At 49.3% G+C, this 132,800-nt stretch overlaps 1 protein-coding gene across 1 annotated transcript; it reads right to left on the reverse strand.

The window, feature by feature from the left end:
• Positions 1-5,748: 5,748 nt before the first annotated feature.
• Positions 5,749-77,045, reverse strand: Phf21b (PHD finger protein 21B). The gene is made up of 13 exons (XM_052160200.1): positions 76,590-77,045; positions 75,681-75,746; positions 27,057-27,149; positions 23,814-24,164; positions 22,547-22,675; positions 18,009-18,060; positions 16,507-16,583; positions 14,527-14,581; positions 13,313-13,335; positions 11,748-11,906; positions 11,330-11,405; positions 11,079-11,182; positions 5,749-7,812 (listed from the first exon to the last, which is right to left on the reverse strand). Exons 1-13 carry the CDS (start codon positions 76,641-76,643, stop codon positions 7,588-7,590), a joined length of 1,464 nt encoding a protein of 487 aa, XP_052016160.1. The 5' UTR covers positions 76,644-77,045; the 3' UTR covers positions 5,749-7,587.
• Positions 77,046-132,800: the final 55,755 nt, after the last annotated feature.

Below are 132,800 nucleotides of genomic sequence, written 5' to 3' on the forward strand. Positions count from 1 at the left end.
AACCCTGAGACCAAAAGCAACTCGTGGAAGACAGGATTTATTTGGCTTACATACCCCAATCACAGTTGATCATTGAGGGAAGTCAAAAGGCAGGACCCTGGAGGCAGGAACTGAAGCAGAGAGCAGAGATTAGCACTCTCACTGGCTGGCAGCTCACACCCCTCTCGGCCTGCTGTCTTAAACAACCCAGGAGCACCTGCGGGGGTGGGGGTGGCAGGCACGGCCCACAGTGAGTTGAGCCCTCTCACATCAATCAGTAATCAAGAAAATGCCCTGCCGGGTGGTGGTGACAAACACCTTTAATCCTGGCACTTGGGAGGCAGAGGCAGGCAGATTTCTGAGTTGGAGGCCAGCCTGGTCTACTGTGTGAGTTCCAGGACAGCCAGAGCTACACAGAGAAACCCTGTCTCGGGGAAAAAAAAAACCAAAATAAATAAATAAAATAAAATAAGAAAATGCCCCACAGACAATCTAAAGGAGGCATTTTCTCAGCTGAGGTTCCCTTTTTCAGGGGTTCTCAACCTTCCTAATGCTGCGACCCTTTAATACCATTCCTCATTATGGTGACCCTCCCACAACCACAAAATTATTTTTGTTGCTACATCATAGCTGTCATTTTGAGTCATAATGTAAATATCTGTGTTTTCTGATGGTTGATCAAGCCCCTCCAAGGGGTCTCCACCCACAGGTTGAGAACCGCCTTCCTAGCAGCTAGAGTCTGGCGAGAACCGCCTTCCTAGCAGCTAGAGTCTGGCTGGCGTCAGATCAACAACCAACAACCAAGACAACAAGAAGTAACCAGTCCAAGCTGGATGTAGTGACACATATGCCATGTTAGACCTTGGGAAGCTGGGGCAGGAGGATTGTGAGTTCTGGGTCAGCATGGGCTCCATATGATGAGACCTTGTCTCAAACAAAGAAAAAAGAAATCGGGACTGGTGTGTAGCTCATCGGCAGAGCCCTTAGCTTGCCCTGGGTTCCCTTGCTAGTACCCAAAGCAAACAAGACCAATAAATCAATAACAGACAAGAGACTATAAACAAATCCAAAAGTCAGTCCCTCACATAAATACATGCATTTGTGAACCCCTCCATAGACGACAGATCAGCATGAGTGGAAGCACAAATTAAGAAAGAAAAAGCGCTTATTGCTTTAGAGTGTGTGGAGAGCAAAAAGATCATCAAACTGTCACCAACAATTTTACACTAAAATCGGCCTAAGTGATAATTCCTTGAATAACTCAATGTATTGGAACTGACAGCAGAACAGAGTCTCCCAACAGCCGTGTATTAAACATATCGAAATGTTACGTGGAAACGTCTTCTCACAAATGAAACTCTTGCTCCAGACAGCTTCACTAGTGCGTTCTAACAAAAAACACTGTTTCAGGAAACAAGGGGCATGTTTCTGAATTATTTAGTATTATGGTGTCCGAGGCATCAGGAAGACAAGCAGAAAAGTACCATCCCCCGGAAGTACAGAACACCTAATAACAGCCCATCAAAAGGAGCCGACGGAAAGGACACTGTGCCGCAGGTGAGTAGGGCTTCTTCCTAGAATTTAAACTTGGGTTAGTGTTTGAAAATTAGTATAAATAATCACAAGTGCAGAATCAGGGGACACTCACATGCTTTAAAAAGCATGGTGTGTGTGTTTGAAAAAAATTAAAATGATCGTGATTTAAAAACAAGAAGCCTATGGGGTGGCAAGAGAGCTCAGCAGTTTTAAAAGCAACTGAGGCTCTTGAAGAAACTAAAGTGTGGTTCTCAGCACCCACACTGGGCAGCTCATAACGACCTATAACTTCAGCCATTGGGATCTGACACGCTTCCACGTTCTACAGGCATCCTGAACTCATCTCTCTCTCTCTCTCTCTCTCTCTCTCTCTCTCTCTCTCTCACACACACACACACACACACACACACACACACACAAACATAAAGCAAACAGAATTCCTGTCTACCATCTTGTCTACCATGACTATCAACTTAATGTGATCTAGAATTGCTAAAAGAGAAGCCCAAGGGTATGCCAATGAGGGATTTCTCCATTAGATTAATCAACATGGAAAGACGTGTCTTGAATGGGTGGCACCTTTCAGTAGTTAGGGACAAGATACAAGAATATCTAAAGGAAAAAACGTCTGTTTCCTGTCTGCCTGCCTTGGCCTCTTGCTGGTGAGGGCTACTGTTATCCTCCACTGAGGCCAGCTTCTTGAGCCTTCCAAACCAAACGAACACCAGTGGAACCCTCCAGGCCTTTGGCACCACCGAGTTGAGACTGCTGAGGTGTCCGGCCTATGGACTGAGTTACTGGGTTCCCAGTGTGTCCCATGTGAGACAGCCTCCAGCCATATCCAGCCTGTATCCTGTAAGCCAATGCAATGTCCTCCGTTGTAAATATGTACTCATTTTTCCATTCTGTTTAGAGAATCCCAACTAACACAGTACTTATGGTGATGCTCTTGAAACTGTATCATTAAGAGAAGATGCCAAGTCTCACCTCTTCCATACCATACTGAACTAGGCATCCAGCTACTGTAGGAGGCGAGAGAAGTGAGCTACAGATGAGGAGAGTGGTTGACAGGCATGGTGGCACTCACCTTTAATCCCAACACTTGGGAGGCAGAGGTGGGCAGTCCTCATAGTGAGTTCCAGACCTGCCAGAGCCACATAGTGAGACTTTTGAGTCAAAACCCAAACCAGATAGGCAGAAAAGAAGGAAGGAAGGAAGGAAGGAAGGAAGGAAGGAAAGAAGGAAGGAAGGAAGGAAGGAAGTAGAAGCAGCTTGCAGATGCCATTGTGTTTGGGCATAAGTAGGAATGTGTTAGACAACTGTTAGAATGAGCAGGAAGATGTGGTGAATTTTCAGAGTACAAGCCACTCAGGGAAGTGTGGCTGCAGAGAGTTCCAAAAAGGAAAACTGAGGACAGGCAGCCATCAAGGTAGAATCCAATCTCAAATCGACACCCTAAGGTTCTGAGAGTCCCTGAGACCAGGACACCTGGAAGAACTTCCTCCACCAAACTGGGCTTCTCATCCTACTGGAGAAGGCCTGGCTGCAGCCCCTGAAGGAAATTCTAGCCAGAGATGGTCCCTTGTCACTGTAAGTTGCAGAGGGCCAAGGCAGAGGAAGGTGTGCAGGCAGAATTTGGGATATATATATCTTTATTTTAATTTTTTGAGATAGGGTGCCATTATATAGCCCTGGCTGGCCTGGCAACCGCTATGTAGATCAGGCTGGCCTCAAACTGACAGAGTTCCATCTCCTTCTGTCTCTCTAATACTGGTTTAAATAGGATTAAAGTGCCGAGCAGTAAATATTTTAAAAGCCACACATGGTGGCCGAGGCTACAGCTCAACTGGTAATATGCTTACCCAGAATGCACAAAGTCATGGGCTTGATCACAGCACCACATGAACCAGATGTGCTAGCAAATACCTGCAAAGCTGGTTCTCAGGTAGAAGAAGCAGGAGGATCAGAAGATCACAAGACTATCCTTAACTACATAGTGAGTTGGAAGCCAGCCTGGACTACAGGAGACCCTGTCTTGTGTTAAAAAAGAAAAAGAAATTAAAACCAAGCAATCAAAGCCCTGGTGCTTTGTGCAGTGAATATACTCTCTGCCTGTGGCTAAGAGCTTCACCCTGGAAAACCCTCCCCCATCCCCTCTTGCTTTGAAGTTGATAGCACTCAGTCCTTGACTACAGCCTCAGATGGGTAGGATCAGGAGCTGTATGTGCAGGGTACAGGCAGTGACCTCTGGCTGTCACAAAAGGACCATGATGTATCCTGTGTCCAGAAGGTAGAACACAGGATATAGTCACAGCCTTGCTAAACCAGCCCCTTGGCTGTGTGAGCTTGCCAGTTCTCCAAAGGGAGCTGATGCCCCAGTCTCTCTGACTGCTCAGCATGGAGTCCTCGCCAGGAGACAGGCAACCTTGTGCCAGCAGCTTTGTTCTTGGATCTGTTTGTCTTGCAGCAGATTCTAATGGGGAGTCCTTTTTGTTTTTTGTTTGTTTTAGATTTATTTATTTTATATATGCGAGTGCACTGTCACTGTCTTCAGACATACCAGAAGAGGGAGGTCATTGGATCTCATTACAGATGATTGTGAGCCACCGTGCAGCTGCTGGGAATTGAACTCAGGACCTCTGGAAGAACAGTTAGTGCTCTTTACTGTGGAGCCATCTGCCTCTCCCTCTTCAGGCTGTTTCGTTCAAGCATTTTGCCTAACACACTAATAATTTCTTATCTTCCTGAAAGATAAAGTGTCAACAACTGGCAGGAATAGGCAGGGGTGGTGGGGTCCTGGGAGCTGGGAGAGCTGTGGCTGAGAGGTGACAATGCTTAAGGTCAAGGTCAAGTCTTGAAGCAACCTAAGGAGGCAGTAAGCAAGGGCCCGTAGAGCAGAGGGCCTGTGTGTGCAAAGGCCCTGTGGTCAGAGCTTGCTTTGTGAACTTACACAGAGCAGGAGATGGAAGTGGCAGTAAGCAGCAGACAGGGACCCAAAGAGAGTAGAGACCGAGGGCCATGTGGCCCTGGGTGCCACAGGGAAGATGGGTGAGGTAAAGACTTAACTTTAGCTGAGCATGCTGGGAGCAGATTTGTTGGCACATGCCTTAGCTACACCTGTCACTAGCAACTGAATAGGAAGGGACAGGTAGATGGTGGCAGCAATGATCCAAATCTAGATGACAAGGAAGGGGGCTGAGGGCCAAGTGACAGTGATCCTGGAGCACCAGGGAGATGTGTCCTATCATACTTGTCCTGGTGACACAGTTGACCGGTTTACCAGAGATGGGTGTGGAGGTCATGGGATCAGGGGTGACTGGCAGGGTACTGTTGGGGAAGGAGCCAGCTCAGTGAGGCCTGTGCCGTAGTCCTTCAGTGATGTCAGTCTGGGCGGTTACCAGTGTAGACACAGGAATTGAGGGGACAGCTGTCCAAGGAGCACTGGAGACAGCAGAGGCTGGTGTGGACTGGAGATCTCCAGAACATGGAGGTTAGATAGGAGGGAACTAGGAGGGCACGGCCTGAAGTGGACATGGGACAGTCATCCCTGAGGGGGTCACGTGAGCTGTTTAATAGTGAGTCAGGTGGGCTGCGTGAGCAGGGTACCAACTGGATCTGCCTAAAAGTCACTAAGAACTATTTAGACTGTCCCAGGGGAGCTATGGGATAGAGGGGTAGCGGTGGGGAAGAGAACAGAAGAGATCTAGGGTCTGGGAAGGAGAGTATGGAGATTGTTCAGGCGACAGAGAGCTGGGGAGTGTATAGATGGTGCAGCTGAGCTGAACTGCGGAGCCCTTAAAACCTTGTGCTCCCCCAAGCAATTGCATTAGTGCCTGGCTCCACTGAGCATGCGTGGTGGGCTGTCCAGCCTGGCAGTGCATGGGCGCATGCGTGTTTCCGTCCTCAGAGCCATAGGTAGCATGGGCCCTTCTCCCACCATAGCTGCGGGCATAACGGGGTGATGTGGTGCGCTCCTGTGTCCAGGAGGCGGAGTGCCTGAAGAGGAGCGGGTGGGAAGCGTGAGTGTGCCAGGCATTCCACACGGGAGCCAGCCAACGTAGTTTCGGTGCTTTGTATAGTCTCCCAGAACTGGGGTGGACACCAAGAACTCCCACTTTCCTCTGGAGTGGTAAGGTCATGTGACCTGGCTTTCAGCCATTTTTAAACCCACCCAGTTGTCCTATGGTTCCCTAGAGTCTCACACCAAAAGCAAGGACACAGGAGCACCGGGCTTTGAAATTGGATTTAATGCATCATACAGAAGGAAAACTACACTGAAATATTTAAGACAAACACTTTCTCTAGCCACTATCCACTGGACGGTCCCCCTTGGTCCCCCCCAAAAAAATCAAAACTAAGTCTCGAGACGCGTCAGCAGCTCCCCATCCCGGGTCCAACCTTCCAACATCCTCCCACGTTTCTTACAAAATCGAACTCAATCCATCCAAGAAGAAAAATCAAACCAACGAAAGAACCTGAAGACAGTTACGTCGCCAGCCGTGCAGTAATGCAAATCGGCACCGCGTAACCAATATATAAAGGCGTGCGCCTCGCAGGGCTCGCGTTGTTCATCAATAAAAGAATATAAAAATCTTGTTCAACCCAGTGTAATGTGTATTAAAATAGATTTGTATCCTACAGCACAGTTTCTCCCGGAGTCGTGAGAAATGACAAGAGGGAAAGCAGCTGGTGGCGGGATCCCAGCCAGCCTTCCCGCTCTGCACGTGTGTCTGCGTGCACAGGTGTGCGGCTGTGGCCCTGGCGCATGCACGCTTGCGTGCTCACTGCAATTCGGCACCGTGTGATATGCTTGGGGGGTGGGGGGAGCCCTGCAGCTCCTGGTCACATATGAATTGTGCTGTGTCCCTCGGGACGGGGTGAGGCTTGCCAAGTGGGCTGCATGGCTCACAGAGGTGCAGGAGCCCCCAGGGTACCTGGGAGTCTACACTCCCTGCAAAGAAGGAGACAGCTTTGAGGAGAGCATTGAGGGCTCTGGAGTCTCCAAAGGCCAGGGCCCCACGTGCACCCTCTCTGCCTTCCCCCCGGGTCTCTAAGCCCCTTCTTGGGTACTCCATCAGATCCCTCTCTGGAGAGGTTAACAATTCCTGTATCGGAGCAGAGACTATCAGATGCAGAGGAAGGCAGGCAGGGGCGCAGTTCACATTACGGATCATACAACAACAACAACAACAACAACAACAACAAAAAAATGCTATACAAAAAGTGTGAAGCTCTTTTTTGGCATAGTGTCTTTAACTGGCAAGTAGTAGGCAGGAAGCCTGGCGGCTCCTACAAAGGAGAGTGCTCTAAAGGTTTCTGGTTGTGAGTTGAAACCTGTCAGGTGCCTCCCCTGCTGGGTGTCTGCTCCCCCCAGCCCAGAACTCCATGAGGAGAATTCCAGAGGTTGGCAATGGGAAGTGGTGGGCAGCAATGAGAGCCTAAGCTCGGAAAGGAAGAGGCAGAGGCCCGGCCGGGCAGCCCATGCAGCGGTGGGTGACCCCAGGAGAAGCTGGCCTGTTACTTGTCCAGTTAAACGACTGATTTTCAACATGGTAATACTGATGGATCAGGGGCCAGCAGGGCGCAGGGAGCCCTAGGGCCACTGGAGAACTACCTAGGTTTGCTACCCTCTCTTGTCCCAGAGGCTCACCGCGCCCAGCCCACTAGCCAGCTACCTGTTGTCAGCTTGCCTGCTCACGAGCCACGTGTGGCCCTGTCTGCTCACTCTCTGAAGTCTAAAGTCTTCCTCTCTTGAGGGGGACAATGAGAGAACCCAGGAGAGAGCTGGCCACGAAAGCTGAAGACCAGGGAGGCTTGACAGCCAAGGACGAGGGCCTCCTATGCCTGGGACTGAGACACCTTTACCTGGTCTCCAGGTGTCCCTTGTAACTGGCAGAGGGATCCACCTCAGGCTGGTTCTGGCTCTAGGACACTCATCTCTCCTCATCACTCTGTCTAGTTTATTTTTGTCTAAAATTCATAGAGTTTATGAATTAAGGCCGACAGATCCTCCAGGTCTTGAGGGCAAGGTCCCAGTAACTTTCCATGAGTGTTATACAGGTCCCTGGGGTGTCAGTTGTGGTTCTGGGGGTGCTGGAGGGCAGTGCGCATGGTGGTGGTGGTGGTGGAAGGCTTGGTCCAGGGCCCGGCCAGAAGCGGGGTGGGGCTGGTGGTAGCCATAGCGACCTGAAGCATCTGCTCACCCTGGATCAGTCTGAGGAGAGCCCGGATGCGGTCCAGCGATGACTGTGTGCCCCGTTGGCGGGCCAGAAGGCTTGTCTTCAGCTCCAAGCATCTCTGTCAAGGGCAGAAATGTTGGAGGCGGTGTCAGCATTGAGTTCTACAGCATCCTGGGCCAGCCACCTTGATGAGCCCACCTTCTCTCACAAACCTTTCCATGACACCCCTCCCCATCCCCTGGGCAGAGCATGAAACAGGCCAAGGGCCTTACAAAAAAATACACGGCTGGAGTGGCAAGGCTGCTGTCAGGGGTGACTGTCCCTGTAGAGCTGGACTGGCAGCAACCACAGGAGCCCACAGGCTTGCTAGCACGCTCTCTTCTTCTGCCTGCTCCCTAGCCTCTCTGTGTGTCACACAGAGATGGCACTGCAGTGGGACTGAGGCCTAAGTCAGATGACCGTGACACTAGGTCAAAGGGTGCCAGTGAAATACTGACTTCCTTGGGACACCCTTCAAACTAGAATACGAGTAATCGGGGACTCGTATGGGGCATGTGATGGCCATGCTCGGTGGCCAACTTGACCACATCTGGATTTAACTGAAGTGGGAAGACCCACTTCTAATCCTGATCTTAGAAGTGGAAAGACACACTGTTAATCCAGATCTTCTACGGTGGGAAGATCCACCTTTAATCTGGGCCACACCTTCTGCTGGCCTAGAAGTTGGTTCTAGAGTGGAGAGCGCTCCTGAGAGGAACCACAACAAACATTCCATCGAACCAGAAGCTTGAACTCCCCTCCCCCACCCCCCAGCCACTGAGAGCTTCTGACGCCCTGTAAGCCAACAGTCTAAGAAAGGATTAACAGTGTCAGGAGGGTGATTGGTCCAGACTACCATGGGGAAGCTGGATTGCCTCTCCACAATGGCGGTAAGAAGGGTTAGGTCCAGGGTGCTGAAGATCCTTTAGGGTGTCTCTTAGTACTACTGTATCCTGTGACTAAAGTCCATGGGAAACTACAACTGCCTAAGCCAAGCGGGATGACAAAGGACACAGACCCATCAGGAATGAAGGTGGGGGTTGCTCCTCCAGGAAGAGAGCCAAGACCTGCTGAGGTGCTGGCAGGGGGTGGAGGAAATACAGAATGGGTAGAGGAAGGTAGTTATCAACACCAGCTAAGGTCATGCCACTAGCTACGGAAATGACGGTTATAATTTACATGGGTGTTTCTGTCATATTTTGATAAGAATACATTTGTAAGGCTGGGTGATGGTGGCATAGGCCTTTAATCCCAGTACCTGGGAGGCAGAGGCAGGCAGATTTTTGAGATTGAGGCCAGCCTGCCTGGTCTACAGAGTGAGTTTTAGGACAGCCAAGGCTATATAGAGAAACCCTGTTTCAACAAAACCAACCAAATCCAACAAGAGGAATGCATTTGTACAGATACTTGTGTTTTCTTCAATTTCCTTATCCTGTAATGTAGCCTCACTTAAGAGAATATCAGTGATTATCATATGTAAAAATACTAAAAGAATGTCCCTGAAGGGACATTGATACCAATTCCAAGTTTATAATGTGTTTGTGGTTGTATGAAGAATAGCGATATCATGTTAGGCAGAATTATGACATGGCTAAATATATAATGCATTTGCAATTGTACGTTCTAGCATAATGTTCTAGTTCTTGTTTTCGTTTGGAAATTAAACATGACCATAAGGAGCTATGACTGTGCATCAAGTTGACAAGGGGTGGACTTGTGATGGCAAGTCTTCATTGTCTACTTGACTACATCTGGAATTGGCTAAAACCCAAGTGGCTGGGTACACCTGTGAGGAGTTTGTTTTGTTTGTTTTTCTTAATTAAATCATTTGAAGAGGAAAGATACACCTTTAATCTGGGCCTCGTCTTCTGCTGGCAGCCTACCTATAAAAAGGACATGGAAGAAGGAAGCTTACTCTCTTTGCCGTTTGTTCTCACTAACAAGCCCATTCCTTCACTGGCATGAGAATCTACTTCTTCAGGATTCTAGCATATACTGAAGACCTGCTGAGACACCCAACCTTGTGGGTTGAACAGTTACTGGATTCTTGGGCCTTCCATGGGTAGACAAACATTGTTGGACAAGCTGGACCGCAGCATGACAGCATGTAAGCCACTCTAATAAATTCCATATTCATTTTATCTGTTTTGTTCCTCTAGAGCAGTGGTTCTTAACCCATGGGTTGTCATGCTTTGGGTTTGAATGACCTTTCACAGGGGTCACCTAGGACTATGAGAAATAGCAGATATTTACATTACAATTCGTATCAGTAGCAACATTACAGTTATGAAGAAGCAATGAAAATAATTTTATGGTTGGGAGTCACCACGACACAAGGAACTGTATCAAAGGGGCCCAGCATTAGGAAGGTTGAGGACCACTCGTGTAGAGAATCCTAACAGGCCAAAAAGACACTGTATCCAGAGAGCTTCTCTAAGCCTGAGATCCCAGAGCCTTGGGCAGTTGAGACAGAAAGTGAATTCAAGACTTGCCTGGCAACTTAGTGAGACCTCATCCCAAATTTACTAAGACACCATGCAATGCTGGGGGTGGTGTCCTGGGGAGATGGCTCAGTGGGTAAGAGCGTTTGCATGCCCTGTGATCACCTGAGCTGGAATCCCCAGCATACATATAAAAGCTGATTATGACCATGTATGGTATGGCTGAAGCCTCAGTGTTGGGAGTCAGAAACAGATGGGTCCTGGGAATTCAAAAGCTCAACAGACAAGCCAAACCTGCAGATGTCAAGTTCAGTGATAAACCCTATATGTAGGGAATAAGCACAGTGCAATGGGGGAAGACAGCCTCCTCTGGCCTGAACCTGTGTGCTCACTAGTATGTGTACCAGCACGTGCGTTCATACCTCTAGCTCCCTCCCTCTCCCTCCATGCCTGGGATATAAAGTGTTTGCCTAACATGCCCTTGGCTCAATCCCTAGCACCACTAAAATAAATAAAATATAATAAAACAGACAAACAGCTTCTCCCAAAACTGCTGTTAAGACTTCCATCCCTGCTACTGTCAGCACTATCTGCCTTACCGTCACTGCTACCGTCACCGCCACCGTCACCATGACAACCAACATTATCACCACCACCATCATCACCATCATCATGACCGTTATGACCACCCACCATCATCTTCATTTTGTCTATCATCAGGCTACAGAGGACTGTGCTCTTGTTATAGAGGAGGAGGCTGAGGTTCAGAAAGGCAGGACCTTGCCAAAGTCCCATAGAGGAGGCTTGGTAAGTATTCATGGACCTCATCAGAGCCGTACCCTCAACCTATGGGTACCGGTGAGATTGGGTTCAGTGAGTGGGTAATGAGGCAGCCTGTGCTCACCTTCACAGCTGAGGCCAGCTGCCGGTCCCGCTCCTCCAGCTGCTGGTGCTCAGACTGCAGCTCGCTGCCACGCTGCAACAGCTTCTGCTTCTCCTCTTCTTTTACTGGGAAAGAGAGGCCAGACCCGCCGGGTGGCAGCTGAGCAAGCAGGCGGGCTAGAAACGCTCTGCTCGGGACCGGTCTCGGCCGTCTTTCTTTACCAGTGCTCATATGAATGTGGGGGTCCTTTCCCACTCCCAGGGACACCTTACCTGTCTTGTGGGTGACATAGGAATGTACAATGGCTAGCATCCCAGTCCAGGGCACACCCTCGTCTTTCTTTAAGGCCTGTGGGGCAGATGGGGCAATGAGAAAGAACACAGATTCTAGAACTTTCTGAGACTGTATCCCAGCTATGTACCCCCAGGAAGGCACGCTCTCAGATTCCCACAGAATTCCCACAGGGAAGCCACAGATTCCCAACTGAGATCAGGGGACAGAAGCCATTATCAGTCAGCCTGGTTCACTGGCTCTGCCCAGTGAGACACTTCCTTTTGGGTCTCTCTCCTTTGCAGAAGCCAGGGATGGGTGCCCAAGATCCCTGTGGGTCCCTGCTCCACCCATGGTGGGGATCACCCAGAATACTGTCTCAAGTGTGCAGGGCAGAGGTGTGAGCCCTTCTGCCCACACCTTCCGCTGGCACTTGGGGCAGACCCACACGCCCTTGGGTGCCGTCTTAAGCGGTGGGTCCAGGCAGCTGAGGTGGTAGGCCCCTGAACAGGTGCCGCAGGGCTGCAGGCTGGCTCCTCGCTTGCAGGCAGCACAGAATTCGTCATGGGTGATTTCACCCTGCAAGAGAAGGGAGGGTGCGAAGCGGTTCAGCCAGGTCCGTGCAGCTTGAGGGAGCAGGGGGGAGAGGCTCCTCCTCAGGGTGATAATGTCAAAGCATGCTGGGTAACAATGGGAGGTGTGCGTCCTGACGGGTAGGGTCCCAGAGCACTCCTGCACACCCTGACTGGGCCCTGAGCACGGGAGTCTCCTCCCAAGGAGTAGGGCAGTGCAGCAGGGACACTGTCTCAGGGAGGGGGTGTGGCCAGACGCAAGCCACACCTTTAGTCCTGCTCTACTGCTTACTTGTCTAGCAGGGACCCAGTCACTCAGGAGAGACACACCTGCTTCCATATCCAGGATGGAGATAAGGACAGCTGTCCCTTGGACACTGGATAGAACAGGACAGAGCACAGCAGGTGGACCCCACCCTAATGCTGAGCAGTGCAGTAAGGGTCAGGGCCCTTTCTGTCCCTCCCAGAGGCCTCAGCACAAGCTTAGGGACCGTGCTCCCCAGCCCATCAGTAGGCTGCACCAAGAAGAGCTCTGTGATGACCTACAACCCCTGTCCAGCCACCCACAAGGGTCCTTGTCACTGTAAGACTATCGGCAGAGCTTCTGACTTGAGCGCCAAAGAGATGGGAAGGGATGGCCCTTGTCACAAGTGTCTTGACACCAGAGGTGTCCCCAAAGGAGGCCTCTAAGTCTTCCCATCTGTATTCCCTATCCAGCGCAAAGACTCAGGAAGGATGAGGGACTTGCCCAGGGCCACACAGGGAGTGGGAATGGCAGGTGGAGCCAGGACCACAATTCCCGCCTCGTGCTTCAAAGCCAAGGTCCCTCCAGGACTGTGGACTCATGGAAAAGGGGGAAATCTCCCACCACCTTGGATCCCTTGCCTGGACAGTCTGGGTACTGAGAGTTTCAATCAATTGCCAGGCCCAAGGGTACCCGTGTTTACCACTGCAGGATGACCTTGGAAAGCAACGTAGCCATCCAAAGCAAGCAGCAAGCAGTCCCCTGGGCATGTGCACACGTGGGCTGAGGTTCATTTGGAATTGGATTAGAAATCGTGGAAGGGCTGTTGAGACAGTTCAGGACACAAAGGTGCCTGGTGCTGAGGTTGAGATCCATCCCTCTGACTCACACAATGAGAGGAGGGACCTGAGCCCCTCACATTGTCCCCTGGCCTCTACACTTGCAAAGGCAGGGTAAAGATCAGGTGGTACAGTGTGAACACCCTCAGGACCCGGCAGCAGAGCCCCAGCACCCTTAGGACCAGGTAGGAGGCAGTTCTCTGCAACAATGCAGGGTTCAGCCTGGCACGCAGGCTTGTTGCTGCGCAAGTTCTGAATACCAAGGGAAGCCTAGAGCAATGGCAGATGTCCCTGTCCCACACCCTTCATATGAAGATGGGGGTCACATACCTTCCAGCAGGGGTCCTCATTGGCTAGCACAGGGAGGAAGGGTGGAGAAGATGTTAGTGGGGAGGAGAGGAGCACGGGTTATGGCTGGTGTCCCCCCAGGTCCTTGCCCTGGAGCATGATGGGAGTGTCACAAGGCCCAGTGACACCCGAGTTCTCAGAGCCACTGTGTGATGGGGGATGACTCTCTGCCTTAGTCCTGGTCAGGACCTCCCTGGGAACAGGCATCTAAAGTCACAAGGATCGTGGGTGGCACAGTGAGGTGCCTCAGAGACAAAACTAGAATTCAGAGGACCCCTTGGAGTAACCTGTTTCCAGCTCCTTTTGGCTGTGGACCCTTGGCATTTTAGGCTGTGAACTCAAGCCACACACAGTAAGAACCACAAGTAAGGTTCTTCTTCCAGGTTCCTAGTCAAACCATCTTCAGTGATGCTATTCCTGGGGCAGGAACTGTCACCAACTTAGAGCAGGTATCACAGGCCTGTTGTACAGATCAGCAGTTCAAAGGCTAGGGAGCGACGAAGTCTTTATGTAGTCTCAGGCTGGCCTGAAACTGACTGCAATCTTCCTGCCTCAGCTTTCTGAGTATCACAATAATGGAGGGTGGGGGCAAGAGGCTCCCATCCCTGGAGGAGAGTTGGCACAGGAGAAAGAACCCAACTGAAAGCTGGGGTGTATATCCCTGCCTATCAGAGCTGGGCCCAGGACCCGGTACTTCTAGATCAGCTGATGTTGTCCAACTGTCCACAGTCAGTATGGGAGGGTTGAGGTGAATCCCAGCCCTGCTTGGAAGTGAGTGCCTACTCTCTCCAGAGCTGTCCAGGAGCAGGCAGCGCGACTGAACAGGCTGCACAGGGCTCCTGTTCACGCTGCAGATGGAGGGGCAGGAAGCAGGGGCATTCTCTACACGTCCTCACGCCCTGTCAGCTCAGCCCTTTGGTGGATGGCCCTCCCACAGGGGCCTTTGGCCTGGTTCTCAGATCTGGACCCTGGTGCACAGCAGAACCCTATGTGACTCTAGTGGACAGTGTGTTCCTAGTGCCATTTCGGTATCTGATGGGATGGAGACCGTCCCAGCACATCTCCTCCCTCCCCAGGATCCCTGAGGGTGGAGGCTACACGAAGCTCCTGTACAGCTTTCCTGAACAGAGGAAAGCCCGGGGTTAGGGAGCAGTATGGGTCTATCTATGGAAGCCTCGGCTTTAGCTGGCACTTACCTCGTGCTGTGAGGAACAAGGGGTTGTGGAGATAACTGGAGGCCAGCCGCTTCCTCTGTAAGGACAAAGCAGAACCTGAGAATCACTCGTATGGACCCTTATTTCACTATAATGCCCAGCCCAGGACTCTCCTAGGACAGCCCCAACATCAGACTCTGGAGACTGGGCAGACACTCTGTGTAGAAGACACGGGGGAAAAACAGATACCAAGGGCCCAGGGGCAGAGGGGAAGTCTATAAAGACTGGGTTCCACTGAGGCCCAGGAACTCCGGATCCTGAGCTGTCTTGGGCAGGAAAGTCCCCAAGCGTGATAGGTTAGGGACAAAGCTAGCCCCGCCCTCCCACCAGCCCTCTGATATTTCTTTGGTTGTACAGTCAAGTGGGGAAATGGAGGCACATGAACTGGACCCTTCGAATTTCACCTTCTGGCATGGGGCCCAAGTCTCGCGGTTGCAAAGGCTTCCCTAAACCCCAGGGGAGCAGAAGCCTTAGTTTTAGACCTCACAGGCCATATCCTCAAGACCTTGATGGTTCCAAGTGGTTCTGGCTCTTGCAGAAAGATTGTTCTAGAATCAGCTTTGAAGCTCTCTTTCTCAATGGAGCCAAGTTGCATTCAAGGGCAAGGAAGGGACCTGCAAAGGGCTGCTCTTGGCTTGCTTGCATGCTTGTCCAAGGCTCAAGGGTCACAGGGTTTTGAGCTGACTGAGTGGCCAAGGAGGTTCCTTGGCTCTGGCTGCAGCTACAGAGCTCACTGAGTAGGTTCTACACCCAGAGTACTGGGGAAAGTTTAACATAACCACGGGGCTGAAGCCCTGGTGACAGAATACGTGTTCTTGGTTGGAGGCTAAAGATAATGTGAAGTTCTTCCTTTATTTATTTATAAGTCAGAGTCTCATGTAGCCCAGGCTAGCCTTGAACTCTCTGTGTAACCAAGGATGACCCTGACACTGATCCTCCCACTTCCAAAATGCTGGGCTTACAGGTGTATGTCGCTATGTCTGGTTTATGTAGCGGTCAGGCTCGAACTCAGGACTTCATGGATACCAGACAAGCACTCTACCAGCTAAGCTATGCCCTCAGCCATTGATATTCATGTGAAAGGTTCCCATGCATGGGGCCAGGAATTGCTCACTAGACCCAGGAGAAGAGAAGAGGATGTGTAAGAATGTGCATCTTCTAGGAACAGGATGGGGAGGGTTAGACAGAGCCAGGGGCAGATAGTGGGTGGAGCTCAGAGAACCACTTCACTCCCTAGACAGGGCACTGCAGACCTGGAGCTGAACATTGCTCCCTGCAAGGGTGCTCCCCTCCCTCCCTGCTAATCAAGTTCATAAGACAATGATTTGGGACCCACATCCTAGAGAAGGGAAAGAGGCCTGCAGAGCAAGCTCAGCAGTTAGGAGGGCTGGCTGGTCTTCCAGAGGTCCCAGGATTGGGTCTCTGCTTGCTGCCCTCCAGCTGCCCTCAGGGGCTGAGAGCGCACAGGCCTGAGAAGTTTCAGTCTGTCAGAGCAGAGAAAGCCCACAGGAGCCTCCCAGGTGAAGAGCAAGCCACGGTGGGCTCTGAGAAGCAGCAGCCTGGGTCGCTGAGTTGTTAGAGTTCCTATGAGGAACCCAGTGCTACCTGTGGCCAGCAGGTGTGTTCGATACTCAGAGCGGTCTCAGAAAGGACTCCACCAGACAGCTTGCGGTTTGGGACAGGGTCTTACTATGTAACCCAGGCTCACCTGGAACTCAGACTCCAGTCTCAGCTCCCTGACTACTGTGTTATAGGTCTGTACACTCAGTGAGAGTTCACACCTCGTTTCAATGGAATGCTTCTGGCTAGAAAGGATGGGCAAGAAGGCAGGAAGAGAGCTGGGGGTGAGGGTTGGGGGAGTGTCTTCTGGGTCCATCAATTATTCATCATAGAAGGGGGAGGGGCTCTGAGGCTCGGCACTGCTCCTCCCCAACCCACGTGGTGGCAGCCGGAGAGTCCCACCTCGGTCTCCAAGAAGCCGCTATAGGCAGGGTTGGCCGTGCTCCTCCTCTTCCGCTCCTGCCGCTTGCTCTGGATCTCTGGAAAGGCAGACACAGCAGTCTCAGGCTCCGTGCCCAGGTCAGAGCCTCTAGGAACTGCTTATAGCACAATTCTGGTGGCTTTAGGATGAGGAGACAGGGACACTCTCCTCAGCATAAGGCCCTGTGATATCATATATTGGAAGGCTTAGTCATCAGGAAGCAGAACTGTTTGAAGGGATTAGAAGGATCAGGAGGTGTGGCCTTGTGGAAAGAAGTGTGTCACTCTGGGTGGGTTTGAGGGTTTTTTGTTTTTGTTTTTTTTTTTTTTTGTTGTTGTTGTTGTTGTTTTTGGGTTTTGGTTTTTTTGAGACAGGGTTTCTCTGTGTAGCCCTGACTGTCCTGGAACTCACTCTGTAGACCAGGCTGGCCTCGAACTCAGAAATCCGCCTGCCTCTGCCTCCCAGAGTGCTGGGATTACAGGCGTGTGCCACCACCGCCCGGCTGGTTTGAGGTTTTAAAAGTCCATGCCAGGCCCTGGCTCTTTCTGTCTCTGCTTACAGATTAGGATGAAGCTCTTAGCTACTTCTCTAGCACCATGTCTGCCTGCCGCCATGCTCCCCACCATGATGATAACAGACTGACCTTCTGAAACTGTGAGCCAGCCCCAATGAAAAGAGTTGCCTCGGTCATGGTGTCTCGTCACTGCAGTGGTAGAGTGACTCAGACAAGCCCCTCTCTGTGTCTTGGGACCCCTGGATGGCAGCAGCCAAGTGAGGTGCTGGTTCTTCTGAGCTGGCAGAGCTTTGGCTGAGCCTGTGCACACCGACCCGCCTCCTTCCCCTCGCCTCTCTTTTGCACATTTCCACTTGCTCGGCCTCCCACCCCTCTCCCCCATGGGGCTGGCTAGAGAGCTCTTTCCTCACTTCTGTCAGTTTCCTTCTGACCACTGCCAGGGTCACTCCATGTTCTTCCTGTGTGGCACCACAGGGTCCAAGTAAGGACTGTGGGATCCCAGATCATGGAGAGAGGTTTCCAAAGTGAGGGTCAATTGCATATTAGGAAAAGCACTATTCCCTTACTCCCCCAACAACCCAACAAGCATAAGAGTATGGCTTCCCTTATGTCAGAGATGAGAAAAGGGGCAGAGTGGACCAAACACCAAAGAAGTAAAGAAACTTCAGCTCTTGTGGGTTAGTGAATGGCAAGACTACACAATGACCTCTGCTACTACGCTGGGCGGCCTCTAGGGTGGGAACAGGTCCCTACACAGGAACGTGACAGTGCAATGTGCAGTCGTGGGATATGGAAAACAGAACATTTCTCTGGCTGGTCTTGAATGACTGTGCCCCCATTAGCTGTGGCTGGGTTCCTAGGAGCTTCACATCTGAATAGGGCACCATATGACCCAAGGCACTCTAAAGACTGCTGCTTCTGTCTGGGACCCCACAAAGCCCTACCCACCAAACTCTCCCCCATCTTTACCTTCTAGGTGTTCCGTTGTGACCAGGCCTAGAGCTACCATGAAGGCGATTTTCTGAGAAGAAAAGAGATAAAAAGGCTAAGTTAGCATAGCCATTGACCCTCATCCTAGTCAGCCGCAGAGTGATACCCTGGGGATGCCCAGTCATGAAGCCACTACACCAGACACTCATGTTGTTCCTGGGAAACTTGGGGAACTCCGATACCCGGAGACTGTCCAAGGTCAATGTAGGGGACTCCTGGGAGTAATGGGGGGGGTCTGTGATGAGACTGGACAAACACAATCCTCAAATACACTTTAAAAACCGACAGTAAAGGGCTGGCAAGATGGTTTCGACCCTGGGCAGCTGGTATTCAGGTGCACTTGAGCTGGGTGAGCTCGGCCTTCAGGAGGCTCTGGCCTCGAGCACAGGAAACACAGATAGACAGATGGGCACCACTTGCTGAACCATTCTGACCTTGGAGTGGGCTCTGCAGTGCGCATGTTCAGCACACAGACGTCTGAGTAAACAACAAGAGAAGGAGGAGTAATGGCCACATAGAAAATGGAGCCCGGCAAGGTGTACACTTTCCTGGCCCTAGAGAAAGCCAGGACCCATGCTGAGTCTGTTATACAAAGCAGCAGTGTCCACAGAAATCCTGTACACACCCTCTTGACTGTTAAGCCACCTCTGTATGGCTTGTAATCTTCAATGTGACAGAAATTGATTATAAATCATTGTTTTATGATGTTGTCTAGGGACTGATGACAGGAGAAACACCTGTGGACATTCAGTCCAGATGTAACCATCGTGGCCTGACTCTCCAGCACAGAGGATGCACAGGAAGTGCCCAAGGTGACTGAGGATCTCTGATACAGTCAGCATCACAACAGGACACGGCCACACTTCAATAACAGGATTGTGCTGTGCTTGGCATGCAGCAAATCCAAGCACTGCCTTCCGAACTCTCTAGAATCTTTTCTCCCTCTGTCTCCTCTTTTAATATTTTTGACTCCAGGTTGGCTGCATCTGTAGACAATAATCTGAGGATACAGAGGGCTGAAAACAGTTGCCGTATTGGGTAGCAGACTGATATGGGAGCTCCCTAGCAGCCACAGTGAGGAAGAGCAGTAACACAGGCCCCACCCAGCTCTATTGGATTTCTGGAATGTCTTGGAAGTGTAAGGACTTTGTTAAAAGACATGAGCCAGGCTTACAGCCTCATGGGAGTTAAGTAAAAGGGGCTTCTTACACCTGTAACCCTTTTTGTAGAGAGTTTGGGACCTGCGAGTGAGGAAGTCAGAGGCAGCCCCAGGAACAGTGGCCGACCTCTGCAGCAGTGTTCTGGCTCCGGCACAGTGGCTGGCCTCTGAAGTACCTACCATCCTGGGAAGCTCGGCTGCAGCCCACCCTGCCCCAACTCAGCTGACAGAGAAGGTGGCATCTTCAGTTCCCAGCTCTGCCACCAGGACATGTCCTGGCTCCAGTGGAGACTACTAATGACCTGTATACACACAGCAGGTTCCCTGCAGAGCTGGGTACACAGGTTGCTTGCTGTTAAGACACATCCAACTATGTAGGGCACCTCCTGCAGTGAGCACAGGCTGGGTACCCACCATTCTGTACCCACACCCCTCACAACTGCCACTAACCCCCCCCCCCAAAGTGTCCAGGTATCGTTCTGAGTTGTCCCTGCTGCTATATCTCCTGGGCTGTTTGAATACTCTTCTGGCTGGTTGGTCAGATCTGTAGGCCTCATCACCAGCTGTTCATGTTTTTTTTATAAAAACTGATGTCCATGTCTAGCTTCATACTGCAGGCCTGTAATCCTGCTGCTAGGGAGGGTGGGGCAGAAATAAAGCCAGTTGAAGTCCTTCCTGGGCTACAGAGAGAGTTCGAGTCCAGTCTTGGCAATTTAGTGAGATCAAAAATTAAAGAAAGTCAGGGCTGGATAACAGCTCAGAGGTGGCATGAGATTTTATCCTGAGTACCATAAAAAACTAGAACCCATGCCCTGCAATGTCCTGGGGTCCCATTTGGGCCAGAGAAGTACCTGGGGTGGGGGCTCCTGCTAAGTGTCCTGGGATTGGTACACAGCCTCTTGTAGCAGGCTTATGCTGCCCAACTCTCAAACTTCAACAAGGGTTTCTACACCAGGATGTGTTTTGACTGTTCTGTTTAAGCCATTATGAGTATTTACACTAATTATGCAGTTAGATATAATTACACTAATTGTAAAAATGCACAATAATTGACTAAGATGCACTCTGAGAGAACAAGGCGATGTCACTCCGAGAAAGTTCCCTGAATATGGAGAATACAGAACACCTCAAAGCAGGATGCACAGGTGCAGGAGAGCGCTGCAGGCAGCAAGCCAGCGGGGTCCTACCATGTAAACATGTGGAGCTTAGACATTGCTTCTGGCTGAAACCAATGGGATGCAGAGGCTGGGAACACAGAGATGTGGCCCACACAGCAGCTTCATGTTCTAGGCAATCCAGTGCTGGTGTGTGTGTGTGTGTGTGTGTGTGTGTGTGTGTGTGTGTGTTTTATTTGGGGGTGTGGTAGGCAGGGTCTCATGGGACCCAGGCTAGATTCCAACCTTCTATGTAGCTAAGGATAACCTTGAATGAATCCTCCTGCCTCTACGTCCTGTGTTAGCCTTAAAGGTGGACACCACCACATCGAGTTTATGCAGTGCTGTGGATTTGGGGCACCCAGTCCCCAGAGCTTTGTGCATGCTAGGCAAAGCAACTACCAACTTCAGTATCTCCTCCCCCAAACCCCATGGTCTACCGCACCCGTGCAAGAGCAATAATTAAATCACTCTTGTCCAGATTTACCCCCATTATCTAAGGAGTAAATCCCCACCCTGCCGCCTGCTTTTAGGTCTTCTACCATCTGTCTGTTCAGGGCTAACCCTCTACTCTTAATCTATGTGCTGTCCAGAGTCCAGCTGTCCTCTCTGGGAGTGCCCAGTCCTTTCCCACTTAGTGCCCATGCTCACACAGTACCTTCAACCAGCCCTGCCCATCCCCCCTGCCTCTAGTCTTCTGCATTCCTTTGACCTCCGTCCATTATACCCCACGTATGCAAAGCCATACACCGACACGCATGCATCACCCAGCCACAGATATACATGCACATTCCCCATGCATCCCCCACGTAATCTCCCTCTGCCTTTCTCCCGTAGCTTGCAGCTCGCTGGAAGTTCCTTAGCCCCCATTTGGCAGCCTCTGTAGCCTCTTAGTCTCTGTCCTCAGAAGGGAGCATTTAAGGCAAAGGCCAATCTGCCCATCCCGAGTCCCCTGCTCACAGCACTGAGAACAGTGAGGAGCAGACGAGTGTGAACACAGAGGGAGAACAGCCACAGAAAGCAAGTGACACCTTTGGGACCACAGGTCATTGTCATCACTGGGACGATGGGGGCCTAGGGGCTTAGGGAAGACTGCAGGTGTGTGAGTGGGTGGAGCTGGGCACATGGTAGGGACCATGCTGACTGGACTCCTGTGGGATGGATGAGGAGTCACCGGGCGCATTAGAGTCTGAGTGAGGAGAGGTATATGGAGAAAACTTCGGCAGAGCAGGGATGTTCTGAGCAAGGCGGGGCTGAGAGGAGGGTCCCAGCACAGGACAAATACCGAGGGCAGCCAGGCCTGTGAGAGGAGCTGCTGTCAGCTGCTGTCCCACCCCATGACTGCAGGTGACTGAAACTCAGCCGTTAGAATGGACTCATTTATCCCTTTTCCTCTAGGGCAGCGGTTCTCAACCTGAGGGTTTTCAGTCCTTAGGGGGGACTGAATGATCCTTTCACAGGGATCCCTTAAGACTATCAGAAAACACATTTATATTACAATTCATAACAGTAGTAAGATTATAGCTATGAAGTAGCAGTGGAAACAGTTTTATGGTTGGCGGTGGGTCACCACAACCTGAGGAACTATATTAAAGGGTCACAGAGTTAGGAAGGTCAAGAACCACTGCTCTAGAGAATGGGAGGAGGTGTCATGTGCAAGTTCTAGAAAGTTCTTAGGGCATCTAAACTCTACAGTACTATTAGTCTTGCTCTGTACCCCTCAAGCTTCCAGGACTGAATACAGACAGGAAGAGGAGGCAGGGGCTTCATGCTGCCAAAGATAGAGCCCATCTCTTTCTGGGCTTAGTCTTGAGAGAAACAAGGCCAACAGGCAGAGAGGTCCCTTGAAACTAGACAATGTCCCTGATCTACTGGTTTGTCTACAACTCAGAACCCTCTATCAACCCAGAGGATCAAGGCCCTCCTACTCCTGTTTGTAGATGAATCACTATTCATGACACACATCGCTGACATTCATCTAGCAGCACGGCACTAGAATCCACGCTGACCATGGCCCTACCCTGCCTACACAGCCTGGAGAATGAAGAGTGCACATTCAGATCACTGGGCGAGCCCTACTCTGGCAGTTCCCACTGGGCGGAGCTATATCCAGGCGAGATCTTCCCAATGAGGCTGCCCCAGACTGGCACAGAGCCTTGTCTTAATGCCAAGAAGGACCCAGGCCTTCCCGAAGGTCACACTACCTCAGGATTCTCCTTGCTGGGGGGCTGATCTTCCTTGGTGGCCTGAGCTCCCTGAGATGGCTCCTTGGGTGGCTCAGGCTCTGCTGAACTCTCTGGCTGTGTCTTCACTTGTGGCTGAATGATGATGACCTGGAAGACACAGGGAAGATAAGAAGTCCAGGGGAGTAGCTAAGAATCAGGTAGGTCCTGAAAGGTGTGTCACAGAGGAACCAGGTGATTTGTTCTGTGTCTAGGGCCTTGCCTCCCAATAATCCTACCTCCCACCCTCCTCACAAGAGCATCTGTGTGAGAGATGGCCAGGGTTGCAAAGCAAGGAGGCCTGGCTGTGGCCTCTTACCACTTCCTGGCTATTGTGGCCTCAGAGGGGCTAGCTACTCTGTACCTCAGCCTCAGGGAACTCACTGGCAAAAACCTTGGCCATGCCAGCCTCCAGGGGGAGCTAACTCTTTACTCTCAGCTCAAGTGCAGACATGGAGAGCTTGGGAACACTCAGTCACCTCCCCTGACAGAGAAGATCAGATTGGGAGGCAGAGGGAATAGGATAAGTTAGGTTTGCCTGGGGAAAAGGAAAGACATCAGCTATAAGCAAGAGAGTAGTCTGGCAGAGGGAACCAAGGAAAGGATTTTTAAAGGGAAAACGGGTGCTACCATGTCTCCCCAAATGCCTCAAACAGGGCAATCTTCAGACAGCTCTAGAGGGCATGGGGAGATGATTTTAGTTTTAGCATTAAACCTAAATTCCTCACAAGGTATCAAGGAGTTTTTTGTTCTCATTTTTATTCCCATGCAGGAAACTGGAGCATAAAGAGCTCTTAACTACCTGACTCTACCAGCAGAGATGAAGCATTACTACTAGACTCTCTTGCAGCTACCTAGTTCAGCCACACATTAGCAGTTCATTACTCTCATATTGATGAATAGCAGCTCTCTTAGGCACACTTGTTTTATCCCATACCCATTCACCCATGCTTAGTCATTCATTCACAGATTCACTTAGTTGATCACTATTCATTCATGCTAACATCCATTCATTCACCTCTCTTCATTCCCACAGATTGCATGCTCAAGTTCCATTTACACATTCATCTGCTCACACTTCCTGCTCATTCACACTGGCTCATCCTGTTGGCTGTTGGTTCACAATCCCTCCACACACTCACCTGAGTCTTGCCCCTTCATTCTTTGGTTTTGTGGCTATCCTATCACCCAGCTACCCCTCTGCCTAAGCCTCAGTTCCCACTGGACAAGACTTTTGGTGCACACTCACCTTTTTGTCAGCACTGATGAGGAGGGGCTGCACTTTGATGCCGTCGCTGGCCACGGGCACGGTGGTGCTGGGGGTGATGGTGGCAGCATTGCTGGGGGAGGTGGAGATGATGGCATAGGCCACCCCGGCACTGCTCAGGGGTGAGGTGATGGCGGTGGGCTCGGTGAGGGCCTGGGTCTGGCTGCTGGGTGTTGGCACATGGTTGACGGTGTTGTTGGCAGTGGGGAGGGCTGGGCTGGGGTTCTTGATGCTGACCACAGTGGCCTTTTGGAATGTTGGGGGCTGCTTGGGTGGCCGGTCCCTGCCCGGGGTGACAGGGAGGCTGTCTGGAATCAGAGTCTTTGGCCTAACCTGGGAGGAAGGGACCAGTGTGTGGTCAGACAGACAGACACAAGTTGTTGATGAAGGCACGGTAGTGGGCAAGCGTCAAGTGGACAGGCTGAGTCCTACATTAGAGAGGAAAGGACAGCACCCTCTCTGATCCTGCTCTGGGTCTCCAAACAGTCATGACCTTGACCCCAGGGCTCAGGCTATTCCAACTACCATCTCTCTTGATTGGCTGTACACTGACTAACTGACCCTCTACCCACCCATCCTTGGGCTCAAAAGAAGCTGCTCCAGGCCACAGTCCCTTCTGACTCAAATGAGAGCAAACCGTGGGGGAGATCACATCAAGTCCACACACGAAGCCCACGTCACAGGTGCTGAGAGCACTGCCCTTGGGAAAGACCAAGTGAGCCACAGGGGTCCCTTGACAAACAGAGCGGTAGATCTTGGTCATCTCGGCCACAAGCACTAATCACTCTAAAGAGCTCACGCACATGGAGGTGAAACGCAGGCTGCAGGCAGTCACCACACAGTGGAGAACATGGCTCCAGTCAGCTTGTGTGGTCAATCCTGGATCTTAGGGAATGTAGGTGGCCTTGGAGACCCTGCTTAAGGTCTTCACCTGTGCACTAGGCATGATGGAACCCACTCGTGATCACAAGAAGGTGATGTGATGCATAGCTGGCTATCACCAGCTTCCATGGAGGGAAACCGAGCCAAGAGAGGCTTCCCTGAAGAGAACCATAGTACAACTTGTGTCACTGTCATTAGGGAAGAAGAACCAAGACTGCTGAAGCTGGGTGTTGGCTTTTCTGCTCTCCCTTGCTCTACGCTAGTGACACTGAGGAGACCCTGCTGGACCCTGGCTCTTGGGAAAGTCACCAAGACCTTAGTGTGCTGCAATCAGCAGGCATCGTGTCTAGGAGATCTTTCATAGCCTGACACAAGGCAGCCCTTGATTCACAAGCCTTGCTCTAGTGGGCCCTGAGTAAACCAAACCAGTCCTCCCCACCTTGGGAGCCATACCGTAGCTGGGTAACGTATCTAGCCTGGCTTAGGTAAGTATGCTGTCTTATCTTTGTCAGGTATCAGCACCAGTCCCCAGACACTAGGCATAGTACCACACATCCCGATGAGGGATGAGGAAAGGGTTCTATTCCTGCCACCCCTCAGCTGCGGATGGTTAGTGCTGGGGCTGTTCTGTCTCTGAGGAGGACCAGTCAGGGGAGATGACTTCCTTAGGGATGCTGGGGGGCAGGGATGATGATGATGATGGCTCCCCTTGGCCACCTGCATTGTCACACTGGTCAGATGACATTGTTATAGCCATGAGGCTCATGCTAGACACTGAGCACAGCTTAGCCAGGCTCAAACACAAGCTGTCCATCCCAAGGAAATAGGTGGGAACCTCAGAACCTTCAGTGTTTTCCACAGCCTCATGGAGACCCTGGTCAGCAGGTCCCTGTGGAACAGCCTCAACCTGCCATGTTCCTTTCTCCAGGTCTGCTTCCACCCCTGAGAGCTTCCTAGGCCAGCAGGATGGGCCCAGATGTGTGCTCGCCCCTAAAAGCCAGCGAACTCAGGGCAGGGGCAGACTTTGGGGAGGCGAGGAGACGGCAAGGGCTCAATGAGAGACAAGAAGCCAGGAGCTGTATGAGAGGAGAAGGCTGGGCAGGCAGAGCAGAGGAAGTGAAGAGTGAACACGGGGGCCAGGGGCCTGGCTGTTGCCTGCCTGTGGGGATGGGAGCGGCACAGACTGCTGGGAGATGGAGAACAAGGGTAGAGTTGCCTAGGGAGCAATTACCCCAAAGGAAACAACACAGGCCTTAGCTGAGCCCCTCCCTTGCTGGAAAGCCTCGTGGAGCTGTCCACTGCCAACAGTCAAGGAGCATAATGTGGCCTCATATCTGAAGCCAGGATCCCCATCGACCGCTGCAGCTCTCCGTCTGCTCTCACCTCTCCCTCAGAGAGAAAACTCTGGCCTTCTCAGGGCCTCCACACCTTCCTCCGAGGGCTCACCCTCAACTTTGGTCTACAATAATCCCCACTCTAGGAGACCCTTGTGGATATCAGCATTGGACAGGCCATCCCAGAGTTCCTGTCAGCCCTTCACACCTCCTTGACAGATCCTTGAGACTCTGACCCTCTTTGGAACAGGTGGACACTTGGGGGTGGCATTAGTTCATGGACAGGGTCCGGGACCAGCTACTTGCCTTTATCCTTGAGCTAGGGACATCTTAGTTCAGCCCCATAGCTCCAAGACAGACAGTTGCTGTCCTCCTCTCTGCATCCAGTGGCTTCTAGTCAGGTATGCCACACAGAGCAGGAGCTCACCAAAGCTGAGCCATTGAAAGTAAAGGTGCTAGGCAACAATTCCCGGGGTCTGTCTGCTACATCCTGGGTGCATGCATAAGTTCTCTCCGTGACCGTCAAAGCCAATAGACACAGCAGAGCGCCATCTGGTCCTCTGATGGAGGAGCCTTCCATCCAGGACGTAAAGGGGCTGGGTGACTTGGCCAGGATGTGGAGTCCATCTGAGGAATCTAGGCTGGCACTAAGGGCCTGCACTCTGCATCTGTACCACTTACCAGGAAAGACGTAGAATTCCTCAGACCCTCTGACTCAACCTCAAGATCTACACCGAGTGTGGCCAGCACAGAAAAGTGTCGAGAGGCAGTTTGCCCGGCAGTATCTGCTCTGGTTGATGCCGGGCAAACTGCCTGGCAACAGACTTACTGCGTTACAAAAATTCCTGGCTGTGACCCACTCAAGGATTTCACAGTTTCTCGCTGTTTGAAAAACCAGATTCCTCCCTGTGAAAACTCTGAACCAAATGTTTCCCTTAATGAATGGACGGAGGGGATGAAGGAGGGACCCAGGGCAGTGCTGAGGGGCTGGGGACAGACAGATGCTTACCTGAGGTAGCACTGCTGCTCCTTGCCCGGCCAACCTCTGCAGGGAGCTGACCTGAGGACCTGTGACAGGCACTGCAGTGGTGGATCCCAAAGCCTGAAAGACAGAATGTGGAACAGTCAGACTCCATCACCCAACCTGGGACCATGGTCTCAGAAATGGCAAAATCCACTCTGGCTCTACATATGCCACTGGAAACCAGAGAGAGAGAGAAAGAAAGAGAGAGAGAGAGAGAGAGAGAGAGAAGCCTTACCTAAAACACAGTCAGCCTTACTGTATCCTGTGAAGTTTCTATACAGTGAACAAAAGGCGCATGTGTGTGCACATGCCCTCAGCAAATATACTCCTGACTGGCCTTGAACTTGCCTTAGCTGAGCTTGATTCTGAACTTTGGGCCTCTCTGCCTCCATTTGCCAAGTGCTAGAATTGTTAATCACAGGAGTGGTACATGCCTCTAACCCCAGGACTCAAGATACAGAGGCAGGAGGATCTCTGTGAGTTCAAGGCCAGCCTCGTCTACACAGGGAGTGCAGAGCTACACAGAGAGACCCTATCTAAACAAAACAAAAAAATGAAACCAAAAAACCAGCGTGTGGGGGCACACGCCTCTAATCTCAGCACTGGGGAGGCAAATAAAGGTAGCCCTGTGGCTCCTTGGCGCCAGCAAGACTCAACAAAAGAGCAAGTTCCAGGTCCCAGTGAGAGAGACACTGTCTCAAAAACCAGGGCAGAGGTTCACACACACACACACACACACACACACACACACACACACACACACACCACACACCACACACAAGCTCTGAGGACTGTTTGCCTGTCACTGAGGGCTCTGCACCACTGTAGCATCACACACACACACACACACACACACACACACACACACAAGCTCTGAGGACTTGTTTGCCTGTCACTGAGGGCTCTGCACCACTGTAGCAGGTAGAAGCTGTCTTCTCCCAGTCAGACTACTAGTTGATGTAACTGAGGCATCTTGCTCAGACCCATGGGGGTGGGAGCCAGGCAAGGGTGGTCATTCCATTAACATGCATCCAGAAGATTCCTGGGAACCAGAGGCCTACCCGGAGAAAGCTGCCCACACTCCAGCAGGCTCTGCCATGCCAAGGCCTACGCCTCACTCCACTATGTCCTAGTGTTTCCCATGAGTGGCTGTGTGAGGCCTGGGCCCTGAAGCTCTTGGGACTGAGCCAAGGATCTACTTCTCTCCCAGGGCCTCTCTTCTGACAAGGATGCCTGTGGTGTTGCCCATGAGGGACAGAGTACCCTTCCATGTGTGTCTCTCTGAGCCCATCATATGCTTGATGTGGTCAGCTGCTCTGGCTTTTATGCTGGGCGTGAGGAGTCTCAGAGCCCATCTCTGGGGCCACTTCTCTTAGACTCCACCTTGGTACACTATTTCCATGTCGATCCGTCAGCTCTGGGTGTCTCTTTGACTGCCCCTGTCCTGTAAGCACTCACACCTCATACTTTATTCAGAAAGCCTTCATTTCTGCTTCAGCCCTCTTTCCTGACTGTGACAGGGGCAACTTTTGACCGTCACCTTGGTGATTTACACTCAGGAAAGAGGAGGGATGGGAAGCCGAGAGAGTAAGGGAAGGCCGAGGTTTGCCCAAGACTTGCCCGAGACCCAGAGCTTCCAGAGAGACAATGACAGGGACAACTGTGTTTCCATTCTGTGTTTGATTTTAAGTTACCAAGAGACATAAACAGCTGTTATTGGGGTGGGGGTGGGGGTGCTGCAGACCATGGGAGGTTTGCATAACGTGGCCTACTGGATGCTTCCATCACGATCCCGACTGGTTTCACCCAACCTCACAGCTGGGTGCTCATTGCCTGGATTGGGGTGCCTGGTCTGTTCTTTAGAGAATACTAAGCAGAAGGTGCCTTTAAGCATGTACAGTGTGCCCTGAGTCAGGCTTTTGTGGGGACAGGTTCTGTACTGTCCTGAGAGACCATGGCCCGAAGCACCAGAGTCCTCAGGCTAAGCCCACAGTCTCCATGCTTCTGTAGACAGTCAGTAGTAAACACTTTGCTAACAGGGTGCCCGTCTGTATCACGTGGCTTGGCGGGAGTCCTCTCAGAACATCCCTGTCATCTCTCACAGATCACCCGCCCTCTGCCAATGCTGCACAGACTGTGGGCGCACTCTCCTCGGCCTGGAAGCCCACACAGGCATCCATCCTTCCGCGGCCTCATAAAGCGCTCATTAATAAGCGGGAAGGCATTTTGTCTGCGAAGAGCTGACCTCTCTGCTCCGTGCCGGAATTTATCGATACAACAGTAGCAGTCGCTTCAGAGGTTGGATCACTGAGAACCGCACTTCTGTCAAGATAAATGAGCTGCTGATGACGACATTTATAGCTCCGAGCATTTTAATAGGGGGAAAAGAGGCCATAAAAGTCAAAGATAACTTTCCTGTATTAGCTCAGCCCTACAGGCAGTCTGGGAGAGGGTGAGGAGAAACCGGCGCGTGGACAGGAGGCAGGGTCAGGCCCTTCGATCTTCAGGACAGATGCTCGTGTGGCTTTGGAAAAACTTGTCTTTGGTGAATGTTTCCAAGTGTCATGGAGACTCACCTCAGGAGCTTTGGCAGACACGAACAAGGAAGCACAGGTGCACTGCAGCACCAGTGACACGGGGCCACTTAGTGTTTCTTGCTGATGTCCCCAATGGCCACAGAAGGAATCTTGACACTTGGGCCATGAAGACTAAATGGAGTGGCTCTGGGGTGGGCACTGCACAGCCTTGGGGGGAGGGGACAGTAGGACGTGTGTGTGAGAAACATCATCCCAGGACCAAATAGGACAGAGGGCAGCCTGGACTCAGCCCATCCTGGCGACCCCCTTTGGAAAGGTCTCTGTGTGAAAGGCTGGGTCCCAGGGTGTTGTCGTCTTGGGGTGGGGGTTGCTGTGGACCTGCAGAAGGTGGGGCTCAGCAGGCGGTCCTTAGAGTTGGGGACATAGCCTAATGCGACTGTGGGACCCTTTCTTTCCTTCTTCCACCTGTGCTTTTGTTCCTGGCTCTAGGGTGTGTACTTTGCTCTGTGATGTGTCCCGAGTGATCTCAGTGACCCAAAGCTGTGTTGGACCTGACCGTCCAGAGCCATGGGCTAGATGACCCCATCCTCTTACAAGTTCTCTTGGGTCCCTCACGAGAGCGGCACGAAGCTCAGAGACACACCCTCTGGTTGGAAAGCTGCATCTGCCCTGCCTTCTCACCTCTAAGTCTACCCGTCTGCCCCCAACGCAAATAAGGCATGTTAGGGCCCCACTGCAGCCTACCGGCGGGTCAGAGTCCCTCTGGCCTGAGGTTCTTCAGTACCTCCTCCTAAATCCCAAGGCTTCCTCCTAAATCCAGGCTGGGGACAGAGCTGGAGCCAGTCTGCTAAGCCAAAGCCAGCATGAGCCCTCTGGAGGAAAGGGCTTCCATCCCACCTGCCTCTGTCCCACTGATGCGGCTGACAGGGCCAGCGTGGCTCTCATCTCTGTGGCCATCAACACCCTCTTTGCACCCTCCACACACTTCTGCACTTTCTCACCTCTCATGGTTTCTATGCAGCCCCTCTCCAAGCCCCAAACCAGTGCAGCTCTTAATGACAACACACAAAACCCTCTCTCTCTTTGATTCTGGTGGACGAGAGGGTCCCTGTGAGGGTGGAGGATTGACCAAATGCGCTGTGCATGGGGATCCTCCCCCAGCCTCTCCAAGATCTTCTCTTCTCTCTTCCCTCCAAACTCCAAGGGACGAACATTACTTTAAGTGGTACAGGGGATGTCAGAAGCCACACTGGCAAGGCCATCACGCAAGAAGCTTTGTGATAGTAGCCGGAAGAGGTCACCATAGCAACGGCCACCACAACATCCAGACTGGACAGGGAATACCGGAGCCAAGGAACGTCTGCTGTGTGAGTGGCCTTGAGCCACTCCAGGGACACGTGGCATGATGTCCTGTTCATGATTTGCAAATGCTGAGTTCCATGATTCCACACAAGGGATCAACAGCAACGACTGCTCTGTTCTGTGAGTCTCCAGAGGAACACAACCTCCAGATGAATCCCCATCCCTAAGTCACAAGCTAGTCGGGAGGCCCGAGGGCCAGAGCTGCAGACGGTAGCCTAGAGGCCATACAACTCAAGTTCCTTGAAAAAATCTTTATATGCTAAGATGAGAGAGACCAGGAGGGTGAATTCTAACCCAGAGGCTGGAAGGCTTCCGAAGTCTCCAACCTTTAATACAGTTCCTAACAATGTGGTGAACCCAACCATAAAATCACTTTCATTGCTATGTCATAACTGTAATTTCGTTATTGTTATGAGCCATAATGTATATATCTGTGTTTTCCAATGCTCTTAGCTGACGCCAGTGAAAGGCCATTCAATGCCCCCGCCTCCCCAGGGGTCAAGACCCACAGGTTGAGAACCACCATCCAAAAAGGTCGCACCTGGAAACACACACAACTTTGTTCTCTGTGTACAGTTGGGGAAACTGAGGTTCTGCAGGTGGAAAATGTTTCCTTAGGCTACATCAGTAAGCCAAACCTCAGAGCCAAGAAACCTAATCCATGTGGTGGTAACATATGTGACAGGGCTGTGCTCACAGAGGAAGTTGGGCCCCGCCCTTGCTGGGAATGCTCTCTCTCTCTCTCTCTCTCTCTCTCTCTCTCTCTCTCTCTCTCTCTCCTGGTGCTCCCTGCATCTGGGAAGTCACAGTTCAGATAGCAGGAGGCTTAGAATCACATTAACTCTCAGCTACTGATAGACACATCCCAGCAATGGAGACCAGTTGTTGAGAGCTGGTCTCAGATGATGTGGGAATGAAAACCCAGTTTTTCTAACAAGATGCTAGCTAGAGCAGGTCAGCCAGAGAAAAGAGGGAAGGACCAGCTCCAGCTAGGACTCTGGGTGCTAGTCTGCATCCCGCCCAGATCCCTAAACACTTCCTGGGGAAGTGGCACAAGGTGTATGATGCTGGAGATGGAGGAGCCCAGTTGGAACTGGGGTGAAGCAAGGTCACATGCGTGACGGGCTCTTCAGAGCTCAGAGTCATTATATGTGCAGTGAGTCCATGGACCATTGTCACACCAGGCACATAGATTTCTGTCCCTTGAGCCATCTGACCCCTCTGGGTTGTGTCACATGTTTCTGATCATGGTGCTTTAAGTGTGGACCTGAGTGCCACAGGCAGAGACTGCTACTTGCCCCTCGGGGTTGAGCCTAGGACAGCAATGGGTCGCAGGGTCATATGTCTCCTGCATCCTAACTTCCCTGCAGGTCTTGGGACTGGACCCTGAACACTTAACATGCCAGCATGTTCCACATTATCTTAGTCAATCGGTTGAGGGGGCAGTGCCAGGCCCAGGGCCCAGGATGGTCACTGGCTGTGGCTCCCAGGATGTCAGGGACAGAATCTCCAAATCTCTGATTCTCTAGCTGGTCCCAGGCTGTTTAGGATAACCCCGGCTTAGATGGAGATAGCCAGCGTCTGACTTTCCGTGCCCAGTGAGGCTCATTCCTCCTTCTGGCTGGGTGGGGGAAGATGGAGAGCTGAGTGGAGGATGGGGGCTTTCTTAGCTCCGCTCCATGTGGCCCAGCCTTGGCGGACACAGTCAGAGTGCAGCGGTTTAATTGCATCTGGGTTGTGATTTTCCGGCATTCTTACAGAACTGCTGTGATATGTGACTCAGATAACAAGTGAGCCCCAACATCAGTAGCGGCTAATAAATATTAATATAACATAAGCACCGCTTTGACTGTCATGGGAACCAGCTTGCTATTCACAGATGAAACTCAATGGTTGCCTTTATCACTGTTGGCAGAAAAGAGCAGCTCGCAAACAATGCTGCTGGCACAAGTTTCTGGGCCTGGCCCCTGCGCTCCAACTTGGGTGTCCCCGCTCCTGTTTCCTAGGCACAGAGCGTCCACTAGCCTCAGCTTGATGGGTGCTCCCTGAAGTCCTCACAAACACCCAGAGGAATCCACAAACAATCCTGTCTCCCCGAGCCCACTGCGCACGGCCACGCAGGACACAGTGACGGTCAGGACCAATGCCAGGTGCACCAACCTGAATGTGAATTTCCATCCAGTGACAGCACAGTCACTCTATATAGCCTTGTCCCCAACTTGAAAGAGCAAATGCCCCCTTCCTGTTACCAGGACCAGAGAGGAGGGAGGGAAGCATCTGCATACTTTGCAGTGGACCATTGCAACATGACGTGTATTGACCAAGAGGAGAGATGGAGGGAGGGAAGTGTGCAGATGTGAGAGGTTTGTGAAGCTGACCAACCAAAGGCAGCAGGCCGGGGCTTATGCTCCCCAGGTGCATACACCGTACTGCATCCAAGAAGCCCAGGACAGCACCACTGTCGCTAGGAGGGGAGATGCGATGACCAAGAATGTCCGAGTGCCCCCAGCAGGCAGACGCAGCCACGTCCCCAGAGAGTCTTTAACATACATCCCATCACGGCTGCTACACCATGTCCCCACATGTGGCTTGGTGACATGCAGCCAGGACAGCCAGAGAGGGGTGAGGAAGGCAGGAGACACGGAGGGCTCCTTCATCTACTACCCTGCAAGGCTCTGAGGAGAGGAGACTTGAAGCACTCCTGCGCTCGCTCATCAGGAGCTAATTGTGGGGAGGTCTTCTGCATTGGACAACCGGAAACAAGCATGGGGGGACAGAGAGCAAGGAGGCTTCCTGGAGGAGGCGGTGTCTGGGATGGATCTTTAAAGTTGGGCCAGAGTGTTCCTAGTGGGCAGTAGATGAAGTTCACAGGAACCAGAAGGGAGGACAGAGAAGCTAACAGTGGGGGTGGGGGTGGTGTGTGCACGTGGGAACGAGTGGGAAGGAAGGTGGCAGAGGAAGGTGGCACAATCGGAGGCTCTGTCTATGGGGACCTCGAATGGCATGCCCAGGAGTTTGGTCACTCTGGAAGTGACAGCGCCTGTCTTAACTATCATAGATGAGACAGGTGTATCACTATTGGATCAGAGACCCTGTGTGCATGGCGCTGCGTTTGAGCCAGGACTGCTGGCACCTGAGGGCAGCCAAAGGGTGAGAGTCTCATCCCTTTAAATACATTAGATGCCGGCTAGCTGCCTCCCTAGCTTGCCGGAAGGCCACAGCAAGGCAGGCAGGGGAGAGCAGTGTGTGACATGGTACACATGCTCTACAGACCCATCTGAACCTTGGCTCTCTCTCCTGCTGGGGCCAGTTGTCCCATGAGGTCCTTTCCTGCCCTGCAGCCTGCTCTCTCCCATGATGCTAAGGCTAACCCCCAGGGCAGGGCAGGTGCCAAGCACTAGCTGCCTCTAGGACTCTCTGGGAACCGCCAGACTTGAACTATACCTGTGAAGCAAGAGCTCTTAGAAAACTGGGCCTTTCACATCTTGGGAAAGGGGTTATTTGCTATAGCTATGAGAAGCAAGGTGACTGGGGACAGTGACACCTGGCCTCTGCGGTTCAGCTACCAGTGCAGGTGGCCTCTGGAGCTGGTGACCCTGACTGAGACTTGATAAGCTAGGGTAAGGTACCCCAGGCTACTCCAACAATTACAGGGGCCCTTTCAGAGGGCAGCTGTCAATCAGCATGAGAAACACTAGAGGCTACACTCGGCTGACATCGGAAATACCCTTTCTGCAGCACTGGGGTAGTGGAGTAGCTTAATTAACTTGAAAGGATGTAATTTTATGCTATTTAGTACAAATGCACACTCTAAATGGCACTGCAGTCTAAAGATCAGGGGCTGTGATCGGTGGGGGAGGGGAAAAACATGGCCAGAGGATCCTGGCGAACACAGGAGTGGGGGACAAACTTCTGCATGTAAATGGAAACCTCTGAAGCAATGCAGTTCGGCCACAGAAGGCGGCCAAGGCAGCTGCAGCTGAAAGGGCCTCGTCCCTGTCAGCTCCCCTCAGAAACGCAAAGCATCTTGGGAAGAGAATTGGACTCTGGGGCCTCCTGTCCACCCTGACCTCCTGCTGTGGAACCTACCTCACCCTTCCTGGTGGTAATGCCCAGGCTGAGGGGAACATCGGGAAGAGAAGCTATCCAGACTCATAAAAGCTTGAGGCCACAGGCAGGAATGACCCAGAGGAAGGGGTGGAGCCTGGAGTCTCTATGGAAGGACCTTGGAGTTAGTTTTCCCCTTCCTGTTCCCAGAACACACAGCAACATGTGACATTGATAAGCAGGGCTGAATGACAGCCCTGGAGCCTAGGGAAAAGAAAATGACATAGGCAGTGGGGGCTGCTCCCTCCTGTGTCCCTGGATCTAGCATTGCTTGGGCCTCAGAGCCCAGCATCCATGCTAGGGCTTTGGGGTCTTTGCATCAGGCCCTGGACATAACCACGGCTGTCTTTACAACACGTTCCAGAATGAGGATTATACTAAATCCTATACATAATAAACAGCCACTCAGAAGATCTAGTGTCCACCTGCAACCGCAGACACGCCTCTCAATGACCACATCATCTCCATCCAATTAGATACTCCATGGGAAGGCCTGGCATGTGAGCCTGTCTGGAGAGGTCCCTGGAGTAAGGAAATGCAGGGCCTCCCTTAAGCAGTTTATGGTAGGTACCTCCGGGGTCACTGGCCCTTGGCTGAGTGGTGACTACTCGGATTGAGACATTCACCTACGTTTACTAGGTCACACGTTCCGCCCTCTGCCTCTCACTGTACATGACTTGTACCTCATTTTTAAAACGCTGGCCCCTTCTTTGGAGAGGGGGTGGGAGACCTGGTGCCCAAGGCTCACCACTCTGCTCTGGCTGAGGCTATATTAGATCATTCCAGAAGGTTTGGGGCGGGGGGGGGGGGGTGATCTAGGCCAGCGTTTCTCAACCTTCCTAATGCTGCGACCCTTTAATACAGTTCCTCGTGTGGTGGTGACCCCCTCCCCTCGCAGCCACAAAATGACTTTTGTTGTTCATAACTGTAATTCTGCTACTGTTACGAATAATAATGTAAATACCTGTGTTTTCTGATGGTCTTAGGTGACCCCTGTAGAAGGGCTGTTCCACCCCACAGGGGTTGCTGCCTACAGGTTGAGAACTGCTACTCTAAGCTAATCCCTGGTGTCTGTTAGGAATGTCCTTTCTAGGACTTGGCTCATTTCCACTGTGCTTAGAGCCACAGAGTATCAGGCGGCACGTTCCAGGTGACCCTTCACAGCCTGTCACAGGAGGACATTAACTGTGAAGCTGAGACCCCTAGCTGTGCCAGCAGGGCATACCATGGGCTGGCAGGTACCCAGTTTGTTTTCAGTCAGGGCTATGGAGGGATTCCAAATAAAGGTAGCAGGAAGGTGGCACAGGGGGACCAGAAGTCCCGCACTGCCTCCTGAGGGTCCCAGTGGCCCTGTGTGGCAGGTGACTTATGGGAAGGATGATCCCAAGTCCCACCTGTGGCTTGCTCCCCTCTAAGTGATGGCCTCTCTCTGACCACAGGTCACTTGCCCCTTTGGTGTGGAATGCTGGGCAGCCAATGTGCTCACGAGGCTAGAGAATCGAGGGCACAGGTCTTCCGGCAGGCACCCAGGGAGCCCGGCACAGGGGCAAGGAACAGCAACAAGCAGTTACAAGCAGATAAGCTATGTGGGAGTGCTCCTTAAGGATTTTCACAGATGACAGAGAGACTCCAGGCCCAGCAGGATGGAACGTGTCTCCAACCCCAGCCATCTGGGAGGCTGAAGGAATGTGAATGTGAAGGAATTCAAAACTAGCCCAGGCTTATCAGTGAGATCTTGACTCAAAAACAAACAAACAAACAAACATGGGAGTGGGGGGATGAAAAGGAAGAAGGGAGAAAGAGAAGGTGAGGTTGGGGGAGGGAAGGAGGTAGGGATTGCACGTATGATCAAGCGATTAAATTTAGACCACGAAGAAACAGAAACTTCCTGGCAGAGGGATGGCCCAGAGGTGCTGGGTGTTAGGGTCAGAAAGAGTTCTTCTGGCCAGAGTACTGCCTTTTTAAGAGTGGCTAGATTGGAGGACATCCCCAGGGCACTCTGGGTACAGGCACATCAGGACAGCAGACCCTGGAGTCAGGGCTTGATGGTCCAAGGCCCATGAACCAAAGTTCCAGTCTCCCCGGCATCTCTTCCCCAGAGCCACCAGAGCCCCCGCATCTCCCGGCTCACCCTCACTTCCACTCAGACTGTGGGATGTCAGAGCACTTCGAGCTCAGGGCTCACTCAGCCACCCTGGGGGATGGGGTAGTCCCTGCCTTCGCTGAGGCCCGCCAGGAGCACAGAGTGGGTGTGGGGTTGGCCTGCCCACCCCACAAGAGGTCATTTGTTCACAATCTTACTGGCACTGCATATAAACACCCCTCTGGGGAAGGGAAACCTTACTATGGGGATACTCCAGCCATTTGTCCTGACTTGCCACTCGAGGTCAGTCAGTAGCCATAGACATGTGGCTCAGAGGCCTGTCACTACGGCCGTGCAAGCTGGCACTAAGTCACCCAGACTTCCTATGCCTGGGCTTTCCTTATTGCAACCCAGAGACCTTTGTGTGTTCGGGGTGTCTTCCCACAGTGTCTGATACACACCCGGCACTAGGAGGACCTAAAAACCTGAGCTGTCACCTGAGTGAAGCTGTAGGACATCATGGCTTGGGCAGCCTCTGATGAAGCCATTTAACCTCCAAAGCCTCTGTTTTCCCATCTATAAAATGGGGTTTGTGCTGCTTTTTATAAGGGGCACTTGTGAGATGGGATGAGGCAGTTGCCAGCTGAGGACAGGTGGCCCTGCCTGGCTTTATCCTTTTGGGGCAAGAAGGCCAAGCCTCATGCAAACTGGACTGAGCAGCCATGTGTGTGCCGAGATGTTATATCGCCAGTTGGTGCGGCTGCCCTCAGGGAACACAGCACCCCACTGTCTCTATGCAGTTTTGTGAGAAGGTTGGCATTCCTAATTAGAAATGTGTTGAAAAGGAACTTCAGATCCTGAGTTGTCTGGACTGAAGAGGAAAGAGAGCCAGGCTCAGTACCTGCAGCGGGACACACACATATCACGTGACCACCTTCTCTAGTGAAATAGTGGTAGTGCTCTCTGAGAGCTATGGGGTGGGCTGTAGACCCCTTGTGCTGTCCCTGGAGAAGCTTCCCAGCTTGCTGCCTGCGGGAAGGAGGAGGTGGCACTGGGAAACTGCAGCAGTCAGTCCGGCTTACAAGGTACTTCTCTGCTGGAGTCCAACCGGAAACAATGTCTTTCCTTATCTGTGACCCTTATAAGGCTCTGATAGCCTCCTGACCTCTTGTTCTTGAGTCCTCTCCATGTGACGCCCCACCTGAATGTCCTCACCTCCCAGCACCTGGCACCTGCTAGCACTTGGTCTTTGCACCAGGTATAAGACACACGCTGTCTCAAAGGGGGTAAGGGAAAAAGCAAAAATCTCATTACTATTTTAAAACATTAATTATACGTTGGAAATGATAGTATTTGGGACATGCCGGCTACATATCATTACAGTCAGTTCTTGTCCCGGTTCTTTTTTACTCCTCTCTGGGGCTGATGAGGCAGTGCACAGGGGTTTTCTGAGGTAATGGAAATATTCCCTAGCTCATCTCCATGGGGGTGTGAGTTACCTGCATGCTTGCGACTGTCAAAACTCATCAGATGGCACAATTAAGATCTGTGAATTTCAATGTATGTAAATTATATATCAAAGAAGAAATTACACATTAAAAAAGTTAAGCGCCAGTTACAGCTCCTTTTTAGAAAGGCAGAGCCTAGGGGTAGCTGGGGGAGCACCCATGGGGTGAGCCCTATCCTGTGAAGGTAAATAACCCCAATACTGTCTCCTATAGGAAGCTCTGATGTATTGCAGTGGACTAGCCATTCCTGGCTATGTTCTGGGGCCGGGGAGAGGACCCAGGATGAAAACATGGAGCAGGAATAGGGTAAGGATTTCTTGGTAGCATGGGGTAAGTGCTGGAGTTCACAGAGGTTATGCCGTTATGCACACCCCCGCTCCGTTGATCACCAGTGCAGCGTGAAGGATGGTGCTTGCATAGGAAACCATTGAGAAGGGGAGCTCAGCCCAGGACAGGGAGAAAAAGGGACTTCAGAAACCCATTCTGGCTCCCAGCCTGGTGCACCATAGCTGTAGAGTGGACGCAGAGTAAGCAGTACAGTGTCAAATACAGCACACGTCCATCCTGTCCTCGGCCAGGAGCGCTTAGGAAGTCCCAGCAGGAAACCTAAGATAGTTCAGGCAGGGCTGGGGTCAGGAATATTCCTGCAGAGACAGATATGACAGACTGGCCAAAGGCCAGTGGGTACTGTGGGAGCTACATTCTCCACCAGAAGACCCCATTAATCTAAGGTGTCATAGGAAGAAGAAAGGACAGGGAACCAGGGGTCAGACACCCCAGGCTCCACCCTAGAACTCACAGCTGTGTGAGCAGTCATCGTGCAAGGCTGCTGTTAGATTCAGAGAAGGAAGGTCCATCATGCACTTAGCCAAGGCCAGCGTCGTTTCCCTTCCCCCCTCTGAGAGGAGTATCTGCTTCAGACACAGGTGACGGAACATTTGTGGAAACTCCTGATACCAAGAAGGAAGTTAGCAGGAACCCCCTGGGATCCACAGAAACGGATGAAGTCAACCCATAAAGGCAAAGTTACCAAGATAAAGCCCTGTCCTCCAAAGTGCTCACAACCCAGAGTCAGAAGGTTGGAGACCCAGGTGAGCCCTTGACATCCTGCGCTTCAGTCTTTCTGCCTGCAAGGTCAGTGGCAGGTACAAATGCAGAAGAGAGTCTTAAATTATCAGCAACTTCTGCCAGGCCGCGGGCACTGCAGTCCCTAGGCAGTGACCCTGTGTATGCCTCCTCTTGGCCAGAGGCCCCAGGCTGAAGATGGCTCATTAGGCCTGGTGTGACCCTGTGGCCACTTGAATCATTTTGATCTCCAAAAATGAACTGTGATCCTTCCTGTTAGTTTCGCTAGCATCTCTCTTCTTCTTCCTGTCTGCTATGAGCCTCATCATCATACCTTACCAGTCTCCTTCCACAATAAACCAATATAAAATATAAAATGTGTGCTTAAGAATGGGCCCTGTGCAAAATGGGTTCTTCCATCTCAGATTTGGAAGTCTCCAGTTATTGGTGACAACTTGAAGGATAGGTCACACCCTGGGGCCTCAGAGAGGAGGCTAACCACTGAGCCTAGAACGTCTTGAGCCCTGTGTGTGCTCTGGACCTCTGGACATCATGTGACTCTGTGAAGGGCAGAAGGTGAGTTTGGTCAGTACCCTCAGCCTTGGTACCTGGAGCCCATAAATCAGAGACGAGTCGCAAGACCCCAGCCACAGCGGTACCTGACACAGAACGGACCCTGAAACTCTATGAAGAGGCCCAGGACACACCCAGGGCACCAAGTGGAACTGGGTGCCTACAGTGCGATGCCACCTAGCCCCTGAGCTGAGGCAAAGTGCCAACAGGTGGTTGGAGTGCCGCACAGTAAGCAGGGCTGGCTAGGCCACGGCATAGACCACAGATAGTTGTAGGGGGAGATGTGGGAAGTGCACAGGCTTCTTTGGGATGGAAAAGTGATACCCACACTGGCTGGGGCAGAGATTGGGGGATACAAGGCTACACTACCCTAAGCAGGCTTTGTGCGAGATCTCTTATGGCCTTACAGTGCTTTGAATGCCTAGGGCTCTTCTGAGGCTGAGTGCTCCCCTCTTGGGGTCCCTGGGTCCTAAGGAACTGAGATCCCCCACCCTCCCCATTAACTCAGACCCTTCACACTGGACCGTGGACAACAGCCACTCATTCTATTTCCCATTCTATAGATGGGGAAACTGAGGTCCAGCCAAGGCAGGAGCAGAGAGCCTTGAGCCACACAGGTTCACGTTCACACACCGCAGGAGGAAAGGCACACACATCTAGGTCAGCGCCAACAGGTCCTCTTCTTCTCCAGGCTCTTAGTAGGCACTGACCTGGACCAGCAAGTCGCCCTTCACTGACAGGTTTCTGAGAGAAGAACCAGGTGTTCAGAAAATAAAGATAATGAAGCTGGGATCAGGAGGTCTCTCCCTCTCTCTCCCTCTCCCTCTCCCTCCCCCTCCCCCTCCCCCTCCCCCTCCCTCTCTCTCTCAAAGATTTATTTATTTATTATTATTATTATATGTAAGTACACTGTAGCTGTCTTCATATGCACCAGAAGAGGGCGTCAGATAGGTCACACCCTGGGGCCTCAGAGAGGAGGCTAGTTCTATTTCCCATTCTCATTACAGATGATTGTGAGTCACCATGTGGTTGCTGGGATTTGAACTCAGGACCTCAGCAAAAGCAGTCAAGTGTTCTTAACCACTGAGCCATCTCTCCAGCCCCAGATCAGGTGGTCTTACACAAGCTGTGTCTTAGGCTGAGTATGTTTATTAAGAACTGCAGCATCTTATATACACTCTGCAGAAGGAAATGCACTGAGAAGACTCAGTGGAGAGCCGTCATACAAATGGACAAAGTCAGCAGGACGCTAGCCAAGCAGTGTTGCACAAAGCAAGCACAGGGTATCTCAAATGTGTCACTGACTGAGCTCACAGCAGCCTTGAGACTGATCACCACAGCCCTTTAGGGGGCAAGAGTTGAGTTTCCAGGATCCAAAGTTCAAGATCCTGGCCCCAGGTCATGACCAACCATGCCAAGTATGTTCCTGCTTTTAGACTAAGAATTAATCTCGTCTCTATACATCATCAGAGCCTTAGGGAAAGCCTTGGACCAGCCTGGCTCCCAACAGTTTTCCCTTTTATTTTTTAAGGCCAAATGATTTACTTACAGCAGAGTGTCCAAGAGACTCTGATGTTCCTTAAACCAAGAGAAGCCTCCTAAGGATGTAAAAAGGGTCACTTAACGTGAGCAGTCTGTGTGTAAAGTTAAATGGACAGTAAGGGTGTCAAAGGGGTTGAGTCCCGAGGACTTGCGCAGCACACCTTTGGCGGTTCAGATGGGAAACCAAAGGCACCTAAAGCAATGACTAACTACTTAAGGGTTACAAAATCTAAGAAATCTAAACTAACGTTCTCATAATGTCATATTTCCTATAAGCTATTTTTAATTTTGCTCCATTTTTACTTAGATTCATTGTAGCTTAATGAGAGTGGCATAGACAGAGCTAAAGCCAGCCTGACTCTGGAAATAGTTACTGATGGATAGTTTGTATCGTGTCTCCTAAGTGCAATGCGGAAGCTCCTAAAGAATTTAACTTTGCCTCTACATTTCTATCTATATGTTCTTGTGTTGCCAAAGCCAGAGAGGTATTAAAAGCAAGCAGATTTCAGAGCGGTGGTGGCACACACCTTTAATCCCAGCACTCAGGAGGCAGAGGCAAACACATCTCTGAGTTTGAGATTGGCCTGGTCTACAGATGGGGTTTCAGGATGTCCGGATTACACAGAGAAACCCTGTCTACAAAAACAAAACAAGTAAAACACAAAACAATCCCCCCCAAACCCTAAAACCAAAAGCAAGCTAACAAAATGGGCAATTTGCACTTGTTGGTTAGGGTCACTGTGGAAGCAGCTTCTAGAGACATTGTAACAGCGACTTGGGACTGGATCCCCCAGACAAAGCTAAAACAAGCTCTTCCTACCTTTGTTGCCACAGCAACAAAAAAAACTAGCACACCCAGTCTCCCAACTGCTGGAATTACAGGTGTGTGCCACCATGCCCAGCCTCTTATGCTTACTTTTTTTTTTTTAAGATTTATTTATTATTATATGTAAGTACACTGTAGCTGTCTTCAGACATACCAGAAAAGGGTGTCAGATCTCACTTCAGATGGTTGTGAGCCACCATGTGGTTGCTGGGATTTGAACTCAGGACCTTCGCAAGAGCAGTGAGTGCTCTTAACAGCTAAGTCATCTCTCCAGCCCCCTCCCCTGCCCTGTGCTTACTTAATAAACATGCCCTTAACAAACACTCCTCCACTGCTGGTGGAAGTGCGAACTTGCACAACCACTCTGGAAATCAATATAGTGATTTCTCAGAAAATTGGGAATAATTCTACCTCAAAACCCAGCTATACCACTCCTGGGCTATACCCAAAAGATGCTCCACCATCCCACAAGGATACTTGCTCAACTATGTTCATAGCAGCTTTATTCCTAATAGCCAGAAACTGGAAACAACCTAGATGTCCCTCAATTGAAGAATGGGTAAAGAAAATGTGGTTCGTTTACACAATGGAATACTGCACAGCCATTAAAAGCAAGGATATCATGAATTTTGTAGACAAATGGATGGAACTAGAAGATATCATCCAGGTTCTGTGAGGTGTTCATCAAGTGTTCTTGTTTGCTTTCTGTTGCTGGGATAAACATCACAACCAAAAGCAATTTGGTTTTAGTTTACAGATTATATACAGGTCACCATGAAGGAAAGCCAAGGGAGAAACCCAAGAAGCCTGAATTGAAGCAGAGACATAAAGGAGTGCTGCCCCAGGCTCTCACATTCAGCTATTTCTTATACCACCAAGGACCACCTACCCAGGGATGACATCTCCGACATCCATGGGCTGGGCCTTCCTACATCAATCAAGAGAATTCCCCAGATGCATCCACAGGCCAATCTGATAGAGGCAATTTCTCAGATGAGTTTCCTTCTTCCTAGGGGACTCTAGTTTGTGTCAAGTTAACAACTAAGATCAGAGTTCCTAGGCACCCCCGACCTTACAAGTATCTGACAGGTGTCTTTTCTTTGCTACTCAGCTCTTAACAGGAAGACAGCCAGGACTCAACACTAAGCCACCTCAACCCTATCGCCGTCCTAGAAAGAGACTGCAAATTAAATCTCATAGTCAATACATTCATCAATATTTAATTTACTCATTGCAGGTGGCAATCTACTTAGCTTAGTGGCAGAAACATTGGGGTGTGCCGGTCAGTCAAATGGCTGTGAGGTGGCTGTCTGCCTTCAGGAGCTTGTCAGACTTGTGGAAGGTACACATCTTGCAGGTCTACACCCCCCACCATACCCATGTACTCTCGGACCCAATGGCAATTTGAGACTGACTGAAGTCATAGGTAATCCCTGGGAACCACCTGTCACTCAGGAGCACCCAAGACAGGAGTCTCATTTTTAAGACCCACTTTGGAAACAGGAACAAATGCTTTTAGAAAGAACGGAAGAGAGAAGGTGCTGTCCAGTGGGCACTTCCTCTTGCAGACCTCTGACTGGGATTACATGAACTAGGGTGGAGTTTTCTAATGATTCCCAGGTGTCCTAGAGAACTGGGGACTGCCCACAAGTAAGTCACTAACCCACACTCAGGGAAGAGGAGATGGGCGTCATTGCCACTGTCCATGACAATCTTTGTCTCGAACTGCTTTCTGGTCTTAGGAGCTGTACCTGGTGTCCACCACCCACATGACAATCCCACAGTCGGACACGCCATCTCCTCTAGTGCCATGTGTACAGCCCCCTGCACGCTCTTCCACCTCAGCACCTCTGGACACCCTCCCATCTCCACATGCCACAGTGCCTCCTGCCAGCTCTACTGCAGTTCTGTGGAAGGACCAGTTCCTGAGCCCATGGCAACCCAGGAGCCCAGAAGTCACACCTAAGGATCAGCTCCTTGGGAACATCTTTGCTTGCATCCATTTCTTGCAACCCTTAGGAAGCTTGGGGGTCAGCTCCGCAGTAGCCGTTGAGGAAAAAGTGCATTTGTGCAGAAGAGCTGGTACATCATGTCTGCTCCAGAATCTAAGGAACGCTTTCAAAGGGACGCTAGACTTGAGCTTAAATAATGCACGCACAGTCTCAGGAGTCTGCCTCCTGCTCTTACCGGCTGCTTTCCCATGCCTGAGTTTCCAAGGGCTTGGTTTGATGCTCAGTCCCCACAACTTCCCTGGTACAGTGACCTCTCTTGTGCAAACATGCAGGGGCTCTCCCAGGGCCTTCCACCTTCATGCTCTTCCCCAAGCCCTTGGACCCACTCAGATGTTTTCCTGCCCTCAGATTCCTGTTTAACTCTTTACTTTAGGGGAGCATCTGGCCTGGGGCTCACTGAGAAAGGCAAAAGGAAACGAATGCTCTAAAGGAACTTTGCAAGATCATAAGAGGAACCTAGGTTGGAAGTTGCACCCTCCACACTTTAGTACACAGTGCTAATAGCTTCTGCTTTAGGGGCTGCTAGGCGGGGGAAGGGGGGGAATGCATACTCTGCCATCTCTCATAACTAAACATGCATGGTGCAGACAGTCTTAGGAAATCCTGCATTCCGCAACATCGGTTGAGTTACGGATTTTGCTGTGTTCTTTGCTAGAGGCAGTCACTCTTCTTCGTGCTGTGCTCAGATGGACATGCCCATTTTTCCCAGCTTCCATTGCAAACCCATCCACAGAGCCTATGTGAGAGACCGCAGACCCTCCTGTTGCTGCTGGTTGCTTGGTTCTCCGTCACACATCTTCCTCTCCCCGGTTCATGGCTCCAATTTCCTGAGTGCTGCTCTCTGTCTGATACCTTAGAGAATCAGATTTTGGAACTCTTCCCCTGCTTCCTACAGCCCTCACCCCCTGGGCCTTCTGTGGCCCAGCACTCACTGGCTGTCCCGGGGGTGAGGGGAGCTCAGGTAGTTTGAATGAGAATAGCCCGCATAGGTTCATATGTTTGAATACTCAGTCCTTAGTTTGTTGAACTGTTTGGGAAGGATTAGGAGGTGTGGCCTTGTTGGAGGTGTGCCGGTAGGCGTGGGCTTTAAGGCTTCAAAAAGCACGAGCCAGTCCCAGTTAGTTCTATTTTTGCGTCATGCTTGGGGATGAAGATGTAACCTCTCAGCTACCGCTCCAGCGCCATGCCTGCCTGCGGCCATGTTTGCTTGCTACACGGGGAACTTGTACCAGCTACTTCATTCCCTCAGAGGCAGCAGGCCACAGCCCCGCCCCCATCAGAGGAGTATCTCATAGTATGTACTGCATCACAACCAGTGCGTGATCTTTGACTTTCCAGGGCCAGCCGCTTGGTCCCCAGTGGCATGGACTTCACTCATATTGCCCATCGCACCAGGCGGAGGCAGTGCTGTTCGGACTCTCACTCACTCGGATGCTCCCCTTCTGGAGGAGAGCTGGTCTTGGGAGAGCCCTTGAAGCAGGAAAAAAAAAGTGAATGAGAGATAAAACAGCTTGACTTTGAAATTAAAATTCCTCTGTTCTTCCTCACGCCCAACAGACACCAGGATCTAACTTGGCTTCCTCAGGCCCTCCGCTTTAATGTCCTCATGAAGTTCTGGAGGGGGATTAAGAATGCATCAGCTTGACTTTGGAGAAGTGGATAATGAGTTCCATTGTAAACATTTCCTTCAGGTAAAGGGAGAGCCTTGAAAAGCCACATGCCAAAAATCTCCCTTTCCTAAGTGCATCAGGAGCTGAGCACACAGGGAACATAACGGGAACTTGTATCCAACTGCAAGACCCACCCCCAATGGTGGAAGGAAAACTGTAGGCACAATTTCTCTGACCAAGCCACTTCCATGAGTCTTCTCAAGATGTCTCTTTTTCTCAAAGTAACTGGAAAGCAAAACAAAACCTTAAAACCCCCACCTCTGTCAGCCAACCTCCTTCACACTCCATCCCGGCAGAGCCGACATTTTGGAACAAATACAACCCTACTCTGATCCTCCCCCAAGCTGTGTATGTGTGTCTCTGTCCTACCGATTGGGCCTAATCGAACTATCGGCCCAGTACCTGGTAGACCAAGGTGTAGTGACAATCTTGGCATTTTGTGTTCTTTAAAGACTATGTTTTCATTTTAATCCCAGGCGTGAGATATGGGACTGCTTCACTGTCCACAACAGCTGACTATGATTTGCCTTGTGTTCTAGTGGAGGTGTGATTTTGCCAGCAGCAGATAATTTCTGTGACTGCGTGATGTTTGGAATTCTGGGGACTTTTCAGAGGGTATATAAATGCTAGGGCCCCAAGAGATTTGTTAAGTAGTCATTCACAAAGAAAAAAAAAAATAGATATCCTGACTGCAAAGATCAAACTTGGCCCAAGGAACTGGGCACCCCTAATCAGCAGGAAGTAGACTAACGGTAACACTGCCTCCTTCCCCTCTATCTCTATTTCTCTCCTATCTACTGTTAGGGGGTTGAAAGGGTGGAAGAAAAGAGAACCCACAAAGTAGCCTGAGTCCAGCTACACCAAGGTGGGGGATGTGAGGAAGAAGAAGCAGGAGGGGGGAGGAAGAAGAAGGGAAGAGGGAGGAGGGAGGAGGGAAAAGGGAGGAGGAAAGAGGGAGGAAGGAAGGGGGAGGAGGCAGGCAGCCAATCCCACCTCACCAGGCTTGTTGTCCTCAGCTCAGCAGCAGATGAGTGTCACTATAACGAGCTCCCACTCCAGCGAGGACTCTCAGCTTGTTGCCAGGGTTGGTGCCAACCTGACTGGCTCCACCATAGCAATCACAGTCTGCAGGAAGAGTCTGGGACCTGGACTTTAATACAGTAGTCCCTGGAGGCTGTATTTGTAGAGGACCAGGGCCTGCTGGTTTTCAGCCTGTCTGCTTCAAGGGTTTCTAAATAGGCAAAGGGGACTCCAAAACTCACCTCCCTCCAAACAGAAGAAAGTTGGGAGATCTGAAACCCAGAGGCTTTACCTAGATTCAGAGAACAGGGGGCACAGAGTAAATCTTCAGACTGGAGAAGCCACTCCAGTCAAAATCTCAGCTTGCTGCAGACACATTTAAGCCAAGAACTGAGTAATATTTAAGGTCCTATCAAGGAAATGTTCAAAGCTGCGTTCATAGGAGCTTGAGGTAAAGACTCCCAGGGACAAAGCCTGAGTCGGGGGCACAGTCATGAGCTTACCTCTAGGAATACTACTAGAGCCTTGAAGCGAAGAGTGGGGCTAACAAGATGGCTCAGTGGCAAAGGCATTTACTCTCAAGTCCTAGGACTTACACTTGACCCTCAGATCTCACACAGTAGAGGAGAAGAAGCCCACAGAAGAAAACCAGTTCCCTCAAGTTGTCCTCTGATCACTACATCATGCACACACACAGAGACAAATAAATGAATGCAAAAATAAACAGAAAAATGCTGAAGATCAGAGAAACCCCTCTCATGCTTAGTAGGAAGGGAGCAACCATTCTGAAATAATCTAACACACGTGGAGCACCTACTGCACACACCAGCACATACAGGGCCCTTCTGAGACCCAAGCTTTGATGAGGGGCCATGGCAGGTGTGTCTCCTGCCCTCTGAAGCTCGATAACCAGCCAAGGAAAGCCTAGCCCATCATTGTAGAGTCTGGATAAGGTGGCATCAAACCAGCTCTTAAACCATCAGCAGGAATGACCTAGGCCAATACAAAGTGTGTATGTTTTAACACTGATGGCATCCACACTCAGAGGGAGACTGTTTCTTAAGATGTCTGGCTTGGGCTGATGCCTCCCTTCATTACCTCAGAAGCACCAGGATCTGAGAGCCAGGGAGACAGACATCGATGCAAACCTGTCATCCTTTGCCCAGGGGGTTCTGGGAGATGTCATTGTGGACAGAGCTAAGCACAGATGATCTGTACCACCAGGATTTGGTACGGTGTGATGTATCTTCACACAAGCTTCCGACATTCCCAGGTGCTGGTGCCACACTGCGCAAGGCTTACCCTCACACACTATGTCTGGTTTCAGTGCTAGACAAGCCCAGAAGCCAGAGCCTGGACCCAGTGCTAGAGGATGGGGCTCCATGCTGTACTGCATGCAAATCAAGCGAGAATCAGAGAGAGCAGATAGTCACGCAGACGGCGGGCATCCATCTCCCTCCCTGTGCTAGGTCTGCTGTTCAAATCAGAGCTGCCGAGTGTGAACGTTATTTAGATTTAATAAGCCCTGTGTGGCGGGTGGAGACGTAGGCATATCAGCAAATAGCAGAGCATTCCCTGTTATTGAAAGTTTCGATCATGTAGCATTGCTCAGCACCCAATCATTGAACAAGTAAATCAAAATGAAACATGAATTAACTAATGAGTGCTGTCAGATTTAAAGCCAAGAAAATCCTGTCCGTCTCTCTCTTTCCCAGCACATAGCCACAGCCTGCCTCCTGAAGGCTGATTCCCCATCTCCTTCTAATTTACACACACACAAACACACACACACACACACGCACACCAGCTCCCCATATCCTCAGCCAAAGGTCTTTAAGAGTGCAGAGAATCTTTCAGAAGCCCACTTTGTGAACCAAGCCAATCTTTTCTCAGGATGAAGTTCACAACCTAGGCATAACACCAACTCTCTTCAGTAGCCCAGCGCCTTGGGGAGTCCAGTCCAAAGGACACCAGCACCTGCCTAGACTTGGCTGTCACCTCTGAAGCAGGAACTGACCCACGACTCGCTCCATTGCCTGCTCCTGTCTGGCCACAGCCAGCCTGGAAGTGTGTGACACTGGTCACTCATTGGCATCTCCCATGAGTCTCAGGACTCATGGACTCAGGATTAGCTAGGTGCCTTCCTGTCCTGCTTGTATTCATCTGACGCAACACTATTCCTGTCCCCACCACCCCCAGCACCATTCTCCTGCACCCTCCGCGCCCGACAGCAAAAGAGGTTTGTGACTGTCTACTCTGAGCACAAGCTGGGCACTGTGGCAGTCTCCCAGAGGAAATGGGAATAGCTGTCCGTGGTTCTGAAGAGACGCACAAACTGTGCGGAGCCCATATCTGGCGCTGTCCGTAGTGCTGACCACACAAGCATCACACCGGATCTAGAGCTGTCCGTGGTGCTTAGCGAACGGGGGCCCAACCTGGGTCACTTTCACCTAGGGCTGCCAGGCTCCGTGCCCAGCTTACCCAGGAGAGGGCGCACATCCGTTTTCCTTTCTGCTTCTAGCTTTTTAGCTTGATTAAAAACAAAAACTTACAGTGTTTATGCCACTCCAGGGGGAAAAGGCAAATTACAGCTTACGTTTCAATCGACACAGCTGGCTTCACAGCCTGGTCCTCCACCTTGTCTCTGAAACTCGCACAACCTTCTCCGGGAAACTGGAGATGCCACAGTCTAGAGGACACACACCTGGTCCTCGCCCTGGACACAGACACCCACACCTCCAGGTGTGCTTTATAGATGCGCACAAATTCTATTTGTTACTGAAGATCAGAATGATAAAATGTGTCACATTTGAAAAAGTAACAATACCCAAATTAAAGGAAGCAAGGAGTTTGAGAACAAGAGGCCAATGATGCAGCCTTGCTCTGCAAGGCCTGGATGCTCTCTGGAATTATTGGTGTGAGTCTGATGAAAAGCCCAAGGAGCTGAGGTCTGATGTCATAGGCAGTGGCAGCCACAACAGAGAACTCATTCAGGAAGAGAGGAATGTGCCCACACCAGCCCACACCAGCCCACACAGGCCCACATGAAAGACTCTTCCTCACTTGTTACCCTGCATGTCTATCCACTCTGGACACAGCCTCAGCGTGTCACAGACACATGCAGAGGTGTGCTTTAGTCCCCCTTAGGTGACTCTCAAGCCACTCAAGTTGACAATCCAGATTACCATAGCTTCTAAACTCCCTCTTAGCATTTTAAATTCCGGTGAAATCTGCATTCACCTGTCTTTTACACACACACCACTGAGTGACATTTAGCGCACACACCATGTTGTGCAACCACTTCCTCTTCCGAGCCCGTGAAAGGGGGACGTGATGCCTCCTCTCTGCAGAACGTTTGTGTATCTGATTCTGTTAGGAAAACTAGGAATCCTGGGGGGGGCAAGTTTGGGGGTCCTATTCATTGTTTGGGACCATGGATACACCTAGTTAAAGAGTAAATTAATGTGTGAAGATGTGGTCATGTAGCTCCTAGGTTGACCCAGATATATATTTAGCACCACCACACATCTAAGAAAAGTAAGTAACCTCAGGCCAGGCCTGCACTGAGGCAGCACAGGCCTCTTCTTATAAGGCAGCCTTCAGTGCACATGAGCAATAGAGTTTGGAGGGAACTGTGCTATGATAAAGATCTACAAAGGCATGAAAGCAAGGCTGGGGAAAAGCAGTGGATAAGGGCTTGCTATACAGGCATGGGGACAAAAGCTGGACACAGAGACATAGAGACTCCTCCTTCTCTTATGGCTAGGTAGGAGATAGAAAGTAGAATCCCCAGCAGTTCACAGAACAGTCAGTCAGTTATAAAGTAACAACCAATAAGAGGTCTTACCTCAAGCAAGGTGGAAGATGAGAAGCAATTCTTACAGCTGTCCTCTGACCTCTGTGGGTGTGACACAACATTCTTGTGCAAGCTTGCACTGTGCATGCACATGAGTGTGAACACACACACACAAACACACACACACACACACACATTTAAAAAAGAGAGACACGAGAGGGTACAAAGGAGGCCCCTGGTCACTGGTGGTGCTAATTCAGGGTAGCTTGGAAGCTGGGGGTTCCACTGGCACCACTCCCCACCCACATCCCCCTAAACACCATGTAGTCACTTTACACACAAGTATAAAGTGCTGCACCTGAGTCTCTCCAAGGTGACTAATTAGCTTTTACTCAGTCTTGACCATAATTGGACCAGGGTCGGCTACCCCAGGGAACCAAGACACTTCACAAGGGGACTGTGCCCTCTCAGGTTAACCCGGGCCCAGGAACCAACATCTGCCAACCCGCACTGAGCTGCAAGCCATCAGCGCGGCTAATTAGCACTAATTGTAATATCGTTTCTGTCTTGTGGCTAATACATTTAGACTTGCTAATCAAATCAAACCATTCCACCTTGCCTCCTGCCTTCAAATAAACATTTCTGCAGAATGAGAAATAAATAACTCCCGAGCTCTGTCGGCTTCTCTGAGTCGCAGACTGCAGACACGGGTGGAGCAGTGGGGGGGGGGGGGGGAGGATCAAGAGTAGGGTAGCCAGCTGTTTGTCTCTGGGACCAAGGGCATAAAAGGAATCTGAGAAAGTGCAGGGCTGTCTGGATTGCAGTGAGAGGTGTGTGTGTGTGTGTGTGTGTGTGTGTGTGTCAGAGAGAGAGAGAGAGAGAGAGAGAGAGAGAGAGAGAGAGAGAGAGAGAGGAGAAATGGGTGGAGCCTGGGGGAGGGCGGAGGGAAAGAGAGGGAAGGAAGCAAAGAAGTAGGGAGGGAGGGAAAGGGGGAGAGAAAGAAGGGAGGGAGGTGAGGAGCTGGCCTGGTCTTAAACAAACACCCCCCTTGTCACTTTCAGCATCTTTGGAGACATTTCTCCAGCAGCCACTGGTGAGGCCAATATTTCCTTAGAAACTCCCCTTCTCTCACCAAGTTGGTATACACAGATCTGCCTCTGCTTTGGCTCTGAGCTTGCAGGCCCTGGGTCTCCAGATACAGATTTGCCTAGCACTTCATCCAGCGCCTGGCATGCAGTAAGTGTAGGGCAAAATTCCCAAGCAAAATTTGCCACAGAGCAGCAAACTAAGGCAGCGAACACTAAGGATGAGGCTAATATCACCGAGAAGGGAACCAAGAGTCAAAGCCGCCAGGTGACTACTGACCCAGCGTTTCTGATTGGTACAGAGTGTAACTGGCTCAGAACAAATCTCTGCTGGCCTGGCTCCTAACTGCTCTTTCTGGAGGGAACAGGGACCACTGTCATCCCTGTGGCCACATAGAACTCTCCTCCGGGGACCTACAGGGAAACAGAGCTGATGGCAGCAGGTCCTAGGGCCCTCTGCTCAAGAACAGGAAGGAGTGATTCTGAGAATTCTGGAAAGGAGATTGACAAAAGGGTGACCATGAATGCAATTTAGTGTAAATGGACCCAGTTACCATGGCAATCCTGCTGTGGAAATGAGTCGCCTCGCACACTACCCCACTACCCAGGAAGGGCTGTACTGCCCCAGGGAACTTCAGGACTCCTACATGGCTTGTGGCTGTCCAGTATCTTGGCAAATGCCATGTTCTCAATTACCATTCTAGAGGGAGCAGGAGTGTGGACTTAACCTGGTTCTCACCTGGTTCTGCCAGGTGTGACCTAGATCACATCACTCTCCATTCTGAGCCCATGGTTTGGCCCAGAGGTCTCCAGCAGTGTCTAGCCATGGTGCATCTCATGGCAGAAGGGAGAAAAGGAGTTTGACAATAGGACACTGGAAAGAAGATGGGAGCAAGCTCTGAGCAGCAACTTTAGGCACAGGACACCGTGACCTCTGCAAGCCCTCAACACTGGAACTGCTAAACCCATTTCACAGACGAGGAAGCCAAGGCTGGAGATGTCAGTTTCACTAAGAGATGCAGGTCTGCCAACCAAGTCTGGACCTCGCCAAGCCCATGTCTTCCTACCTCATCCACAGGTTCACACAGCTTAGCTTGTCCTGCAAGACTCCCCAACGCAGCATCTCATGGCTACTTGCCAAGCAATAACCACAGGGTTGGTATACAAACTAAGACAAGGGAAGGCGTCCCACATGAGGTGAAACTGTCGACTGTGGTTAATTTCAGACTTTGTTCCTGGGAATTGTTGATAACAAGGTTTATAGATGGTGTTGGATATTGAGATTTTTCACGTAGCGATCACTGTTCACTTTTTAAGTGGCTCATTAGAGATAAGTCACAGAGGAGCAGTGGGGAGGATGGAGGCTCCAGGGTCTGATGGGAGAATCTCAGAACAGAACAGCAACTACACTGTGATCAATTGGAGCCAGCAGAAACCCTGAGACAAAGCTCCAGGGGACAACATAAAACTGGGTTTGGACAGAGATGTGTGCACGGGCAAATGCGGTGAGGCTGGGTCTGAACCACCTACAATGGGAAAAAGGGATCAGGTGTCCCACTTCCCAGCAGTTGGCTGTAAAGTTAGCCACACTGGCTCTCGGGGAAATCTGGCCATCCCTAGGCCCTGGGCTCACGGCACTCACTGGTGCAGGACACCACACTACAAAGTGGAAACTAAGCATAGACTGAGAGGAGCCCCCTCCTCCTCAGAGACAGCAGGCAAGCAAGGAAGACCACACACAGGGGTCTGTCCCAAGCAACAGACCATGGGGAGGTAGGAGAGGCCTTGTGTTCTCTCTCTGTCTCTGTGTGTGTGTGTGTCTGTCTGTCTGTCCGTCTTTTCTCTGTCTCTGCCTGTGCCTGTGCCTGTGTGTGTTAGTAAGGCCTTACTCCTCCTACAAGCCTCTACCATCACTAAGTCATAAGGATATAAAGACCTCTGTGTGTAAATCTTTAAACTCTCTTTAAAAAAAAAAAAAAGAAAGAAAGAAATGTTCTAAAATCTAGCCAAAAAAAAAAAAAAAAAAAAAAAACAAAACAATACCAACAAACAGAAACATTCAAACAGCAACCACTTGAGACCAAACTGGAACCATGTTTCCCTCCTGCTATGGAGCCATGAGGTAAAATCAAGTACAGTCAGGGGCTGGTAAAGATACTTGCTGCCACACGGGACAATTTCAGTTTAATTCCTACATGGTGGAAAGAGAGCCGACTCCCAAAACTCGTCCCATGACCTCCACATGCAAGTCATAATACAATCAATCAATAAAAAAATGTAATCAAGGATAGTCCAAATTATCACATGTCTGGCTTTGCTACACAACACCTGTGGCTTTGCCAGAGTCTGAGGATAGGAAATGCAGCGAGAAGACGCCCTGAGCACACAATGGTCCCTGGGTTGCAATGGGGGAAGACCCAGGCAGGGGAAGTCTGAGTGATTAGTGCCAGTTCCCATTGTCATAGTCACAGGCCTCTGAGCCACATAACTACAGCTACTGACCAGCCTGGAATGGCAGGTCAGGACAAGCAACTGGAATATCCCCAAGGTAAGGTTTCCCTCCCTCAGAAGGGGTGTTTATATGCGGTGCAGGTATGAGTGTAGACAAATGACCCCTTGAGCTGAGCAGGCCAACCCCACACCCGTTCTGTGTTTCTGGCAGGCCTCACCGAAGGCAGGGACGACCCCATCTCTCAGGATGGCTGTACTGGCTGGTTTCATGTGTCAACCTGACACAAGCTAAAGTTATCACAGAGAAAGGGGCCTCCCTTGAGGAAATGCCTCCATGAGATCCAGCTGAAAGGCATTTTCTCAGTTAGTGATCAAGGGTGGGAGGGCCCATTGTGGGTGGTGCCATCCCTGGGCTGGTTGTCCTAGGTTCTATAAGAGAGCAAGTTGAGCAAGCCAGGGAAGCAAGCCAGTAAGGAACATCCCTCCATGGCCTCTGCATCAGCTCCTGCCTCCTGACCTGCTTGAGTTTCTGTCCTGACTTCCTTCAGTGATGAACAGCAATGTGGAAATGTAAGCTGAATAAACCCTTTCCTCCCCAACTTGCTTCTTGGTCATGATGTTTGTGCAGGAATAGAAACCCTGACTAAGACAGTGAGTGGCCTAGTGAGCCACTGAGCTTGAAGGACTCTGACATCCCACAGTCTGAGTAGAGATGGGGGTGAGCTGAGAAATGTGAGGACTCTGGTGTCTGTAGAAGAGATGCCAAGGAGACTGAAACTTGGGCATGTGGGCCTTGGGCCATCAAACCCTGATTCCAGGGTTTCCTGTCCTGATGTGCCTGTCAACCAGGTGATGTCCTCCAATCTAGCCATTAGAAAAGAGGGAACCTCAATTGAGAAAATGCTTCCATAAGATCCAGTTATAAGGCATTTTCTTAATTAGTGATTATTTGGGGAGGGCCCAGCCCGTTGTGGGTGGTGACACTGCTGGGCTGGTGGTCCTGGGTTCGCTAAGAAAGCAGGTTGAGGAAACCAGTAAACAGCACCCCCATCCCCACCCCACGGTCAGCTCCCGCCTCCAAGTTCAGCTTGAGTTCCTGCCCTCACAGCCTTTGATGATGAATTGTTATACAGAACTGTGAGTAAAATAAACCCTTTCCTCCTTGGGTTGTATTGGTTGTGGTGTTTATCACAGCAAGAATAACCCTTGCTAAGGGTCACTCTTAACTCTTACTAAGTCTTATTTACTCTTACTTATTCTTAACTAAGTCAAATTGGATCAGACTAAACTATCCTGTCCAGAAAGATACTTTGGGGTAAGAAAACACCTTTTAGAAAAAATCAAAGAAAGCGGTTAATATAAAAGACAGGACAGTTTCTTCACTAGTGACTGGGGGTCACTTTGTCAGAAGCTTTTAGTGTTGCTGACAGAGTTCCAGTTCTGGGCATAGGTGGGATTTGTAATATGATCCATTAGGCTATACATTGGTTTTGTATGTATTCTGTATCTATGAGTTAGCTTACAATAAAAAGATGACTAACTTGTAACAAATCCAGCGTATTCTAAACCATGATAAAACACTAACATCTGCACAGGCTCTAGCACTCATGAAATGATTATTACTCCTATTTTACAGATAGGGAAACCAAGGCTTAAGAGATCCCCTGCCTTACTTAGGTGGGTGAGGAAGCCCAAGGCTCTAATTGAGCTTGTAATGGTTATTCTTGTTTTAAACTTGATTACATCTGGAATTAACCAAGCAGCTGGTACATCTCTGTGAGGGATTTTCCCCCCTTAATTAAAATCATTTGAAGTGGGAAGACCACTTTTAATTTAGATCTTTTGAGGTCCGAAGATCCACCTATAATCTGGATCACACCTTCTGCTGGCAGCCTCTATAAAGGACATGGAGGAAGGGAGCGTGGTTTCTTTGCCTGCTAGCTTTCTCTGGCAAGTGCATTCCTTGACTTGCATTAAAGCCTATTTCTTCCAGAGTTCAGCATGTACTAAAGACTAGCTGAGACCTCCAGCCTTGTGGACTGTATAATTCCTGGACTCTTGGACCTTCCACTTATAAACAGTCATTGTTAAACAGCTACCCCACAGCCTGTAAGCCATTGTAATAAATTCCATATCTGTATCTATAACATTTTATATATATATATATATATATATAGAGAGAGAGAGAGAGAGAGAGAGAGAGAGAGAGAGAGATCCATTCTATCAGTTTTGTTACTCTAGAAAACCCTAATACAGAGCTCCTTATCTGTGAATCTCCACACATACTGACATCCCTGACATCCCTGACATCTGTAAAGCATGACTGCCACCACTATTATGCTAATAATCACTCCATAATAATCATAACAGTCATCATCAGTATCCCCATCTTCACCATGGCTGCTATCATTACCACCACCACTACCACCACCACCACCTCCCTTCACTCCACTACACCACCCTCTCATCACTCATCAGCTTTACCATTGTTAACACCATCGTCTCCATCATCAGCATCATTACCATAGTCATCGCCATCATTAGCATCATCACTACCGCCATTGATCATCATCTCTGTCAACCATCACCATCATCACCATAATCACCATCTCCATCAATAGCCTATCAGTCACCATCACCATTATCACCACTATCACCATCATCATATCATCATCATCATTTGTCAATTATCACCATCACCACCACCTCCTATCAATCATCCCCATCACGACCATCCCCATCAGTCACCACTTGATCAGAATCTATTACTTTGACATCATTATCATCCCTTGTATCACAATAATCATTACTGCCAACTTTCCAAGAAGAAAAGGACCAACAAAGGTTTAAAAAAGCAAGATCAACCCTATCTTCCCAGTTTTTCGGGTATCCAGACTGAGTGTCTACTGCAAATAGAACCAGAGTTCTCTCCACCATCACTACCACAAACATCACTATTGCCGTGATCGACATAATGGTCATCATCTCAGCACAGTCGCCATCACCAGCTCAGTCTCTACCACTATAATAGTCACCATCAGCACCATCAGCATCACCATCATGGTTACTACCACTAGCATCATGGTCACCACTACCAAGCAATCTAGTCAAGAAGAAGCCAGAGTCCCCGTCATGAGAAGGAGATGAGAAAGAGCACTGTCTTGAGTGAAAGCCCGGTGACCCTTCAGGTGTTTGGTGAATCTGTCAAATAATCAACAGTTCGCCAGGAGAGGCTGCAGAAGAACCTGGGGCCAGACAGTGAAAGGCCCCATCTGTCCACTGGAAATACCTCCTGGATTTTATTCCTCAGGCTGTGGCTTCTGAACTGGAGTCAACCACCTCCCCATGAAGACCGAGGGCGGGTGTTTAGTACTCCAGACACCCATGTAGCCTCCAGCAGAATCCTTTCCTCTCCCCCAGTGCACCCAAGTGAGAAGTCACACAAACATTCTAAACAACTGCCGTCAGCAATGGAGTTAGGGAGAGCATCTGGCACATCAGGGTCAACTTTAGAATAGACAACACTGGTAACGATACAGGGGACAGGTGCTGGGGACAGAAGCCACCTAAGCTGTTGGCCTTTCCCACGTGAGAGCAGTTGAGAGGTAAGGAGGGCAGCTGCAGAAGCGGGGAAAATAAGTTTTTAGGGGGTGAAGTTGGCAAGATGAAGATGTCAGGCTGATGTGAGAAGAGGCACCACAGGGAAGCCCAAGGCACTGGGCATCTGTCAACAGCCGCCAACAGCAGAGGGGAGCAGCCAAACGTGAGCAGAGACCATATCACTTCAGAAGCCACATGTGCCAGGCTCTGCGACACCCATCCTGTATCCTTCTACCTCCAGTCCTACAAGGCACTTGGTGATCCCCATCTCACAGACTGGGCACACTGAGGCCGACCCGGGTTGAAGAAGAGCAAGGCCCAGGTCACAGAACTAACAGGCTTGGAGATAGAATCTGAGCTGACGTCACAGAGAAGTGTCACCGCTTAGGAGGGAACCTCCAGGTTCTCTGATCGCTGGCACAAGTGCTCACCACCTGTGCCATCACCCAAGTGTCTCTCCAATTTACAGAAAAGGAGAAACGCCTACCTGTGATCAGCAGTGTGTCCACAGAGTCTCTGAGTGGTGTACAGGGATGTCAGCCCTAATCTCTGCTTCTAAGTAAGGTTCACAAACATTAGCCAAGTCCTCCAGGGGTCCCTGACTGGTCACTCCCACCACTTGGCTCCTCCTGCCAGGGAACTCATGCCTCCCAAGTGAGGCTGCTCCGTGTTCGGAGATTGGCACCTTTTTCTGAGATTGGCAGCTCCCATTCTTCTATCTTCTACCTTTTATGACCTATGGACTGATTGCTGGTGGAGAGAGGGGAGGAGATGGGGGTGGGAGGCTCACCAGCCCTCAACCTTGGCATTTTACATATGAGATGAAATGTTCCAATGGGTTAACACATAGGATGGTGCCTGCCACCTAAAGACACTGCTACACAAATGTTCCTATTTTAATGAATGACAGGGTTCAGGGGAACTGATTGCCCTCACCTGGGACGATCATACAAGAAGGACAGAAAGGAACAACTCATATAACAGTCTAAACAAACACTGTAGCTGGGTTACTCTTTGAACACCTATATTTCAGGTAATTAATTAATAGTTTCTTGAGATGGGGTCTCTCTGTATGTAGATCTGGCTTTCCTGAAATGAAACTCACTCTGTAGACCAGGCTGGCTTTAAACTCACAGAAACCAGCCTTGCCTCTGACTCTGGAGTACTGGGATTAAAGGCATGTGCTACCACTACTCAGCAATTAAGGGAATTTTTTGATACTTGATATTTATTTGGTATTGTTTTATGTCAGGGAGTGGGTATCTCCTGACAGTTTCCCCAGCCTCTAGCATGTGCTTGCCTTGGGGACATGTAGACATGGACATACTTCCTCCAAGTGCACTGAGGTCTGATGACAGTCAGTGACATCCCATTAGATAGCCACACTGACATTAAGAATGTGGGCAGGCAGATCTCTGTGAGGTCTAAGCCAGCTTGGTCTACAGAGAGAACTCTAAAACAGACAGGGCTACACAGAAAAACCCTGATTCAGGAAAAAAAAGAAAGGAAAGAAGGAGGGAGGAAGGGAGGGAGGGAGGGAGGGAGGGAGGGAGGGAGGGAGGGAGGGAAGGAAGGAAGGAAGGAAGGAAGGAAGGAAGGAAGGAAGGAAGGAAGGAAGGAAAAAGGAAAAGAAAGGAGGAAGGAAAGAAGGAAAGGAAAAGAAGGAAGGAAGAAATTAAAGGAAGAAAGAAAGAAGGAAGGAAGGAAAAAGTAATTTCCCTTAATCACAACACTGAGTAAGATGGACAGTGGTCAGTACTGGGCTCTGTCTCCAGAGACAACCAAGTTAGCAATCAGATTTCTCTCAGGACCTCTGTCCTGAATTTGTCTTGGAGAAGAAACTGGCATCTCACTGCTGGTACAAAGTCTATCTTTGCACCCCCAAAGACTGAAAGGAGGTCCTTGTACACCACACACTTGACAGCAGCCATCATAAGAGTCAAAAGGGAGAAGGAACCTGATGCCACAGATAACAATACAAAGGGGTTTGGGTGTAGGAAACTATTACTCTGCCCTTAAAAAGAAGGAAATTGCTGGGTGGTGATGATGCAAGCCCTTGATCCTAGCACTCAGGAGGTAGAGGCAGGTGGATCTTTATGAATTCAAAGCTAGCCTGCTCTACAGAGTGAGTTCCAGGACAGCCAACTCTACACTGAAAACTTGTGTGTTGAAAAGCCAGAAAATTAAAATAAAATAATAAAGAAAGAAAGGAAGGAAGGAAGGAAGGAAGGAAGGAAGGAAGGAAGCAAGCAAGGAAGAAGCAAGGAAGCAAGGAAGGAAGGAAGGAAGAAAGAGAAGGAAGGAAGGAAGGAAGGAAGGAAGGAAGGAAGGAAGGAAGGACAGACGGAAGAAAGGAAGGAAGAAAGAGAAGGAAATTCCCATTCTTGTTTGTGCATGGACAGGCATGAATGGCACAGTGCTGAAGGAAATAAGCCAATATGTGCTGGTTTATTTGAAGGTCCCTGAAGGAAACTAAGAAGCAGAGGGTAGAATGGGAGAAGTAGGGTGCTTGGAGGAGGGGGGAAAACTCTTTAGTGGGGACAGAGTTTCAGCTCTAGCAGATTCTGAGGGTTCTGGAGATAAGTCAGAGTATCGGTGACATGCCAGCATGAATGGCCTTGAGCTGCTGGACCATGTATCCAATAACAGTAAGATCATACATGTACATCATCTACACTGTATCACAATAAACTGCTTCAAGTCTTGGTTCCTTTCTCTGCAGAGAAGGTAATACTGCCTGCAGGAGTAAGGGAGAAACCTCAGCAATCTGCTGTCTCCTCCCCCACCCCCTCCCCTTGCTGTGGGAGGGGCCTTGGGCAGGCTCCCCCCACTTGGAACCTTCCTGTGGAAAATGGAGAAAATGCTACAACAGACCTGTCCAGAAGGAGCTGAGCACTGCAGACCCAAAGCTGTTGCCAAAACTGTAAGAAGCCTGCGCCAGCATGCCTGCCTGCTCCGTCAGCCCCGTTGCGCACCCACCCAGGGGTGACATCTGCCCTCCAGCAGGCCCTGGGTTGTCTCTGAGTTGCAATAGTGGGTGAATGCTGCATAGAAGACAGGCAAGGCCCCAAGTAGGATGCTGCTGGTGAGGCTTGGTGAGGGTAGCAGGGAAGAGTCAGACTGCTGTCTCCTCTCCAGCTCCTGATCTGTTATGAGTCTCTGCTTGAGACATGAGACACCCCACACGTGCTGGGCGATAGCGTGTTCTCTATACCCAACACCCAGTGGTCACTCAGTCAAGGAATACTGGTGACAGACTTAACTGACTGCCCCAAAAAAGTGCATCGTGGGCCTAACCCAAGGTACTGAAACTGCAGCCCCAGAGGAACAAATGTTTCCAGTGGCCAGGACACCTCTTCCCAGGAGACTGTAGGACAAGGAACGTGTTATTAGAGGAGCTTGGCCTTGTGTGACCCCAGAACAAGCAATAATTAAGAAAGATGTTGGTGCACACATGGGCCAGGCCTAAAGAATGAGGTCAGCAGACTGGATTGGGGAGCAGAAGGGAAGGTCTATCGGAGGCTGGATCTGGGAGGGCGCACATGGAGGACTAGGGTGAAGACGTAATGAATGTCCCCAGGGAGTGCTTCTCTCCCAGGCATGGCTTGATCAGTGTCTCAGATGTGGAGTTTGGAGATCCAAGAGCGAGCCACAGAGACCCATCCCTCAGGTCAACCTCACTCACTCTCCCTCGACATCTTTTCTAGCACAGCAGAGGTAACGACCACAACACCACAGTCTTTGCATGGGTTCTGGGCTATCATCTGTGTTTATCATCACGCCATAAACTGAACCACTCTGCAGCACAGCATCTAAGAGCTCCCAGGATGTGGAAGAGAGTATAAAGACCACAGGGTCTCACAAGAAACAAAAACTCTGATTCGGTCTCCAACTGGCACCTCCACATACTGCTCTATAGATGCCTCCACGCAGTGGAGTGAGAAGCAGGGGTCATATTGCAAAGCGGAACAGGAAGTGACGCAGTATGGGCACTGCTTTTGAGCTTTCCGGTGACAGAACTGGAGTCAGAATGAGCATCCTCAACCAGGGCAATTTCTGGATCTGTAATGTAGTGGGGAGCCCTTAGAGTTGCAGAGGTGTGGAGAACTAACTGGTGTTGGGGCTGAAGGGGCCTGGCAAGTGGCCTGGGCGGGGCCAAGAGGCCCCACAAAGCCCTCCCTATCCTCCACTTTCTGCCACCCTGACAGAGATCACATCAGTAAACCACTTGGAATGCTGTTAGTCCACCTCAGCTTCCAGTCCAAGGCCCAGGAACAAGAAGGATACACTCCCTCCCTCGTTGCTCTTAAGTTAGACCTGACCCCAGTTCCTGTCTCACCATTGTTGATGATGGCAATAGCCTCATCCCATAAACCAGATCACTCAATCCCCAAGACAGAATTTGAGGCCAGCCTGGGCTACCTGAGACCCTGTCTCAAAATCAAAAACATAAACCAAAAGAAAAGAGAGAAATGACAGAGACCATCAAAGCAGGAACAGAGATGGTAAAAGACCCAGGCAGGGCCTAGAGGTGTCCACAAGGCAAAGAATACTTGGGACTGAAGCTGGGACGGGTGGGAGGCTCCTTCCCTGGAGCCACTGAGGACTCTCGGTTCTGTAGATAACACTAATCTCAGACTTCCGGTGTCCAGGCCCACTAACTAACACATTGTTGCTTTAAGTCTCAAACTATATGCATATGATACGGTGGCCTGGGGAGACACACAGCTGAGGGACAGTGACAGCACAGAGGATGGTAACTTGAGATATGGGCAGCCCTAGCCCAGCCCCTACCCTAGAGGTCTGTCTTCAGGCTCTATCTAGCAGGAACCTCTCAACCACGACTCCCCACTAACAGGCTGTTGCTGCTGCTGCTGCTGCTGCTGCTGCTGCTGCTGCTGCTGCTGCTGCTTTCCCTCACACTCACACTTCCAAATTAGTGTGATCTCAAGACTGAATCACACATAAGAAATACTCCAGCCTGGGAAGCATACGAGAATCCACAAGGCAGTGGGCACCACGTGTGGGACCCTAGCTGGGCATGGGCTGCACATCTCGAAAGCCTGGGACACCGTCCCTCTGTGCAGCAACCCTAGGCCAGAGAGTCCCGGGACCAGAGTAGCATGTTTATCTTTTCTATTGATTAAACAAAGCCTAAAAGAGGCAAACACAGGCCTAGGAGAGCATGGAAGGGGTCCACACATTCTTCTCTTGAGTCACCAGGGCTGGGGCATGAGGGGAGGGCATAAATTACTACGCAAGTCCAGCCGCACTGGGATGTAATAAGATGGGTTGCTAAGATACAAGTACGAAGGAAGTTCATTAAAGGCCGCTTTGACCCCGGCTGCCAGACTCTTCCTCCTTCCAAGGCGGCTTATGCGGTGCCGTCCCCTGTGTTTATAATTAGATCCACAGTAGAAGAGGCCACGCCACTCATTCACGTCCACTCAGCAGAATGCATTAATAAAATAACTTGGCTATGCTACCTGGGCCCTCAGTACTGGGGTAAAGCTGCAGGCCTATCTGACTTTAAGAGCCTCACTCACTGATCTAAATGGCAAACACCCTTGAGGAACCTCAATGGCTCTGTGGTTATACAATCTCTCTGGTGATGCTATGTTTGGCTGTGTTCACCTCACGGAATCTCATACCAGGACAACAGATGTCCTGAGAAGCTCAGTCACCCCACAAGCTTCCAAACATCTTAAGCATCTCACAGTTGCAGAGTCTCAGCGGGTCAGCCCTCATGTTCTCTGAAGTAGACACCACGTGATGCTGGCAGGGGACAAGCGGTGAGGGAGGGAAGCCACTTCAAGACCCAGCCCAGTGGAGCTATCAAAGGGTTGACCCAGAGGAAGAAACCAGACCTTGTCTAAGTGAGCAAGAGGCTGCCTGCCCCTGCTCTGGACGAGGGAGGAACGTGACAGCCAGCTCCCGGGGATGTCGCTTTCGGCCCGGAGCGTTTGGAAGCCTGTGTCCTCTGCACTGCTGCACATATCAGGAAACTTCACTGCGCACTCACAGAGCACAGTATGGCGGACCAGGTCTCAGGCCCACAGGACCGACCTGAGGTCTACCCTCTCATCAGAACTCTGGAAACCCCAGCTGCCACTGGGCCATCAGAGAACCTTGAAGTCCTTAGCATTCCTGAACCCAGAATCTCCATGTTAGGGAGAAGCACCTGGCCTTGGCCTGGGTTGTCAGTCATGACCTGTCTCCATTAGGTGGAGTGGTGGTTTGGCAGCACAAGCCTCCCAGAGCTTCTTCTGTAGATGGTGCCAAGCCTGACCCCAGCAGAACTGACTGAGCCTAGCATGCAGGGCCAGGAGCTGATTTAAATGGGGCAAAGGGTTAGTACAGCAGAGAGACAACCAACCCTACCTCAGCTCTCTTCTCCATACTCACTTGACCTCTCGCCACACAGGTCCCTAATGCAAACACTAGACCCATCCTTAAGTAGGCCAGTGACTCTGCCCAGAGAGTGTGAGAGAGTGGCCTGTCCCCACTACTCCCGCAGGCCTTGGTTCCAATGTCATCATCTTGGTGACAACCTCTGGCCTGCCCACGTCATGTACACACATTCCTAGCCTGCTCTATTTGGCCACCCCACAATTACAGTGTGTCACTCACTGTGTTTGACTGTCACCTGAGGATGGCAGCACCTACCTGTCTTGTTCTGGCCCCATGATGACCCGGTACTACCCTGCACAAGCTAAGTGTCACAGCGTGTTCAAGTGCCATGGCTACTATAGCCTTCCTCGATGAGCATGTGCCCATGGACACACACACACAAAGGTGACAAAGGTCACAAAGGGACACACCAGAGAATAAGGGCATAAGATATAGAGAGCTTTGTCACCCCAGTGTCCTTCCAGTCCCCAGGGCTCAACATTCTGGGCCACATGAGAGTCCCGGTCTTGGCTTTAAGAAACCAGCTACAGGTCACCCTCTGGACACCTTTCAAAGTTTCCACATTTGCCATTATGCCTGAGCTATGACAATCTCACACCATGACTATACCTGTGTCTAGCATGTCCTTTTCTTTCTTAGCCAGGACAGACTGGAACTGTCACCTAGCACCCGGCCCTGGCATATATGTCACCACCAACCAGTGCCATTAAATCCACGTGTACAACACTCCACTGATTTCGGGGATCAACCCCTCTTGGTCTCACAGTTCTGAACCGGGGTCTCTGATGTGTATTTCAATGACTCTGAAATTTGATTATATGATTGTCTGTCTGCCCGAATGACATGAGAACACCCCCACACTTCCTCCTTTCCTACTTCCCTATTCTGTCCCTGCCCCTTCCCTTTCCTGGGGACAGAAGGCTGCCTGCAGCTTGTCTCAGTGACAGTTTGCTGGCACCTGTAGGCAAAGCCACCTCAGCCCCACCACTGCCATCTCCTAAGACTCTGTTACACCCATTGAGGGATCAGAGAGCAGGCATTATGTCCCCCAGTGGACTCACCAGTTACAGACATCTAGTACTCTATTTAGGGGGCTTAACCCCCTCACAGGCCCACTGTAGACCCCAAAACATAGACTCCAAATGCAACAAGGAGTGTGCACGGGCTATGCAACAAACAGGGACACTGGGACTGAGGCAACCAACCTTCATCTAAAGCCCTGCAACTAATCTAAGCCAACAGGCTTCACACACAACTCTAAAACAGAGCACAGGGGCTCTGCCCACGCTGCCCATCCTTACTTGTGCAGCCTGGGAGTCCACTGCCACCAGGCACTAAGAATCACTTTAGAGTCATAACAGCATCACGTGGGAACTGCTTCTTGGTGGGTGATCCTGTTGTCAGAACACAAGGACATCCCATGCAGGTCGTACTATCTGGAAGCAGCTGTCCCTGGGAGAGGCAGTTTCTAAGAGAAATAATTATAGGGCTCTCTTTCCTTTGGTCACAGCTTGGTGGGTGAAGACTAAATCTTTCACATAGTTCTGGTCACTAGGCACAGTACCCAGGCCTGTTCTACTCACAGCCTTACTTTCTCCTCTGTGAGGGGATGTGTCCTCCAATAAACCTCCTTGGTATTCACTTCTGATATGTTCGACCAAAACCCACTGGCCAGTTCTAGGAGATGCTGAGAGACAGTTTCATCTACCAACTCTCAAGTCTAGCACCCAATTCCAGCTGTGTTCACAGGAGTATTAAGATGTAGAACATCTCTAAATTGCCAGCAGGGTATAGCAGCACACGCCTTTAATCCCCAGTGCACAGGAGACAGAGGCAGGAAGATCTCTAAGTTCAAGGTCAAGGTGGTATGCATATGAATTCCACATCATCCAGGGTAAGACCCTGTCTAAAAAAAAAGAAAAAAGAAAGGAAGGAAGGGAGGGAGGGAGGGAGGGAGGGAAGGAGGGAGGGAGAGAGAGGGAGAGAGGGAGAGAGAGAGAAAGAAGAAAGAAAGAAAGAAAGAAAGAAAGAAAGAAAGAAAGAAAGAAAGAACAAAAGAAAGAAAGAACAAAAGAAAGAAAGAAAGAAAGAAAGAAAGAAAGAAAGAAAGAAAGAAAGAAAGAAAGAAAGAAAGAAAGAAAGAAAGAAAGAAAGAAAGAAAGAAAGGGAAAGGAAAAAGCAACTGAGGTTTCTGTCCAACCAAAAAATCTTTTGTGTCTATGTTCTAAAGCTTTCTGTCCCTTGCAATTATGTTAATAAAGCAACAGTGAGAACAGTTCCTCCACTCAACTGCCCTGCTGCAGGCTGGGCATCAGGCCTACCACATAGGACACTACCCTCATGAACGAATAACTGAGACCCAACCTTAGGACCAAAGTCAGCTGCTTCTTCAGACTGAGGGTTTGACTTCTTCCTGGATGCCCTGCCCTAGAAAAAAATCCCTGTGGCTTCATCATTTCCTTGTCATTAAGAGGACAAGAGCCAAGCTCCATCCCCCCAAAGTGCAGCCCAGTTGAGAGTCAGGGACGCCTGTTATTTATTGGCCTTCAGAAGGAACCAGAAGGAAGCTGCCAAAAAGAAGCTGTAGCAGCAGCTTCTCCCACATTGGAGACACTACCCCACAATGATACCCACAAGGAAACACTCTTAAGGAAGTACACTTGTACCTTTAGAGAATAGAGGCCATTTCAAAATTAGAAGAATTAGTCCACCTTAAAGCAGAACAGAATGTCCGCTGTCATCAAAAAGAAAAACCCAAGCCCTGCAGAGAGAGGCTCAGGCCAGGGTTGCACAAACACAGGGTTGGGTATGGTGGCAGGCAGGTGCAGGGGCTCATCCACAGGTCCAGGTTGTGTCCACTCTAGTCCCACTCGCTGGACCTCCTGACCTGATCTGCCACATGTTCCCAACCTGGGACTAGGCAGAACAAGGGGACAGAACAGAGAGAAAATCTGCACAGACTCCTTGAAAATTTTAGGACTTTCCATATCTTTGGAAAAGTCCTACCATGACCACCAGAATAGTCTCTGACTGGTGGGAAATTGTACCCAATCCACGATCTCCATTTGCTCTGACCTGAATTTCTCTGCAGGCTCAACACACACACACACACACACACACACACACACATACACACACACACACACACAGAGAGAGAGAGAGAGAGAGAGAGAGACAGACAGACAGACAGACAGACAGACACAGACACACACAAAACCACCTAGCCAACACCCAGAGCATCTCCACTTACTATGCGACCTCCTCATTCCACTCACCCCACCCCAATGGTCTACTCCCAAATAAAACTACAATTACCAGCAGTCCTTCCTCAGAGGTCTAGGTAAGGGATGAGAGAGGAGGAATGGGAGATGGAAGGGGCTCTGAGATGTAGGTGTCCAAAGGCAAGGTGTAGATCTGACAATGCTGGTAAAAATAAAGATGCCAACTCCCAGAGCTTCTGCAGCATCTCATTTAATCATCTGTTGCCTCAGTCAAACCACTTCATGAACCACTTGCCCTGTATGCTGCGGTCTTAACTGGCAGCAAGGTGTTGCTTTCCCTCTTTCTTGTTGAGGGACACAAGCCTCCAAAGTAGGGACCGCTGACTGGAAAAGGCCAGGACTCCAAGGCTGTAGCTGATTTACTGTTCAGGTCTGCTTAAGCTGAAAACCCGACACAGACCTTTGTTACGGGCCTCTTAAAGGCAAGTGGGGGCCTTCTGAGAGGTCTCTCTGTAGGGGAGAGCCAGATGGGCCAGCACACACCCTAAGAGGCCTCTGGAGCCCTCCCCACAGGTGACAGGAGCCCCACTGCCAAAGACGGGACCTGAGAACCAGTGCTAACACTTCCAAGCAGAGTACCAGCTCACTCACACAAGTGCAATACAAAGATGGAGAGCCTGCGATTCTGTTCCCAAAGAGACAAAGGCATCAGACAGAGAACCTGCTCCACCACAGGGTGAACCTCATAGCCAGAAGCTCTAATGAGGCATCGAGGGATTACCAAAGTTATTATCAGCATCATCTCATTGAAAAAAATTCAGACCTAATTGAAATCATGCGCACAGTACTGACAGCAGGTGCTTTGAGAGGCAAAATATCAAAGTGAACTCTCTGGACCAGTTGAAAAGGATGCCACCATCAGCAGTCACGGGCATCAACCGGTCCCAGGGGTGGCGAGTGCATGACACCTCCCACAGAAACGGCTACAGCACACTTCCTGTGAGCAGTCTGTAGACCTGCTGGGTCTGTTCAGGAGACCTGTCCAAGCACAAATCTAAAAGCAGCAATGCCACTCACTCAAAGTTTTCCTTGACTTTGGGGCTTCCGTGAAACTTTCCCAGCCACTGCCTCACTTCCTCCAGAAGGCCTGGATGGGGCTGTGGTCGGTGTCTCATCCCTGCTCACACTACAGAAGGCAAACAAATGCAAAAGGGCAGAATGGCTTACCCAAGGTGGCCTGACCAGAGCAGGGCCCCAGCACCTGAGGATTTGGGGAGTGAGGTAAGGTTCTGTACATCTTGTCATACCTGACAATGCTGAACATCCCCACCACCACCCCAGAGAGCAAGCAGATGCCACAGGCAAACAGAACGGACAATCCCATTCGCTGAGAGACCTTATCATCTGACCTTAGGAAGGCTCCCTTCTCTTATCTATTCAGTGGAGAAGACTGGCCAGCCCAGCCTGACCCAAGACCCAAACACCCTGAGAACCAGGTGGTAGGAAGGTGTTTGCTGAGAGTCCCTATGTGTCTTAGATAGGGTTTTACTGCTGTGAACAGACACCATGACCTAGGCAACTCTTATAAGGACAACATTTCATTGGGCTGGCTTGCAGGTTCAGAGGTCCAGTCCATTACCATCAGTTTGGGAGCATGGCAGCATCTAGGCAGGCATGCATGGTGCAGGAGGAGCTGAGAGTTCTACATCTTCATCTGAAGGCTGCTAGTGGAAGACTGACTTCCAGGCAGCTAGGGTGAGGGTCTTAAGCCCACGCCCACAGTGACACACCTACTCCAACAAGATCACGCCTCCTACTAGTGCCACTCCCTAGGCCAAGCATATCCAAAGCACCACACTGTGCCTGCCTCTTTCGGCACATTCAGTACCACAAGGCCATGTGTATGTACCCGCAGTCACTCCCTTCTCTGCCAGTGCAAATTCACAGCCTAGGAGCTGCCCCTGAGCCCGAGAGTGCTTACTGCTTCTTCAGCTGCCAAGAACTAAGTGACTCGAGGCAAAGCTTCACTGTGCCTTGAGGATCGGGTAGACACGTCTACCTTCCCAGCTGTATGAGAACAGTTGTCGGTAGAGACCACACAGAAGTCCTCCACAACCCAGGCATTGGGCAGGAGCCCTTTACATACCTGTGTGATTGATTAACTGGAGTGTTTCCAGCAGAGGCCTATGAGGAATAGGAACAGAGAAAGGCATTTATCTACACTGTGTGTGTGTGTGTGTATCTGCCTGTCTGCCTGTCTGTCTGTCTACATATACCTACCCAGGACAGGCAGCCGAACATGCCCCAGGACTCACACTGGTAGGGCCCCTAAGGCAGGATGGGGAAGTAAGAGTTAGAAGGTGACTTTTAAACTGCTTGGAGAGGCGGGGGTGGGGTGGGTTTGGGGGGGTGGGGTATGTTCAGGGAGTTTGAAAGTTTGAAGTCAGTCATGGCTATATAGTTAAATCCTATCTCAAAAAATATTAAAAGTGGAAATTATCCTTTATCCTTGAAATGCCACTTCAGAGCATGAGAATGACAGTTATTTTCCTGGTCTCCAAGATCCATGGGGCTGGAGAGCTGGCTCAGCAGTTAGGAGTGTTTGCTGCTCTTCCTGAGGGCCTGGGTTCACCTAGGCATCCACATTCCCTGTAACTCCAGCTTCAGGATATCTAATGTCCCCATCGGGGCTCAACAGGCATTGTCACGAGTGTATGAGTGTATCATACACATACAACACATGGAGTGGGGTGGGGAGGGGCTGAAGAGCTGGCTCAGCAATTAAGAGCACTTGCCGATCTTCCGAAGGGCCTAGGCTCAGATTTCAGCCCTGCGTTGAGCAGCTCCCAACCACCTGTAACCCTACTCCTCCCTGGGGTTTAACTGCCAGGAAGCCTACCTCAAACCTTACTTCCTACGTGCAAGGTTTCCTCAGTCCTCCAGCCCCGCCTGGCCACCTCTGAGTTCTGAGGCGACAGCCAGGTTGCCCAGCTTCAAACTCACAGAACGACCGGAAGTTCCTAGAAACTCAGCCATCCACACCCGACCCTGTCAGGTTTCCTGGGTCTCCCTCTTTTCTCGGCCCACTCACTTCTAAGACGTACTTTGAAAATCCACCATTCAGTGTCTGTTCACCCTGGAAGCATCAGTTCATCAATGCTAATCCCTATTTTCTCCTTACCCTGAGAACAAACGTAGGAAAATGCTCCCTCCCTATAGAGGAGCTTACATCCTAACAAAGAAAACCATGCAAGATGAAGACAGCAGACACCCAGCCCTCCTCATAGGCAGAGATGCGCTCAGAAGACAGGAAAACTGCTAAGGAGCAACCAAAATGTCTTCTGTCAAGTGCACAAGTTGGAGGTGTGAACAACCCCATTGAGGAACGAACAGCAGGGGGCACCCTAGAGTTCCATTCAGGAGCAACAACAGACCACTGAAGGTTTGGGGCCCCTGATCATTGCCCATGCAAATCAGTACGATGAATAACATAATAAGGAGGGCTGGACAGATTCCTGCTAAAAGGTAGGCACAATCACATATCCACCAACAGGTGAACAGTTATGCGAAGCGTACTGTCTCCACTCACAGGTTATTCAAATACAAAGCACCACATAGTTCCAGCTTTGCAGGAAGTTCCAAAACACGTTACCCGCAGACAGAAAGCACAAGTGACCCAGGCCTAGGGAGAAGGTAGAGCCTGGCTTCCAGGTGATGAATGCTCTCAAATGGATGGTAGCCATGGTCTGGAGACAGTGATGTAGGAAGATCGTCAAACTTCCTATGGGTGATAAGGGACTTGTATCCCCAAGACACATAGGCAGAAAGGGCTTTTGAACTCTTCCAGGAGAGGACAGCACTGATCAGGTCCAGGGTGGTGGAGAGTAGGAGAAAGCAGATCAGGTCCCACTCAACGCGGGCTCAGGCGGAAGCATGGGTCCAAGCATTTGCCGCAAGCAGTTTCTTGCAAAATAAAACACAGAGCCTTTCTCACCCGTGCCTTCTCGTTAATGTGTAGCCATTCTGTTTCAACATGCACCCTCACTCTTGCTTGGGAAGAAGACTGAAGTTTACTTTTCTAGAGCAAAAAGCTCAGAAAACAAAAGAGCCTTTCAGCAGACAGTGTTAGGGCAGGTGCACTCAGGATAAACAAGCACACAGATTCCGGTGTTGAGCACTCTGGTGTCTGACCTAGAGAGTGAATCCTACTGAAGGCATGATTCAGGGCCTGTGAGCACCTGATACATAATCCCTTTCAAAAAGACAGATTTTTATTGCTACATCTGAGAACAGCCCCTCAGAATCCAGAGTCCATAAAATCGATAGATCAGGTATTTGTCTCCCAGTCTCCAAGTTCATCTTCGGGGTCTCCCCGGCCATACCACAAGAGCTGCAGCAGCATTCAGACAGAGCCCCTGCTCACTAGACTCCTTCTGGATTGCAGGTCAGGGCAGGTGAGGCCAAGATACGCTTTAAGGCTGTGCAGAACTCCAGAGGAGGGGGAAGAGGCTCCGGCATTTATGACTCGCCTATTATTTACACAAAGTGCTTCTTGCTTGACAATGCAGATTAAAATGCTACTGCATCTCAGCATGTGTTGTGAATTCTCAGAGTAAAACCACTGAGGCAGCTAATAGAGGCTTCACACAGCATGGCTTAAGTCCTTTCTACCCCAGGTCCAAAGCCTGCCTGGCAGGCTGCTTGTTATTTGGGGTCACCAGCCCACCTTCACACCTCCCTTCTTTTGTGGGGAGATATAAACTCCCCGTGCAAAACACAAGGTATGTAACGGAAACTTTTATTCAACCACAAGACCCTGCACCCGCCCCCCCCATGATGGGAGGAAAACTATACACAGAATTTCTCCTCCTTCCTCTGACCAAGCCACTTTTAGGAGTCCTTTCATTATGTCTCTATTTCTTAAAGTGACTGAAAAGAAAAACATAATATCCCAGTGCCAAGGGCAATTACAGGTAGGCACTGTCTGTTGGAGTTACCCTACTGCTACTGTGTATCGAACAGAGGAAGTTGGCAAACTGTATAGTTTCAGAGTTACCTTACTGCAACTATTTATCTAACAGAGGAAGTTAACAGGCCAACTGTTCTCTTCACTTTCCTGTGAACTTCAAATTGAAATTTAACCTTTTTATTTCATATTCCAAGGGGGGTGGCAGCACAGGAAAACACTTGGGGGAGGGGTGGAAAAGCTACAATTCCCCACCCCTACCCTCCAATAACTCTATAGAAAGATTGTACCTTTAAATTCTTCCTTACTCCAAGGGGCAGCACAGGAAAACACCTGGGGGGGGGGGTGGAAAGGCTACAACCCCCCCCAATAACTCTATAGAGAGATTGTACCTTTAAATTCTTCCTCGAACTAAAATATATACTATACTACATCTGACTTATAACATTTCTCACCCTCACTCCTGCACTGCAACTAACTTCTCCAGGGCAAGTTTTGGGCTGCCCGTGCAAAACTGAGTAGTCTCTGACCTTGTAAATCCATCCGGCCCCAGTCAAGCTGCCAATCACCACTGAAGTCCCCCAGGAAGCACAGACAGTTAAAACCACCAGCTCATCCCATAGGTGAACTCTGAGAGCCCGCCTCAGCCAGCGTGGGAGAGACAGGCAACTCTATTAGCATGCTGAACCCGGCCTCGGGCCCCCTCCTCTCCCTCTTTTATGAGCCCTTGTTATATAAAGGCCACAAAGAGAAACAGAAAAGCAGACTTGCCGTCACAAATACAAGTTCCGATGGCCAGGCCAAACCCTGGCTGCCTACCAAACGTTATTTTTAGGCATCTAAACGAGAAACATTTTTAAAAGGCCAGAGAACAAAAGTTTTCTGGCTTCCTTTCTTTCTTTTAAAGCACTCACACAAAAAGATGGAGGCACTGTTCCTTTGCAGGCAATACTCCCGAGTTCAAATTTAAAGGCAAAGGCATCCTGGGGGTTGGGGGGCTCCTTCCCCCGCAGCGGCGGCATCTACCTTCAAACAGGATTTTCAAAGATTTCCTTTGTAGCCTGGCATACGGGATAATAAATAGCAACTCATTTACTATCATAAAAAATTTAAAGCCCTGAAATAGTTGCCACAATCCAGAAGAAACGATCGCACATAAGCTCCGAAAAACCTACTCCAGATAGTGAAACTACTGGCACGAAGCGCACACATAAAGAGACATTGTTGCGGGAGAGAGGCACCTAGCATTGGTTTTTCCCTTTTAAATCTTCTACTCGGAACCTAAGACTCCACAACTTCGCATTTTACCCAGGCTACCACACTGTTCCAGATTTGTTAGTTTGTTGGGTTTTTTTTTTTTTTTAAGTTATCTGGTTTGATTCTACACAGTGATTAAACATCTTTGTGCTCTACGGAGAAGGGTCTTCCAACCCCTCCCCCTCCAAAAATGGCATCGAAGCAATCAAAATGGTAATGCCGGGCCTGGGTCCCCTCCCCCCGCGAACTCCCCGACTTCGCCGGGGCCGCGCGCAGGCCCCCCTCCGGCGGGAATGGAAGCTTCCACTCTCGGACGGGGGCGCGCAGCCCGGGAGTTGGGGTGGGGGGCGGGCTCCGACAGAAAGGGGCAAATGCCTGACTCCCCAGCCTACGGTCCAGCACGGCATCCCCTCTGCTCTTGCGCGCCCCCTCCCACCACTTTGCAACTTTAAAGACTCGACCTGGAGCACCGGCCTGCGAGCCGAAGCATCCTCCCGGGCAACTGCGAGCTCCGGGCCACTGGGGAGTGGGGGGGAACCCATGGGTTGGGAGAGGGAAGTCAGCCGGGCCCGGGGTCCTCGAGCCGCCCGAGTCCCGGGCTGGCGGCGACATTCCGAAGGAAGCGAGAGCTATGCCTGGGCCCGGGCGGCGCGCGGGGGGTTGGGGGGAGGGTGGGGCGCGCCCCCGCCCGCCGCCACGGAGACCCGGGTGCCCCATTGGCTGTACGGCTCAAAGTTCTCAGCCGGCGGCGCGCAGGGGCGGGAGCGCGCGCAGAGGGGGAGGGGCTCGGGGGCGCGCAGGCGGCCGGGCTCTGGCGGCGGCATCTGTTCGTGGTGCTGAAACCCGGAGCGCTGAGCTCAGCTCAACTAACTCACAATGGACAACTTTTCTTCGCCGTGGGGGCGGCGGGCGCGCACCCCCATGGTTGGAGCTCCTCGCGGGTCCCCACATCCCCTTCCAGGCATAGACACTCAAGTTAGGGCAGAACTGGGGGGTCCCGGGGGCGCCTTTCTTTTGTTCCCCGGGAGCTGGCGTCAGGTTCCGAGAATAAAAAGTGAGGCCGGCGGGATGGCCGGGAAGGGGCCGGCTAGAAGGATCACCAAACCGGGTCGGCAGCGCACACGGAAATGGCTTCCAAGGAGTTTGGGGTGCAGGCCTGAATTGCCGCCCCCTTGTGTCCCCCTCCCACCGCAGCAGGGATCAGGGGATATCGAAGCCGGGGAATGTCCACGTTCCCAAAACATGTCCACCGCTCAAGATGGACGCCGGGCAGCCGGCGCCTCGGAGGTACGGCGCAGATCTTTGGCCGGCCGCCGGAGCCTCGCGCTCCCCTCAGCCACCACAAATCAGCTCTTTCTATCAAGAACGGGAGGACAGTAACTTTGAGGACTGCAGCCATAACCCCACGGGAGTCGGAGCGTGCGGCGACCGCGAAGGCACTTTTTAGGGTGCTGCCAAAGTGCCCGGCGACCCTCCCTGGACCCCGGACCCCTGTGGGGGATAGGCCCCCTCCTTACTTGTTTGTCGCTGAGCGCTGCGATCCGTGGCTGCCTTTCGTGGAGCTGCTTCTTGAGGTCGCCGTTCTACGGAGACACAGAGGAGCGGGCTCAGCCTGGCCTCCCGGAGGGGCGAGCAGGCGAGCCCCGCATCCCCACCACCCAATGCCCGGCGGGCCAGGCCAACCGCAGCGCGCCTCAACTTTCCGGGGCCGCTTCCCTCCCACGGGCCACCGTGCCATGTCGCGCGGAGCAGCTTACCTGTGGCTGCCGCCTCATTGGGGCAGCTCCCGGGGCGGGGCGGGGGCCGAGGCCACCCGGCGGCGCGCCCCGAGCCGTGCAAGTTTGCAGGCCGGGGTGCGGGTGCGAATGAGTGTAAGAGTGTGTGCCGGGGGAGGGGGGACGAACAAAGAGCCAAGTAAACACGGCGAGTCCGTGTCGAGCAAAGCTCATAAATATTCAAGTCGCGTCCTAATCTCCCCAACACACACACGCGCACGCCGCTATACCGCTCGGGCACCGGCCCCCTCTCGCCCGAGTCACAATCGCCAAACTACTTTTGCTAACAGTGAGGGTCGGTGCCGGGCCCGGAGCAGGAGGCTAGGAACTGGCCTGTCCGTGCACCCTATTCCCTGGGCAGCTCTAGGAGGGTCCCCTTTCCGGGTGCCCGAGTAGTGCAAATGGGGCAGTGGCAAAGAAGACGCCACGCTGGGGTCCCACGAGCCCTGGATCTACAAACAGTGCTGGATCGTACGGAAGCGAGGAGCAGAAGGAAACCCAAGGGTTCCATCCCAGCCCCGGGACATGCTCCAGGAAGGGGCCCGCTTCTAGCACCCCTGAGGCCAAGAGTTAGATATGGAGCTTGGGTCCCTCCAGCTTCCACTTCCCAGGCCACTACTGCTCCTTGGCCCAGGCTCCCAGACCACCTACCTGGTGGCGCGCGAGTTCCACTGCGAGCGCCTCGGACCGGCTTTGCAGCTCCATCGCTGCAACTTGGGCAGTACTTTGCGCTCACTTTGGCCGGAGCTCGCAGGAAGTTGTGCAGCTCGGCGGGAACCAGACCTGGAGAGCTTGGATCCGGCGTCCCGGGCACTGGGAGACAAGAGTCCCCTCCTGCAGCGCCGATAGGAAAGGAGACTGTCGAGAGGGAAGAAAGGCGAGCTGGCGCCCAACTCTTCCGGCTGCCGCTAAGTTGCGCCGGGTGCCCGGGCTGCCTGCGCCGCCCGGCGCATGGCTTCCCGGCGCCGGGAGCCCCGCGCAGTCCCCCAGCGCGCGCCCTGCTGCCGCCCGCGCCGGCTTACGGCCGGCAGGGACTATATTTCCTCCGGCGCGCGCGCCTGGATCTCGCTGGGGCCGCGGCAAAGTTGTGCCTCGGCACGATGCTAATTCGGCAGTGCCCGGATGGAGCGGGCCGGGGCGGCAGGGGGCGGTGCCGGGAACCCGCCGCCCGCCCCGCCCCGCCCCACCCGCGCGTGCGCATTGCGTTCGGCCCCCCGCGATCGGGCTCCGGGAACAAAAGTGGCGGATGAGCGGAGCGCAAAGTCACGCCTCTTAGAGCCAAGCGCCCAAGCGATCCCCTCAGTGCGCAGCCGAGGGCACGGAGAGCCGGGAAAGCTTTCGCAGTCCCACTCCCGGAGCGACACTTCCCGCAGCTAACTAAGATGCCACCCTCCTGCTTCTTGCGCCTCCTCCCTCCTCCGCTTTCCCTTCTCGCCTTGCTCTCCGGTTTTATTTAAATCACCCGGTTCTCTCCCGCAGCGCCTAGGACTAAATCAGTTCTGTCGCCGGAGTTCCAGCGCCTAATGGCCGCTGTGGTATTTAAACAGTATGAAAACTCTTGACTGGTCCTTTAATGATTTTTTTACACTCACAATTAAACTCTCAACAGATGTCACTAGACTTTTTCTTTCCCAGACAGTTGTTAAAAATCGTAAACACGGAAGGTCAGTGTGACATGAAGCAATCATAACTACAGCTGCGGAGATGACATTTCAGAATTCCCAGTCCCAGGGCCGGGGTCAACGTCTCAGAGTCGAGATTACTGCGGCGGAGTTTCCTGTCCTCATCAATTAATGCTGGGGCTTTGTGCCCTGCTGGGCGCTAGCACACTAGTGTGTTTCAAAGAGATGAGGGGAAAGGAGGCCTCCGTGACAGAGTTATAGTGAACTGATAACGACTCATAACTCTTTCCATGGGTCACAAGAAAAGGAGGAAGAAAGAAAAGGAAAGAAAACTCAGGCACACCCGTCAGAAATGTCCCTTCAATGGATGCCAACAGTCTACATGTTTTCTTTACTCCTCAGGAGAAATCAGTCTCTCTCTCTCTCTCTCTCTCTCTCTCTCTCTCTCTCTCTCTCTCACACACACACACACACACACACACACACACACACGCACACACACACACACCAGAACACCAGTGCTGTTAGGGCCTTATACAGTATTGGTCACAGTTGACAAAGATGACATGACAATGATCTAACTGGTTGATCTAACCACTTCTGGGTTAGACTCAATTCAAGACAATGTCTCCCACTCTTTTTTTTTCTGCCCCTTTTGTAGTTAAGGGTACTGAGGATCCAGGGACTAGAGAATACCAGGCAAGCCTCTGTTACACGAGCCGCGCTCAAAGCTCTGCTTAATGTCTTTTGCTGGGGAGGACAGCAGCCTGGGTGAAGACTGGTGTTTGGAGGACCAAGAGGGGGATGTGCCCGGCCAAGAGGCTCCCTCCTGTGATTTCTGTAAATGCCACTGGCTTTGGCAAAAACTCAGGGTTATTTTCCCGGCCATGTGGTCCTTTCACCAACAGGGCAGACTTTCTGGTTTTCCTTGGCTAGCACGGACCCTAGCAGATGCCCACTGAAGGAGATGTGCAGGTCAGATGGTGACAGCACAGCGTGTTTTGTGGTTTTGCCCACTGTCGATTGATTCAGGCTTCAGTAATGATCAACATGTCACCTACTTCCTGGGTCACGACACAGGCCATGGTGTGGGAGCTCTCTGACCGTGCAGGAAAGGCGAAGTGACCAAGGGATCAAACCCAGGGCCTGGCTTATGCTAAGCAAATACTCTACCACTGAGTTATATATCCTCAGCCACCTGCTTTTGGGGACTCTGGACTTTGATCCCCTGCCTCAGCTTCCTGAGCAGCTGGGAGCGGGTGTTCTTGTAAGCAGGCATGGAGGTTGTCCTGAGCTCCTACAGGCTTCTGAACACCAGGCTCCTCTCCCTTCACCTGACCTGTTCTCTAGAACACTCTTTCCCTCATTCCACATTTCACAAATCCTTTTCTTCGAGATCCACTTCAAATGTCTTTTCTGGGATACCCTCCCCTAATTTCCACAAGAAAACTCCTGTCACCCTCTCTGGCGTCACCCTCTCTGGAGGTCTACCAAGCAGTGCTTACTCATGAGAGGCACTTGGAGTTAAAGCCCAAGTCTACCCTCAACAGCACCAGGCAAGTTTCTCTACACCTCCTAACCTCACTTCTAGGCAAGATGGGAATCTATCACGCTAAACACAGAAACTCCAGACCCCTCAGTGCCTTGCCCACTTCTCTCCATGTTGACTTACTTAGTAGAGGGGCTGGATTGCTATCCATTGCTTGCCCTGCCTGCCTCCAACCTGGCCTTGGGCAGCAAGCCTGCTCTGACGGAACTGTATTAGTAACTTTTCTCTTTCTGTGAGAAAACACCATGACAAAGGCAATTTAGAGAACTCTGAATTAATTCAGGCTTATTGTCCCAGAGGAACAAGAGTCCATCGTGGCAGAGGGGAGGCAGCAGAAACAAAAGCTGAGAGTTTAGATCAGGCAGCAGCAGGAAACTGCAAACGTTGCTTTGACATTCTGAAGCCTGTCCCCAGTGACATTCCTCCTCCAGTGGGACCACACTTCCTTAACCTACTCAAATAGTCCCATCAACCGGAGAATCGCGTATTCCAACATCTGAGCCTACAGGAGGCATCGACGGGAGCTGTGCAGCCAACAGAACCCATGTTCACTTATGGTTGTGGAAGAACAGCTATTTGTAGATAAGGTGCTGCACCCTCACATGCAACTGCAGCTCCAGTGGCCATTCAAGGGCTTGAATAGCTCAGCCTCTGCACACAGCCTTTCAGGCTTCTAGCATTTCCACTGGCCATGCACTGGCTTGAGCTCAGTACACCCTAACAGCAGTTCAAACCCCAGCTCCCATTCCCAGGTGCATCCCCGCTAATGTCCCTTCCCCCATCACTTACACTGCTACTCTTTCTATGTGTAGCAGGGTATGTGTCGGGTTGTCATCCTTGGCTCCTGGCCTAGAGCTTCTAAGAGCCTTGACCTTTCCTGATAAGAATGAATGACCCCTGACATTCGTTAGGACCCTCCTTAGTCTCAGCTAAGCCTGAACTGCGGGTATGGCTGACAGTGAGGGTAGACAGCCTCAGGATCAGGCCAATAACCAAAGCAAGAATCCTGCTGTCCAGCCAGCCTCTGGAGGCTGGCTCACAGTGGTTGGCCAGCTCTGTTTAGCCCATTGGAAAGATGCTGTGGAGACCCTGGGGGCTGGGCCAAGGCAAAGTGGGAAGATGAAGACAAGGACAAAGAATAGCTATCACACTGTGCTAGCCCAGGCTGGCCAGGCCATCTCACCACAGCACACTAAGTAACTTTTCATACTTCTATAGACATAATGATGTCCAGGCCCAGCCACTCTGCAAATGATATAAGTCCCTTCATTCTTGTAGCAGAATGAAACTCCACTGTGCATAAGTACCATGTTTCTTCCTCCCTTCATTCATCAAAGGACACCTAGGCTGATTTTAAGACTTGGGTGATCAGGTATCTCTATATTGGCTGTTTGGGTTAGGGTTTTACTGCTGTGAACAGATACCATGACCAAAGTAACTCTTAAAAAGGACAACATTTAATTGGGGCTGGCTTACAGGTTCAGAGGTTCAGTCCATTATCATCAAGGCAGGAAGCAAGGCAGCATCCAGGGAGGAATGGGGCAGGAGGAGCTGAGAGTTCTACATCTTCATCTGAAGACCACTAGGAAAAGACTAGCTCCTATGTGGCTAGGAGGAGGATCTCATTGCCCATAGAGTGACATACTTCCTCCAACAAGGCCACACCTCCTAATAGTGCCACTCCCTGGGCCAAGCATATGGAAACCAACACACTGGTTGACTTTATTCCTTTGAGTAAATGATTGAGAGCAGTACATCTGCGTTGTCTGGCTCTTCTGTTCTTGAAGAACCTTCATGCTGGTTTCTATTGCAAAATGACGTGATGTTAAGAGATAGGCTTCAGAAACCAGAGACTCTGCCTCTAAATCCCCAAGGATGTTTGGGACTCTCCAGCCGCTAATGGCAGATGGGTGCCCATTCCAGTCAGCTAACCATCAGCAGTTCAAAAGAGTGGCTCTTTGGGGACAATGCTCAAGGGCCTGCCTTATACTGCCGTGTGGTGTCAGCCCCCAGGGCTGATGGCGACCTAGCCACACAGCTGAAAGAGAGTCTTCTATGACTTCACAAAACACCTATCTCTCTGCCTCTTCGTCTTTGTCTTCAACTTCATTTTCATCTTTGTTCTCTGCTTTGTGGGGGACACTTCCAGCTGTCCTGGAGCTGGCTATGTATCAGAGGAGAACTCTGAAGTCCTTTCCAGTGTTGGAAGTAGACCAGTGGGTCTCAACCTTCCTATGACCTTTTAATATGATTCCTCACACTGTGGTGGTCCCCAGCCAAAAAATTATTTTTGTTGCTATTTCAAAACTATAAGTTTCTACCATTATGAATTATAATGTAAATATCTGTGTTTTCCAGTGGTGTTACGGAGACTCTATGAAAGAGTCGTTCAGTTCCCCGGAGGGGGTTGCATCACACAGGTTGAGTACCACTGGATTAGAGGAATGTACTGCCTTGCCTGGATCAAGTGGTGCTGGGGATCCAACCCAGAGCTTTGTGTCAGACAAGCCCTCCATCAACTGAGCCATCTCCCAGGCCTGCAGCATCACAGTCTGAGGCACCCACTCTACCCTCCAAGACTCATAGTTTTGGATGGAGGGACTAGGCATGTAACTTTACGTGTGAAAATAAAAACCAACTTTTATGCACTGCAGATCACGAGCCAGATTCAGCTGCCCGTGAACATGTTTAATCCTTACTGTCTCCTCATTTACAGATGGACAAACTGAGACCTTACAATCGCATCTGTCCACGGCAGAACTTGGCTCAGCTCCAACCTTTGTAATGCACCTGAGCAGGGTGGGGTTGAGGCTTTGTCCCTGCTACTGTAGACGTGACTCCAGAGATGGAGTTCATCCTGGACCGTGTTGTTTAAGCTTCATTTCCTGTGTCAGGATAAGCATGAGGGAACTGAGGCCCAGGGATGGTAATGAGGGCCTTGCCCTGCACCAGCTGGTTGGTGGTGGAATGAATATTCAGGCTGTGGTGGCTGCAGCTCCCAGCACTCCATGCAGCTACAGGAATGAGGGCAGGAGTATGCACAACAGGTGGCTCTGAACAACCCACAGGAGCCTGCTACGCTCACTTCCTCTTGTTCCTAAATGGGGAAACACAGGCAGAGAGATGAAGATCAGAATCGAGGGAGTGGTGGCCAAGTATGGGACTAAGATGTGAGGAGGACATTTAAGGAAAGGACTGGCGAGGACTAGGTAGAGGGTTTTACAGGCTTGGCACAGGCCTGGAGATGATAACGCCATGCTCTGTTTACAGATGGAGAAATTAAGGCCACCCAGCCTATGTGTTGGGTGGACTATCTCTATTTGAATCCAGACTAGATTCTCAATCACATGCTCTGCTCTCTGAATTCAAGTGATCCTCGAGCAAAGAAAAGTAAGCAGGAGAGGGGGAGGGTGCAGTGGGATCGGCTTTCCTGGATCCAGCACAGGTGAAGTGGCATCTGGTCAGAAGTTGGGGGAGCCTGGCTGGTGTAGGAATCTTGGGGCTTTCTGATGTGAAGTACGACTACCGCCACTATGTCACACAAGCGTCCTCCTCTCAAAGATGGCCAGCTTCCGAGCTTCTTTGGAGCAGGAAAAGACCTATGGGGAAGAGGCTTCCTTACCTCCGGAGAACTGGCCACCTTCAGTGACTACAGCTGGAACTGGTGACTTGGCGGGTGCTGGAGTTCCCTTGTTTCACTTCAGGAGGTCTGGGTTTCCTCCTGGGTCCAAAGAAGTGTAGGCGGATGAGCCTAAGGGAGACCATGGCCAAGAAACACGGGATGAGGCACAGCCTTCATTCCCAGGAGTCCCTTAGTGAGAGCCATGGAACAGGAAAGCCCCACCCTGTGCCACCTGAGGATGCTCTGTCCCGGGGGTTCTATTATTAGCAGAGCATCCTAATTAGTGCTTTCACACCTACGTCATCTCAGATTCCAAATCAGCTGCTCAACTGGCTTTTGAGAATGAGTCAATGCGTGGCACGGAGCCGTGGGCCGCCCTTTGAAAGGGAAGGGTTGTTTGCTGGAACATACCAAGTCCTCACCCTCTCAGCTCTGCACCTTGAAGCTGGCGGAGCAAGAACAGTGGGATTGGGTTTTCTTGTCCACATTCACCAATGTTTTTTTCCACTTAAAAAAAAAAGATGTGTGTAGCCAGGCTGTAATGGTGCATGCCTTTAATCCCAGCATTTGGGAGGTAAAGGCAAACAGATCTATGAATTTGAAGCCTGCCTGGTCTTTAGAGTAAGTTGCAGGACAGTAGGGGCTACACAGAAAAACCCTGTCTCATAAAAACCAAAACAAATAAGCAAAAGTGTGTGCATGTGTGTGTTTGTGTGAACATGTATGGGTGCATGTGTGTGTGTGGTGTGCTTGCATGTTTGTGTTTGAATGTGTGCATGAGTGTTTGCTCGTATGTGTTTGCTTATACATATGCAGGTGTAGATTCATGTGTGTGTGTGTGTGTGTGTGTGTGCACATGCATGTATGTATGTATGTGTTGTGTGTGTGTGTGTGTGTGTGTGTGTGTGTGTGTCAGAAGAAAACGTTTGGGAGCCCATCTTTCACTTCCACCTCATGGATCCCAGGGATAGAACTCAGGTCTTTAGACCTGACGAGCTTGAATTCCACCCACCAAGCCATCTCCATAGCCCTTTGTGACATTTTAGCTTCTAGCCAACAGTAAACCTGACCCTGGGCCCCTTTTGCAAAGAAACAGAGAATCTTTTCCTTTGGTCCAGCCCTGAGCTGCCGGCAGTCCACCCTTCATGGAGCTGGCCAGAGTCATCCTGGGGAAGTCACTGGGACATCCCGGAGGCAAACTGCTCTTGTCCCAGTTCCAACATCATCCTCTGGGTCTCCCTGTGTCTTCTGGAGTAGCTCCAGTGTGAAGACGATGGACAGATGTCAACCTCCACGTCGTAGGACACTGTCAAGGGATAAAGGGGGACAGAGGAACAACAGCATGCCTCCCCCTCCATCACTTAATGGGGATCCCACCCACCTAGAGAGAGGACAGAGAGCCACGCCATCCCATCGCCATTCTGCATCTAGGGAAAATGAGGCTTGGGGGAGATGGGTTACCTATTCGTCACTTGGCTGGTGAGTGTCAGCAAGGACTCAGTCTTGGTGATGTCGGCTTGAATTGGGACACTGATTTTCAACTGACTGATGTTTACACTTCCACATCCTTGTTTATCATCAAAGGAAGCCAGGACAGGAGCTCAAACAGGCAAGAACCCGGAGGCAAGAGCTGCAGAAGTCACTGAGGCGTGCTGCTTACTGGTTTGCGCACCAGGTTGTTCAGCGTGCTTTGCTATGGAACCCAGGACCACCGGCCCAGGGATGGCCCCACCCATGACAGGCGAGGCCCTCCCATGCCAACTGGTAATATTTTGGTTTTTTTGGATTTTGTTTTTTCGGGACAGGGTTTCTCTGTATAGTCCTGGCTGTCCTGGAAGTCACTCTGTAGACCAGGCTGACCTTGAACTCAAGAAATCCACCTGCCTCTGCCTCTGCCTCCCAGAGTGCTGGGATTACAGGCATGCTCGGCATCGGTAATATTTAAAATGCTCTACCTGCAGCTCAATCTTATGGAGGTATTGTTCGAATTGAGGTTCCCTCCTCTCAGATGACTTTAGCTTGTGTTGAGTTGACATAAACTAGCCAGCACAATAGGTATTATTAACCCCCTCATACATACGAAAACAAGGAGGCCAGTGGATGTGGAGAGAGAGCTCGCTTCCCGAGTCCAAGCCTGACGTTCTACTCTCTATATTCAAAATGAGCTAGGTTGGCCAAAGACATGAAGCCTGGAGACAACATTCTAGGCTTGGGGGCCAGAACTGGGCCTTGTTTTATCTCCCTCTAGGGAGGTAAAAATTTTCAGCCGGGCGGTGGTGGCGCACAGCTGTAATCCCAGCACTTTGGGAGGCAGAGGCAGGCGGATTTCTGAGTTCGAGGCCAGTCTGGTCTACAGAGTGAGTTCCAGGACAGCCAGGGCTATACAGAGAAACCCTGTCTCAAAAAAAACCAAAAATAAAAAAAAAAAAATTTTTTTCCAGCCACGATAGGGTAGTCACTGGTGAGAATAGTATTTAAGGAGTTACGAGTTATTAATATAATTTACAATAATAAAATGAAGATCATTGTTGTAGTGATGAAAGGTGCTGTCAGTGAATGCTAACTGCAGTAATTGGTTCTGACTTATTAGGACAGGCGGGAGTTGCTTAGAATGGTACGTCAGGAAGGTGTGTGGTTGCTGGGTATTCTAGTTCTCTTTCGGTTGCTGTGACACAGGCTGACCAAAAGCAACCCGGAGAGGAAAGCATTTGTTTGTCTTGTATTTCCAGTCACAGTTCATCAGTGGGGGAGGTTCAGGTAGGAACTTGAGGCGGACTGGAAGCAGAAACCATAGAGAAGCACTGCTTAGTGGCTCACTCGCTGGCTCATGCTCAGTTAGCTTTCTTATACAGCCCAGGAGCATCTGCTGAGGGAAGGTGCTGCCCAAGGTGGACTGGGCCCTCCCACATCAGTCATCTGTCGAAAACTAACCAGACACTAAATGTATGTGAAGAAATGAGGGACATGGGAGTTCAAGACTGAGTCCAGGTCGGAGAAAAGCTCTAAAACACTACCTTCCCAAGAATGTGTTCCTGGGGTAGCTACCCGTGGATCAGTACTCTTAAGCATGCAAGATATCCTGGGCCTTCAGATGGGGGCATTCGGTAAACGTGCGACGGGCACGCTGCTGCTGCTGGCACAACACGAGCTAATTACATTCAATACTTCAGTTAAATCAATGGAATGGACTTACAGGTCAGGATGATGTAGTAAACACCTGGGCAACGTAATCACTTCCTATCTGGTAGCACCGTGACTGATAGCAGCTGTGCTTCCTTATGACCAGAAGTACAGTGGTTGACACATCAATGCTGTATCATGTTACGGCAGTACAGTGATGACAATGTCACGAACTCCTGAGATTTCCTAGGTCCCACAGTGATCCTGGGCAGCTTCCCAGCAGCGGCAATCTACCGCTGCCTGCAGCACGGTTCTATCGTTTGTGGCATGCCCCTTCCATGCCTCTTGTCTGAGGTAGGGACTCATCCTGGGACTAAGTAAACATGCTAAAATCTGGCAAGCTGTGTGAGGTGGTGGCTGGTTGTGACCCTTCTGTTCTAGACTGCCCACCAGGAAAGACTCAGGGGGTGAAACCTGGATTCAGGTGCCTCCCTACTTCAGAGCATGAGAGGTATGGCCGCTGTCACCGCCTCACAAAGGCTGGAAGATGAGTCCCAAGCAAGAGTCAAGGAGTGATGTTAGAACATGTGCAGTGCTGAACAGCTTTTAGTTGCTAGGCAGTTGGCCCACTTCCCATTAGCCTCCTCTGAAAGCACTAATAACTCTGGGCTGCAGAACCAGCCTCCAAATCAAACCCTTTCTTTTTAACAAGTCCTGTTGGTCATGTTTTGTCATGGCAATAGAAAAATATCTCTCTCTCTCTCTCTCTCTCTCTCTCTCTCTCTCTCTCTCACACACACACACACACACACACACAGAGAGAGAGAGAGAGAGAGAGACACGGAGGGGAGGCATGGATGCCGGGGTCTCTTATACATGGAATCATATTCTTTAAGATGAACGTGGGAATGAGATGTTAGGGACCAGGGAATTGTATGTTGTACAGTGTCTATGTGAGTGTCAGGCTGACAAGGAGTGGACCTGTGATTGTTAATTTTGTCAACTTGACTGGTATCTGTGAAAGTGTTTCCAGAGAGGTTATATGTTTGTCTCAATGGAGGAACCTACAGGTATGAATATCGTCAACTGTTTGATGTTAGCCCCAACCATTGAATTAACTTCATGCCCACTTGGGAAACTTCAGTGATTTGCCTCTAGAGTCTCCATGGTTCCAGGGTTTCTTTTATCCCAGTAACACATTTCTTCAAAGCTCTGCCCTAGCTGATGGACAAGGGCGGGGGGTTTGTACAGGATTGTTCTATTCAACCAAGGAGTATCTGACTATTGTGGTAATCTCTGTCCCAACACAGTGATTAAAACCTAGGGGGAATCATGACCAGACAGGTCTTATGCCCTCTTGATTCTACACCCTCCCTGTTGCTAAAATTCCTTCCCAGGGAGAGAAATAAGCAGTGTCTACCTCTTCTCCCATGGTCTCAACTACAAAGGCAAGCCTGTGAACACGGCTGTATTTGGAAAACGGCACCCCTTCTGAGGAAGATAAAGATTGGGATATGAGATCACACTGGGTCTCCTGGATGGGCCTCAAGTCCAGTGTCGGTGGGGAGGTCCCAAGGAGAAAAGGCAAGGAGACTGAGTGAATATGGAGGCAGAGGTAGCAGTGATGAAGTCACAGGCCACCTTGAGCTCCTAGGAGCTGGAAGGGGCTGGAAGGCTTCTCCCCAGGAGTCCTGGTCACATACTGATCACAAATTTATCACCACTGGGATGATGACAACACTCCTTTGTTTTAAGTCCTTGTATTGGAGATGGCTTAATTAAAACAAGTATTTTAAACTGACACACACCTTAATAAATAACTCATTTTCCAGGGAATGCCAGTACTCTACTGGAATTCAGGCATCGTAGTAAGATCGTGTTTCTTTGACTCCTGTCACATGTGTGAAATGGAACCAGGATTCGCCGCTGTCATAGGCAGCTCCCGCTTTCTTCCAGGGCTCATCTGGTTCGGCTTCTAGTTCAGGTCAGGGCTACGTGCTCTGGTCGCTCTGCACTTGGCCTCTGTACCACCTGGTTTTGTGTCAACTTGACACAAACTGGAGTCATCACAGAGAAAGGAGCCTCAGGGACTGGAGCAATGGCTCAGTGGTTAAGAGCACTGGCTGTGGGCTGGAGAGATGGCTCAGAGGTTAAGAGCATTGACTGCTCTTCTGAAGGTTCTGAGTTCAAATCCCAGCAACCACATGGTGGCTCACAACCATTCATAATGAGATCTGATGCCCTCTTCTGGGGTGTTTGAAGACAGCTACAGTGTACTTACATATAATAAATAAATCTTAAGAAAGAAAGAAAGCAAGCAAGCAAGCAAGCACTGGCTGCTCTTCCAGAGGTCCTGAGTTCAATTCCCAGCAACTACATGGTGGCTCACAACAATCTGTAATGGCATCTGATGCCCTTTTCTGGTGTGTCTAAAGACAGCTACGGTGTGTGTGCTCACATACATAAAATTAATATATATGTGTATATATATATTTATTTTGGGTTTTTGGATTTTGGTTTTTTTTCGACACAGGGTTTCTCTGTATAGCCCTGGCTGTCCTGGAACTCACTTTGTAGACCAGGCTGGCCTCAAACTCAGAAATCTGCCTGCCTCTGCCTACTAGAGTGCTGGGATTACAGGCATGTGCCACCACCACCCAGCTCTAATATATATATATTAAAGAGCCTCAGTTGAGGAAATGCCTCCTTGAGATCCAGCTATAAGACATTTTCTCAATTAGTGATCAATGGGGGAGGGCCCAACCCATGGTGGGAGGGCCTGTCCCTGGGCTGGTGGTCTTGGGTTCTATAAGAAGGTAGACTGAACAAGCCAGTAAGCAGCACCCCTCCATGGTCTCTGAGTCAGCCCTTTCTTCCAGGTTGCTGCCCTGTTTGAGTTTCTGTACTGCCTTCTGTGTTAGTTAGGGTTATACTGCTGTGAACAGACACCATGGCCAAGGCAACTATTACAAGGACAACATTTAATTGGGGCTGGCTTACAGGTTCAGAGGTTCAGTCTATTATCATCAAGGCGGTAACATGGCAGCATCCAGGCAGGCGTGGTGCAGGCAGAGCTGAGAGTTTTACATCTTCATCTGAAGGCTGTTAGCAGAATACTTGCTTCCAGGCAGCTAGGATGAGGGTCTTATAGCCCACACCCACAGTGACACACCTACTTCAAGAAGTCCACACCTACTCCAACAGGGTCACACCTTCTGATAGTGCCACCCCCTGGGCCGAGCATAAATAAACCATTACCCCTTCCTTTGATGATGAACAGCAATGTGGAAGTGTAAGCTGAATAAACCCTTTCCTCTCCAATTTGCTTTTCGGTCACATTGTTTTATCCCAGCACTGGTAACACTAAGAGAGTTGCTATATGGCACTCGGAAAGTGCCTTAGCTTTTCTGTGACCCCATTTCTTCATTAATTATGAGGCAGGGACCATTATAATAGGGTCTGCTACCTATGGAAGGCTGTGAAATATTGTAACTTACAATGAGTGCTGTGGGGGCAGCATCCCCAGCCAGTGCCAGCCAGCGCACATCTACTTGTGATCCCGAAAACCTTCCTGAACAGGAACACATGAGGGAAAGGGGTTTCACGGATGGTTACCGAAGTCACGAGGAACATGTAAAATGCACGAGAGTAGGGGTAAACTGAGGCATGGGTAAGATATTCATTCTTCCTACTGGACACTCGGGGGTGAGTCTGGAGGAAGCCTCACCAGAACATAGGAGCAGAAAATGGTAATGACAAGAGGACAGCACCTCTCTCTGGCATCTGCAGCTCCTTCGTGGGGTTTTCAGGATCCAGAGCACAGGGAAGCTCAGAATGAAGGGGCTGATAGGAGAGTGGGCTATGTGCTGTGAGAGTCTTGGTGTAAGATGGCTTGTCCCTTCCTCGGTTCTGGGATAGCTTGGGCTTTAGTGGCAGCAACAGAGCAGGGATCAAGAGAGAACGGCCAGAGGGATGCTTAAGTAGCAGGGTCCAAGGCCTATGCCTACCAGTGACCATCCATGAGTGTCCTGGGTGTCCACTCCTTGGATGCCCAGAATAGTCACTGTCACCAGACTTTCCTTGGGAAGAAGACCAAGGAACAGCAAGGTCAGAAATGGTTCTAGAGATGATAGACTCTTGGGTACCCTGAAAGGTCATCCGAGAGGTTGATGTCTGCTGAATAGGAGACACTGCTCACGGCTCAATCATTGTGGTGATGCTACATTACCTGGTAGTCCTGGAACACACAGGCATGCTCACCCCTGGCCCTCAGCTCCCACAGAGCCTGCAGAAAAGACTGAGCATCAGACCGTGTCATCAACAAGATGCAGCCTGGGCAGAGTTTTATGCAGAGTGGGTATGAACCCTATAGAGAAGGTTGGGTGCAATTCTATGGGCAAACTTGGCTCTGAATGAGGATCTGATGAGCCAGGACAGGAAGATGGTCGGGGGAGAGCCCTACACCTGTGTCGGGGGTATATGCATGAGGGTGAGGGATAGAGACCTTCCCAGCCTGTTCCCAGACTGACAGGATGAGACAGGACCACCCAGCCAATCTCAGCATCCAGTACATTGTAGTAATAAACTGTCTACCTTCCAGGTAGAGGTGGTGCCTGTGGGCATTTGAAAGAAAATGACCCCCAGAATCTCAAAGGGAGTGGTACCTAACGGAGGTTTGGCTTTGTTGGAGGAAGTGTGTTACAGGGAGGGGCTGGTAGGCTCTGAAGTCTCAGGTACTCAAGTCAGGCCCAGTGCAGCTCACAGCCTCCTCCGCTGCCTGAGGAACCACATGTAGAGCTCTCAGCTAACATCTCCAGCACCATGTCTGCCCGTGTGTCACCATGCTTCCCACAATGACAATAATGGAGAAAACCTCTGAACTGTAAGCCAGCCCCAGTTAAAATCGCTTTATAAGAGTTGTCTCTTCACAGCAATAAAACCCTAACTAAAACAGCACACATGTTCCAATTCTAGCTGCACTTGTTTACAAGAGGCTTGATCTCATTGGGCCTGTCAGGTGATATAAGGTGATGCTGGTGTCCTTTATATAGGATCTTTCGGAGTGCAAAATAATATAGGAATCCCAGAACAGTTCTGGTGCCTGTTAGATACCCAGTAAAGCCCCGTGGAATAGTGATGTCATGATAAAGGAAAAGAATTGATGGGTATGTTATAAGCTTTCAGGAATGGTGGGCAGTCAAATATGTGAACACCGTAGATGGAATAGGGCCTCTAGCTTGAAGTGCCTGCATTTTCTATAACCAATTTCATCTTGCTTAGAAGCTGCCATTTCCAGGCAGTGGCAACAGCAAGGTATTTAAATTGCCAATTAAACCAGTCCACGATAGGGAACCCTCTAGACAGAGTGGCCCACCCAACCCCTCCTTCGGAAGGAAAAGGAACTCTGAGAGGTGCCCATGCCTCCACATGAAAAAAAAAAAAAATAGAGGTGGCAGAAGCCTGGGCCTCTTGGTGTCCTGAAGAAGTCACCTGGAAGGCTGTGCTGGGGAAAGACAGACAAGAAAAGGCAAATGCTGAGGAAGACACACAGGTCTGTTAGATTCATCACGTGTAGTCCCGGAAGCTGAGGGAAAGGTGGTATTTATAGGACTGAGCAACAATCTGGTTTTTATACCAGGGGGGAGGAAAAAACAGAGATCAGAATGAGCGCCACTGAAGCAGGCCTGCGTATGGCGCTCCAAAAATACACTAGGAAGTAAAGAGACCCAAATCTCCTCAGAGGAAAACTGGCTTGCTGGTGTGAAGCAGCCAGCGAGGTGGCTCACACGGATGAGATGTGTACATCAGAAGGTAATTTTAAAGAAACCATACTTACTGGGCATGCTGGCACACAAATTTAGTCCCAGGACTCAGGAGGCAGAGGCAGGTGAATCTCTGTAAGTTCCAGGCCAGCCTAGTCTACGTAGCGAGTTTCAGGGCAGCTAGGATTACGTGGCACAACAGGCAAGCTACCACACAACTTTGTTTTTTTTTTAAAGATTTTATTTTATTTATGTATGTGAATACACTGTTGCTCCCCTCAGACACACTAGAAGAGGGCATTGGATCCCATTACAGATGGCTGCGAGCCACCATGTGGTTGCTGGGAATTGAACTCAGGTCCTCTGGAAGAGGAGCCAGGGCTCTTAACTGCTGAGCCAGTTCCAGCTCGACTTGTGATTTTTTGTTTGTTTGTTTTTTGCTTGTTTCTTGAGTGTTTGGGTTTTGTGCATGGTGTGTGTGTGTGTGTGTTGTGGCTCTGTGACACAATCCTCCGGTTCAGGAATTCCGGAACTTCACTTCTGAGCTCTGGCCCGGGTGTAACAGCAGGTTCCCCATCCCACCCTCACACCCCACTCATAAAAGCATTTTAAAATACTGTGCTTTGTGCTCTAAAGGCACTGACGTACTTAAGCAGAAGACATGACTCATGATAGAGTTGTATAAATAGCACCCTGCGGTTGACAGACCAGGCCCACACCGCAATCCCACTGGCAAGTCCTGGCTCTAGCACCTGTTGCCTTCTGTGCTGGTCTCTCATCCACTTGACATTCAGACTCCTGTCCCCAAGGGCCTGGATGGGCGGTGTCCACAAAAGAGCATAAGCACTCTAACCACCACCAGGTCGCACATTGTGCGGTCCAGGGGCAGTGGGAGACCCTGACTAAAAAAACAGGTAAGGTGGAGAACAGTGGAGAAAGACCCCTGACGATGACCTCTGACCTGCACGGGCGTGCACACACAGATCTCCAGGTGTGTCTGCTCGAATGCAAGAGAGTGATCCCGAGTGTGCCCTGTGTCAGCTTAGTTCTTACTAATCCTCCAGAATTCCTTAACTGGAAGATTGTGTCACAGAGCCACAACACACACACACACACACACACACACACACACACACACACCATGCACCGAAACCCAAACACTCAAGAAACAAAGTCAGGCTGGAGAGATGGCTCAGAGGTTAAGAGCCCTGGCTGCTCTTCCAGAGGACCTGAGTTCAATTCCCAGCAACCACATGGTGGCTCACAACCATCTGTAATGGGACCCAATGCCCTATTCCGGTGTGTGTGAAGACAACAACAGTGCACTCACATGTCCACTCCACGAGTTCCCACATCAGCCGAGCACAGAGCCGTGTGATTCCCAGGCTACAGGGTTCCAGGGATGCCCATCTGCATCGTGACTGTACTTGGACCTTTTTCTTAGTTGCTTCAAGACATGAGCACTTGGGCTTAAGGTGTGGAACTTTAAAGCTGCATCCCTGGGGCTTCCTACCCAGCAGGCAGCTGGCTACATGTCCAGGGAAGAGCCTGATGAGCCTCCTGAGCTGCCTTAGTCAGTTACATTTCTAGTTTCAGGGGCCTTCCTCTCCCCTCATGAGGAACTGCTTCAACCAAGACTACTGCAGAATAATCTGCTACCACCCAGTGAATACCAAAGCCAGATGAGCTTCTATGGGGGTACAGGGTGGTAGGGATTTCTTGCTTCCTATTCATTGGACAAGACCCAGACAAGGAGAATTCAGGACTTTGCCCAGGATGCCCAGATAGCTGACAGGCACAATATCTCATTCAGCCCAGAATGCAGCAGCCTGGGTTGCCATAGTCTTCCCTCCATCAACTAGGAATGGAAGTGTGGTGGATTTCAAGGGACATGGTATGACTGACTTACTAGCTTACACGTCACCGGGGTGATAGCTGGGTTTGTCATCCTAGCCGAGGGGAACTGGTTAGGCCTCTGCCATGGAAACCCATTCAGGGACCCCACTTGTTGGTAGATGTTGAATAGCAGTTTCCTTCTAGAGAACTCTGTCCATCTTGGAGGGAAGGTCCTTAAGACACAGGATGTTCTAAGGTAGGGTTCTCAAACTAATGCTGTGACCCTTTAATACAGTTCTCCATGCTGTGGTGACCCCCAACCATAATATCACTTCATTGCTACTTCATAACAGTAATTTTGCTACTGTCGTGAATTGTAATATAAATATCTGAGATGCAGGATATTTATCTGATAGGGTCATTCAACTCCCAAAGGGGTCATGACCCATAGGTTGAGAACCACAGGCCTACCCAGTGTTCTGTGGGCATTCTCTGGACCACGTGTTGTCCCTGCATTTTGTCCTCCTATCCAATGTCTCTATGGTCCATCCTCCTGTCCCCATGGTGTCCCCACAGCGCGTCCTCCTTCCATTGCCCCTTTGGATCAACTTGTTCTCCGGCATCCCGCAGTCCATTCTCCTGTCCGCTTTGTGTCCTGCAGCCCATCTGCCTGTCTACAATGTCACCCTGCTTAATCCTCCTCCTCTTGGTAGTGCCAAGGCTATGAATCCCAAAGCTTCGCTGAGCTGACCAGCAAGTCTGTGACAGCCCCTCCCTCCTGAGCCACTCTGCCCCGATAACCTACATTTTCCTTCTCAGCACCTGTTCTCATCCGAAATCTGCTCCTTGAGTTTCTTACTTAGGCATCTTTCGTCTTCCGGCCCCAAACTCTTGAACGCTGGGGCTCTATCATAGCTCCCTGCAGACAGTACTTGCTGAGTTTGTGTTGATAAACAGGGCTGGGGGCTGGGGGAGGGGTTCTTTGTTTCACAGACAGCAAACCCAGAACAGTTCAGTGACACCCCCAGTTATATCCACTGAGACCAGGTGGGTGGCAGGGGAAGTCCTTGCCTGAAATACCTGAGAAGCCGTTGAGTCAAGATGTGAAAGCGAAGGCTGGATTGCAGTGGAGACCCCGAGATGTTAGTGGTGCCAGAGCTGTGGGGTTATCTGCCAAGGAGATCTGCGTACAAGGACTGGAACCAGCCCAAGAGAGAGTGTGCTGCAGTCAGCCAAGTCAGGAGGGTGGAGCCATCTAAGCCCTTTGGCATGAAGCTACTGCCGGCTTTCAGTCTTGCTTTGGCCCACCATTTCCCTACTCGACCCCAGTCCTTCCCTTTTGGAATGGTAACGTGTATTCCTTGCCATTGCACGGTGGACATATGTACCCGCTCTTCGATTTTTACAGGGTTTACTTACAACGAAAGGATTGCTTTGAGTCTCAGAAGAGACTGTGAACATTGGACTGTTTAAACAGTGTTGGGAATGTGAAAGACTCAGGACCTATTTGGACTAAATGTATAATGCATTGTGACATGGCTGGCTGATAACCAGTAGTATCCAGGGAGTGGCATGTGTGGCTTAAAAGAGAATGCCCATGCATTTGAATACTTGGTCCCCAGTTGGTGAAACTGTTTGGCAAGGACTAGAATATGTGGCCTGGTGAGATGTCTCCAGTTGAGCTTTGAAGTATCAAAAGCCCATGCCATCTCCAGTCTGTTCTCTCTCTCTCCCCCTCCCCCTTTCCCTCTCCCTCTCTTTCCCTTTTCCTTTCTCCCTCTCCTCTCTCTCTCTCTCTCTCTCTCTCTCTCTCTCTCTCTCTCTCTCTCTCTCTCTCTCTCGTACTTAGGAATCAAGATGCAAGCTCTCATCTGTTTTTGCCACCACCATGCCTTCGTTCTGCCATCATGGACTCTAACCCTCGGAAAACATAAGCCTAAGTAAACACTTCCCTTTCTAAGTTATCGTGATGATGGTGTTTTATCACAGCAACAGGAAAGAAACTAAGATGGCTCCTGAAATGAAAATAGTGCTTGTAGAAATATTCGGTTTGCTCAGCACCAAGTGAAGTGGGAAACCACTGTGTAAATTCTGCTCTGATGGCCAGCCAGCCAGGCTAAAGATTCTTAAAGATTCTTAGGTCTGGAGACCTGAGACCTCTGGGCTCTCTTTACCATCCCTCCCTGAAATTCCTTAATAGCTTCTTCAGCAGGCGTGCTAATGGAAATGTTGCAATTTGTTGCTTTTAAATATTTACTTTTGTTATTTTCATTTCTGCATGGATGTATGCATGTCTGTGTACAGGCATGCACACATCAGAGTCCAGAAATGGTGACTAGATCCCTCAGAGTTAGAGAAATGGGTAGTTACAAATTACCCAACATGGATGCTGGGAACTGAATTCAGGTCTCCTGAAAGCGCAGGAAGCACTGTCGACCACTGAGGCATCTCTCCAGTCCTAGAATTTGTTGCTTTTAACCTACCATAAATGAGAAACTCGGGGTTGTGAAATCAGGTCCAACTGAATGGATTAGGGCCTGAAGGGCCATTTTTAGTTCTGGTCACAGACCTTGGGAGATAGTCTCTGAGCATCTATTTTGAATGTTTAAGGCCCACACTTGCCATTTCTAGTCTTAAGGATGTTCTAGATGGTTCAGATAGATTCCATAACATCTTCAAAAAGGCCAGGTGTCGGTCTAGACTTGACTCTATCACAAAGCCTACATTTAAGTCTCTTTCATTTGAAAGGTGTCATGACTCTGCTTTGTGGGGCTCTGCATGGGGACTTGACAGTCTCTCCTGGAGGCAGGAGAGAGGGGAGGAACCGACCATCCCTGAGAGATGGGAGGGCTTTCTGCTGGCTTCCAGCTGCCCACAGTGACTAAGAATGATGCGTGAAAATAGCAGCTGAAAATGTCACCGCCCACCTCCCAAACTTTCCAAGAAAGAAAAACATTGGCCCAGGCGATGGAGCCTATGAGCAAAATGAAGCAGCAGCCGTTTGTCTGTGGCTAGAGACGAGGCTTCCATCGACAGCGACAGGGCTCAGGACCTTGCTTGCTTGTCTACTGTTGTGTAACACCATTCCCAGGAGAAGTAAACAAATGTCTACTTCCCAAACTACAGGCTGCAGCAAAGTCCAACTTGGTCAATCAATGAACTTTCTGAATGTTACTTGTGGGAGTGTTAGTGAGGAATTACCTACAAGCACAGAAATGACTCAAAGGCATGTTTGACTGTGCCAAAGCCCACCCCAGCATGGGCGACAGCTCATGCAAAGATGGAAACACTGCACAGCCAGCAGAGGACACAACAGGTTGGAGCCTCTGCAATTGGTCTGAGCCTCTTCCAGGCTGCTCAGCTAATTGAGCCCGCTCAGCAGTCCTTGCAGCTTAGATAAGCCTGGGGAAGACTGAACCCAGTGAATCGGGTCAGTTTCAGGCAATCCCTGGCTCTTTTGAGTTGTTTATTTTCTGAGCCCAGGGAGCTTCCTTGCATAATGTATTTCACTTCCCCTTAGAACAGCAATTCTCAACCTGTGGGTCTCCACCCCCTTGCAGTTGCGTATCAGATATTTACATTATGGCTCGTAACAGTAGCAAAATTACAATTATGAAGTAATAACAAAATAATTGTATGGTTGGGGTGGGGGGGTCACCACAGCATGAGGAACTGTATTAAAGGGTGACAGCACCAGGAAGGTTGAGAACCATTGGAATAGACTTCAGACTTCAAAGATACCATGAAAACAGAAGGATAGACCAAAGGGACACTGGAGAGGAGGATAGATTATGAGGACACTGTGCAGATGGGAAGATGGTTCAAACCTTTAATGCCAGCACTCTGGGAGACGGAGGCAGGGAGATCTCTGAGTTCCAGGTCAGTAGGTCTAAATAGGGAATTCTAGGCTAGCCAGGACTCCATTGTGAAATCTTGTATAAACAAACAAACAAACACCACTTGATACCAGCTGCCCACAGGACCCAACAGGGGCAGCGATCCTCATGTGTCCTTCTACTGAGGATATTGTTGGGGTCCAGGAGTCACCCCACAAACCACACTAGCACTGACCTCAGACAAGGATGGTTTATTAAACACACACCTAAAGAGTGATTGGTCAGAGCAACAGCTCAGTCTCAAGAGCTCGAAGCTGTACACTGGACATTTTTCAGGACCAGCTAATAAAGGCCCAAACCATAAAAATCATGATGAGCTCATACACAGGTGCTGGAAGTGTTGCCCAGTGGTCAGCCCCAACTCAAGCCACTTCAAACATAACAGTTGATATTTAACCTTTAATTTATTGTTGTTATTGGGTTGTTTTGTTTTTTGGGGTTTTTTGTTTGTTTTTTTGGTTTTTTTGTTTTTTGGTTTTTTGGGTTTTTTTTTTTTTTTTTTTTTTTTTTAGATTTTTGAGACATGGTTCCTCTGTGTAGCCCTGGCTGTCCTGAAACTCACTCCATAGACCAGGCTGGCCTCGAACTCAGAAATTTGCCTGCTTTTGATTCTCAAGGGCTGGGATTAAAGGTGTGTGCCACAGCTACCCAAACCTTTCATTTAATGAGTCCTACGTGAAGCTTATAGTTGTGGAATTTATTAATATTAACAAACTCATACAGAACATAACTGGGTATTTGGTCAGCATGTCCCTGTTCTGAGTCGAGTTATTTTTCTGCATCAATGACTGGCAGGTATGTTACAACAACAATATGTAATAGCTGGCAGGCGTGGAACAAAATGGCTACAGATATGCTAGCGGGGCAGGCCTCAACATATATAGCCAGTACAGCTGCCCAAGAAACTTCTAGGCTGTCTTCCATATGCATAGCCAGAGGAGCCTATCCCCAGGATCTCCTCTTGTCCAGGTTGCCCCTTTTCCAACCCCTACTCTGTCTTGGCCACCCCAGAGCTCCTCTCTAATCCCCTAGAACCTGACAAGTCTATTCAAACTAGGGAATGAGATCAGTCTGAGGGAGAAGACCACCCCTGAGCTCAAGAATCCCTCTTCTCCAGCGCACAGATGATAGAGTCTGATGGAGAACTCACAGGAGGCATCTAGAACTCAAGAGCTGGCATTTCTGGGAAACTTGAAGGGTGCCCATCAACTAAGGGCACAAGGTACCCATCTACTGATGGCACAGGTTACCCATCCACTGAGGGCATAAGGTATCTGCTCACTGAGTGCACAAGGTACCCATCTACTGAGGGCACCATCATGGTATAAACATTGATTTGGTAATATGCCCTTAAAGGTCCTATGGCATCAGAAAGCCTCTGGCGTGCCTCTGCCAGGCACCAGTGATGCAGCTTGGGCAGCTGTGCACTGTTGTCACAGCTAGACAGCACTTGTCAAGCGCAGCAGAGTCCCAGTAAGATCGAGGATGGGGTATATACAATCAGAAGTTGGTCTGTGCCTTGTCATGTCTGAGCCCATGTTACTTCTGCTGTTTTTAGGGTGGGTCTTACTCTGAACCTAAGTTATGTCAATGCTGCTGTAACCTTAGATCCATATAACATGAGAGCTTGGGGCCAGCAATATGGCTTGATGACTAGAGCACTTGTTTCTTGGTGCAAGTTTAATTTGTGGGACCACATGGTGGGAGGAGAGAAACAATTCCCTCAAGTTGTCCTCTAACCTCCACATGGCCTCCACAAATAAACACTGGATCTGTTTTTAGGGTGATTTATTTTATACATATGAATTTTTCACCTATATTTATGTCTGTGTACCATGTGTGTTGCCAAATATGTCAGTTTCCTGCATTGAATCCCCTGAAACTGGAGTTAACACCTGGTTGTGGGTGCTAGGAACAGAATCTAGGTCCTCTGCAAGAGCAGTCAATGTTCTTAACTGCTGAGCCATCTCTCCTGCCTCTGGAGTTATTATACATATATACATACACATACATACTACATATACCATATACCACAAAACATACATACATATATACATACATACATACATACATACATACATACATACATACATGAGGCTGGTAGGTAGAAACCTCACAACTTTTCATGACAATGAGGTTGTCATAGTCATTGCCACCCCTAAGAAACTCTCTGGTTGAACTTGGGTAAGCCATCCTTTGAGCTGTTGGTTCTGTCCAAGTTTGAGGGCACATGTTATCTTTACAGGTCACTATGAGGAGACTGCTCACAGAAACTGTTGCAGGAAAGGATGGCAGTTGAAGAACTCAACATGGAGGTCAGTGCCAATAGAGGCTTTCACAGTGAAACTGGAGGACTCTGGTCAAGTCTTAGCACCTGTCTGAGCCGTGAGTGAACAAAGAATGAAATGATATTTGTAGAATACATGGCCCTGCCTGGCACACAGGCCCGCTGAGGCAGGGCTGAGGAAATTAGTAACTGTACAGAGTGATGATGCTTTTAAGCACTTCAAACGACACTGTACTCTTTACTTTCTACAGTTGTCACACAGAGAATGTAGAATTCATTAGGCACAGTGGTACCAAACACCCTTCCCAAACTGAAAGCAGGTAATGCACAGGGATTTGTGAGCATCTTATGGCTGAAACAAAGCTTTAAGCTGGGCTAAGGACTGTGACACACACACACACACACACACTCACACACACACACATACACACACACATGCACGCTCACACACACACACATACACACACACACAGACACACACACACAGACACACACACACGCTCACACATAACACACACATATACACACACATACATATACAAACAGAAATGCACACATACATATACACCTACAGACACACATACACACGCATACATATACACACATAGACACAAACACACACATAAACACACAGCATCAGTAATTCAGTGACTCAGCCAGGCACAGTAATGCTGAGATGTCATGCCAGGAGGCAGCCTCTGCGGAAGGTTCTTCTTTCTTGTAGATTCTTCTTGAGGCAGCGTAGGGGAAAGAGCGTCAGCGAAGGGTAAGACTTGATCTTACAAGATTCTGGGATAAGTCTTTGTCTTCTGAGATATTTAGGGCTGCTGTATAATAAAAAGTTTACTTATCTAGGTCTAAGTTACTGTGCTATTGTAGCTGACCTGCCTTCTGTGTTCCTCTGAGGCCAGAGACAGCAGTCTCAAGCACTTAGCACCTCATCCTAAAACACAGGAGATTAAGTAAAGGATTAGTTAGTTGCTAGAGCCTTTTCTCTATGTCCAGATGCCTCTTGCTTGTGGGGCTAGGGGGAAGTTTGGAGCAATAAACTTCTATTGAACCAGGAGAAGAGAATAACATTCACAGAAAGAAAAACTTTTACATAAGTGAATATGCATAATTTGATGTAAGTTCATACACAGTTTCATGCATGCAGAGTTCTCATTTATACATTTCCACACAGACTCAGTTGGGCCCAGCTTGCATGCATTCGCACAATTGCATACTTACACACACATCCATACTTACATATGCACATGGAACAAAAGACCAAGCACCGGTGCAGAAAGAACTCACTCATTCTCGATGGAAAATGAGCTCCAATCTTTATTGCAAAGAGAAGAAAAAGCTTCCACCCTTTTAATGCTAAATGAATTAAACTCATGTTTGTATGAAAACTGCTTTGTTCCTTTTAATAAGACTAAGCCTGCCTTGTCCTTACCATGGGACAGAACAGGTCCCATAGAAAGGAGAAGCCTGCCTGCTCCTTCTGCTCTCTGCAGTGTTTTCTTTTTTCCTCTTTCTCTCTGCATTCTGCACATTGCTCTCTTAGTTTTGTGTGTGTGTTACCCATAGTTTCTAAGTTATTCCACTCCACATTCTCCTTCTAATCTTGCCCTCTCCTCCTGCTCTGAAGTCACGACAATGCTTTTACTCTCAATGCCTTTTCTCTGAAAGCTTTGCCTACACTTCTAAGTTCTTCTTGAGTTCAGTTCTGTCTAAAAGGTGTTCTGACTAAAACCTTCTCCTCAGTTTAGTTTCTTTCTCAGCTCAGTTCTTCTCACCTAGTTCCTCTCACCTCAGTTCCTCAGTTCTGACTCTTTTCTTTGTCCTCAGCCTGTAAACATCTTTCAGAATACATGTGATCATATGTTACAAAGTTCATCACAAGTTCACACAAAAAAGTCAAATCATAAATTGAAATAGACGTTTACAACAGAGAATGTATACAGGCATATCTATTAGGAGTAATTACCTAGCTAAAAACATCCATGACCTGGATCAACTCTATAGGTTCACCCAAGGTTTAAAACCATTTCTAAGTTATTAGTGAAGTTTTGTATAGATAAACACAGTCAATAGTTTATCTTCTGTCCTAGCACCTATAACAAATCATTAGTTCCCTTTTTATGACCTTTGGTTAACTGTTTTACAACCTCTTGGAATGTGCTCTGAATAGGAGAAAGTGTGGTTACCATCTAAAAGTAAATTAACTGGTGACACTTGGGAGACTGGCAGAGTTCTCATTGCAGTTTTGACTATTAGAAAAGGACCTAAGGGCAGTCCCACTATAAAAGAGCTTAATAATCACATATAATTTTAGGAATTCTCATAGGATCATCATTAAAACTTAAGTCATCTTAAGATGTCTACATAGCATCACTACAAGACAGTACATCTTCGTGAATCTGCAGAGATCTGCTCCAAAGGGATGTTCTATTAGTTATTGATTATTATATATTTAATAACAGGAAAAGCATATTAATATCATGAATCTTTCCTAAAATGAGTCTCTTACAGCCTTGCTTAATAAGGGCTCACCTGTCGCAGATTATATAAAAATCCAAAGCAAGCCATTTCAGGATGACCACCTGCTAGTATATTAGCTTGTCCTATTACGGCTCCTGACACTGAGAACTTCCCAGAAGGGTGATCATCCTCAGTTCTAAGGATGAACTCATATGTCCCAGTGGATCTCCCCCTGGACTTCTCCTCTTGGACTTTGTTTATTTATTTACTTACTTACTTAAAAGTTCTGCTTGCTTATTTATTTATTTATTTTAAGTTTACAACTATGTGATTGAGTATTTTGCGTGTGTGTGTGTGTGTGTGTGTCCCACATGTATGCCTGTCGCCTGCAGAGGTCAGAAGAGGGTAATGGTCTCCTGATAATGGATTCCCCTAGCACTATCGATGACCAGGCACAGCCATGTGAATGCTGGGAACCGAACCCATGTCCTTTTCAAGAACAACGAGTACTCTTAACTATTAAGCAGTCCCTTTGTTTTGTTTTTGGAGGCAAGTTCTTGTTGTGTAGCCCAGGCTGACCTGGAACTCAATTATAGGGTTCAAGTTAGCCTCAAACTTGTACAAGTTCTCCTGCCTTAGCCTCCTGAGTGCTAGGATTTTAAGCATGAGCCACCATTCTCTACTCTTGCCTCTGTAATTCTATTGAGTTGTGTGTGTGTGTGTGTGTGTGTGTGTGTGTGTGTGTGTGGTGCATGCCTGTGTATGAACAGATGCACATGTGTCTGTGCATGTGGGCATGCATCTATGTGAAGGCCAGAGAATAACCTCAGGTATTGTATCACAAGAGAGCACCTCCACCTGCTACTGCTGTTAGTTCCTTTCTCTGTTTGTTTGTTTGTTTGTTTGATTGTTTTAAAAGTGATTTTTTACTGGCCTGGAGCTCACCACCTACATAATCCTTAAGTACAGGGCAGGGATCTACTTGTCTCCATCTCTCCAGTGCTGAGATCACATGTGAGACTACAACCCTTTGCTTTTTAAAGGCAGGTTCCAGGGGTCAAACTTGAGGCTTGCAAAGCACAGCACTTCACCAACTAAGCCATCTCCCAGCACCACCTATATAATCCTGAAATACAGGACAAGGAAAGTAACATTCTGCTCACCTCCATCTGGGCTGTTTCTCTTTGCACAGTGGACTGACTGGTTTTGTGTGTCAACTTGACACAAGCTGGAGTCATCACAGAGAAAAGAGCCTCTCTTGAAGGAATGTCTCCATGAGATCCAGCTGTTAGGTATTTTCTCAATTAGTGATCAAGAGGGAGGGTCCACTATGGGTGGGGCCATCCCTGGGCTCTATTAGAAAGCAAGCTGAGAAAGCCAGGGGAAGCAAGCCAGTAAACAGCACACCTGCATAGCCTCTGCATCAGCTCCTGCTTCCTGACCTGCTTGAGTTCCAGTCCTGACTTCCTTTGGTGATGAACAGCAGTGTGGAAGTGTAAGCTGAATAAACCCTTTCCTCCCCAACTTGCTTCTTGGTCATGATGTTTGTGCAGGAATAGAGACCCCTGCCCAACTGTGACAAATGTTTGTAAGGTTGCCAGATGTTCCTGGGGACAGAATGACTAGCAGGGTTCAGTACCTCGACTTCTAAACCTCATTCCTTTCCAGCACCCCCCACCCCCAACCATGGGGAGAAGCAGAAGGGCTGATGAGATTTGCCTTGTATACTTGTCTCACTGCTGCGACGAAACACCAGACAAAAGCAACATAAGGGAAGAGTTGCTGGGCAGTGGTGGCGTATGGCTTTAATCCCAGCACTTGGGAGGCAGAGGCAGGCAGATTTCTGAGGTCGAGGCCAGCCTGGTCTACAGAGTGAGTTCCAGGACAGCCAGGGCTACACAGAGAAACCCTGTCTCAAAAAACCGAGAGAAAGAGAGAGAGAGAGAGAGAGAGAGAGAGAGAGAGAGAGAGAGAGAGAGAGAATGAGTAGGGTTATTCTGGCTCACAGTGTGAGCGTGCAGTCCATCATGACGGTTGCCGGCCACTTTGCTTCCACAGTCAGGAGGTAGAGAGAGGAATTTGAATAGAGACAGTTCACTTTTTTTTTTTTTTGATTTGGGAACAGGGTTGGTGCTGCCCATTGTTAGGATGAGTTTACCTACTTTAATTAACCCAGTCCAGAAACTCTATCACAGGCATGCCTACAGGATTGCCTCCTAGGTGCTTCTAGAGCCTGTCAAGTTGATAGTCAAGATGAACCATCATTAGCTAGGTATGGTGGGCACACCTTGAATCCCAGTGATTGAGAGGTAGAGTTAGGTGGATCTCTATCTCTGAGAGTTTGAGGTCAGCTTGGTCTACAGAGTGAGTTCTGGACCAGTCAGGGTTACATAGCAAGCCCTTGTCCAGAGAGAAGGGTGGGGGAGGGAGGGAAAGAGAAAGAGACAGAGAGACAAAGAGAGACAGAGACAGAAACAGAGACAGGGTAACAGAGACAGAGAGAGACAAAGAGACAGAGGGATATTAAATATTAGTGTTCTTTTGCCATAAAAAGACTTGCAAACAATGAAGTTCACAAAGTCAGAATGGCAAAGAGAAGTTAGAGATATAACCTTGAGCCATAGTGCATCTGCAGCCCTGGATCCAACCCAGAATACCACAAAACAAACACAAAAACAAAAACCCAGACAAAAAGGAAGTGGGGCAGAAAGGGTGGCCAAGCTCAGTTTAGAAAGCAGCATTTCCCAGTGCCAGGCTGCGCTGTGTGAGCAAGATTTAGTCTCGGGCTACGGGGCCTTGCTGAGGTGGAAAGGCACTTTCCCAAGACTTAGCAACCACTTCTGAGGAGTCCCTCCCTGGCTGATGACACAAAAGCACCCCTGCAAAGGTAAAAGGGTCCAGCCTGAGGTCCACATCCGTAGCAGTTAGAAGCAGTACTCAGATTCCCTTGGAGCCAAGAGAGAGGCTTAGTGAGAGGCTTTGGGTTTACAACAAAGCAAGAGGAGAGTAGGAGGATTGGTTCTTGGTAAACATGGTCACATGTTCCTTAACAAAGGGCACCCATTCTGAGAAATGCAGAGTCAGAGTGTATTTACACAAGCTAAGACAGCTCATGTGTCACTGGTGACATAGACTACAAGACCTCTATCATGATGGGATCAAAATGTTACACTGGAAATGACTGTGTGTGGGTGAACATGACAGGAATTATGGGATGTCTCAGGATGAGTCCCAGTCCCTGAGAGATTCCTTACATTCAGTCCACAGGGTCAGATGAGCCACAGTCTGAACTGGGGTCAAATAGGATCCATGGATGGCTCGGCCACAGAGTACAAGGTTAATCTTCAACAAGACTTTCATGTCTTCCATATTTCTCTACCTACTGACAACTGTCTAGACAGCTTTGTCATCTGTGACTGCAGTATTGTTTAATGACATGTATATATAAATCTCCCTAGCCTAGGGTGTGGCTCAGTGACAGAACCCTAGCCTAGCTCTTTATAGTGAAGCTTTATGAAGTAATAATGTGAAGAGGTCAACCTTGGGTGGTGTTTGTTAAACCATCTACTGTGGGTTTTTGGTTGGTTGGTTTTGGTTTTTTGTGACAGGATCTCTTGAGGGACCTAAGGCTCAACAAACAAGCTTAGGTTGACTGGGCAGTGAGCCAAGATCTGACTGACTCTGCTTCCCTTGCACCCTACCCACCCGCGAGTGTTGGTTGATTTTGTCAACTGGACACAACACAGAATCACCGGGTAAGAGAAGCTCTATGAAGAACTATGTGGTCTGTGGCCATGTCTGTGGGTCTTGGTTACGTCAGTTGATATGAGAAGTCCCAGACCATTGTGGGTGGGCTGTACAATGTTGGACTGTAATCTGGAACCGTGGGCCAAGTAACCCCATTCTCTTTAAGCAGCAGAAATGAAAGAAAGACACCTGGGAAGAATGCCAGTGTCCCCTCCCACCTATGCAGACTGCGCCACCTACTGAGCTCTCTCTGCAGACCTCATTGGTCCCCGGGTGGGCTGCAAGTTGAACACACAATACTTTGCATGTGAAGAATTAAATAAAACTAACCTTGAAATCAATTTCCGTTGCTAAGGCTGCTTCCACCAAGTTCAAAGTCATCTGCATGGCCATCTCGCTGTCCACCAACTTCTTCTTTGACATTTACCCATGAAGTCCAAGACAGACATGCTCATTCTCTCTACGGTCTTGGTTTCTGTTTTAACTGAATCATAGCCAAAAATATACTCCACATGATATCAAGTTTTATAGTGCTTTGTTTTAGAAATAAATGATAAACTCACTGAGGCTTGTTTTGTAGATCAGTATATTGTCTACTTAAAAAATACTCCTAAACTTTCTTTCTTTTGCTTGTATGAGTGCCTGTATAATATATGTCTGTGCACCCTATGCATGCAGTATCTGCAGAGGTCTAAGGTGGCCTTGAACTCAGAGAGATCCTTCTACCTCTGCCTCACGAGTGCTGGGACTAAAGGCATCTTCGAGACGGGCCACTGGAGAGAAATCTATGGCTCGGGACACCAGAAGAACTTCCTAGGGCTGAAAGGTTCTAAGATACTGAACTGTTCTCATCTCTCAGATGAGCATCAGGCAGGCAGCTCAGGGCTGCCAGAGGCTGCTGAGGGTTCTTCAGCTAACGCCATCGGCTGCAGCACTCCTAGCCCTTGTGCGGTGTGGTCCCAGTGAGAAGCTGCCATTTGGCGAGTTGAATCAAGAGTTTGCCACAGGGTCAGATGGTGCCTCTCACAGATGTGTGCTGTCCTTGTTCTCCATGAGAAAGCAGCCCCCAGCATCCCTCCATAGCAGAAAAAATGTCTTCCAGAGAGGGACAGCCTGATGCTCCAGGCTTGCCTCCCCTGAGGCAGCAGGGATGGCTGGAGACAGAGCGTTGGGTAGGATGTTACAGAGTTAGAGCTGAGACACACGCTGGAGAGACCTCAGGACCGTGAATTTTATTCCCTGGGCCTCAGTGTCTGTAAGACTAAAGCTAAGTGCATTGAAGGGTGCAACGCCACAGAGCCAATGTGTGGGATCACAGGCAAAATACAAAATGGCCAGTAAATTCTGACCACAGAGAAGCATCAGATGTTTGGTTGGTCTATGTGTGTCTCAAATATCCTAAGGGATAGACATATGCAAAAATCATTCATTCACTCTGCTTAAGAAATTCAAAGTTAGTGCCAGGCCCACCCTGGAGGCAAAGGCAGGCAGATCTCTGGTCTACAGAGTGAGTTCCAGGGCAGTCAAGGCTACTCAGAGAAACCCTGTCTCCAAAATCAATTAACCAACCAACCAATCAAACAAAGATATTCAAATTTAACTGAACATCCTCTCTCTCTCTCTCTCTCTCTCTCTCTCTCTCTCTCTCTCTCTCTGTGTGTGTGTGTGTGTGTGTGTGTATACATATGATCAGGTGCATGAGTTTGTGGGTACATGTACATGCTTGTATCTGCATTTAGATGACAGAAGACAACCGCAGACATCCATTCCTCATGATAGCATCCATTTTGCTTTTTGAAACCGGCCCTCTCACTGACCTGGCCTCACTGACATAGCTAGGTTAGCTGGCCAGCAAGCCCGAAGGATCCCCCCTACCCCTCACCCCCCACCCCCCCACCCACCATCTCTGTCCTGTCTCTGCCTCCCTGGTACTGAGATTACAAGCATCAGCCGCCATACCTGGCTTGTTCACATGGTTGTGAAGACTGACCTCGAGTCCTCATGCTTATAAGGCAGGCACTTTCCCTCCAGGGCCATCTCCCCAGCCCACCCTGTGACCTTTCTAATGAGTACACTATCGGTACTGAATAGGACCTGGCATGACCCCTGAGAGGTTCCATCCCGAAATACAATCACACTGGAGGTCAGATCTTCATGCATTCCCCCCCCCACACACACACACACTTCCCTTTTCCCCCTCTCTCCAGCCCAAAGGATTTTTATTTGTTTCTCATTACTGATAGTTGTGAGCCACCATGTGGTTGCTGGGATTTGAACTCATGACCTCTGGAAGATCACAGCCATCTCACCAGCCCTTCAATGTGCATTTTAAAAAGATTTATTTTAGTTTTTGTATGTATGTATGTATGTATGTATGTATGTATGTATGTATGTAATGTGTGTATGTGTTACATACACATAAACATAGATACCCGAGATGGTTGGAAGACGGCATCAAATTCAGTCCCCCCAGGAGATGGAGTTAGCGCAGTTTGTGAACCATCTGGGAACAGACCTTAGGTCCTCTGGAAGAGTAACAAGTGTTCTTTTTTTTTTTAAGGATTTATTAATTTATTTTATGTATGAGTACACCATTGCTCTCTTCAGACACACCAGAAGAGGGCATCAGATCCCATTACAGATGGTTGTGAGCCACCATGTGGTTGCTGGAAATTGAACTCAGGACCTCTGGCAGAGCAGTCAGTGCTCTTAACTGCTGAGCCATCTCTTTAGCCCCCTGTGGAGGGACACAATTCCATCAAAAACATTTAAAATGATAATATTTTACATAATATATATGTTGCTATCATTTTTAAAAATGAGAGAAAGTAGCAGGATTTGGTGGCCCATGCCCATAATCCCAGCATTTAGGGGGTCAGGGCTGGGGCAGTAGGATTACCTTGAGTTTGAGGCCAACTTGAGCTACAGAGTGACTACCAGGCCAGCCAGGACTACAGTGCAAAATCCTATCTCAAAAACAGACAATGGGCCTGGAGTGGTGGATCGGCCATTTAGACTGCTTGTTGTTCTTTCAAAGGACCAAGGTTCAATTCCTAGAGCGGCCATTTAGACTGCTTGTTGTTCTTTCAAAGGACCAAGGTTCAATTCCTAGAGCCAACACTGTGAGGGCATCAGATCCGTAATGGGATCTGATGCCCTCTTCTGGTGTGTCTGAAGAGAACAATGGTGTACTCATACATAAAATAAATACATAAATCCTAAAAAAAAAAACAAAAAAACAAAAAAACAACAACAACAAAAAAAAAGAACACTTGTTACTCTTCCAGAGGACCCAAGGTCTGCTCCCAGATGGTTCACAAAATCTATACTGTGATTCCCAGAGCCTAGAACTACACCGTCTCTAGCTTCGGTTCTAGGAGATCAGACACCTTATTCTTGACTCCACGAGCATCGGGAATGTGTGTGGTGTACATGTATTATGCAGGCAAAACACTCAAACCCATAAAATAAAAATAAATGTAAACAAAACCCACAGAAAGCATATTATCTGCTTTATAAAGTCCCCATCTAGGAAGTTCCATTGACAAATGGGCTTGACTGGGAAGGTGCGATCAACCCGCTGTGGTGAGCGCAGCGTGTTTGCCAGCTGCTGGAAGGCGGCCAATGTTATCTCCTCTCACTGTAACTGGATTAGCTCCATTAAAAGTGTTTTTAAAAATTAATCATAGAAATCTATTTGTACCCGGGGCACTGCAGTCTCCTGGGCACAGAATTCTCATATGTTAATATAATCAGTGCCTATTAGATTCTACAACATTAAGAGGGGCAAATAGCCTTTAGATTTTCCCTTTAGATCTACATGCATTTTCTTCCAGGTACTTTACTCCCCTCTGAGACCTTCCTACATGTTGACTTGGTACCTCAGTGGAAAGACAGACTTCTCTTTTTTTTTTTTTTTTATCAATCGAGCAGACTGGTGGGCATGTTCCTCCCAGACACATGGCTAGGGCAAAGAGAGGGGCAGGAGTGACATGTGCCAGGTAAAGACACAGCCTCCAGCTGAGGAAACTCCTGTAGAGTTAAAGCAACTCCTCTAGGCTCCCACCAGGCCATGCTGGGCTGACACAGAGCAAAAGAATCTGTCTCTACCTCAGAGAAATCCCAAGTCTGGTGATGGAGACAGCTCAGGGGTAAACACTTCAACTAGAAAGGATGCCTTGTTTGTGGTGGAGATAGGAGGAAGCAGGAAGCACCAAACTATGGGGAAGGCACTTGTCCACAAGAGAACAGGCACACACTCACATGCATATGCGCACGCGCACATGCACACACACACACACACACACAAATATAGTTCTAAGAAATTTTTAAGAGAAAAATGATGAAAAACTTAATTCCAAGAATATTAAGGGTAAGGCCAGATGGAGCCCTCGCCATCGCTGGAGGATTCTCCACTTCAGACACTGCTCAGCTTCTGGGAAAGGCCATGTGATAGTTAATCTTGCTTTTCAACTTGACTAGACTGAAAGGCCTCTAGATTAGTAAAGTAGAACCGTGGCTGCTGCATCTGGGAGAGCATTTCTGACCTAAGCCCTGGTCTAATCCATCAGTGAGTTCAAAATCTGAATAGACCAAGGGTGTGTGTGTGTGTGTGTGTGTGTGTGTGTGTGTTAAAACCGGAAGGTGGAGGAAGTGGAGTGCCGGGTAAGGTTAGGCGTGCCTGGGAAGGGTATACCTCAACCCTGACCTTCTCCTGTGCCTCCTCTTGGATCCCTGGCTGCTGTAAGATCACCAGCTTGACCCCACCACATATTCCCACCTCCACAAAGTTCTGCCTCACGTCACAGATGAAGCAACAGGGACAAGAGGTCACAACAGGGGGACAGGGAGTCACAGCGAGCCCTTCTACTTTTTAAATTGCTTTGCTCGGGCACTCACTACACAAGTCTGACTGACAGTCACATGCACCACTATCCCTAACCCAGGAGGCTGCTTCACGTCCAGATGCCTGAGGATGAGGGACGCATGCTCCCTGAGTATCTACACACGTTATACAGTGTCATTCCTACCAACCCTGGACTGGAAATAACCCAGGAGTTATCAACAGGCGAACATGGAAGGAAATGATGGTGTCCATACACTGGGATGCTGGGTGAACAGATGGACTGAATGACACACCAGGTCACAGCCAGCATGATTTCATTTATATGCAATTCTAGAAAACCCTAGCAAATGGAGGCTGGCAGAAAGCATCCCATAGATGAGGGACTGAGAGGAGTGTGAGGGAGGGACCAACGGGGGGCTTTGGAAAGCCAGGAAGTGGAGGTATCCTGTTGCAGTGTGGAGTAGGCTCATCGGTTGAGACACCTGCTCTGGCTCACCAGGTTGAATCACGTGAGTGGGTGCCACGTGCTGCACAAAGGAATCCTAAAACCACAAGAGCCAAGTGCAGCGCACACAGCTGGAATCGCACGTGGAGTTAAGGAAGGGAGCCCAGAGTTTAGGACAGTCTTTGCTACACAGCAAGATGCAGTCTCAAGGACACAAATAAAAACTGAAAATGGATGGGCAAAAGGAGAGTGTGATGGTTGGTATATGCTCAGCCCAGGGAGTGGCACAATTAGGTGTGGCCTTGTTGGAGTGGCCGTGTCACTGTGGGTGTGGGCTATAAGACCCTCATCCTAGCTGCCTGAAATCCAGTATTCTGCTAGAGGCCTTCAGATGAAAATGTAGATCTCTCAGCTCCTCCTGCACCATGCCTGCCTGGATGCTGCCATGCTCCTGCCTTGATGATAATGGACTGAACCTCTGAACCTGGAAGCCAGCCCCAGTTAAATGTTGTCCTTATAAGAGCTGCCTTGGTCATGGTGTCCGTTCACAGCAGTATAACCCTAACTAAGACAGAGAGGAAATAAAACAAACAGAATAAGCTTTTATTTGCATGTGGTGTGTGTGTGTGTGTGTGTGTGTGTGTTCAAATGTGTGCATGTGCTCACGTGCATGTACATAGAGGCCAGTGTTACCTGCCCAGTGTCTTGCCCAATCACTATGACCTCTCATGTGAAACCAGAGCTTGCTTATTTGGCTAGTGTAGCCAGCCAGCCAGTCTCTGCCTCCCAGGTATTGGGATGCCCGGTGACCCACCATGCCTGCCAATCACTCGTGTGGGTTTCAGGGATCCAAACTCTGATCCTCACGCTTGTGTGGCAAGTGCTTTACCCGATGAGCCATCTGCTCAGTCCAAAGCAATCGTTTAAAAAAAAACCTTAATTGAGGTACAAATAATATATTTCAAAACTGCATATTTAGTATCTGTAATTGGATGTCTTTTATAAAGAAAGGATTCCCTGAGGATGGGTTTGTGACTGGGCCTGACAGATGGCAGGCGAGGGGTCTTTCCAGAAGTGAGAGGCAGGAGAGTCTGTATGGAACTCAGTGTTCAATATGAGGGAGCTTTGTTCGTTAGAACTGGTGGGGAGGCTGTCTGTGGGGAGATCAGTGAGTTTAGGACAGAGTATCTTGGGTGTATCACCCTGTAGTATGAGAAGTTAGGAACTGAATATTTGTGTTACCCTTAAAATTCTTGTTGAGACTATAAACTCCAATGTAACCACACTTGGAGGGAGGGTCCTTACAGGGATACTTGTAATTTAATGAGATCATAAGGGCAGAGCCCTTGTCAAATTGGATTAGTGTCCTTGTAAGAAGCCTGGAGGGCAGAAGGCTTCAGGAAGAGAAACACCCCCCAGGAACATGACCCTGTGACACTTTGACCTTTGGTTTTAAAGGAAGAGGAATAGAGGTGGAGGGGACACAAACAGCTTGTGGATGGACCTGAGATTTAAATGCAGGGTTTTGCAACACCCTCGCTGGTCTTCTAACGTGGTGATACTCCATTCTGCTCTTACCCAGACTACAGAGGCTTGCCTAATAAAGGCATTCGAGATCCAAAACCCTTGTCAAGTTGGAAGGTCACATGACCCAAGACAGGGACACTGAAAAGCTACCCCACCCAACCTGGCCTGAGCATCCTTCCCTACCTAGCCCAGAAGAGAAAAGAGCTTCCTCTAGACCAAATCCAAACTGCTCTCCAGCGCCATCTAGTGATCAGGAAGCGTGCCGTTCAGGGCTTTGGGCTTAGGGAAGGACACAAATGGCTAAAGCCAGCCAGCTCCAGGGAGAAAGTCCTCAAATAAGAGGCTCCAGAGATAGAGACAGACCACAGGGGTGTCACCAGGGAGGTGGGGCTTGGGAACAGCAGGATTTATACGACTATTGAGAAAGGAAACGGTAAGCCTGTAAGTATAGCAGCACTAGTCACAGCAGCCAAAAGTGGAATCTCACCTAGAGGAATGTCTGCTATGTGATAGATGGGCATCTGTAGTGTGAGAAGTTAGGAACTGAATATTTGTGTTACCCTTAAAATTCTTGTTGAGACTATAAACCCCAATGTAACCATACAAGGAACAGTGCTTGGCCTTAAACGGGAAGGGGATTCTGACACATCCTCTATGGACCTTGAGTTCAGACATAAAGGGACAAACATTGTGTGATGCCACTTGTATAAAATACATAGACCTCCTGGGGATACGGCTCCGTAGTGGAACATTTTCATTGCCTAGCACGATGAAGCTCTGGGGTCAATCCCTAACACTGAAAAAAAAGTGGATAATCTTTTTTAAAATTGATAACCACATAAAGTAGCACTGAGGTTTGCCAGGGATAAAGAAACAGCAGGAAGTAGTGATTCCAGAAAGAGGGAGAAGAGGTGGGGCCAGGGGAAAGGGCTGGTATTTAAATGAAGAGGGGGCTCTCTGGCAGAGTGATATATGTCTCCAAGGCACTCCCGGCATCAGGGGTCCCAGTCAGCTCCCACAAAGGCTGTTGAGAACTGGCAAGCTGAGTCCCACATCTAGAACACACCTGAGCCGCTGCACTCCACCAAGAACTGAACTGGCTTGGGGGTAGCGCTCACCGGAGCCCCAATTTTCCACTTGCAGTCTCCATAACTGTGAGATGAACAAACTGCTCTTCTTTGTGAGTTAGCCTGCCTCGGGCATTTCACTGCAGTCATGGAACGTGACGGAACCCACACGTAACCCGGAGGCCAAGAACAATTGCAAAGCCACGAGTCTCCTCCAGATGGAAATACCCAGCCCAGCCTGTGTGTTGAGAAGGTTCTGAACCTCGACTAACTTCGCCCAGAACTGAACAGCTTAAGTTCAAGCCTGAACTGCAGTCTTCAAGTTCATTTTCCACTTTAAAAAAAAAAAAAGAGGTATTCTTGGAGAAATAGCTGATGAAGAAAAATAAAAACTGTTCAAGAGAAGTATGAAATGTTTTGTCATAGGAGACAGTCAGGAAACTGCTAAATGGCTGCCAAGATATGCCAAAAGGACTCAGGAAGCTGACACAGTTTCCTCACTAGCTAGAAGTATGCGACTTGAACCTTGACAAAAGGTAATTATGGTAGTAGACTGAGACCTACTTAGGAATCTGCTTAGGCTCATGAACTCACAGTGACAGTTACAGGAAGGTATATGACCACCTCTGGGACATGAAAGGGACTCATTTGTTACCTTGAGAAATGAGGGAAAGAGTGGGGCATTTCCTACACAGACTACGGTCAGGTCGCCAAGCAGGATGAAGGGAGGAATCTCTTTATTAAATATTTATTTATTTATTTATTTATTTTGGTTTTTTTGGATTTGGTTTTTTTCAAGACAGGGTTTCTCTGTGTAGTCCTGGCTGTCCTGGAACTCACTCTGTAGACCAGGCTGGCTTCGAACTCAGAAATCCACCTGCCTCTGCCTCTCAGAGCGCTGGGATTACAGGCGTGCGCCACCACTGCCCGGCTAAATATTTATTTTTTTATGTTTAATTATGTGCACATGAGTAGAGGCCCCAGGAGAGGGTATTGGATCCCCTGGAGCTGGAGTCACAGGTGGTGGTAAGTTACCCAGTGTGCATGCTGGGAACTGAACTCTGTTCCTCTGCAAGGGCGGTGCATGCTCTTAGCCACTGAGCCAACTCTCCAGCCCCAACTCACTGGGCTCCATCTCCAGATAGAAGGAGGGTACTCAGCAAAAGAATGATCAGATATTGTCGTATCGTAACACCCGATGACTCACACATCTTGACATTAATCAGTACCTGCCAATATCATCGAAGGGGATCCAGGCATTGTGTATCTCTAATGGAAAAATAGGCGTGAATCCTCCAACAATAAGAGGTGTGGCGACCGATACTCATAATTCCAACACTGGGGAAACTGAGGCAAGAAAGTCATGTATTCCAGGGAAACCCGGTGTCTTAGTTAGGGTTTTGGTGGAAAGCTATAAAGGGACACCATGACCATGGTCATTTAATTGGGGCTGGCTTACAGTTCAGGGCTTTAGTCTCATTCTTGTCACAGTGGGAGGCATGGCGGCATGCAGGCAGACATGGCACTGCAGAGGCAGCTGAGAGCTCCACATCTGGATCCACAGACAGGAAGAGGGAGGAGCGGGGCCCGGGGTGAGCATCTGCAACCACCAAGCCTGCTTCCTCCAACAGGCCACACCTTCTAACAGTACCATTCTCTGTGGACTGAGCCGCCGATTCCCACACAACACGGACTGGAGCTGCTCCAAAGAGCCTTTCTAAAAGGGTCCACTTTTCCAGTATCTTTTTCTTAAAACCCCACTGCTTCTGGTAGGTGATGGGCTACAAGGGAGGTTAAAGTGTTTAAGAACCATCTTTAAATATAGGTGTTTGGGGCTGGAGAGATGGCTCAGCAGTTAAGAGCACTGACCGCTCTTCTGAAGGTCCTGAGTTCAAATCTCAGCAACCACATGGTGGCTCACAACCATCCCTAATGAGATGCCCTTTTCTGGGGTGTCTGAAGACAGCTACAGTGTACTCACATATAATAAATAAATAAATCTTTTTTTTAAAAAAAAATAGGTGTTTGAAAAAATTAAAGTCACCCTTCCCAGTCCAAAGCCCCCAGTGTGGTCCCCAACACACCCTTCCAGACATCCTCCTGCCTTGGAAGCATGCTTCTATCTTCCTCCTGACCAGGTAGTTCTGTATCTACAGCACTCCACCAGGGTCTTTGATGAGGCCACACTGTTCGTTTCAGCAGATGAGAACCAAAGAAGGGCTCGTCACTGTGAAATAAAATCATTTTGCAATCTGTGGGGTGTTGGTGTTGGTGATGGTGTTGGTGCCAGACATCAAGTCTGGATTGAGCACTTACTATAAATGTGCAGGGGAGAAGGGATGACTCTTTGAGACACAGGAAAGTTATCAGTAGAGCTGGGAGCCGAGATTCCCAAGTTCAAGGCCGGTTGCTATGATCTCTGAAGAGGCCCCTAGTCTGCTGTGTATGTGGCTGGACTCCCAAGGCCTATGATCTAGGTCTAGACCTTTGTTCTGCTTTTGATTAGATTCATAGACAGGGCAGGCCACTTAACATCTCCTGCCTTGGATTCCCTGGCATTAGGGGACACTTCTCTCTGCACACTGTTGAACAACGCTGGTTAATATGAAGGATTTAGAAAGGTCTTCACAGCAAGTGGCACAAGACCTACAGCGTGTGCCCAGTACGTGTAGGCTGTCGTTACTTCCCCAACAAAATTGTAGTCAGTGACAACAGTTGCCACTGTCACTGGCAAGGACAGAGGGACAAAGGAGAAGTATCTGTCGAGTCAACCTCTGGCTGTGTACTGGATGGCATTCACAGTACAGTGCGCACCGACCCGGCCTGCTGTTCCTCGGGGCATTACAAAGAGTTTGCTCAGAGTGGGGGCTGGCCAGCCGCAGAGAAGGCTGTCAGCAGAGCCGGGGAAGAGGACTCGGTGATATTTACAAGCCCATTAAGTGCAGAAGTGGTTAAGGGCTGGAGTTCCAGGAAGCTGCCTGCCAATTTTCGTCCTGCTGGGTGTTGTGCAAGGCTGAGCCCCACCCCCACCTCCTCCACTCCCTCCCTTCCCAAGCCCTGGACAGACTGCGAGGTCTTAATGACTGTGGAGAGCTATTATGAGCTGCCAGGAGAGGAAAAAAAAATATTGTTTTCTTTATGTGTGTGATTTTCACTACTAACGGCGATAGTGGCAAGAATCATTTTGGTCACTGACTGCGTAATCTGTGGCATGAAACTTCCCTAAGCAAGGATTTACATGATGGAGGAAAATAGCCTCCCGGGACCCACTCTGCCCCCATGGAGAATATCCAGAGTGCTTTTCAGGATAGGCAGAGTATGGAGCAGAGCCATTGCCCAGGGCTCACCGAATTCTGTCTGGGAGACGTGGAATTCAGATACCATCTTCATTCTGTGTTAACTTAGGGAAAGTAGACACGAGAGGGTGATTAGCTCTGGAGGCACGCACCCTGCCCCTCCCACCGCATCATACTGACAGACAGGGGCCAATAAAGCCAGGCACTGTTGGAGCCAATCTTGGCTCTCAGTGCCTGGTGCAGCCACAGGGCCATGGTCTTCAAGAAAAATGCTTAGGATCACAGTGGGTGGATCATGTTACAGAACTGTAGGATCCACTTGGCTCCTTTCTCTGTCGTCTTCCTATTCCCTCTGTGGGAGGCCCTGGGGCCATCAGCACAGAGCTGCACCCAGCTCTAGAGGCTGGCTTGGTCCGTCTCGAGGCAGACACATTTGTGGGCTTCCCTCACCGGTTTCCCAGTCATGATCATTGAGACAATGACTCAGGCTACGTACGCAGACAGTGTGAGCAGAGCCAGGTAGGAAGAAAGTCGCCGGCTGTCAGTGTGACTACTTTCTAGAGACAGCATCAGGAAAGACTCTCTTCCTAATTATTTGCATCTCTCGGGTTTTCTGCAATGAGCATGCAAAATGATAAAATAATAATAATAATATCAGATCTCAATAAGCAAATTTTGAAGCTACACCAACCTTGTCTATTCCAGTAAGAAGACTCAAGTCCTGGCACATCATAAGCTGCACATATCAAGGTGGAGATATATGATGAGCATGGTGGTGCACGCCTGTAATCCCAGCATTCAGGAAGCAGAGGCAGGCGGATCTGTGAATTCAAGGTCCACCTGGTCTACAGAGTGAGTTCCAGGGAAGCCAGGGCTATATAGAGAAACTCTGTGTCAAAAGGGGGGCATGGAGCACAACAAAGTCTAGGGTTTTTATTTTTCCCCCAATATTTATTTATTTTATGACAATCTCTGGTTGTTGGTTCTCTCTTTCCACCATGTGGGTCGCAGGGATCAGTCAGATCATTGGTCTTGGCTGCAAGCACCAAACCCCACACATTTTATTAAAACATGCAGTGGTGGAGCCTTGGGGAGAGAGTCCAGCAGTGATGTGCTTGCCTTACAAACATGAGAACATGAGTTCTACCCACATTAAAAAAAAAAAAAGAGTCAGGTGTAGTGGCTTTATCCCAGCAGTGGGAGTGGAGCCAGGAGGGTCCCTGGGGCTCTGGGGCCAGCCAACCTCACCTACTTGGTAAGTTCCATGTCAGCCAGACCCTGTCACTGTCTGTGAACCAACCCATGAGGGCTCTCTGACTTCACATCGACTCACACACGTTTACACTTGATATACAAGCATGCATGTACACGCGCGTGCGCGCGCGCGCGCGCGCACACACACACACACACACACACACGAATGTACAGGAGAAAGGACACAGCTGAGAATCAGAGCGTCCTTGTGTCCCTGTCCCACGAGTAGGGGGCTAAAGCCACTTGCTGACCTGGGATCTCGTAAAACCTTACCTGCAAGCAAAGGCTGACACAGCCTCCAGCATTCCACACCTCCCGTGTCCTCCCTGACCGGGTTCCTTCTCTTTCCACCGGCCGCTGCTGTTGGCTCCATTTCCCACTCTTCAGTTCTGCTTGGATGTCCCTATTTCTCCCAGGTCTAGGTGGAGGAGTCAGGAGACCCTAAGCTAGCCAGGGACAAACAGCCTGAAGCCAGGCACAGGGGGCGCTAAAGGTTACGGGATACAAGGTCTGCTACTTTTGTGGCTACCCAGGGACAGTTGCCTGAAGATGGAGCCAGCAGATGAAAACAGAGCAGAGAGACAAGGAGGAGGCCATCCAGGGTCTGTCACCAGAAGCTGAGTCCTGAGCTCACCCTGACTGACCCCTTTTGAACTTCCCTTTCTCCCTCATGGACTCGAGTGTGGGAAACACAGGAGCCATAAGCAGAGAAAGCCAACACGTAGCTTGGGACCTGAGAGTGCACAGGGACTGGTTATTTGAGTTAACACTTTAAAATCTGGATTTCATCTAAAACAGCTCCCCCCACCCCCACCCCCACCCCCACCCCCACCCCCCACCCCGAAACAATACAGCCGATCTGTGACAGGCAGTCTGTGCCCTTCGAAGTTCAGTCAGGAGCCTACAGTGAAACGGTCCTCTTAAGTTCCCATCTCTCTCCCCACTGAGGCTGGATATGTCTCAGTCCATCTTTTTGGGGAGGAGAGGGGGATTGGTATTTGGGGGGGTTGTTGTTGTTGTTGTTTTTGGTTTTTTTCTAGACAGGGTTTCTCTGTATAGCTCTGACTGACTTGGAACTCACTCTATAGACAAGGCTGGCCTCGAACATGGGTAGTTGATAGAGAGATTTGCAAGCCTGTGCTAAGGTAAAAACACAGGAGCAGCTTCTGCTTAGGAGGTCAGGCTCTGCACAGAGCAATTCCATCCTTGCGTTCACGGGCTGTGCTCTCCTGACCCAGCACCCTCTTCAGTAAGCCATATCTCCCAACACCATTGCAGTTTCCAGTGCATGAACTTTGGGGCACACCCACACTATAGCAACACATACTGTGGTGGTTTGAATAGAAAAGGCCCCATAGACTCGTGTGTCAATGCTTGGCCCACAGGGAGTGGCCCTACTAGGAGGTGTGGCCTTGTTGGAGGAAGTGTGTCACAGCAGAGGCAGGCTTTGAGATCTTCTATGCTCAAGCAACGTCCAGTGTGATACCCAGTCTCCTTCAGCTGCCTGCCAATCAAGATGTAAAGTCTCAGCTCCTTCTCCAGCACCATGCCTGCCTGGATGCTGCCATGCTTCCCGCCATGATGATAATGGACTAAACCTCTCAACTGTAAGCCAGGCCCAATGAAATGTTTTCCTTTATAAGAGTTGCCTTGGCACTGGCGGGCAATGACCTTGTTGGGCATCAGTGGGAGGAGAGGCCCTTGGGCCTGAGGGTGTTTGATACCCCAGTGTATGGGATGCCAGCATGGGAGGACAGGAGTAGGTGGGTGGGGGAGCACCCTCATAGAGGTGGGAGAGGGGAGATGGGATGGGGGTTTCCGAAGGGGAGACCTAGAAAGGGAAAAACATTTAAAATGTAAATAAAGAAAATATCCAATCCAAAAAAAAAAAGAGTTGCCTTGGTCATGGTGTCTCTTCACAGCAATAAAACCCTACTAACACACACACACACACACCATAGCAATACACATATAATAGCAACACACAACTATAGTAACATACATCATAACACTCCCCCAACACATATACCCTCATACACACATACCCATTACATACTCATAGACATACTCACACACATACACAGTCTCACATACACATACCTATACAGGCACACACATACACAAATGTACACACATGTACACACATACATATACATACAGGACATACTACACACACACACACACACACACCCTTCTTAGTTCTACCTAGAGGTCTCTTATGAATCTGAACTGTGGATTTTAACAAACTGTAAAATATTTTCCCCCTAAGGATCTCCGAAATGAGATGACTGCACCACTCAGCAGCTAAGTTTTCCCGCCACTCTGATCTACAAGTTTTCATGCCCAGCTACAGAGTGTGCTTGCGAATCTCTGAAGGGATAAACTGAGGCAGCTGCTGCCAATCATTCTCCCTGCAGCCCCTTTATCTCATGGAGAACTGTGACTTAAGTTTCCTCCACTATGAACTATGTTAAAAATGGAGCGACTGGCAAGACACAAAGTCCAGAGGTCCCAGAACAATGTGTGTGTTGGGAGATGGGGGCTGTAAACCAAAGACGGTGCCTCTAAGCGTGGATAGCATGATCTGATTCTGCCTCAGTACCCTCAGGCAGGTGCTGGGATGGTGTGTCACAGAAGGAAGAGAACAATGGGGCCTTGGTCCCTGTCCCTTCCTTCAAAGGCCATGCACACTCTACTGACAGACCCCTTTCCTCTGGCTTTTCCCCTTACCAGCCCCAGGGAGCAGAACTGGCAACACACCTTGCTTTCCTCAGCAGTGATTAAAGCAAATCTACTCTCAGGGGAAGGTGAGGAGGAGGAAGAGACAGGCTAAATATCTCAGGCTCTTCCCGGGAGACGTAATTAGTCTATCTCGGCAATCGCTCATTTTTAACTCTGTCATAATTTTCGTCAGCAGGCTAAGCTACTGAGAGAGAAGTAACAGCTATTAATTAGTATGCAGATTCATCAAGCAATAAGAAACAGGAAGAAATCGGCTTGGGAGTAAAAGGTAGAGATCATTCCAAGCTGCCTCTCATCCCGGGGTGGTGGGCCTGGTGGCTGGACTTGAGGTCAGTCTGCCATCTCCTTAGGCCCAGGAAAGCAAAGGCACTGATGACAGGGTAGTGCAGGGTCAAGATCCTCTGAGTCACAGAGTTGCCAACTTGGCCACAAGTCTTGAGACCTGTTTCCAGGGGTACCTGGTCCTGTTTGGGTCTGTTTCTTTCTATCACTGTTAAATGTATACTGATATTTAACTTGCCACTTACATTTAAAAAAATTATATTTGTTGATAGAGGGAGAGTTATTTCCTGGGTTTTGGCACCAATGTTATGTTCATAAAAAGAGAAATAGGTTTAGAGAGAATGGTATATGGCGGTGTGGGGAAAGGGGGTGCCCCAGTAGGCATTCCTTCCCCCAAGGGACCAGATACACACAGACTCTATACATGGTATAGAGTTTATTCAGGGCAGAGGATGGGAATTAATGGGGTAGTGGAGGCAGCGAAAGGCAGAGAGAGGGAGAGAGAGCAGAGAAGTGGAGGCCGGCCATGACTATGTGGAGAGAGGGGGAAGGGGAGGAGAGCCCAAGAGGGTCAAAAGGAGTAAGAGAGGCAAGAGAAATAAGAGATGAGGGGTAAGGGAGAGAGGAGGGCCCTAGCACTCTCTTTTATAGGCCAGGCCTACCTGACTGTTGCCAAGTAATTGTGGGGTGGAGCTTAGATAGAACCCTAACAGAGAGAGAGAGAGAGAGAGAGAGAGAGAGAGAGAGAGAGAGAGAGAGAGAGAGATGTGAGGAGAGAGAGAAGAGAGAGGGGGGAACAGGCTTGGCTGTACGCACCTTTACCCACTAAACCATCTCTCCAGACTGATAAATGCTCTTGGTGAGAATATTTATAAGCCACAACTATCCTCAACCCAGTCCAAAACTGAACCTTCCCTTACCACCCACCCCTCCCAGGGTTACTCTGCATAACAGTCCTGTCTGTCACAGGACTCACCTTGTAAACCAGGCTGGCCTTGAACTCACAGAGATCAGCTTGCCTCTGTCTCCCAGAGTGCTGAGATTAAAGGTACGCCCCCACATGCTTGGCTCAGAGTTCTTATTTCAATGCTCACTTGAGCATCTTTTCTGCTCTGAGAGACATACACTTCCTGTAGAAGACTGGATTACCAGTCCAGTGAGTGGAACCTATGTGTGGTAAGTTTCAGACTAGAGGGAGGCTATGGGGCAAACACAGATCAGAGGGTGGAGAATCCCCCTTGGAGACAACCTCGGGTCCACTAAGGTTTTGGAACTCCTCGGTGACTGATGAAAAACCCTTCAGACTGTGATGAAAGTGAAGGAAATGAATTGATTTGCTGATCTACTTGGACCCTCCAAAACTGTCAAGTATATTTTCTCAACCTGCTTTAATAAGGGTTCAACCTCTCCTCCAGCCCACTACCCACCAGAGGTAGTGGAAAAGAAAGGTTACTAGGATATGGATCCTGTTTAGAAATAGTTCTTTGGGACAATTCAAATCTTTGTTGTTCTTAGTCCAGTCCACTAGCAAACACCAAATATGAATCAGGAGCTGCAGTACAGCCCACTCCACAGACACCACACACAAACCAGCAACTGCAGTTCAATCCAGAAGAAACCTTATAGCTCATCAACCAGCCAAGTACATGGAAGCAGCAAGAAACTGCAGGAACCTCAGAAGTTCTTTGGTAAATTTCTCTCTATGGAGTCACCACAAGCGAGACTCAGCAATTCGATGTAAGGTGAACCAATGCGTGTCATTAGTGAAGACTAGTGAGGCAGAGCAAATCGAACCAATGCTCAAGCTCCCACTGTCAGTGGGGTCATATTCCTTCTAAACATCACGTGTCCTTTCATGTGTCTGCTACAGCAAAGCATCCTGTCACTTGTGTGCCCCAACAAAACATCATTTCACATAACTGATTTTCCAAAGAAACCAGAAGTTTCCAGCTCACAAAACCTTCCTGTCTGGCCTCCGGCTTTTCAGCAAACCCTTTGTGATCAGCTTGGGCCGAGGGATCAGCTGGGACAGATGCCAGTCTTTGCTTACCAGGCAGTGTCTTGGGGGATCAGGTATTCAGCATGTGCTAGCTTTTTACCAAGTCATGGGGTCAGCTCCTGTACACAGAGGGAGCAGGACTGACAGACGGAAAGGAGGATGGACGGGCAGAAAGGATAATAAAGGTCAAATCCTGCTGACAGACATTTGGGGAGAGATGGCAACAGCTTTAGCTAACAAGTAATTACATTATGATAGGGAATAATGGGAGGCCAGAGACAGGTGGATTCAGAGGCTCCCTGGCTAGTCAGTCCAGCTAAAGGACAAGCTGAGGGTCACCCAGATGTGCTGTTTTATATTGTTTTGTTTTGTTTTGAAGTAAGATGAAAAATGATGGAAGAAGACACTTAATGCTGACCTCTGGCCCTATGCGTACACATGTGCATATAACATACATGTACACACACCCATGAGAACAAAAGCAGTGCAGCCACACAAAAAGGCAGTGGGAAAATTCATAAAAGCCAGAGACTATGCTGGAGGCTTCCAAGACTGGGGAAAAGAGGGGCCACGGGCTCTCGTCTAACGGATAATAGAATCACTAGAGAGATGTATCAGAAGTTTCTGGAATGGGTAGTGGTAAGTGTCTGTATTCATAGGCCCTAGCATGACCCTATGAATATATTTAAGGCTGAGTTGTGCACTTAGCCTAGGACACTTAGACACAACATCATGACAGGGCTGCCAGCTCATTCCATGACACCAGTGTCAACACAAGAAATCTACCACACAGCATTGCTTCTGAATGCTGTTCAGAGATCCTCAGCGAAATGCTAGCAGACCATCCGGAAACCCATAGGGAGCCGTTCACACCGTGACCAAATGGATTTGTCCTGGAATCCAAAGGAGTCTTATCCCGGGTATGGAAATTTGCTTAGCATCCAAAAATCAATTATGATACGCCAAGGTAATAGGATAAAGGACAAACCCCACAAGATCATCACAGCAAGAAAAGGCACTTGGCAACTCTAAAAGCCTTTCACAAAAACACTTGACAAACCGGAAGTGGAGAGGAATGTCCTCAACTAGAGAGAGATGATCTGGGAGAAGACGGTTACACTGCACTTCTTAACAGAAGGCTGAAAAACCCCTCTTGGATCAGGAAGAAGACAAGGGTGTCTGCCCTGACTTACACTCAGCATGTCATCGGAGTATCCAGCCAGTGAGGAGACAATGACAGGAGACACAGGGTACCTGGACTACAGAGAAGGCTTGTGCCTGGGTACAAAAACACCGGGAGACTAACAATTATCATGGAGCAGAGAGCAGCTTCAACAGAGAGAGTTCCAGCCTGTAAGATCAGGATCAAGTCCAACTGTGCTTCTTCAGAGAGGCTGTGACTGGGTTAAAGGAGACAGTCTGGTGAGGACAGCTACAGTAAAGATACGATGCCTAGGATGGGACTGAAGTTTCTGACCTGGATCCCGGACTGCATGGAGATCTTGAGGCACAGTGGACACGAAAAGCTCAGGCCCAGGCAAGGAGATCTCTGAGTTCAAGGTCAGCCTGGGACAGAGCAAGTCCAAAATCCATGCATGGTGATATACATGATTAATCTGAGCCATACCTTCTGCTGGAGGCCTACATAGGACATTAGAAGGAGGAAGATTCACTCTTCTTTGCTTGCTTGCATTTACTTGCCAGCATATCTGTTGAAATCCACCTCTACAGAAGACCAGCTGAAACAACTAGCCTCAAGAGACTGAGCAACTACTGGATTCTCGGACTTCCCATTCACAGCTGACCATTGCTGGGGTAGCTGGACTACAGCCTATAAGTCATCACAATACATTCCCTCATTATAGAGAGACAATCCATAAATTCTGTGACTCTAGAGAACCCTAACTAATACAAGAATATATCCTGATCATGGCTTCCCCTCCCTCTACTCCTTCCAGTTCCTCCCCCACCTCCCTTCCCATCCTGATCCACTCCATGTCGTTATCTCATTAGGGAAAAAACAGGTTTCTAAGGGATAGTAATAAAATATATTAAGATGAAACAAAAACTATCATGTCAGAGTTAGACAAGACAAACAGAAGGAAAAGAGCCCAAGAGAAGACACAAGAATCAGATACCCACTCCTTTGTATGCTTAGGAATCCCATAAAAACACTAAAATGGAAGCTTTTATACATATATGCATGCGCAGAGGACCTCGTACAGACTGGTGCAGGTCCTGTGCGTGCTGCCTCGGTCTCTTGTCTCATGTGACCTTCTGATCATGCTGCTTTAGAGACTTCTTGGTGTCCTCCATCCCCTGGCTCTTATGTTCTTTCTGCCTCCTCTTCTGCTGTGGGGTTCTCTGAGCCCTGATGGGAGAGATTTGATGGAGACATCGCACTTAGGGCTGAGGGTTCAAGGTCTCTAATTGTCTGCATATTATCTAGCTGTGAATTTCTCTATTTGTTCCCATCTTCTGCAAGAGGAAATTTCTCTGATGATGGCTGAGCAAGGCGCTCATCTGAGTATAGGAGATTTAGGAATATATATCTTATATATAATAAACAATATTATATAAGAACAATAGTATTTGGTTTTAGCCTAGGTCCGTGTGTTACCTAGTCTCTAGTTTTTGGTTATACATGCACTGTGGGGTATGGGTTCTGTGTGGTAGAGCGGGTCTTTCTTAAAAAAAACCCAAATATTAGTTGGTTACTCCCACACACTTTGTGCCACCATTGCCCTAGCCTATCTCTTTTTTTTTAAATCAATATTATTTTTTTAAAGAAAGTTTGGGGTTTTCTTTTTCTTTTTTATTTATTATATGTAAGGACACTGTAGCTGTTTTAAGACACACCAGAAGAGGGCATTGGATCTCATTACAGAGGATTGTGAGCCACCATGTGGTTGCTGGAATTTGAACTCAGGACCTTCAGAAGAGCAATCAGTGCTCTTAATCGCTGAGCCATTTCTCCAGCCCCATAAGTCAATATTTTTAAAGACGACTTATTTTATGCATGTGAATACACTGTCACTTTCTTCAGACATCAGCTCCATTACAGATGGTTGTAAGCCACCATGTGGTTGCTGGGAATTGAACTCAGGACCTCTGGAAGAGAAGTTAGTGTTCTTAATCTATTGAAAATCAAAGGGTTAGCTTGGTGTTTCTCTTTTGGTAGCATAAAGAGTAACTTCTGAGCCAGGCGGTGGTGGTGCACCCCTGTAATCCCAGCACTCTGGGAGGCAGAGGCAGGCAGATTTCTGAGTCTGAGGCCAGCCTGGTCTACAGAGTGAGTTCCAGGACAGCCAGGGCTATACAAAGAAAGCCTGTCTCAAAAAAAGAGCAACTTCTGGGGCTAGGAGCACTGACTGCTCTTCTGATGGTCCTAAGTTCAAATCCCAGCAACCAAATGATGGCTCAGAACCATCTGTAATGAGATCTAATGCCCTCATCTGGTGTGTCTGAAGACAGCTACAGTGTACTTAGATATAGCAATAAGTAAAAAAAAAAATTTTTTTAAATCAGTGTGGTTGCAGCTTATTCATTTAAAAAAGTTGTTATGCAACCTTTATCCATCTCCAGAGCTCTTCCATTTCCTGATTTGAAACTCAAGAGTCCCCTTGCCCATCTCCTTTAGTCCTTGCCAACCACTATTCTACTTCTTTTTAAAATGTTATTTGTTGTGGGCTGGCACGTGGGGAACTGGGAGATAGCTCAATGAGTAAATATACTTTTCCTGTAAGCACAGGGACCTGACTTTGAATTCTCAGCACCCATATAGAATTCCATATGAGATTACAAAGCCTAAGGACCCAGCACTGTAGAGATGGGAAGATCCGAAGAGTTTGCTGGACACCAGCTTTGTTAAAACAAACAAGCAAACAAACAAACACCACCAACAGTAAGCTTCTGGTTCAGTAAGGGACTCTGTCTCAAAGCAATAAGGTGAAGAGCTATGACGTACAACATCTCATTCTCACCCTCCAGGTGCATGCACAGCTTACACATGTATATGCATCATGTCTCTATGAGGAGATGTTATCTGATAAACCCAGATCCCAGAGGTTACTTCGGGGACACTGTTTCAAACTTCTGATGATACCTTTAGTCCACAGAATGAAAATTTTCCTCATTTAGAAACACTGTCATTCCAGGGCTCAACATAACAGGTCACAATCTTAGTTTATATACATAGTAGGCTTTTAAAAAAGATTTATTTTATGTGTTTGCTTGATGTATACATGTTCACTATATGATGCATTGCTTGTAGAGACCAGAAAGGGGCATTGACTCCCCCTGGAACTGGGGTTTCGAGCAGTTGTGGCCCTCTTGTGGGTGCTGAGAACTGAAGCCTCTGGAAGAGCAGCCAGGACTCTTACTCTCCGAGTCAACTCTCAGCCCCAACTGTTAGGTTTTCAATATCCACTAATGAGAATAGTTATGAGATGCTCGGGTATAAATAGATTTAATAAAGCCATGCGTTCTTACCAACAGTTCACATTCCATGAACACAGACTTCTTGCCTTCACAGCAGTTGACACATTTAGTTTTGGTATAAATTCTGAACATACCAACCCCCCTGGAAGAACCCTAGAAATGCTGCTGCAGTGAAAGAGATACCATGTAGAAGTGCTTAGATTCTCTGTGGAAATGTTTCCGAGTGGTAGAATGGAGTACTGCTTTCCAAAGAGTTAGTGATGCAGACTGCAGCGGACTGTGCCAGATTCAGACAGATGACAAAATGGCCTCCTGGCTCTTCTTCCCTTGTCACTAACCATTCTTAGGCTTCTTAAAGCATTGCACTTCTGTCCTATGCCTGGTCCCTGGGACAAAACTAAGATGCTCCCTAACCTTCAAGATAAAGGATATTAAGTTATTCAAGATTTACTCTTAAAAAAAAAAAGATTTACTCTAGATTTATAAAATAACGATACATTTGATGGCTTACAGGGGAAAGCAAGGGCTTTCTATAAATGTGAGATCTAAAAGTGTGGTGTCACTGTGTTAATTTTTTTGTTGCAGTGGCAAAACCAAGACAACTTAGAGAAGGAAGGGCTTATTAGGACTTACAGCTTCTGAGGGATAAGAACTCACCGCCATCACTGTAGGGAAGTGTGGCAGCTGGGAGGCAAGGCAATTGGAGCTGCAAGCTGCAAGCTCACATTCTAAATTGCAAGCAGGAAGCAGAGTTGACTGGAAATGGCCTGTAGCTTTTAAGACCCCAAAGCCTGTGATATACTTCTCTTAGCAAGGTCACACGTCCTAAGCCTGTCCAAACTAAATGTTCAAATGCCCGAGTCTCTGGGGACATCTCAGTCAAACCACCACACTGCCAAAATCCAATCAAGATGCACAGGCAGTGCTGCACTGGTAAATGTTTATGGCTCTCTCGATAGCATCTCGGTTTGCGATGTCTGACAATTACCGAGGTGTAAACACTCCCATGATTACTAATTCGAACCGAGAACTTGATGTAATTAGACAAAAAGCAGAAGAGAGGGGCACAGCCAGTTCTGCCATGAGAGCTTACTCTAGACTTGGGGGAACACGAGGCTAGGCTATGACTTGCAATCAAATACACTTAAACCAAACTAATCACATCTTTGTGCTGTTTGAAGGAATGCTGAGCAGACTAAAGGAACTGGTAATCACAGAAAACAGAAAGAATAAAGAGCTGAACTGGCAGTGCTTGTCTGAGTTAACTGTCCGGGGAGAGGTTTCCCCACCCAGGGACACAAGCTGCACCTCTCAAAGACAGTCCATGCATCTTGGTGGCTGCATGAGATTAGAAACTCTACTGATACAGTTAAATTCCCTGCTCAGTGTTCTGAGCTGCATTTATGCCTGCAGGGCAGAAGAGGGCACTAGATCACATTATAGATGGTTGTGAGCCACCATGTGGTTGGTGGGAATTGAACTCAGGACCTCTGGAAGAGCAAACAGTGCTCTTAACCTCTGAGCCATCTCTTCGGCTAGCAGGTGACTTTCTGATTAGAACTTTGAAGTGGAAATTTCTGGTTTCTTTAGAGACTCAGTTGTGTTATATGATGCTTTTCTGGACACTGTCTTAGGAGAGGGTGTTTTTGCTGGAGCAGACACATTGGAGGGTGTTAAGAACAGACATGTGGTGTTTTCTGGAAGTTGCCTGGAAAGGGGGCATGTGATGTTTTGCTAGAGCAGATGCTTGAGAGAACATGGATGTTAGGAAAGGGTATAAATATAATCCAACAGACAGTGGATGATGCTGCGTGGTATTGGTTTGCCTTGCCACTCTTTGCTGATCATTATTTGTCATGAACTCTTAGAGAGAAACGCACCAAAGAACTTCTTTCTGGTGGTGTTCCAGGGGTTATTTGCCACTTTGCACACTCAGGCCAATTGTCAGAGTCTTGCATTTTCTTCTGAATCAAACTGCCATTGCTGATTTGTGTGAACTGCTGCTATCCTGATAACACAGATTGGATTCACCACAAAGAACTATTTCTAAACAGATCCACATCCTCCTTTGCTCCAGTAACCTTACCCTTCCACTACCTCTGGGGGGTAGTAACCTAGAAGGAGGTTAAAGCATTTCAGTGCTCTTATTAAAGTAGATCTTGCTTTCTCTTAAACAGTCATTTTCCAGGGAAGAGAAGCCAGGATCCACTAAGCAACAGGTCATGAACAGTTTGTTTCTCACTCACTTTTAACTAATAACCAGCATCCACAAACATCTCATTCACTCTTATCACACTGTGATTGTTTTAGTGGCGGTAGGATACAAGGTTCTCCAGCGTCTTGAGACTGTGTGGGCTCTGGGCTGCTCCTCCCTCTGCCTCCAGGTACAGTGCAGATATGCTGATGCCTGGTCATCCTTCAGTGCCTCCTCACAGGTGTTTTTCCTAGACCATTAGCTTTTGCCACTGTTCTAAGGAGGTGAGGGTCTGATACATGCTACCTTTGAGAATACCCTTCATGACTTAGGGTTTTACTACTGTGAACAGACACCAAGGCAACTCTTATAAGGTCAACATTGGGGCTGACTTACAGGTTCAGAGGTTCAGCTCATTATCAAGCTAAGAACATGGAAACATCCAGGCAGGCATAGAGGTATAGAGGGAGCTGAGAATTCTACATCTTTTTTTTTTTTAAAGATTTATTTCTTTATGCATATGAGTACACTGTAGCTATACTGATGGCTGTGAGCCATCATGTGGTTGCTGGGAATTTGAATTCAGGACCTCTGCTCACTCCAACTTAAAGATTTATTTATTGTTATATCTAAGTACACTGTAACTGTCTACAGATGCAACAGAAGAGGGCATCATATTTCATTATGAATGGTTGTGAGCCACCATGTGGTTGCTGGGATTTGAACTCAGGACCTTCAGAACAGCAGTCAGTGTTCTTAAGTGCTGTACTGGCTGGTTTTGTGTGTCAACTTGACACAGGCTGGAGTTATCACAGAAAAAGAGCTTCAGTTGAGGAAATGCCGCCATGAGATCCAGCTGTAACACATTTTCTCAATTAGTGACTGGGGGGGCGGGGAATGGCCCCTTGTGGGTGGTGCCATCCCTGGCCTGGGTTCTATAAGAAAGCAAGCTGCGCAAGCCAAGGGAAACAAGCCAGTAAGAAACATCCCTCCATGGCCTTTGCATCAGCTCCTGCTTCCTGACCTGCTTGAGTTCCTATCCTAACTTCCTTTGGTGATAAACAGCAATGTGGGAGTGTAAGCTGAATAAACCCTTTCCTCCCCAACTTGCATCTTGGTCATGATGTTTTGTGCAGGAATAGAAACCCTAAGACAACCGCTGAGCCATCTCTCCAGCCTGAGAGTTCTACATCTTAATCTGAAGACTGCTAGCAGAATACTGGCTTTCTGGTGGCTAAGATGAGGGCCTTAAAGCCCAAGCCCACAGTGACACACCTATTCCAACAGGGCCACACCTACTCCAATAGTGCCACTCCCTGGCCCAAGCATATACAAACCATCATATTCCATTCCCTGGCCCTATAGGCTTGTTCAAACATATGAGTCTATGGGGCCATACCTAAACATAGCATAATGCAAAATATACTTAGTCCAACTTCCAGAGTCCCCATAGTCTATAACAGTCTCAACAAAATTAAAAGTCCAAAGTTCAAGGTCTTTCTTGAAATTCATCCAATCACTCAACTATAATCCCCAAATCAAGACAGGAAATCAGCTGGAAAAACTCCAAACTCTACATCTACATGTCTGATATCAAAGCAGTCTTCAGATCTCCAACTCTTTTTTCATCTTTGTTGACTGCAACAAACTTCTTTCTCCTAGGTTGTGAGCAGCTTTCCTCAGAAGATAGTCCAGGGTTCTGGCATCTCAAACATCTTGGGGTCTCCAAAGCAACTTCAGTGTTACAACTTCTTGTTTCAATGTCTGGGATCAACACATGATCTTCTGGGCTCCTCCAAAGGGCTGACATCACTTCTTCAGCTCTGCCCTCTGTAGCACTCCAAGCTCAGGTTGATCCACTCAATTGCTGCTGCTTCTCTTGGTGATCATCCCATGGTACTGGCATCTCCAATATACTGGGGTCTTCTGCTGCAACTAGGCTTCACCAGTAGCCTCTCATAGGCTCTCTTCGTGGTACCAAGCCTCCACTCCTTTGCATAACCCCTTCAGTCCTGGGCCTTCAACTGCAATTGAGGTTGCACCTTCCCCAATGGCCTTCCATGGCCTCTCAAAGTGCAAAGCCTCAGCTGCTCTTCATGTCCCCTTCACGCCTTCAAAACCAGTACCACCTGGGTGACTCTTACACAGTACCAAGTACAGCTGCAGCAAGACGTACAACCTTGGCTATCTCTGGAACACAGCTTCTTTGTGCTCTCAGAAAACACTTCCCAGATGTCACCTCAGTGATGCTTGTCTCTTAATCACTGCTAATTTCTTAGCTCCAGTTAGCCAACACCAACTGTCCTAGTAGTTTCCTTCTCCTCTTGACTATAAAGCCAGAGACACCTGGCCAAAGTTGCTGAGTTCTGCTGCTTGCAGGAGCTGGGACATGGTCCCTTGTTCTATTACACTATCACTAGCTTCCTCTTTTCCAACTCCTTCACTGCCTAAACATGGCTGTCCTGGATCTTGCTCCACAGATTGACCTTAAACTCAAGAGATTTGCAAGTCTATCTCCTGGATTGAAGGTGTGTACCACCATGCGTGGATTTAAACTTTTCTATACCTAGAATGTACTGTGTCTCAGGCTGGCCTTGAACTTAGAGTTCTGTTTGGCTTTATCTCCAGAGATTAATAGTGTAGACCTCCATGCCTAGATCTAAACTTAGCTGGGTGAGATCTTGCCCCAAAGTCCCACTCCCCTAATTTGTTAGCTCCTTGAATACAGGATTCAGATTCATTTAACGTCCTGGTACCCCTTTCATATTTCAACCATATATTTTATATTTTTCCTTTCTTAGCTTGCTATTCTTGTTTAAAATGCTCTTCTTGAGACTTAAACAGAGAATAAAGTCTATGA

This window comes from Apodemus sylvaticus, chromosome 17 (assembly GCF_947179515.1).
Source record: "Apodemus sylvaticus chromosome 17, mApoSyl1.1, whole genome shotgun sequence".
Taxonomy (NCBI): domain Eukaryota; kingdom Metazoa; phylum Chordata; class Mammalia; order Rodentia; family Muridae; genus Apodemus; species Apodemus sylvaticus.

Bases quoted from the DNA above. Each gene is read 5' to 3' on its own strand.
- Phf21b (XM_052160200.1), bottom strand. From the start codon at position 76,643: ATGGAGCTGCAAAGCCGGTCCGAGGCGCTCGCAGTGGAACTCGCGCGC. The intron at 24,165-27,056 runs GTAAGCATCTGT...CCTTCCTCCCAG, and splicing joins GAGCAGCAGTGCTACCTCAG to GTTAGGCCAAAGACTCTGAT. The intron at 14,582-16,506 runs GTGGGACTCTCC...TTGTCCTTACAG, and splicing joins GCGGCTTCTTGGAGACCGAG to AGGAAGCGGCTGGCCTCCAG.